The following is a 121,212-nucleotide window of genomic DNA, read 5'->3' on the forward strand; positions in this document are numbered from 1 at the left end:
CCCACAGTGGGATAGCCACCTTCAACATCAGTTTTTTCTTCCCACATTCACCAAGTGCTTGCTTATAGATGGTCATCTGATTGTTGAAGATTCTCTGGATTATTTTAGGCGCTTTACATTACAATATAAAGTCTCTTTAGCCAAGTGTTTTTGTATATTGATGCTATATAAATATAATTGAACTGACAAGAATAAGATAATGAGGCATCTTACACATTTGTTCATCTATTAATACTTATGAGCTTTTAACTCCAGAAAAGAGAGCAGCCCTGACGTGACAAAATTGCTCACAAATCCTAATTAGCAGCAGCAGCAGCAGAAAGTTTTACAAAGTTTTTAAATGACAGGGACTAAAAAGTGTTCGGGCATTGGGGGGGGAAAAAGTACTTGTTTGAAGGTGTGGCTGAATGAGGTTTGTAGTAAGGAAGCACTTTAATTATTCAATTTGTGTAGAACAGCACTATATCAGTACCAGTCCATTAACAACTAAATCATTAAGATTTTTCCTGTCAGGAGGTTGGTTGATCCTGCTGGGACCATAGAGAACTTGTAGATAGAGCTGAAGACACAATACGGGGTGAAAATGGCATGTATTGGAAATCTGACAAAAAAAATTATGACAAAATTTATCAAAACCGATGAGAGAATACCGCCATCTGAATCTATGGCGGCCTGAACATGTGCACCACCTTAAGATTGCCACTGACTTTTTAGCTTGTGACAGCAGTATGAGGGAGGAAGTCACTCTGCTATCGTTAATGTAAACTGGGAAAATGTGGAAGTTTGTGGTGGGCGGAGCTTCTGTTTTTCTGTTTGTCGTGGAAACAAACTACACATTGTACAACCCCTCATTTCATCCTAAAGTTTACAGAGGATCTTTCAAAGAAAACCAGCTTTGTTTTGGTAAACAAACCTGTCCTCCATCGCCCTCCACCTCTCCCTCTGCCCTGTCGCCCTCTAGGTCAGACTCCTCCAGGGTGAGGCCGCACACCCGGCAGCAGAGCGGGAAGAGGAGGACTGGAAGGGGGCCGGAGGGGGAGCCGAGTCCTCCCAACGTCTGGAGGTAAGCAGAGTCCTGGGACACTCGTAGGGTCAGGTCTGACATGACTGCAGACACATAGGGAAGCATTCAAAAGGCAAAGTTGTTTGGATCATTATTAGCTGCAGTGTAAACACGTTCTTCTAGATGTTCCCCATCATGCAGTTCAGTTTTAGGTCACTGAGCACTAAGCCAGAGAGAATTTCTCTTCCTCATTTTGCTGACTTGCTTCCTCTTTTCTGCTCTGCTCACTGCTTCCAAGATGAGAAATCTCCCCCTCAGAAAAAGGTTTTTTTTAAAATTCGGAGTTGTCAAATCTCCAAAATGCAAACCTTCCACATGTCATCAAACCTCTGCTCTGGGTTTGTGATATTCCCAGGTTTTAAGTGTGCTTTCAATCTAGAAATTTCTACATAAAGAACAGCTTAAAAAGCCTGGTTAGTTTTTAAATCACAAAACTACAGGAATACCACAGGATATATGTGAGCATTTTGCTAAATGGGAAATGCAGGCGTCATGTGTGTGTTTGTGGGGCTTGACCCAAACAAGCAACAAAAGTGAGCGTATCTCACGGCTCCGTCACAAAGACACTAAATTGTAGTAAGAGACTTTAAAAACAGAATTACAAAGAGACTCGACGTCAGAGTGGTTTCCTTTATCAAAAAGAGATGCATGTGACTATAACCAACAGACAAACACACGAACATTTAATCAACTGATAATGAAAAACTGAATACCCAACATGTGGTCACACTGAAGCTGAAATCTATCGCTGCTGTTATAATGATGATTTCACAACGACACAATAACACATGCTTCGCTCTTAGATCTGCAGTGTTTCCCCTGCCTTTCCCTCGGAGGGCAGTCCCCAACCCGAGAGAGAGAGAGAGAGAGAGAGAGAGAGAGAGAGAGAGCAAAACAAAATACACACATCTCATACACATTTATAAGTGTTATGTAGACATATTTGAAATTACATCTAAAGTTAAACACTAACTTTAAGTAGGGCTGCATGATTTTGCATAGAATTGAGATCATGATTCTCTCACGATTTTCTTTTCCAGTATAAATATTTATTGCACTTATTAACTGCACATCAACTTCGTAACAGTTGAGACTGAACATAAAAACAATAAATAAACATAAAAACAATAAATAAACATAAAAACAACTAGGGCTGGGCCATATTATACCGTTCACGGTAATACCGGTATAATGTTAGGCAACGATAGGAAAATGAAATATCGCGATAGAATGGGAGTAAAACGCACATGCGCAGTGCCTTTGTTTTCATACGCACATGGCCGATTGTTGAGTGAAACAGATGAACCAGAATTGGTTTGTAAAAATGGTGCAACTTCAGTGATGTGGAACTGGTTTGGTGTTTGTCCGTCAGATACACAACAAAGCACATTTTTTTGCAGAACATGCAAGCAGCCGTTGTTATTGTCATATTTGTCGGACTAAGATGCTCTTAAATCTGGGAGTAATCTGGGTCCTAAACTCCGTATACTTCAGGTCAAACAACACTGCAGCATCACTTAGAGTTAAAAACTGTCTAAATTCTTTCATCTTTAATAAAACGATCAGCATTGCTGCTTTACCAGGTGTCACTATAAAGTTTAACTTCCAGGCATCCATGAAAACAAAAGTTATTACATTTAACGGAGTTAGAAGTTAGCAGGAAGCTAGCGGAAGTTAGCTCGCTAGTTTCGCTAGTTACCTAAGCATGATATAGCATGTTCTGACTGAGAGATTTCTGAAAAAAATCAAACGTACAGCTCTGCTATCACTTCCAACATAAATGAAGACAGGAAACTAAACAGCAGTGACGTTTGTAGGGTTACTGAAGTTGGGCTAGCTGATATATAATGATGTGCTACGTGATCGCTAGCGACACAGCTATGTTAGCATAACATAAACAGTGAAGCTGGAGGAAGAACACTAACACTTTTCCACTTATAAAAGTTAACGTGAAGGTTCTTCATGGTTAGAGACAAATGCAATCGCATGGCAGGATGCTGTAAACGGACCAAACTTCAGTCAGGAGAACAACTGAGATAATCCATCCACAATACGAGGTTAGTCATTAATATACTGCAACAACATGGGAATAGAGCAGCTGCCAGAGAATTCAACATTAATGAATCAATGGTACAGAAGTGGAGGAAGCAAGAAGAATGAGTTTAATAAAGTTTGATTTATCTGACTGCTTTGTTTCGCTTAATGTGCCTTATAATCCCGTGCACCTTATGGTCCGAAAAATGCGTACTGCACACTGCAGTTTAATGTTGCAAAGCACCTCTTTTTAACTTCAGTGGATATTATACATGGTTATGCTCAGGATGTGTCAGCCCATTTCTACTGGAAATGCCTTTTGGTTAAACTTTCAGCAAGGAATTTGCATTTGCACTGTTAAAGTTTTATAAAGCTTTAATGTACATAAAAACCAGCTTCTTGTTTAAGTGAAAATAAATGGAAGGTTGTCTTTTTGCGCTAGTAATGTTGTGGAGTTGTATTTTGTCTCGCATCAATTATATCGTCGGTTATATCGTTATCGCAAATTTTCAAACATATATCGTGATAAATATTTTTGGCCATATCGCCCTGCTCTAAAAACAACAAATGTCTCACGTTTTGTTGTTGCCGCAAAATGTTGTACTGCTTGAAATTCCGTCTCCACCGTTGCTCGACACTGCGTGTATAGAGCAGGTAGTGCAACAATAGAAAAATAGTTGCGGGACGGCACTGTGTAGGGTTTGTCTAGGGTGTTGATCATTTTCCTAAATCCCTCGTTTTGCACAGTGTTGATGGGAGCCATATCTTTGGTCAGGTGATAAGTAATAGCCTCCGTAATTTCCCTATACCTGTCTAACTCCTGCGGGAGTTCGACGTGTATAGGGAAGCGCTGTATAAGGTTCCCGTTATTGATGTTTGGGTGGTTGACCGGGACGGATTTTCTCCTGTCACTTTCTTGTCATCCCTGACGTGCTCTCCGTTGTTTTTTCCCTGCTAATTTTAGCAGCCAGCTTCTGTATCACGTGGTATAAGGCTCCGCCCTTGTCATTTGTTGAGCAGGAAGAGTGAGCGCTTGTTTTCATGCAGATTACGTCCCGGATCAAAATGCGGTACAATCATCGTCGTCTTTTTTTTTTTTTTTTTTTTTTTAAATCGTTGTCATTTGGAAATGAGATTTCACATAAGTATGAATCGAGATCGCGATTTTTTAACGATTAATCGTGCAGCCCTAACTTTAAGGTTTACAATTTTATATCTTTTAATATATTCTAACAAGAATTCTTATCATTCATTAAAAATGGATATCATCACAGCTTTATCTCGTGGCTAAATCACCATGGTAACTGATGCTAAAAAAACATAACACGGTTGGGTGCCAGGTAATATTTTCAAAGTTTTCAAATTGGCTGGAAGAGCCACTTTTGCACCAGTTCATTCATTTGCAGCATGTTTTAAGTTGTTAAGAAACAAAGCATATAAAGCATGTATGTGTTATGAACTTTGCTCGTGGTGTACACCTTTGCCACAGACCAGATAATTTTGCATTACATCATGGCAAGAAAGAGGGTGTGCTTCCTTTATCACATGACTCTGTGTTATTCACCTAACCTGTCATGGTCCACAGAGCACACTGGAGCACTGGTGACACCAACTTTACCCAAACTGAAAACAAGTCATTACTGTAAATGCATTACAAGAAAAATCCCATAAACAGGTGTTAATCGGTCTAAAATCCCAGAGGAGAACTTTTCCAGGAAGCCTCCAAACCCACCAAAGAGGGAAACACTGAACAAAAAGACATCGCTGTGACTTCTCCTAAATGACTGCTTTTTCACATTAGTGGCACACCCTGCTACGTAGACGATCTGAAAATGTTATTTATACTGATGATGATGAACTGAGTTTTCAGTCCAAAGGTGACATATATAAAAGTTAGTTGTCAGATTAGCAATCAGAAAGAGTTTCCTTCAAAGTGATTAAAAAAGAGAGAGAAGCTGCAGGCAGCCTGTGAAATTATTGATTAACAAACTTGTTTTAACACAAATTTATCAGCTTTTTAACTCTGAGACCGTAATTGATGTAAAGGTTTGTGTTTACTCACCTTCTTCAGCATCACTGTTTGCCTTTTTCCGTCTTCCCCGTCTTTTCTCCTTCTCCCTCCTCTGCGGTCTCTCCTGCGTGTGCATGCGCTGGTGTCTGCGCAGGTTGCCGAGGGAGCTGCAGGCGTAGCTGCACTGGTGGCACCTGTACGGTTTCTCCCCGGTGTGTGTGCGGGCGTGGCGCTGCAGGTTGACGAGCTGGGCTGAGGCGTAGGGGCAGACGGGGCAGCGGTACGGCTTCTGGCCGTCATGGGTCCGCATGTGGCGTTTGAGATGGTTGGAGTAGCGCGAGGTAAAGGTGCACAGCGAACAGGAGTACAGTTTAGGGGCGGGGTCCGCAACACCGCTGGCTTTGTCTACGTTTCTCCTCTTATTTTTGGAGCTGCCGCCGAGGGATCTATCGGACAGGTTGGAACCGTCCAACTGAGAGGAGTCGATGGAGGTGCCATGCTGGAGGCCCTCCTCACAGGAGAGACAATAAAGCTCTGCCCCTAGGTCGAGTCCTACACCTGGAATAAAATATATCACATTTTCTAATGTTAAAATAATTAAAACAATATTAATATTAAACAATATTATATTGATTCAGTACAAACAAAGTAAAAACAAACCTCTGCAGCCATTTGTACTGATCTAACCTAGGCATTTGACACAGTGGATGATAAATCTTAAAGCAAAGACTTGTCAGAGCAGGGCGGTTCAAATTGGGTACATACATACGCTACAATCATTATGTTGGTCGTATTATAGTGAAACTTTAATTTTGATCATAATCTACTCATCTGCACATAATCCAATAACCAGGCTCTCTACAATAACCTTTTAATACAGTACAGCACAACCTGATGATAAACTTTTCATGTATTCCTACAGTTCTGAGTTTGAGTTAGCATATTAATACATTCATGCAGAATTACACTTGATTACTCTTTCTTGTTTACACCTACCAATCAGTAACCAGTGAGAAAACTGAAACTGGTCTTTTATTTTACATTGAGTTGTGTCTGCTCTCTGAGGCAAGAAATAGACTTGCTGTTTCCACGTTAATGTCAGTGGTGGACTATGTAGATGTGACTCATATGCATGTGTGTTCATGTGCTTACATATGCTGGATTCTATCCATCATAGAGTTGTGAGATTTACTGGACACTGAACTCAAATCAAAGAAGTGAAAATATTCCAATATCACTCTGTGCCCAGGTCTTTTTTATTTTTAACTCCACATGTAAACAGCCTGGCATGTTATAGTCAGTCAGTAGTTACCAAGATCTAAGCCTGCCCCCAAAGGTGTGTCTCCCAGAAGCTGACCACATCCCTTACAGGAGAGGAACGCTGGGAAGGTGGAGTCTGTCGGTGCTGACGAGTCGTCCTCCACACTTAGAGAGAAGACAGTCATACCTGAAGAAGAACACAGGGTTAAACAGACAGTCGCTTCAACCTTTGAGGAGAAAAATTCAACTCTCATGGGGTTTGAGGAAATAACCGCTGCATTTAAAAACTTAATTTATTACAGGAATGATTTATATATTTATGCTGGCAGCTGAGGCACGCTGAACTCACTTCCCCTGAGTGAGGTGTTGCAACTCAGAAGGAAATCAGCAGCATCAGCGCTGGAGCAGAAATAGAAGTCAAAACAAGAAACAACATGACAACTTAAGTTAGTCAGTTGGAGAATCTACTTCTCCGAGCTCCTAACATAGCGATGAAATGTCTTTGCCCTCTATACATCAGCCTGTACCATAAGTGACATCACAAAAGCTGCATCAGCTTTCGACTTCTACTACTCCTACACCAGCACTGATGCTGAGATTATTTCTGAGTGGTGACACCGGTGGTTCAGGCAAAGAGGGAGTCCTTTACAACTCAGTTGCTAGTATGGACCTGTGAGGACTTCACAGTTGGTGCACGAACGCCACCTGCATGCTCAGTCGTTCATTGCTCTTTCACTACAGCATCATCTATGGAAGCCCAGACAAGTTAAAAAGTGAAAATACAGCATACTTTTCATTTTAGCTCAACATTTGTGACTCTTTAACTTGGCTTCAAATGTGAATTTTAAAATCTATAAGCTATTTTCAGCTTCTCCTTTACCACAAGGGGTCACCACAGTGGTTAGCGCCACACATTTCATTTGGCAGATTTTTGCACTCAACACATTTCACTTACCCAGTGATAAACTAATAATGCAGACTAATTACCCAATAATACATTCAGCTTACATTCTGTTTAACTTTCTGAATTTTTAATTAGCAAACATTTGACTTTTAACTTGCGCTACAGAAATGGGTTTGCATATTATTTCACTTTCAACAAACTCAGAGACAAACTTATGGTACAAAGTACCATAAACTCAAAATCTTAAATACGGAAAGCACATCAGTTTGAACTTGTAAGTCTTTTCGAGCCCGATCATCAAAGGGACCATACCTCGCCTGATTACCAGGAATTGGGAGAACAATGTTTAAATATTGTGTGAGCACAGGGTCAATGCTTCAGTCAAAACAGAGAGAAAAGCCTAATAAAAACATGTGGAATGTTTAAATATGTGGCTTGCTTTCCAACCCCGTGTATGTAAAAACCTGTGTGTGTGTGTTACTGACCAGACTCTCTATCCAGTCCCATGATCTCCGAGTCTCCAAACTCCAGCTCGCCGCTCAGCAGGAAGTCGCTGTCCAAAACGAGACAGCCCGGCTCACACACCACTGCCCCATCCTCAAAGTCCACTGAGTGCAAACAGACACACAAACATTTCTCATAATTTCCTGTATAAACACACCTGACCAAATGAAGACAAACGCCAAGCCCATCCTGAAACACAAAGTCAGCTTCTACCTGAGGGTGTTAAAAAGTCTGGGTTTCACTCAAAGGTTTCCCTTAGTGATACGAGCTGTAAAACTGTGAACATCTGACACAAACATCAACATCTCTTCTCTTTATGTAACAAATTTTCATTTCCTTTAAAAAAACAAAACAAACAACAACCCCCCCCCCCCCCCCAAAAAAACAAAAACAAAACAAAAAAAAACCCAGACACATTTATAGATTGCAGGGCTGTTGGTTGTTTTTTTAACAGTAATAAAAAAGAAGATGTTTAAAGACAAAAATCAGGCTCATGTTTCACATACACATGTTTTTTTTGTTTTAAAATTTGGCTGCAGAGAACACATTTGATAAACGGGACAGAAGACAGCTGATAACAGAGTTTGTGCTCGAAAACACACAAAAAGAAGAAGAAGAAGAAGAAGGATAACAGCAAAGGAGGTGGAGAGGAAACGAGAAGGAAATCGGTGAGCATGAGATAAGTGCTGAGGAGGAAGAGCTGTGGGGTGAGGAACGAGGCTGAGAGGGTCAGGAAGAGGAAGACAAGTCGAACACAGAACTGATGATACAGGACATTTTTATACTCTTAAACCTCTGAGCGGACATTTGTTGACCCAGCTTAGAGCAATTCTAACTTTTAATGTCACAAAGAAAATAAAAACTTACTGATAATTAAAAATATTTACACTAAATATTAAGGAAACTTAAAATTATTCTCTTTATTCCCATTTTCCTGAGCTTTAATTTGAAACCTACAAAACCTACTTTTTCAAACAGTTTGCATAACTATTAACAGTAGTTAGAGTAGAAAATTATTCTGCTGCGGTTTTTCTGACCTATTTGTCTTTTAGAGGTCAATGACAAACACTGGCTAATGTAATCTTTAATAATTAACTTTTTAATCATAACTAAAAAGTAATTAGAATTTAAGGTTCTGAGACATTTACTAAGACAAATTAAACTAATTCAGGAAAAATATGGGGTGCTTTTGCAGATTTATTTAGATTAATTTAGAGAATTAAGATGTTTTTCCTTCTCAAAATGGGCCTCTGGAGACCAATACACACATCCAATTAAGGCAAAAGTCTGAGTTTTCCTGTCATTTCAGGCTATTTTAAATGTGAGGATTAGGCCTAAGTAAACTAAGCCCTGCTTAAAAAAAAGAATAAGTGAAAAACATTTATATGAGACACTTGTTGATTTCTGTTTGGTTGAAACCTTTTTAGTAGGAACCAAAAATATAACAACAGAAGCAATCGTTAGCTGCAGACCAGCAGCCAGAGGACAGAAAGTAACAAACACCACAACTCATTAAAAATTTTCAAACTAATTCAAGCTGCACTGTGCTTGCTCCCTGCATCGACTAAAGAAAACAAAGATGCTGTATGACAAGTTTAAGGCTGCGCAGGTGAGTAGGAATTAAGAAGGTAAAAGGGTTTCAAAAGGGTTATAAGGACATTTCCAAGTTATACATTCTACAGAGACAGAGATTATCCACAAATGGAAGACATTCAAGACAGCTGCCAGTCTTCCCAGGAGTGGAAATCGCAGCAAATTCACCCCAGTGTCAGACTGTGCAAGGCCCAGAGAAAATACAAAAAACCCTAAGAGCTTCATTTCAGATTCTACAGGCCTCGGTTACCTTAGTTAAATGTCTATGACAGCACAATTAGAAAAAGACTAATTAACTGTGGCTTGTTTGCAAGAACTGGCAGGCACTGAAAGCCTCTTCTCTCATGACATGACAGCACAACTTAGATTTCCAAAGCTGCAAATCACAAGACTTCTGGAAGTCCTTTGCACAGCAAGGTCAAAATCAAACTCAGCATATCAGCACAAAAATCTCATAACAGCTGTCAGCGTGGTGGTGGAAGGGTCATGATTTGGACTTATTATACAGACAGGACCTGGACATCTTGCAGTCATTGACTCAACCATGAACTCTTCTGTATACCAAAGTATTCTACAGTCAAACATGAGGCTGTCTGTGTGACAGCTAAAGATTATTTTACGTTATTGGTACAAACAGGGACATTCAACTGAACAATGATCCCAAGCCCTGCAACAAATCTTAAATGAATACCTGTATACCTCAATGAACTGGAGCAACGCTGTAAAGAAGAGTGTTACAGACGGATAAAATCATACAGAAAATGATTATTTGAAGTTGTAGTTGATAAAGCTGGTTCTGCAAGCTACTGCTAAGAGTCCTGTTTAAAGTCTTTTAGTTTTTCAACAAGTCTGCAGGCAGGTAATGTGAGTTAAGACCCAGCGTCTTACAAATCCCAGATATTTTAGGTTTTCCTTTATTAAAATGTTGGTTTCGGTTATAACAGCAAAAAATGTCATTCCTCCACTGTAGAACCAAAGCTGTTCGGTCAATCTTTGTTCAAATGAACTGCTAACGTGTTCAAACGTAGACCGACCTGAACTAAAACACATCAATCCTCCTTTTATCGTTCAGTTTTACAGAAGCTTTGGTTCAACTGTGCGATCATTCTTTCAGATAACACTGCTGTGATTGTGTCAGACGTCCAGAAGCTACTTGAGCTGCAGTTAGACTTTGAATACGAGTAATTTGAATACAAGGATGTACTGGCCTTTTTTCCCCTCTGAGCCCCTGCTCACATGCTCAAAAGTACACTCCCATCTAGTGCCTGTTTAAATATGTACATCATTAGAAATCTGAGAAGGTCAACAGGTGACTTCAGGTCTCCTAAATCCAGTATTCTCTTTTTGTAAGCTGACTGATGCCCACGCAGTCAAGAAAATGTAAACGAAGGGAGGTGAGCGTTCTACAGGTGACGTGTGGGAGGAGAGTAAAACAAAAGAAACTGGAGACACAACTAGAACCTAAAAACGTCTTCTGGCCCCTGTTAATAATAAAGGTGAGGGTACACAGGAAACCAAGGGGAATGACAGAAATCATACAGGAAGCTGTGAAAGAAAGAGAGGAAGAACGAAGGGAGGGAGCAGGGGGAGGTTAGGTAGGGAGCCTGCGAAGAGGAAGTGGAGATAGGAAGCAGAGAGGAGGTGGAGAATCCAAGTGAGCCAGAACAGTCAGGATGAGATAACAGATAAACACATCTGCTTAAAGGACAACATGTCTTCAGCAGTCTTCCTCTCAGGGAGATAAAGAGGAAAGGACTTGATGACCAGTCAGGCAACTTTTAACATTACTGTATCCCTCAGAAATATGTCTAATTTTATAAAAATGCATTTAAAGTGGACCAATACCTAGCAAAGACTCATTGCCTTATTCTATGGCAGTGATTTAAGATTCATGCGGAGAGAAAGGCAGCAAAGAGCTGGAAGTAAACAGCTGGACTTACGTTTCACCGGCTGCGGGTTGGACTGTTTTCTCCGCGGCATCTTCGCCTCTCTTCAGCACGGATCCTGTGCTGTTTTCGCGGTGACACCTCCGACACTCTGCGGGCTCAAGTCCGTCTGTCCAGCAAGAGAGGCAGCCAGCTAGCTAACTGCATGTCATCATCATCACCTCCTTCCTCTTCCTCTTCCTCCAACGGACAGCAGTAGCGGCGGAGTCATCGCCACCATCTAACGCCTGAAGCGGAAGGCGTACACCGGCAACAGCACCAATTAAAAAGACCCACACCTTCCCTAAATTATTACATTACACTTTGCAGCTATATTCAGTTCACAATAAACTTTAAAAACACACCAATCCATTTAAATTCATCACCATGGCTAATTCTTTGTTATTGTTTCGCAGTAAGTAGCCGGAGCCATCTTGCTAGCCAGCGAGCCAACCGGCTAAAATCAACACTGTAATCTAACTCTCGCTTTTAGCTCACACTAAAAATAAAACTTAATGAAGTCGAAGACACTCCACCGAATAACTTACCTGTGATAATGTCCCTTAAAATACCGCGGGTGAAAATGCAGTTAAAACTATTCTCAAAACACTCTTTTTGTTGTTGCCAAACACACACAGCGCCACTACGCCGGGTCCGGGCTCTATGTGACGTCACCGAAAGACGCAGGGGATTGTGGGAATAGTAGTCCTTACTGTGTTTACCAACCTCAAATGACCTCTACATATTATCAATGGAAGTTTGTCTCTGCCACCATAAAAAAGTAAAATCTCTGTATTTCAACATACAAACCCTGAATTTAACTTAGGTGTGGTGGAAAAAATAATTCTTTACATATGTATATATCTATAGCTAAATAATAACAATAATGTTTTCTTTTGTTTGTTAGTGTTTTTTGTTTTTGTTTTTCAATGTGAGAAACAAGCTCCCTCAAATTTTAGGTAATCTTGCAATTTTTTCCTCACAAAAACAAAATATTGGACAACTCATGTATGTTTATATAATAACAAGAGCAATAATAACAACAATAATAATTATTATTATTATGCAAAGAATGCTGTATTGTATATAAATCTGTCTTCCTATAATGTTTAGAAGACAATAAAATCATTTGATTTCCTAGAGATGACTAACAAGTGTTTAATATTGTGGATTTGTAAAAAGAAATAAAGTTTAAAAAATGTGAAGTTGTGAAAAGGAACACAAAAGGCACAGAAATACCACAAAGATTCAGCAATAGGTTCACTTTATTGTCAAAATATTCAACAAAAACCTCAAAAACAGATAATCCTCTGTTGTTTGTACCACTGCAGACATATATGTTGTTTTATGTAAAGGTAGTTGATGCCAACACAAATTACAAAATGCAAGAACATATATTTTGCATGATGCTTTTTCTTGAATACATTAAATTAACGAATAGATATCATACAATTGTGATAAACATACCATGAAATTTACATTAAAACAGTTTGTCAATAAGAGAGGTTTTTTTAAAGACCCTATGCATATACAGTTCTAAGTGTCAGGTAGGTTTAACTAACGTAAAAAAAAAAATCATATCCTTTTATTCTCTCAGCTATTATTTTTCTGTATGTACAAGCTCTGAATGCTTTGACATTTCAACAGTAAAAATGTTTGTGTTGTTAAACTAGAAAAAATAATGAGGTGAATAAGATGTATTTTATAGGTTGCTGTTCTCTAGTCAGTCACTCAGGCAACATTTCTCAGGAGAGATCATGGCCTGAGTAAACATCATTGAGGGGTTACATGTCAGTCAAAGACTGGCTAAGAAAGAAATCATCTATATAGCTGTGTTGCACACATTTATCTTTATATCTTCAGCCTTTCTTTTTTAATACTCAAAATTCTGCCACCTATTCAGGATAACACTACACAATTGAAAAAGAAAAAGAGAAAAACATATTCCTTTAACTTGATAATTGTTCCTTGAGAAGAATCTAGAATCCTCTACAATGTTAAAATATTAAATGAATGAAACTTCAGGAGTTTGCATGACACACTGTATTTCTAAAAAACAAAACAAAACTGGGTGAATTCAATTCAGTGGGAAATTTCATTTGTTTTAAGTATGGGACCAACAAAGGATCAAAAGCAGTCTTTCATTTTTGGGATCCTTAACTGTCAAGTGGAGCAATGGCAGCAATTAGACAGAACTTCCCTTAAGGTTTTATTTGCTCAGATGCTAACTAAAGATCTGAGTTTTATTGAGCTGGGTTTCTGGGATAGGGTTAACGAAGTCAGGTTAGGGAATTGGGGAGGGGATGGACTGCCTATGAAGATGGAAAAAACAAAACAAAAACTGCCACCTCAGCATCCCAAACAAGCCACAGGTACAAATACAGTCATATAAAATCATGTACATATTTTAGAAAAGCTCTGCTCTGGGTCTTCTGGTTTTCTCAAAACATTACCAGTAGGGGTCATAATTTGCAAGAGCTGAATCAGAAAAAAACGACTTGGTTAATTTCAGCAAATCCTCTACATATATTATATATCAGTATGTTACTATATATTATGTTTAACGCTCATTCACGAGTTAAACATGGACTCAAACTCATCAATCCTCTGCCTGGTGTTTCCTCTGGGGATCTTTCTGTAGGACACTGTTTTGTACTTCGATGATTGTTGGCCATCTTTCTTCTTGTCATCTGCAGCATCAGCCTCACCATTCATCACAGGAGACCTTACGGTTTTCATTGGATGTTTTACTGTGCCAGAGGAGATTTTGCTCTCTTGTTCATCTTCCATCGAGGACTGAGCAGGAGCTTCCATCAGTGTCACTTTGTCCTCTGGTCTGCAAAGCGATGTCTGTAGGTCTGAAAATGCACATGTTTTTGAATAATTTAAATACTTCTAGGAAATGACTTAAAATTACTTTCTTTTGCTCCATGGAGGTTTTTGTCCACTAATATTTATCTTAGTTGAGTCAGTGTCATCTTTGTGGAATTTTAATGAATGAACTTTCTGGCTCAAATCTTCACTTTCAGTAACTGTGTTCCAGCCAATCATAGCTGCAGTTATATAATATCCAATGTAGATCTGAACATTTGAAAACAGTAACTTCACTTTGGAACGTTTACAGAACAAATATATCAATGTTTTTACACAGCAATCTGAATTTTGGGTCTATAAAACCGTTTTATTAACGACGTATGACAACACAAAAATAAACCTCACCCATATCTTCTTGTTTCTTATTTTAAATGAAAATTGACCTTATCTCACAGAAACAGTATGTATAAGCACTGCTGTATTAGCCTATTTGCAGACCTTGTCTTTGTTAGGAAGTCTTAATGCTGATCTAAAGACTATAACAATAAATTTTTCCTTCTACTCCGCCATATTTTGCAAGCACGTACTTAACTTTTTAGCCAATAAAAGCCAAAATATTCTTAAGAATGAGTTTATTGTTATTCTGTAGATTTCTTAGAAAAAGGTACCCAGCAACATACTGTAATTAGAAGGAATAAAATAAATAATAATATGACCAAAAATACTATGTCTATGTATAATAATACCATGTAAATGATTTTACTCAATAATGGTCTTTTCTACAGTCTTTTTGAGCATATTTCGATGCTAAAATGTTTGTAGTTTTACATAAATAAAAAGTTCACTTCTTTCACTTCAGCTATTCTTCAGTCAAATTTTAACATGTTTCCTCGTAAATTTGATATACCGTGGATCTGCCTTTTTCTTGCTGTGTGGTACCCCATTTAAAAAAAACCCAAAACAGAAGTGCATCTAAAGCCAAGCTTATTCTACCTGATAAGTGTCTGATTTAATGTGTGCAGTTCCTACCTGTGACCACAGGTGTCACCAAACCAGCCAGGACTGAAATCTTTCTAGGGAATTCTGTGGTTACCTGTGTGCAATACAGGTGGAGTATTTCCGGAGTTGTCTGCTTCTTCTACTCCAGCTCTTTCACCTGGATGCCGCTCTTGCTCCTGTAAACTGCGCTGCGACGTCTCTGTTTGTTCACTTAGATTCAGATGAGCGTCAGCACAGGGAACGTTTGTGTCTGTCACACTGTGTGCAGCAGCAGTTTGGTGTGAAGCGTCTGTGCTGCTCAGAAAAGCCTCCTTGTCACTGCTCGGCGATGTGGGATAAATGTCCCTGCTGTGGGTTTTGGCAGCGACAGCCCCTTTCTCTCCGTCTGTGAGGACTCTGGGAGCTTTGTTTTCTGTGCCGTGATGCAGAGTTTCAGCAGATTGTGGGTCCTGCAGAGGTGACAGAGGGACAGTTTTGGGGGATCAGACTGATCAGGCCTCTTTCCTGGCTCCTCAACCCATTCTTCTGTTTCTTCTTCTTTTACATAAACTTGTTCTTCCTTTTCTTTGTTTACCTCCTTTTCATTTTCAGCGTGATGCTCTCTCAGCTTCTCCACTTTGACTCCTTCTGCATTTCCTCCTGTTATCTGTCTGTCTTGCTCTATTCTCTTTTCATCTACATCTTCTTCTTCTTCCATTCCTCTTCCTGCTCTTTCATCTCCACTTTCCTCTGTTACAGCTTGTTTCATCTCACCCTGACTTTCATCCTCACATACTTTTCCTACTTCTTTCTCATCTCCCTCCTTCTGATACTTAAACCACTCTTCTTACTCATCATTATTTATCTCCACCCCTCTTTTGTTGCTTCCATCCTTCTTCCTCCCTTTATTTCCCTCTTTTTCTCCATCACACTGTTCGACTTCATGGTTTTCTTTCTTTCTGTCTTCTTCTATTTCTCCTTCCTCATTTTCATCGTGTATTTCTTTCTCTACCTCTGCTGTAGAATGTTTCATTTCATCCTCTCACACTTAAACCTCCTTTCTTCTCTCTCGTTCTCTCCCTGTGTCTTTAATTCCTCTTCTCTCTCAGTCATTTCTTCCTCCATCTCTGCTTCTCCTTCCGCTGCTCTTCCCTCCATCTCCTCTTGGTCCATTTCTATATTGTCCTCCCTCTTATTTTCTTTCTCCATGTGGCCTCCCTTCTCCTCTTCCTCACCTTCACACCCAGCCTCTCCTTCCATCTCTTTTTCTGTTTTCCTTTCTTTCTCTACACATCCTTCATCCTTTTGGATTTTGTTAATGCTTTCTAGCAGCACGTGTCGTTTCTCAATTCACAGTCTGGTGACCTGGCGGCCACATTTTCAGCCTCATGCTTCATGTGTGTGTGAGTGGACGTGGGTTTGTAATACTTTAATCGCTCAGGTATGAGCTTGCGCTCCAGTTCACTGAGTCCTCCACAAGGTTTCACTTCTCTTTAACTGTGGCACAGACTCCTACCAAAGAATCCAGACTGAAGTAAAGAAACTAAAGAGTAAAGTCCTGAATGCAAATTTCTATTCAAGCATAAAGTTCGATCAGTAAAATACTGCTCTGTGTGTTCTCTTTGCCACAATGAATCTTTGATGCTTATTTCTAATTTCATATTTTCTTTCTTGAATTCTACTAAAGTAGCCTTGCATGACTCATAGGTCTAAATGATACTTATTTAGTTTTACTTCACCTATTTAACTACTCACTAAAACCAATGTCAAATCAGCCAATCACAAGGCTGCCACTCACGTATACATGGTCACAATGACCGGCTGAAGTTTAGACAGAGCATCAGAACAGAGAAGAGCGTTGATTTAAGTGGCTTGGCATGGTTGTTAGTCTAAATATTTCAGATACAGCTGATCTGCTAGGATTTTCCCACACAACCATCTCTAAAGTTTACAGAGAATGATCTGAAAAACAGAAACTAACCAGTGAGCGGTAGTTCTCGGGAAGAAAATGCCTCGTTGAAGTCAAAGGAAAATGACTGCTTTGAGCTGACAACAGTAATTCAACTAACCGCTTGTTACAACAAAAGTGTGTCAAGAGCATCTGAATGGTGTCATGGTCCTGGGTCGTGTGACCCAGTGTTGAGTTTTATGTATCTTTTGTATTCATTTATGCTTTAGCTTAGTTCGTCTAGTTAATTTCTAGGGTGCTGTTTAGCCCTTTGTTTCTTAGTTGTTTATGTCATCTCCCTGTACTCAGTCTCCCTGGATCATGCGTCTACCTGTCACGCGTCATGTCTGCGTGGTTATGTTTAGTTCATGTCATGTCTAATCTCCATGTTTCCTGTTTTATTTTGAAAGTCTGTATTCTATGTCAGTGTATTTAGTTTCACCTCTCCTGTCTTTAGGTTCATGTGTGTCAGCTGTGCTCCCATGTGTGGCCACTTCCCCTGATCATCCCTCATGTGTATTTAGTCTCTGTGTTTCATGCAGTCTGGGTCGTGTCGTCTGTGTTCCCACACTCCATGTCCTCATGGCCAGGCTTTACAGTCATCATCATGGTCCTCTGAGTCTAGTTTATCAGTATCTGTTTCCCAGTTTAGTTAAGTTTGGTTTAGTCACGGTGTTTCTGCTTCGTGTGAGACCTGTCATCAGCCATAATAAAGGCTCGCTTTCAGTTTAAGTTTACTCCGGTCTACTCTCTTGTGTTCGCACCTGGGTCCACCACACACACCACCGCACGGTCTGTCTCCTGAACACTGAACCACACTGCATGTCGCTCTTGTCAGCTAAGGACTGGAAACTGAACCTACATTTCACATAGCTCACCAAAATTGGACAGTAGAAGAGTGGAAGAAAGTTGCCTGGTCTGATAAGTCTGGATGGTAGGGTCAGAACTTGGAAGCGTGGATCTATCTTGCTTTATGTCAGTGGTTCAGCATCACTTCTTAAGCGCAGCCAACCTGAGTGTTGTTGATGACCCTGTCCATGCCATTATGATCACAGTGTATCTATCTTCTGATGGCTGCTTCCAGCAGGATAACTCACCAAAGTTCAAATCATCTAAAACTGGTTTCTTGAACATGACAGTGAGTTTACTGTACAGAGATAGACCCCAAATCACCAGATTACAACCCAGTAGAGCTCTTTTGTGATGTGATGAAACTGCAGACAAATCTGCAGCAAGTGTGTGATGCTGTCATCTCAACATGGACTAAAACGTATGCCACAAAGAATTAAGACAGTTCTGAAAGGAGGTGGTCTTAATTGTCTGTGGATATTAGACTCCCTCTCAGTCCATCCCCTCATGCTCTTTTGTTTCACTGTCTTTAAAACAACTTCATTCTCATTGGCTGATTGCCTGTACCTGGCATCACCATGAAAAGACATGACCTCTAATTGAGATAAAACAGAGCCAAGAGTAAGAAAAACTATTAGAAACTGAGTGTTGACAGTAGTCTGAAGCTTTTGGCTACAGGATTACCTGTACTTATGTTTGACAACTAGGTCATGCTTATATTGAAAATGCACTACTTGAACAGGATATATGAGACAGAAAATGATGAAAAGCACAATTGGTCCTCTCTAAGAGCATGTGTAACCAGCAGATAACAGGAGCGTTTTGAAAAATGCTCCAGTGAGAGAGTAAACAGTCAAGTACATGAGTTAAAAAGAGCAAAATGTTCTGAAAGTGTAACAGCTTGCATTGATTTCCTTTTAATAGTTTCCCCTCTAAATAATACGTTTTTAGTTTTCGAACTTATGCTATCTTCATGCAAACTGCTCACCATGTTTTCATGTTTAAAATTTATATAAAAATAAAGTAGAAAAACTCCACAAATTATTAAACATGCCAGGGTATAAAAATGATCCCAGGTGTGTTCTATAACATTATGATAATAAATAATTTTGAAATGTGCAGTAAAAGCAAAGGTTCTAAAACCAGAGCATAAAACCAAAATCCTGTAATTATACAGCAGTACAGACTCCTTGGCTGAGCCTTTTATCTGACTTTAAATGTACATATAAGAGCTTGAAGATCAGCACTCCTGCTGCGGTTTATCCCACTGTGCTATGTAAAGCATTATAAGCTTTAAAGTATGTTACAGTTTCACATGTAGTGGAATTATTTCCATATTTCCCATCCACTACACAGCACATAGTTGTTATCCCACTGAAACCACATCTATACCACTACAGTTAAAGAAATATTATGGTATTTTGTAAATGATGTTATCTTCACATTTTGCATAATTTAAAAATTGTATAAATCTCAAAAGCAATTGCATTTAGTGTCCAAGATGTGGCAGTATAACACGAGAAATGCCATGCTCATGACCACATGCTGTGTGTTTACAAAAATGAAACAGTGTTACACCCATCTCCAATCCCCTTCCTGTATTTTAACTGTTTGCATGGTGTGTGTGTGTTACATGCCTAACTGTCTAAACCTTAGTGGGTGAATGACTAGTTTTAGCTCTTCATTCCCCCCTCACTATGTCCTTTTTCACACTTTAAACCTTGCTTAAGTTTTTGAAATGAGCTGCTGTTTTTGTGAAGCATATTGTGGCTTTTGTTAAGCAACAAAACAAGTTATTAACATCAAAACATCAAATTATTAAGTAAAAAAACATATTTTTGTCTGCATAAAAAGCCATCAGTCCCACTTCCTGCAAGTGACAATTATATTCATTCCAAAAAACATTCTAGTAATAGTGATTGCTTTGTCACCTGCACAAATATTTTATAAATACAACTTGTTTGTGTTTCTGTTTATTTTTACCATTTAATTTTTTGTTTTTTTGTTGTAAGTTATGGAGGTTTTCAATTTTTTTTCATCACAAAAGATGAAAACAACCTTTATGATGCAGCTTTATTAGGAGCCATTAAACCAAATAAAAAGCCCAAATCATCATTCATCAGAAAATTTATTACAATAGTAAAATTGTGCAAGAGTACAAATTCGAGGGACTTTTCCTATTTTTTTTTTTTTAGAAGTTTCACATCATCTTTTCTATGAAAATTTGCATTCATTGTGTTTTACATTCAATTGTGGTACAAGCAGAACCTTAACTGAGAACTGTATTGTGTATTTCTTCCATTTTAATAGTAAAACAGGCTCAAATCCTTAATTTCTTTGCAGTGCTGATGTAATATGAAAAGGTCAAGGTGCATATTTTTCTATGGATGTGAATGCTAGTGTTTTTTGTGCATTAGAATTATTGCAATTTGTACATCCTTTGTTTTCACTCCTTGACCAAACAAAAAGAGCTTTGTGTGAGCTAGCAGCAGCAGCAGCACAGAATTGGCTCTTTTACATTTTCTAAAACCTGTCTGCATCAGTAGTATTTTCTAAGTTTTGCTTCTCTCGCTTTGCCTCCTGCTGAGCTCTCCAAGCAGCGAGAACCTCGTCGTCTTCAGCCTCCGCGGCAGCTCGAGCCCTAATCCTCTGCCTGGTTTGGGCAATGAAGGTGGAGATGTCATCCTCCTCCTCTTCTGTGGCTTCCTGTCTCCTAGTCCTTCTCCCTTCTGTCTCATTGCTTTCGTATCGTGAATGATGAACAGCGCCGTACGGTCTTCCCGGTTGGCTGTAGCTGTGGGATTGTGTGAAGCCATTGCAGGAATATTCTGTGTCTTCACTTGATAGATCTTCGTGTAACCTGGCTCGGTATCTGGAAGTAATGCCATACGTTTCCTCATCATCATCTTCGTCAGCAGCATAAGAGGCTCTTCTGCTTGAGAAGTCAAATTCAGAAGCTGAGGCATCAAGATCATCATAGGGGTCCTCTGATGGACCAGCTTCAGTTCCTGAAGCTGGTTTTCTCGGGGGAGGCCTGACACTTTTCAGCCAGTCATCAATGTTGGTGTTTTTATCTTTCTCCAGCGCTGGGTTAAGATTCAGGCACCCCGATAGACCGTAAGTCCTCTTTGGTTTCTCCTTTTTCTTTGTCTCCTCAAGAAACTCCTCCTCTTTCTTCTTCCTTTCCTCCTCCTCATCTTCATCCTCCTTTGGCTTCTTTTTCTTAAACAGAGTACTGCGTTTGTTGTCTTCCAGGATCTTCTTCTTTTCATAGGTAGACATCTTGTCCCTCATCTCTGACTTGATCTCCTTGTCCATGGCATCCAGTTTATCCAGGTTAACTTGGTCCTGGAAGAGGCTGAAGAGAGGAACACTGGTAGTGGTGATCTTGTTTTTCTTTGAGCCTAGGGTGGAGCCAAGGTTAGAGCCTAATGCTGAGCCTCTACCACTGAGACCGGAGATGCTGCTTGAACCGCCACTGGAGAGGACTGATGCTGCCCTGCCTCGATCTTGTGACAGAGAGCTGGAGTAGGAAGCACCACTCAGCAAGGATGCTTTGTCATCATCGACACTGCGCCTTGAAATCACGTTTGATGGAGCACCAAAGCTCAATTCAGACCCGGCACGTGATGGAGGAGGAAGGCTCATTTCACTCTGCTTCTGTTTGATTGTTTCTGAAACAACATTAGCAATCCAGTTTTGGATGCTAGCCAGATTGACCATTGGTTCACCTCCAGGGCCCTGCACAGTTGGAACTGGGAGGATCGGCGGTACTGGTGGCACAGGATTTGCTGGGATTCCAAACTGTGAGGATCTTGTGCTGCGAGCCTGGGAAACTGAAGAAATTATGGAAGATCTACCACTGAGCATAGACATATTGTCATCATTGGCAACACTTGGCGGCCCTGTAACACCAGCTCCAGCCCAGAAGGCAGATAGAGGTATCGTACCACCACTAACGCAACTTTCTGTTTCCCAGCCACATACGGACTGGCTTTCTTCTAAAGTTTTCTTTGAACGCTCCAGAAGCTCTTCACGTCGTTGTCTTCTTCTGATTGTTGCTAAGTCCTCGCCTCTGCTCAGCTCCAGAATCTCATCTGTGTTCTCTTCCCCGAGACGCTTCTGCTGCCTCAGCTTCCATGCCTGATACGCTGTCAGATTGACGTCTTGCAGAGATGGTGTCCTGGCTTCTTCCTCACCATCACCAACAGAACTTTTCTCTCCATCCTCACGATCTTTCTTGTTCCACCCAAACTGGATTCTCTTGATTCGCCAACGTTCCAATGGTGACATCTTCTCCTTATTCTTCTGACAGAAGTTAAACATGGAGCTGGTGTCAGAGAGGATGCTATCTACTTCATCATCAATCGTCTTCTTTACTCCTTCGTCTTCAGTGGCAGTGCTCTCACTGCCTTCATCATCTTCTTTCTTGCGGTACCGAGCAGCTGCTTGCTCTTCGATCTCCTTAAGCCGCTGCTTCCAAAGATCAGAGTAACTCATGCAGCTGGAGGTGGACATTGTGTCAGAGGGTGGGCGTCTGTTGCGACGCTTCAGCCGCTCTTTCACAGCTCGTATGTCCTCACTGGTTACGCTCTCCACATCAGTGTCTCCAACTTCTTTTGTCTTCTTTGTAAAAACCCCCGGAAGAGACTGCTCATCTTCCCCATCAGTGTTCAGCTGTGCCTCCCACCACTCATCATTCTGGTATTTTTCATTCCTCCTCTGCCACTCCTGAATCATGCTGTCCAGACCATCATCATCATCATCCCCATCTTCCTTGCCCCCTTGTTCAGATAGAACAAACTTATTTGGGACACCATTGGATACCTGGTTGTTGAACCCATTCTGTGCTCCAGTCAAACCACTTTTAAGTGCTGCAGCAGCTGCAGAGGAGGCAACGCTGCTCATCACACTTTCTCCATCCTCCTCCTCCTCCATCATAATGGAGTTCGCTTTCACCTCAATCATACTCTGCTCTTCCTCTGTGTCCGTATCCTCATCATCCTCTTCCCCAAAGATGCGAGCACGCGCTCGAGCATCAATCACAGAGCACTGGCTTAGTGTTTCGTCGTCATCATCTCGCTCCTCCATGAGGGTCTCATTGAACTCTCTCAGCTGCTTCAGGAAGCCTTCGTTGGGGTTGATGGCACGTTTTTTCCTGATTGAGGTCAGAGCCTCCATGATGGTCATGTTCTGGAAGATCATCAGGTAGCAAGCCACCAGGATAGCAGAACGACTGATGCCCATCATAGAAACAACAAGAACCTTTCCTGCAAGTAAAGGGAACAATGATTACCAATACTGAAGAGTTGAGGCAAATACCATTACTCAGCTACACCCAAAGTAAATGAAGTATGTTATGTATGTACAAATTCTACATGAAATAGTCCACAGTATACATCAGTTTTGATGTCTGCAATAGATTAATGTAGTTAATCTAGTTAAACTTGCAATAATGGCCTATGATCAGATGAGGGCAGCAAAACCGTTGACAAAGCAATAACTTATTACATTTTAGGTTTTATATGTTTCAACTTAAGTGTGCTGAATCCCTTTCTATAATGTTTATGAAGAAAAAAGATTTTTTATGACCAATATATATGACCAATATTTTCTTTTATTTATGACCAATCTTTAGTCTTTGTCTTCACACTCTTTAGAGGAAATGTCTATCTATTTATTTACCTAAATGATCCACTGTATTCACCAGTATATATTTGTGTGTGACTGCCTGCTGGTTTTAGATAAACAGGTCAGGAAGGAAAGGCTTTTAAGAGCTTTTTCTTTTAGAACCAGCAGCATGCTGTGGACAAATTCAAGGTTATAAGTGTGTCACAGCCACGCAGCTTAACTGAAAATTACTGTAAAGTAAAGAGTTTCCTTTCTTCAACACCTATTATTTTAAAACCATTGATTATAAATGCTGTAAACAGAAGTTTGAGTGGGAGGGATTCTATTGTTGATAATGCAGCTTCTGGCTGTATTAATTGCTTCATATCTTGTTCTATATCCTAAGACATGTTAAAACTTGCTTTAAAGGCCTTTTTAAACACAATAAGCAATATGCAAACCCCACTCTGTGGTATCTGTGCTACCACAGTGACGATTTCTACAATATTAACTGACAAGTGCAAATATAGCAGATACTATAAATAAAACAAATACATTGATATTATACATTTATGAGCGGCTTACTTAGTCTGGTAAATAGTTTAAGGTGTTGCAATATATATAGATTCATATTTATCAGCGTGAAAAACATTTAACATTTAAAACATTTAAGTGAATATTCTATTCTTAATGTTTATGTAAGTGTTTATGATTTAATGCATAGAAAATATACAGGATGTTATGTTCCAGTGGTAAAATGTTCCACAGATCCATTAGGAATTACACACATGTTTATACACCCATTTTCAGGCTCATAACAGGCTGACATCCACTTTCATGGCCAGGTTAGGACTGTCCCTTTACTTAATGACAAATAGAGTAGACATGATATCTGAAGTTAATTCAGAGTTGAATTTTTTATTTTATTGCTTTTCTCCATAATTTTAAATATAAGGCCCAGATGAAGGTCATTGCATATCAAACAGGTCATCATCAGGTTGAATAAACCTGATGAAATCTTAGAGAAATAACAAAAAATGTTAGGAGCAGCCAAATTAACAGTCAGATACATTTTTAAAAGTAGTGACTATAATGACTAGTTCAGCAACATCAAAAGGCCTGAAGGAAGATGAGTAAAAATCATACCGATAGTATTATTTCCATGGTTAAGAAAAACAAGTTCACACAATTTAATCATTTTAAGAACACTCTTGGGGAGGTGGATATATCACTTTTAAAGTCTATGATCAGGTGACAGCTTCATGAATGTAAATACAGAGACTTAACAACAATGTACAACTAATGGTTACACTCAAGAAAAGGAGAGACAGATTAGACCAGAGAAGAGGAGAAACAGTTGAAACCAAGGATAATGTACCAGAATGATGGGAAGAGAGTGGGATAGAGAAGAAGACAACTCATGATCTAAGGGATACCACATGATTTGGTAGAGGCAGTGTTATGGAATGGGCATGTATGGCTGCCAGTGGAAACAGGCGTCTAGTGTCTACTGACGATGTGACTGCTGTCCACCCCGAGGCATAATAAAAATAAAACCCAAGAGTTTCTCAGATGACCACATCAGTCACCTGATTGCAACCCAGTAGGGCAGCTTTTCAGTTATTATAGCTAAAACGTGATGCAGAGAGACCCACAAACAAGCAGAAGCTGAAGGTTGCTGCAGTAAAGGCCTGGTAGAGCATCTCAATGAAGGAAATGCAACATTTGGTGATTTCAATGGATTTGAGACTTCAGGAAATCACTGACTTTTAGTTTTTACAAGAACTGTTAACCCTCTGAAAAATATATATCCATAACAGTTAACACAATACATCTTGAAGTAAAATTGGTAGAGGCACTTTAATCATATCTTACCGAGTGGTTTAAAATGTTGCATACAGAGGCCAAACTACAAAAACTGTTTCTTTGTCCATCAAATTTTTGGTGTAACTGTATTATTAAGCTGTTGTTTATGAAGTTTTCAGGCAATATTTTAGGGCATGTTAATTAAGAAACACAATCAACAGCACAGTGACTGTGTCAGCCTCTTCCAGGAACACGCATGTTCTCAGAAGCTGTGACGATGAGAAATTACAGATCAGTTGTTTGGAATATTTCATTGTATCACTGTTGACCTTCACCTGGAGATATGTATTATAAATCTGGAAAAATAAGTGCATTGTGGATCATGACTGTGAGCTAAATAAGAGAATAAATGAATAGTTAAAAGTCTGTGGGAACCAGAGACCAGAAAATGCAGCATGGATGAAAACAGACAAAAAAAAAGTCTCAAGGTTTCCCAACTTCCATTTCTAATGTCAGATGAAGAGGATGCCTTCAGGTCAAGAAATGAATAAGACATTCATTATAAAGTGGACATACAGAGCAATGACAATCAGGGCTATAGGCTCACCAGTAAGTAGATGGATATAAGAATGTAAAAAGCTAATTTTCTTCAACCCTTCCTATTATAAATTTATTGATTATAAATACTTTAAATATGAACTTTTATTTGATTTTGAGTGGTTTTACCCATGGTGATATCACGTTCTGGAGTACCCTCTCTGTAAAGTAAGGGTTTATTGATTGAGACATAATTAAAAAATGTCTTGTCCTTACAAAATCTTAAAATGAGGTAAATACAACCTAATTTAAACAACAACACTTTACATATTAAACTATTTCAATGTTCACAGTTTTGTTTTTTAGCAGTAACAACTTAAAAAGCAATCATTTTCTATATGTCTTTAACAGTCTTTCACATCGGAAATGAAACAATACTGGAAGAGCATATGGGAGATGGATGCAACCCATAACAGCAATGCTCAGTGGTTAGTGGATCTGAGAGCAGACCACAGCAACCTCCCTGAAAAGGGACCAGTAACCATCACAGTGGCAGACATACAAGAAAGGGTCTCCAGTATGAAGAGTTGGACAGCACCAGGCCCCGACATGGTTCACACCTACTGGCTAAAGAAGCTGACTGCACTCCATGAGCTTCTGGCAGCACAAATGAACCAGCTGATCATTGACAAGAGACACCTGGATGGCTAACTGAAGGCCGGATGGTCCTGATCCTCAAGGACCCCCAGATGGGACCGGCCCCATCCCACGACTGGCCTATAACCTGCCTCAGTACCACATGGAAGCTCCTGTTAGGCATCATAGCAGCTAAGATGAACAAGCACATGGGTCAATACATGAGCGGGGCACAGAAAGGGATTGGCAAGAATACCAAAGGTGCAAAACAACAGCTACTGGTAGGCCGAGCAGTCAGCTGAGACTGCAAGACTAAGCTGACCAACCTGTGCACTGCCTGGATTGATTACAAGAAGGCCTATGACTCAATGCCCCACACCTGGATCTTTGAATGCCTGACCCGGGGCCGGCTATATGCTGGGGCAAGAGGGGGCAATGCCCCCTTAAACAAACGTCCTGCCCCCTTAAGTCAAATTTTTAGAAGTTGAGAAAGAAAATAATAGATTACCCACAAACTGAATATGGACAAGATTTACTACAGTAGCTGAAAAATCCGCTGGAAAAGGCACAAATGAGATGATAGGTTTCCCATCTCGTTTGCTCTTTACCTCCGTGCGCTGTTTGTGCAGGCTCACACAGGACTCGGCAGAGAACTCACACCCCACCCTACACCCAGCTATACATCAATTTGATGCATCTTGCCACCGCCTTCAAGTTGGACTCAAGTTTATAAAGAACCCATGTCAAAGTATTGTGGTTAAGTTCAGTCCAACTTATTAACCTGCCTCTGAGATGAAGCGTAGCTGCGAAGAATGTACTTTTGCCTGTTTGGCTTCCAGTTTTCAGCAATGGTGGTAGCTACTTGGTTTTAATATTACTCTTTCTGGGTCACAAAATAAACTTTTAAGATATTTTCAGGCGAGAATGTAGCTGTGTAAACTTCAAATATCTCCTCGATTTATCAAGACATCACATATTTGCAAAAGTGCTCTGACGTTTTCGGAGACGTCTGTTACCCACCAGCTCAATAGCTAGCTGGAGGTTCAAGGCTCATTAGAGCTGGCGAGAACAGCGAACTCCGGGCACATCGTTTTCTAACCCCCTGCGGTCTTTCACTACTCAGGTTAAACATGATATATAAATCACTTAGATAACTTAAAAATGTTATTGTTTACTCCAGTGTCCTGTTATATTTTCGATAGCAAGGAAATTCAATCTGCAAATTTCATTAAAAGTTTAATAAACTATCATTTTGTCTTTATTTTTAGTTACCACATACCTTAAACACTTCAAGCTGTAAGCTAATGATAGGTACATAAGAGTCGATGCACGCAGGTGCAATAAAATGTACGTTTTACGTCAAATGGATGCATGATCTGATTAGTCGACTAATTGCAAAAATAATCGGTGACTAGTCGACTATGAAAATAATAGTTTGTGGCAGCCCTAATCCAGAGCACCCCACCCAACCCCCACACCTTTCCCGCCTCCATTGCCACCATGTGCCCCCTTTATATTTCTGTCTGGCCCCTCATATATGCCTGTCTAGAACTGGCCAAGGCCTGACCTATACAAGATCAACAGGACCCTAAGAGCCTTCATCAGGAATTCAATGAGGATGTGGCGGATAACACTAGAGGCAATCTTCAAGCCCATAGCACAGGTCACCATCAAGTGTGAGATCTACCAAGGAGGTGCTCTGTCCCCATTGCTCTTCTGCATAGGCCTGAACCCCCACAGTAAGATCATTAACAAGACTGGCTATGGATACCAACTTCTGAATGGAGCAGCCACCTCCTGTACATGGATGACATCAAGCTTTATGCCAAGAGTGAATGAGACATCGATTCACTGATCCACACCACCAGGATATACAGCAATGACATCAGAATGTTGTTTGGACTGCAGAAATGTAGTCTGATGATAACAAAGAGAGGGAAGGTAGTCAGAACTGTGGGGATCCAACTACCAGAAGGCAACATTGCAGGCATAGAGGAGAGCTACAAGTACCTGGGGATCCTACAGGCAAATGGGAATCATGAAGAGGCCACTGGGAAAGCTGGAACCACCAAGTACCTGCAGAGTGTTGGCAAGTCCTGAGGAGTCAGGTGAACTGTAAGAACAAGATCAATATCTATGCCATCCCATCCAGGTACCTGATCAGGTACCTGGATGGGATAATAATTTGGCCAAAGGAGGAGATAGAAGCCACTGACATCAAGATATAAATCCAGCACAACCCAGCACATAACAGCAGGGTGCAAGATGCTAGCAAGCAGGGCACATATGGAACTCCATAAGCAAGTGTCTGGCATAGTATACAGAAACATCAAATACGGAACAGGACTTCCAGGCCAAATACGGCCTGGAAGTCCTGTTCAAAATGGGTGATGCCCCAAGGACGGTGGAGAATGACCAAGCTAAGATCCTGTGGGACTTTGAGATACAGATGGACAAAATGGTGGTGGCTAACCAACTGGACATAGTGGTGGTAGATAAACAGAAGAAGTATATTAATAGTATATTATATATAATCCTCCTCCTATGCTCACCACTTGTGGTCTGTCTGTCAAAACGTCCAGAATCCGGTTACGGGTCGGAGTCGGGATGCCAAGGTCTGTCTGCTTCTGTCAACTTGCCTGGGCGGATGGTGTTGAATGCAGAGCTGTAGTCCAGGAAGAGCATCCTGACATGCGTTCTGTTGCTTTCCAGGTGTTGCAGTGTGTGTTGCAGGGCTATTGCTGTTGCATCATCCACTGATTGATTGGCAGTGTTGGGACTAACGCGTTATTAAGTAACGTGTTACAGTAACTACGTTATTATTGTGGTAACGAGCACGGTAACTAGTTATTATGCCAAAATCAGGAACGCGTTAGTCGTTACTGGGATCTAGATAGGGTCGTTACTCGTTACTTCGTGTGGTGGCTATCGCGGAGCTTCCACAGATTCAGTAACATTAGCAAGTGGTGGAGGCCAGCAGGTGGATGAAGGAAAGGGGACGCAGAAGGAAAAGAGACCCGAGGCGGCCGCCGGTCCAAGTGTGAACTGAACTTCAGGTAAGAAGTTATGACCTGCAGTCTCTCTGGGTCAGATATAAACCAAGTTTAGGTGGAGTTTATTTTCGTTATTCTGACTTTTTCCATACTGCGTGCTAGCTAGCATGACGGGGTTTCTATACAGCTGGGTGGGTGCTATGAAGTTAATGATGTTGAACTTTATTTTGTTCATAAGTTATTAGAGTTGCCAACCGTCCCGTCTGGTATTCAGAGAAAATATTACGCGTTTCTTATTAGGGCTGAACGATTATGGAAAATAATCTAATTGCGATTTTTTGCCCCAATATTGCGATTGCGATGCGATATGCGATTATTTTTTAAGGTCTTTGTCTTCTGTATTATTAAACAAAGACAAGCAATACATCATATAGTATGGCCAATACTATATTACATTAATTTTAAACTTTTCTTTCCTGGAAGACAGACCTCTGTTATGATGACATGAGGTGATGCATGAATTGATGACTGACATTTTTATTTAACTTCTTCAATCACAACAGTATATTTGAACATACACAATAGTTTATTTTTAGCTTACAAACATCTGAGCATAAAGTGCTGACAAGGAACCCTGGTGTAAACATTAAAATGAAAGTCAGTACAATGTGCAGATTGCAGAAATATACATAAAAAAAATCAGTGGCTTTACCACACTCAGTTTTTCGACATCTGTGAACTACTAGACAGTCATTAAATTAAAAAATAATATTAAATAAATAAAACTAATAAATAAAAAATACACACATCTTACTGACCTCTGCAGTCAGTAACATTACACATAAAGTGCAAACATAATAGCAATTGTATAAACACACACACAAACACGCCTTTAAAATTTAAAGGCGTGAAATTGGACGGTCTAGTTCTGATTAGCGTCACCGCTGTCTCGGTGGAGTTTAATAAACTCGGCCGTCTGCTTCTTGCTATCTAAAATATAACCAGACACTGGCGTAAATTCTCGACTGTCTCATACTTCTGTTTAATAAGTTTTCTGTTTGACGTTTAGTCAGCTGTGTGAAAACCAAGGAGGAACCCACCCGGGGGATTAATAAAGTTTTATTTTATCTAATCTAATAACTTTAATCTCAGCCAAACCGATTTACTCACGAACAAACAAAACACTGAAAAAAGCCCAACAATAACATTTGTAGGTTGTCTAAGTGACTTATATATTACGTTTAACCCGAGCAGCGAAAGTCCGCGGTGATCTGAAAATGATGTGCCGGGAGTTGTGCCGTTCTCGGCCGCATCAGTAACCCTCGAGCTCCCGGCTAGCTGTCGAGCTGGTGGGTAGCAGACGCCTCTGAAAACGTCGAAGCACTTTTGCAAATATGGGATATCTTGATAAACCGAGCAGATATTTGATGTTTACACAACTACTTTCGCGCCTGAAAATATGTTAAAAGTTTATTTTGTGACCCAGAAAGATTAGTATGAGTAATTTTAAAACTTAGTAGCGGCCGCCATTGTTGGAAACTGGAGTTTGGCTGGGCCGCGCTATGAATTCTGGGATATGGTAGGCCACGAAGGACACACCCGACCCATCCTTCAAATTCGGGGAAAAAGAGGACGCATTTGTCGGCTACATTCGGAGGAGTCTACGAATTTGAACAGCCTTCGGCGCGTCGCTGTGACGTAATCGGTCTACAAATGCGGCCTCAGGAGGATGCAGCCCATGAATTTGGACATGTCCAGAGTATAATCGCAGCCTTTGCGGTTAGAAAATTGCACTTGATCATGTCGCGATATTATCGCAAATGCGATATATCGTTCAGCCCTATTTCTTATTGAGGTGAAAAGGAACAGTTTGTCCCGTAATTCAGCTACAATGAAAAAGGCACAAAACTGGAGTTATTCTGTGTTTACGCTGCACAGCTGCCTCTTCTTCTCTCATTCTCCCCCCTCCCTCTCCCGTTTCTACTTCAGTCATGAAAACTGATCAATGATCAGCTGATCGGCTCTCTTGTTTGTTTATTGCTCACTTTGCGCCGAAAGAGGAAACCAGCGGATGTCGCGCTAAACAACAGCAGCACGTTTAAGCTTGATCAGCTGTTGTTAGAATTTACTTAATATTAATTTCTAGTATCAGCTGATGTTTGCTGGAGCCACAGCTGTAAAAAAAGCTGCTGGTCATGATATCGTTTGGTTATCTGGTGAGAGGGAAACATGAAGATGAAACCAGGAGATGTCCTTACTGGATCATCAGAGCTGTGATGGAGAAACAGGTTTACCTTTTAGGTGACATGAATGAGTTGAAGGGAAGTTATGAACTGTTTCTGAGAGACAAATAACACCAGGATCCTTTTTTATGTAGCTGACAGCTGGTAACTGTGCAGGTGCGGATCTAGCAAAGTGTTGCCAGGGGGGCATGTAGGGCATTAACAGGGAATGGGGGGCACAAAGAAATACTTTTCTTTCTTATTCTCATTTAAAATGTCTAGCTTTTAAAAAATAATTATCTGAATCTTACAACAAACAATTGATAGATTGATGCATATATACCATCAGAACAGTGTACATCACTGTCACAACAGTGTTTGTTTTCATTCAAAGGCTTTATGATTTTTCCTATAATGGTGGGCCAGTCTCTAGTCAAAATGCCCGGGACGATTTATTTGTCCCAGTCCAGCTCTGTATGCAGCTCATCTGCAGTCTGGTGTTGCCTACATCTTCCTATTCAGAAGGCAGAATTTCCGAGTTCTGAGTACAATCGAAAGCACCACGACTGCAGTTTTTGTGTTGGATGTAAAAAGCGCACATGACACTGTGACGTAGGCTAGAATCATGGCAGCAGTCAATGACGGTCCAGGCGTGGGATTTCTCTCGTGGAAATATGCACATTATCTTTTCCTTTCTATTGGTAGGTGGCACAGTGCACTTGTGGCAAGTAAGCAAGCTAGAAGACTGGCAAAGTTATGGAAGCAACACATTAACAAGAGAATTCTGAGTAAATCCAAAGTTACTTTCCCTAGTAACTAGTTACTTTGAAAGTAACGAGTAACTTGAAGTAACTGAGTTACTTTTGAGAGAAGTAACTAGTAATGTAACTAAGTTACTATTTTAAAGTAACTTACCCAACACTGTTGATTGGTGATGCAAACTGGAGGGGGTCTATAGTGTTAGGGAACATGTGGTTGATGTGTGTGAGAACCAATTTTTCTAGACACTTCATAATGACTGGTGTGAGTGCCACTGGCCTGATTTCATTCAGGGCGAATGTGTCCAGTCTTTTGGGAACTGGTATAATGATGGAGGATTTAAAAATATGTGGGACTACTGCCTGAGATAGTGACAGGTTGAAGATATCCATGTGCACACAAGCTAGTTGTTCCCCACCAGTGTTGGTCAAGTTACTTGAAAAAAGTAATCAGTAACTAATTACTGATTACTTCCCCCCCAAAAGTAATCCCGTTACTTTACTGATTACTTATTTTCAAAAGTAATTAATTACTTAGTTACTTTTTAAAAACATGATTTACAACCTGAATAGGTGATAAAGCAATAGATCTTTCAGCCCAATTCAACTTTTTCTGCATAATCCATCATACAAAATGTAATCAAATGAAAAAGTCTCCTTTTAAAACTTGTTTTACTAGTTTTAATCTTTTAACTTTATGCATGAAGCAAAAATTTAATTACATGCAACATTCTCTGACTGGAAGAAATTTGTTTAACATTTAAACCTATTTTCCAGCACATAAACGAAATTGTTTTTTGGTGTTTTACACTCAGTCTTCTAAATAAATGCAAGTGAAACACAGCAGAAAATAAATAAAATCAAAGACTCAGCGGTCCTGTTGCTCTATTTTCACCTGTAAAGCAGGACTGGGGTAGGCGGAAGTTTGCCCTGGTGCAGGTGTGCTGCAGCGGTCAGTTGAAGTCAGTTGAATCCGCGAGTTTTTCTGTGAGTTTCCCATTACGTCGTAGTGCACTCGGTGCTTGCTTGGAAGTTTAGGGGTTTTTTTCCGCTGTAAAAAGAAGTTTTCTTCCCACGCACAACAGACACTAATGTTTTTGTCACGTTTTATGGAATCAAACTCAAAGTAAGGTCAGTACTTCCACGCTTTAAACGCTGCCCGCTCATATTCTCTCCCGGACTCGATATATTATCCATTGTTGATCTGCACACAGCTGTTGTCACGAACGTCACACTCGCTTACGTCATTGTCATGAGACATTCTCACAAAGAAATCACGGTTTTAGTAACGCAGTAACGCAGCGTTCCTATGGGAAAGTAACGGTAATCTAATTACCATTTTTGCAATAGTAAAACTTCGTTACTTGAAAAAAGTAATCGGATTGCTCTCCGTTCCCCACAGGCCTTCAGTACTCTGGGAGGAAATTCATCGGGTCCCACAGCCTTGTGGGGGTTCACTTTTTTCAGAGCTTTCAGGACCTGTGTGTGTGTCACCTGGAGGATGGTCTTCGTGGGGTCACTGGGGGCCTTTGAGGGAGTCTGTGTGTTCAGCCTGTCAAACCTGGCATAGAAGGTGTTGAGGCTGTCTGGTAGGGTGGTGTCTCGGGGGTCTGTGGTTGTTGTAGTTCCCCTGTAGTTTCTGACGTCTTGAATTCCCTGCCACATGCTGCGTGTGTTGTTGTTCAGGTAGTAGCCTTCAAGTTTTTCTGAGTGGCCCCTCTTTGCTGCGCTGATGGACTTCTGCAGTTCATAGCGGGCGGCTCTCTTATACTCCACCTGATCTCCTGCCTTGAAGGTCTCCCTCCTCTGCCTGATTTTCTGTTTAATGTCTCCATTAAACCGGGGTTTTTGGTTGGGGAATCTACGCACAGTCCTGTTAAACACTAGTTTATGTAGTCACTAACAGTCTCTGTGTATTGATGGATGTCGTTAGCTGTTCCTTTGAAGATGCTCCAGTCTGTAGCCTCTAAGCAGCCCTGCAGGCTGGCTTTTGTACCATCAGTCCAGGTGTTAATAGTACTAACTGTGACTGGGTTTTGTTGTAGATGGGTTTTAGCCAGATTGCTAGGTGATCAGACTTTCCAAAATTAGGTTTTGGTTCAGCTGAGAAGGTATTTCTGATGTTGCTGTAACAGTGATTCAGTATTTTATTTCCCCAGTTTGGTTACAAACTGATGCAGTTTAGGCATGTTTTCCCGGAGATTACAGTGATTAAAGTCTCCCAGAACAATTACAGCAGCGTTTGGGTGTTTATTTTCATGCTTGTTGATCATGTCGTGCAGCTCCTTCAGTGCAGCCTCCTCCTTAGCAGACGGGGGGATGTACACGACACTCACAATAATGCACTGCCGTTTTCTGGGCAAGTAAAATGGCCTTAACGTTAGAGTGAGAAATTCCACATTTTCAGAGTAGGATTTTGAAGTGATCTTATAGTCAGTACACAATGATTGCTCGACGAGGGCGGCCGTTCCTCCACCATGTATCTTGCCGCTGTCCGTAGTGCCTGCTCTGAAAATCGTGTAGCCCTCTGGTTTGCTTTATCGGGTGTCCTCTCCGCCAGCCAGGTTTCAAAGAAACACAGTATGGAGCACTCCTGAATTTCTTTTTGAATGGAAATCCAAGCTTGGAGTTCGTCCTTTTTATTTTCCAGAGACTGAAAGTTTGCAAGCAGTATTAGCCTTCCTTTGCTAATCATGCGCCAGAACCTTCAGTCAGCCGTTCCCCATCTGCCATGCCTCCACTTCGGCTTGTTGTTCTCAGGAGAGTCCCCTGCCTCAGGCCAGCCTAGCATCAGGTCAGCATGGCGTGTTAGCTCTGGGTAGGATTTCAGCAGGTTTGGGTCAACAAGTCCAAAATTACTGTGCTCTCACAGTTTTCACAAGAGACTAATAAGGAAGAAGAAAGTAAAAAGTAACTTTACTCTGCGATGTTGCCCTCTGAGGAGGACCATCTTACTCGGAAGATGCTCAAGAGCTCAAGAAGATGTGGTGGGTGAAGGTAACAGTGGTCCCAGTGGTAATCGGAGCACTAGGTGCAGTGACTCCCAAGCTAGGCGAGTGGCTCCAGGAGATCCCAGGAACAACATTGGAGATCTCTGTCCAGAAGAGCGCAGTCCTAGGAATAGCTAAGATACTGCGAAAGGCCCCCAAGCTCCCCATGCCTCTGGTAGAGGACCCAAGCCTGAAGGATAGACAGCCCACAGGGCTGTGATGGGAATTTTTTTTTTTAAATATATGGCAGCTATGCAAGTTTGCAATTCTGCTAATTTTCTTTTTTCACAATAAGCAAAACATCCCTCTCTACACCATTTGTGCTCCCCAACAGTTTACAATATTGACAACTGCAACTATAGCACAGCATTCATAACATGACTAAATACTGATGTACTCTTATGTGGTGCTCAGTCAATCCATTGAAAAACTATTAAAAATAATTAATTTAATCAGTTTAACAAAATTAAGAAAGAAATGTAAATATTTAAGCTTTTTAAAAATTATTATTAGTTTTAATTGATCTGAGCATTATGCTTGTAAACTGCTATAAATAAATACAAAAAACAGTTTGTTAATTAACAGCATCATGTTTTCTTAAATGTTTTGCTTGTTTTGACATTAAATGACTCTTAAATATCTTGACATGGAAGATTATTTGTTCGGGGTCTTTCTTCATCACTACAATGGTCTTCATAACATGAAACCTGGCAGAAGTTAATAAGGGGTAAAATATCTGATATATCTAATATCTAATATTATTTAATTTCCTTGCTCTGTAGGTAGGACAATAAGAAAGACAAAATCATTAATCAGTTAATAAAAATGTCCAAATTTGCTCCACAGTCTCCAGGGTGAAGACAAGATATTATTAAGATGCTCTTGCCATAGTCTTCCAGCAACATTTTAGGCTGTGTTAAGTAAGAAGCACAGTCAACAACACTGTGACTATGCCATTTCCTTCCAGGAATACTCTGTGTTCTCTGTCGGCACAAGAAATTCTTCTCAGAAACTGGGATGTTGAAAAGATCACTGATCAGATGTTTGGGATCTGTTAATGCGTCACTGTTGACCTCCACTCCAGGACAAGTATTGAAAAAGTGCTTTTAGCAAACCTTGGTAAAATAAGTGCATTGTGTATCATGTCTGTGAGCTAAATGATAAAATAAATGAATGATTAAAGGTCCGTGGGAACCAGAGATCACAAAATAAACACTCTATTGATGAAGACAGACACAAAACCACTGCCAAAGTTTCTGTTTCTGTTTGATCTGTGGATGTCAATCTAGGTTATTCGCTGAGTTTTTCAGGTAGCTTCCTCACAGGAAGTTAGCAATGACTAAAGAATGCAAGAAATGTAGACTCTCTGTGAGGAAAATATCAACGTCAGATATATTTGTTTTGATATGGCTTTTATATAAGTGTCAGATTCTTTAGTGAACAAATTTAAGAAACATGATAGCTTAAAAAAAAACAAACAACTTTTTTAAGGGTCAAATAATTTTCCAAAAATATACTCTGCCAAATGGTTGATTTGTTCCTTTAAAGTAAATTTTCGAGCTGAAGCTAACCCAACTGCAAAGGTCTGTTTGCAAAGAAATAAAACCTCTTATGATGATTTATTGGTGTTTATATCATAAATGTAATTGTACTACATGACATTCTTGCTAAAATACTTTCATAAGTATGAATATATAATCATTATAATGATAATGATTTATTTATGAGATAAAAAAATCTTATGAACACTTATTTGTGGTCTTAAATCACCAATAAGTGATCATCTTAAACTTGGTGAAAAAAAAATGAGACTCTTTAAACATACTCTGGTTCTTTTTGTTTAACAAATAATAGATGGACTCCAAAACTTTGTATTTTTTCCACTATTCATTCATGCCTACAGTCGACATATAGGAGATACTGATCTTTCTAGCATGCTGGCGCAAGACCTCAAACCCTATGCTATGTACCCCAACACTGAGCCTGTTTGGATTTATCTTTAACCTATGCATCTCAGAAAGGGGGTTAGATTGGGCTGTTTATAAGACAGATTGTTCCCTATTGAACAAGAAACAAATATCTCATAAAAGGTTTTCCCCCAAGTTGCCATGCCAGCTTCTAAGGCTGAGCATAATTCTGCTCCCAACCACACATTGTTTCAGAAGGAGTTGTAGCTACCAAGGTCCTCACAACCACTACCACATTTGGGAACAGACATCTGTCACTTCAGTGTGTTACTGCCCCTCTCCAAGGGCTTTGTAAATCCCAGAAACACAATATGTCCTTTGACTTGAATCCACACACAACCAAATACCACCAGAAATAAAGGGGATTTAATTTCTTATCTAATTTCTAATTTCTCTAGTCAATGAATTTTGTCATGATTCAAATCTGGTCAGTTTTGTGAACCATGCAGTTTTTGTTTTATTCTCAGTTCTGTTTGTTCTGCTTGGTCTCTTATTTTCCTCTGGAGACAATTTTATGTATGGATGTTGCTATGGATTGCTTGTTTTCTTTGTTGTTATTCTTCTCATTCATGAAAAAATAGAAACAGACTTTCCAACTATGAAAAGGCATCACCCCAGTTGTGCTAACATCACCAGTCAGCCTTTTAACATGATTTACTCAGTGTGGTTTTTTGGCAAGAGGCGTGAATAAACAAAAATAATAGAAGGGAGAGATGCATACCAAATTCTCCTCTGTGTATTATTTACTTCTAATTTGTCAATAAATCTTACCAGCGGAGTTGATTAGTGTTCAGTGATGTACTCTGAACTCTTCACCACAACAGCAAACACAGATTTCAGAGGAGATGAACCAAATCCTACCTTTGTGCGTCAGCAGAGCATCATCCAAGAATTCGGCGGTGGGTCTAAAGTGCACCGAGATGTCAGCATCAGGGAAGTCGTCTACTTCAATGCCCATGTACTTAATGTTCATGCCGGCGTAAAACGACTCGTTGGTGTAGACTCCTGTACCGTGAGCTGTGTTCAGGATGTGTGTGATGCCTATTCGCTTCAGACGGGCCTTATTCACTGCAACAGACCTGGGGGGGGGGGGGGGGGATCTGTCTTACTGTGTGTAAAATGACCCATCCAAACGTTCAAGCAAACAGCTTTACTAAAAAGCCTCTGCAGAAAATGAAACCTGAGGAACATCACACTCTGGAGAAGAGCAGGGAAATAAACTTTGGAATCAGCCATCTATCACCCTGTTCTGGAGCTTTCAACCACATCACACAATATTCATCAGCTACCAAGGTTGTTTCAGTTAACACGGAACATTTATCTGAGCACTTTTTGGATTTTTAATAGACCAAAAAAAATGGTTGGATAAATTCACCAATAAAGACAGCTTGATTTACACAAAACCTCTGGAACAAGCTGTCAAGTAGACGAGTTAGGACTGTTTGTGCAGATTACTTGTTTATCGCAGACAGATCAGAAAATGGGATTTATAAAATCAATTAGAAGAGGAAAGTCTGTTTCAAGTGAATGATGAGGTGGAATTTGTCTCATATTTGGAAGGATTTCTCTAGCTATTCATTTCCAGCTATCCACTATAAGATTAAAGAAAGGAAATTATGAGAATTTTTATACATTTTTGAATCTTGTGCCATTTCGTCTGATGGGTACTTGCCATGAAAGCAAGAAAATTTGCAAAACCATTCAAAATCCATAAAAATGTAACAGAACTTTCTGTGAACCCTTACTGAAATCTGAAGTTGAACTGAAGTTCATCTTCTAGCACAGATTTGTCTTCTAAAATATCTGTGCCTATGGTCTGGAACTAAGAATAATCCTCTATGATGACTTGTGGAAAAATAATTTAAACAAAACGAGAATGCACCGACTCACTTTTCGGCAATGAAGATGTTGGGCCACACCTCATCCACGGGATTGATGGGAGCCTCTAGGCGGTCCTGCACCATGGCTCTCTGGATGTCCAGCACACAGGGTGTGTTGTAGGGGCTGCGGTCATCGATCATGTCCCTGACACGGTTGTAGAGATCTTCCACCATCAGCTGCTCAGCGGTTTCCAACATGGACTCTGGGATGGACTCAGACCGCACGCCTCGATGTGGCAACTCTGAGGAGGTAAGATAGTAATAAATATGATGGATTCTTGATTGATTTCGTTGTATTATATTAAGAAATTAATGTAAGAAGTCTGTGTGACACAGAAGACAGGATGAGGAGGTTGCGAGATGAACATCTTCAGGTATGCTACAGAACAAATCCAAGTATTTAGGATCAAAGATTTTGAGTGTAAAATTACTCCAACTGTTATGTTTGGTAATTTGTTTTGCATCTTCCTTGATTGTCTCTGTTGCTACTTCCGACCTTATTTTGGTAATTTGCCTTTGGTTGTTTTATTTCCTGCAGTTTAGTTCTCTTTACTTTCTTTTATATTTCTGCTCTGCTGCATGTGATTTCTCTGATGGTTTCTTGTACTACGTTTTTCCCCCATGCCCCTGTTGGCTGCTCTTATTTCTTAGATTCATGTTTAGTTTGGAGTATTTGAACCTTCCTGGAATTTATCCTTTTATGGTTTATTGTGAAGATGAATCAGCTTAGGATTAAGAAGCTTTTGTTCAGAGCTCCTGCGTTTAGCCCCACTCCCCTGTGAAATCATAACAGCTATGCCACTCCTAAAGGACATACAGGGGTTTAATGTGTGCGCAGCTTCAAAAGAAGCATGCCATTAATGCAGAAACAGGTCACTGCAGCTGTCCTCATCAGCGGTCATCTTCCTCCCTGCAGATGAAACCCGTTTTGATCATTAGGCTGCCTTTAATGCAGTCCAACTTAAGAGGAGAAATTTGATGAAGCCACGAATCTGTCATGCATCACATTAAGCTAATTTCCTCATTCCAGTGGATGGCATCTCCATGTAACAAGATGAAGGAGCAAAACGTGGATTGGCTGTGATTGAAGACTGTTGAGCCACATTAGTCTTCATTGCTTGACACACTGCATATGAATGAGGAGTGAAGAGAGACAGAGTCTGACCCCTGCGCAGTGCTCATCTGCCCTTGGATGACTTTTAAAAGTTCAGTACGGCTGGACAAAGAACAGAGAAATTCATCTGATTGTGGTTTATTATTAATCAGTTAGAATCCCCCCAGAGCTTTGCAAATACAAATCAAATTTCAGATTAAGGCTGGTGAGGAATCATGATATAAAAGCTGATTTTATTTTATTTCTTTATTTAGCCTGTAAACAGGCATCTGATGTCTGCTCTGTACTTTTCATCAATAGTTTATGATATATTTATATTTTTTGCCATTTTTGTTTATTTGTTATTAAGTGAAGGAAGCTTCTGTGTGAATTCACTTCAATTCAATTCAATTTTATTTATATAGCGCCAAAGCACAACAAAAGTCGCCTCAAGGCGCTAGATAGAGAGAAAAACCCAACAATCATATGACCCCCTATGAGCAAGCACTTTGGCACTTTGGGAAGGAAAAACTCCCTTTTAACAGGAAGAAACCTCCGGCAGAACCAGGCTCAGGGAGGGGCGGCCATCTGTTGCGGTTGGGGTGAGAGAAGGAAGACAGGATAAAAGTTTTCGTAGATGTGTGTGTGTCATACAATAGTCAAGGGTGAAAATGAAGTTTAGTTTCCAGATTTTTTTCTTGCTGTGTCTCAATATGCCAGCAGGTGGCAGTACGTTAGTCGAGTCGTCTGTGTTGCTGCTCCGTCCACGCGTAATCATGTCAGGAAAAGTCGGGAGAAAGCACCAGAGTCCAATTTGGGATTACTTTGAATATGACTGTGTTTTGGATAAAGCAAGTGTCTTGTAGTGGAAAGAGACAAATTATGAGGGACATTTCTAAAGGGGAAAAAATCCCACAAACCTTAAAGTGCACTTGAAAAGCTCACACAAGAAGGCTAACCTAGCTTACCTTGAGAAGGTAAGGGAGCGCACTCAAACCTCATCCCCAGAAAACAGAAGCTAACCCCAGGCAGGGCAGCGTGATGCATCCCGAGACAACAGGACGGGGATATCTACATAACTGTGTGAGTCAATTGCCTTCAAAAGGTTTATCAATTCACTTGAACCAAAATTACGAACACCCGGTGCTGCAAGAGTTAATAGTCTCATTGGGGCCAAGATATAAATTTTATATTTGCCTGGTATCAATGGTTGTTCATCTGCCCTAATTTATTTATTTATTTATTTAAAGAACCCATTGGTGGGAATGTGAGTTATCTGTCTCTGCGTGTTAGCCCTGCGACAGACAGGCGACCTGTCCAGGGTGCAGGGTATGGTAGCTGGAATAGCAACATACCCAAGGATAAGCAGAAGAGAATGACTGATATGATGAAACTGGGATTTTGTTACACTTAATTATTGCAAACACAACTAAAACTATAACTGAAACTAATCAAAACTAAACTGAAACTAAGGATTTTCAAAAAAATAAAAACTAAACTAAACTAGCAAACAATTGGTAAAAACTAATTAAAACTGATATAAAATTGAAAATCTGAAGTCAAAACTAAATAAAAATAAAAACTAATGAAAATTGCAAAACTATTAAAACCCTGATACAAACAGCATGTTCTAATCGCTCTAATAGGATATTATGGTCGACAGTATCAAATGTTGCACTAAGGTCTAGCAGGACAAGCACAGAGATGAGTCCACTGTCAGAGGCCATAAGAAGATCATTTGTAACTAAAGCTGTTTCTGTGCTGTGCTGAGCTCTGAAACCTGACTGAAACTCTTCAAATAAACCATTCCTCTGCAGATGATCATTATTCTGCTGCGGATTACATTTTGGATTAAGTCTGATTATCCTGTTGGTCTTCTCTTTTTAAAAATAAATATCTGCACATCTGGATTCATTGGCCAGGTGTTTTACTCGTTCCAAGTGCATATAAAATCCACCCAGAAGCTCTGATATTTCTCTACTTGAGGGCTTTGTTAGGCCTGTTTACTTTATAAGTAAGTCTGATCTGGAGATCAGACTTACACATCATGCTGAAGCAAGGCAGCAGAAGTTTTCTAAGAAAATGTGATTAACAGCAGCTTGTTTAGAATCTCAATAAAATATGTAAAGGGCAGCTTGAGCCTCTTTCCTGTGTCGTCTCACCCTCGTTGATGATCTTCTTGGCAGCGATGGCTGATGAGAGGTGGATGGGCTCCATGAAGATGCTCTCAGCGTCAGACCCAGAGATCATGGAAAACCTGGACTCTGAGGTCATGGAGAAACTGGGAGGCACAGACAGAGAGGTTATTATTCATGAGCGCTGCGTGACTGAAAATAAGAGCCTAATGCGTCAGCTTGCACTGAAATGTTGATTGTGTTAAATGTAGTTAATGCATGAGTTTATAAAATGAGGCTGAGGCACCCTTCTGACTTTTGAATTCTTTGATGTCATTTCTGAATGAGAAAAGGTTCACTTGGTTTAATTAATCTAAATGGCTTTATAAAGTGTTCTCAGTCTGATCAAGAGCTCCTCCATCAACTACAGTGAGGTTGATTTAGACATTGTAGAAGTACTTCTTGAAGAATGCAACTTTTGTATTTTAAGGTTATGCTGAACTAAATAACTAAATGTATTTTCTGGAATCTAAAGAATGTGATAGAAATATGTTAGCTGAGACAAGAAAAGAGCTCCAGTTCACCCATCAAGGTTGCAGAACAGTGACACAATCTTCAACATCTATTATTCACAGCCATGATCAGAAGCTCACATGGACTTATGAATGTGGTGGTGATTTTGATATTTTAATTGTTTATTTTAACAATTGTACAGCATACATATTTATGACTTTAAAACTCGGGTGCAGAAGTTTGAATTTATTTATTATTTATTTATTTCTGTAATCCACATAGTCAAAAGTATATAAACAGACTGAAATATAAACAGACATTTACATCTTTTAATGTAGAGCTAAAGATTCTGCATTGTCTTTTTACTTTACAAGGCCAAGGCCCATTAACCTCATTGATTAGCCTCTGCTGCTGGGTTTATCTTTGCCAGCATGAAATTTTTAAGATTGGGCTTAAAACTTTCCATTTTGACAAAGCTTATAAATGTAGTTAGGGCTGAAGACTGGTCGAACATACAGTGAGAATTATGGCAGAGGCTTTTTACCCTGTGTGGATAAGAGAAAATCCAAAATAAACTGAAACTAGTCCACCCAGTTTTTGTTTTTGAATTCTTGCACATTTCATTTACACCAAAATGTAGAAAAACTAAAAAAGGATATAAGCGTTGTGTAATTCCATTACAGTCCCATAAGAGCTAAGCAGGAGCTTGGAAACCAGACCTCTAGAGGAATGTGAGACACTTCAAAGAGGTGCTTTATTTTAACTGCAGGTGGATTGAGCTAAAGTGATGAACAAGGAGTTGGAGGCGACGTATACAGAGGACCTTCCTGCTGCAAATGTCAGAAGTACATTTACTTTAAAATACAATCAAAAGAAAAAACTGAAATCAGACATGAAAATTTGGTTTGACTTTCACAAGTTTTAAATCTACTGCAGCATTCATGAGAGATGTTCTATGTAGCACCACCTTCCGTGTAAAAACTGTAGTTTACAACTGATTTTACACCCTCACACTGGGGGTATAACAGCTATCCAAACCACAGTTATTCACTGAAACCACAGCAGCGTTCATACTTTGTTTTTTCTTTACAGAGGATGAAAAAACACAAGTTTCATCACTTATGAACAAAAATAAACTCTACTATTCTGATTTATTTCTAATTTGCTTTTCAGTTTAATCGGGGCTCCACATATCACAGCACAAAAAGGTGGAATTAAAATACAGTACTGCCAAATCTTCATTTCACTTTGTGGTCTCAGTTTTATAGTATTTTTTTTAGCGGGATTCAATGTGAAACAGAAGGTTTTTCACATCAAAGTGGGCTTAACGTCCTTAATTTTCATGCACAAATTACATTAAATAATTTAAGGCACACATATTTTATTGTATATGTAACTTCTTCAATTTAAGCCATTAACCATGGCTCCAAGCTGTTTGTACGAGAAGGAAACACGCATTAAAAAGAGATTTGTAAAACAGGAAACAAGCTAAATATGGCATACATATTTATAGCTCTTATTTTTTCATGTGTAATGAATTACTTAAGACATCTTTGGACCATGGTGAGAATCTCCCGTTCCACCACATCTCAAAAGTGCTCTGTTGGATCGAGATCTGAATGTCATGGCAGAAATCAGTGTCATCAGACCAGGCAACATTTTTCCAGTCCTCTGTGGTTCACAGTGTGGTCTCCTGCTGCTGTAGTCGATCTGCTTCAAGGTTCGACATGTTGTGCATTCAGAAATTCTCCTCCACATATCTTGGTGGTAACAAGTGGTTATCTAAGTTATGGTTGCTTTCCTATCAGCTCAAAGCAGTTTGATCATTCTCTTCGGACTTCTGACATCAACAAGGCATTTTTGCTCTGTCTGAAAAACCCCTGAGATAGTTATGTAGAAAAATCCCAGTAAATCAGCAGTGCTATTTTCAAAATCACTTAATTCCTCTCCTCCCTCATGCTCATTCTGATGCTCAGTTTGAAGTTCAGCATGTCGTCTTGAGCGTGGCTGCACGGAGTTACACTTGTGGGGTTGGCTGATCAGATATTTGTGTTAATAAGCAAATCTGCAGGTCACATTAGACAGCCGCTCCTCTCTGAGGAGAAAAGGGAATTTTTCCTTCCCACAGTCCAATGATTGCTAGGGGTTCATATGATTGTTGGGGTTTTCTCTCTATGTATTATTGTAGTTCACCTTACAGCGACTTGAAGCAACTGTTGTTGTGATTTGGTGCTGTATAAATATAATGGAATGGAATTGAATTAAACAGGTGTACCTAATAACGTGTCAAAGAAGTGTAAATGCATTTAAATGGGGTAAAGCGAACATTTTACTGGGAAACTACACAGTAATAGTTTTGCAGTGATACAAAACCTGTGAAAATGGAAGATTTGATTTAAATTTTGAACACTGAAGCAGGAATTGTGCAGTGTTTTCATGTTTGACAGAATCTGTTAATTTCCCAGTCAGTAAACCTGAGTCTGGTGTTCTGTGTTTAAAACTTGGCTCTTACTTTGGGGAGGGACAGCGAAGGTAATGAGATTGGATTCCACGGACGCTCTTCTCCTCCTCTTCTTCCTTTCCATCAGGCACCATCTGAGCACCTCGCTCTCCATGTTCATTGGCCGACGCCATGGCAACCAATATGCCTCCTTCCCTTGCCTCTGATGAACCTGGATCCCTACTGACAGAAGAAAATAAATAATTGTGCTGTTTTTCTCTTTAGAGACATCAACAAAATAAAAGCATACTTCATCCTCACTGACTCTCAACTTTTTTCCTGTAACTTGTGCGATGTTTTCACTATTTTATAGATCAATTTAAATAAATGAATAACACGTACATGAGTACTCTCTAAAACGTCTTGACAAAAGTGTGACACCAGACATTTAATATGATGCTAAGTCTATATTTTTGTCAACAGTTCAGCATTGTCATCTGAGTTAATGCCAAAGTTTAATGGAAAAAAAACAAACAAAACAGAAACATGATTTTTTTAAAAGATCAAAATTTGTAACTTATTTTCTTAATAAATTTCAACTTTAATTAACATTAAACTAGACTATATTTGGTCAAAATTAAGCTAAATTATTATAAAGATATTGTTCTATCACAATAATTTGATTGCACGTAAAATATCACAAAAAGGACAAAAAATTTTTTTGCACTGTACTAAAGTGACTGTACTAATGAAGTTGCATGAATTTGTGAGCAGTATTTCACTGTTTAATAATCTTTAACTTAAGTTTATTGATGGACAAAACAACAGCACAAAGAAAAGGACACTGAAAATAAATATTTCCTCAATCATGCACTATAAAAAATATGACCTGTCATGTCTATTTTAATTAAACCGTATCGCAGATTTAAACTACAGAAGTAGACCCACAGTCCTTTAGGAACAGACACATTTTAATTCCAGGTCTACAAAAAACAAACACACACAAAAAAACCCAGAACATGAAATGCAGAAAGCCGTGTTAGTTCCAGTTCTCGAATAGTTGATGGACATATGCATATTTGGTGCTGCTGTCCCTCATTCTCACTGCTTGCGTGTCTGGATGCGGTTGAATTTGGGAGCACCAGTTTACAGGAGTCTTCAGGCCTGGCAGGTGTGCCCTGCAAGGTGGCTGGCCACACCTGAGGAAATGACCACACACACACCTGCAGCTGATCAAGGCTCGTCGGAGGAGCTACTTAGGAGTGTGGCGGAGCTCTCTCCGACGCTGGATTGTTGTGTGACTACCCATCAGTGTTTTCAACATATTAGTGAGTGTAAGCCAGCCACAGTTTGAACGTGTCTAAAGTCTGCCTCTGTTATTTCTCACGGGGAACGTGGAAACGAGAGGGCAGCAAGCACGGGGTGCGTGGACACTTGGAAGTGAGGACACAGAGCACAGACACTGGGAGGAAGACACGGCACGGGAGTCTGGGGTGCACAGGGATTTATTTTTGTGTGATTATTTACTTCACTGTAAATAAATGTATTGATTTCATTGAAGAGTCCTGCATTTGTGGTCCCATTTTTCCCCGTTCCCACAGTTTGCCAGTGCTAACCATGACAGTTTTGATGTGTTAACTAATTATAGAGAAAAGTAAAAAATCACAGTGGTCATTATGTGTTCAGACACACTCCTCTCCCCTACATTAGCTACATGAAGTTATATCTACAAATCGGTATCTGTGCAGTTATTGGCAGTATTGACAATATTGGATCAACATCAAAATATACAGCATTGCACAGTACTAGTCTACATGATACTTGGTTTTAATACTTGCATAAACACTGACTGGCTCTAAGTGGAATTGATGGTGTTAAACAGAAAAGGAAAACTCAGATTTCTAATTGCCCTGCTCTCATTAAGCTCAACATATGTAGCTTGAGTTTATGTCAGTGACAGTGATTAATAATCAGCCTGAGGGGAGGTCAGATTAAGATTTAAGAAGTCTGATTCTTTCTTCTTGTTTTTCTCTCAGCTGTGATTACAGCTGAAATAAGTCAAAACACCAAATATTCTTTCAGTTATATTGATCGACAGTCAGTAAGGGTCAACAACAGGCAGCCATGACTAAGATACTAAGCAATCAGACAGAGCCTCATGTTGCTATAAGTGTGTGTGTGTGTGTGTGTGTGTGTGTGTGTGTGTGTGTGTGTGTGAGCTGAGGCCTTCCAGCAAGTCTATTTTTAAGGCGGTGACAGCTGCCTCAGCCTGCAGGCCTCACAGCAGTGCTGAGACCTAACAGCTCTGAGCCTTAAACAGCAGCAGAGGAAGAGCTGCTCTCAGATCAGATCAGATGTGTGAAAATTCAGAAATAATAAACAGGACTTCAGCTGCATAGAAAACATCTCCTACCTGTGTCAGTGTGTGTGTCTGAGAGTGAGTGTGTTTTCCTACCTCTGTCTGAAAGGTGCTCCTCTGAAGCCGACTCCGAGCGCTCTGACACAGACTCCTAAAGTTAGACCCTCTCACCTCCCCCCACCCTGGACCGCCTGGCCAGTGGAGGCCTTGACACCTGACACCAGAGCTGTGGAGTAACTGAGTACTCTTACTCGAGTACAGTTCAGTTAACCTTTACTTAAACAGGCCTCATTAAAAGACACAACCAAACCGAGATGGAGAGACACACACTGATAAAAATGCTAATTAAATGCAAATTAAGGAAATGTTTATTGAATAACATGCATTGCAGGAGGATTCAGCTTTCTCTAATTTCACTGAGATTTACATCCACAACATGATTATGTCTCCTTCCCTCCTACTACGTTTCCTCCCTTGTCTTTTTTCACATACTTCTTCTTTCTTCCTTGATTCCTTTGGTTTCTTTTCTCAGTCCTTTTCTCTCCTCTTCTTTTCCACCTTTGTTTCTTTACTTCCTGTTCATTTCCTCCTACCTTTTAAACGGATCTGCCTCCCACTGCCTTTCTTCCTGCATTTCCTTCCTTTTCTTTAGTTTATTCCCTACCAACAAAAATTTGGTTGGGGTATTGTCGTGGTAATTTCATCTATCTCGGTCTATTACTTCTGCATTACATTTAAAATTTGGTGTTCTTAATACCTAGCAATGTTGATTCTTGTAAAATAAGGAGATAAGGTCAGCAAGCCCACTTTCATATTAAATCCTTCTTAAAAACACATTTTTTATAGGTGAATTGTATGAGAGTTACTTCTATCTATCTACCTTTTCTGTGAAAAGATAGGTTACATCTGATAAGCGTATGTCTTATATGTAACAAAGTTACATTGTTGCATTAGAAAACTTTATCGCATTTATGTTGTAGATACATTGTACAGTACATTGTATTCATTTTCTTTAAAGTTACAATGTTGTTACATCATCAGCAATGCTGCAAGCTTATCAAATAATGACCAAAAACATCATGAAATGTGTTTGGAGGTCAGTTTCTTTTTAATTTATTCATGATGTTTTTTTTCTTCAGAGCTTTCCTTTTATTGAGTCCTTTTCTTTCTCTCCTTTACACTTTTGTAAAGTTTCTTTCTTTGCCCTTTCTCTCTACTCCTCTGTTGCCCTCCCCTTTTCTTCACTTAGTGTTTTTTCCTGTATTCTGGTTTCAGACAGCAGGTAAACTCTCTGCATTATAGTCACTCGGCATAATAACACGTTGACTTTGAAACACAGGAAACAAAGCTTCTAAAAGAAAGGAAAAGTAAGAAATAAAAACTCCACACTGATGTATCACTGGACTTCAGCAAACAACTGATAAGTGCCTTCCTGTCCTTTCAGTGCACAGAACTATTTTTATTTTTGCTTTTGTAACACGACCTCCCGTAGAAAGCTGATTTTCTCAGTCAATGGTAGGAACTACAGTCTCCCAACTGTGTTTGTGTGTGTCTGTGTTTATCTGCAGTCAGATGACAATCATCTGGACTATTTATAGTCTGAGAATGCAGCTAATTTAAGTCACACACACTCACACACACACTGATATTATGAGCTCATTATTTAAAGGCTCACAAAATGAATTCCAATTACTGGATGTTTCAGCAGATCAAACTGAATTTAAACTCCTCTTTTCCCATGAGAGTCTATTTCCACTTCACGTGATGTGTTTCAACTTAGTCTCATTAGATTAATAAGATACACGAGTCTTCCTGCATGCATGTAGAGCTAATTATGGAAAGACTTTATTTACTGTAACTGCTGAATAAAAAGCAGGAAAAGCTCTTGGATAAAATATTATAATAATCACAATTTCAGAGTCTGCCTGTGGTGATTTCTAATCCAGCTGTTTTAAGCAGGAACATTGACATTAATACGATGATATTTTTCTGCTTCTGCAGATCAACTCTTTATCATTTGCTACAAAATTAATAATTTTGCAGACATTGATCTTCACACCACACCGTCCAGTCCATTACAGGGGTGACATACACACAGACAGAAAACCTACGGCCAGTTCAGGGCCTGTGTCCTTAAAATCAGTCTTGAAGGAAACCCTAAATGAAGCTATAGGATAGAGGAGGATTGGCAGAGGAGCTGTGACTGAGAACACATACAGTGGGGCAAAAAAGTATTTAGTCAGCCACCGATTGTGCAAGTTCCCCCACTTAAAATGATGACAGAGGTCAGTAATTTGCACCAGAGGTACACTTCAACTGTGAGAGACAGAATGTGAAAAAAAAATCCATGAATTCACATGGTAGGATTTGTAAAGAATTTATTCATAAATCAGGGTGGAAAATAAGTATTTGGTCACCTCAAACAAGGAAAATCTCTGGCTCTCACAGACCTGTAACGTCTTCTGTAAGAAGCTTTTCTGTCCCCCACTCGTTACCTGTATAAATGGCACCTGTTTGAACTCATCATCTGTATAAAAGACACCTGTCCACAGCCTCAAACAGTCAGACTCCAAACTCCGCCATGGCCAAGACCAAAGAGCTTTCGAAGGACACCAGGAAAAGTATTGTAGACCTGCACCAGACTGGGAAGAGTGAATCTACAATAGGCAAGCAGCTTGGTGTGAAAAAATCAACTGTGGGAGCAATCATCAGAAAATGGAAGACATACAAGACCACTGATAATCTCCCTCGATCTGGGGCTCCACGCAAGATCTCATCCCGTGGGGTCAGGCTTAGGGCGTCGGGGGGTTCCCCGGAGGCATCTTCCTTGGGGGGCTCAACCCGGGGTAGCGGTCATGTCCGGTTAGGGGCTCTGTTGGCTCTCCGGTGACTGTTTCCTCGCGGTTGCGTGCAGCGGGGCTAGGGGAGGGTCTGTGCTGACGGACGTGGGTTACTGACCTGGTAGCCTGGCTGCCCCTGGGTGGGTCCGGGATGGGCGTGAGGTTCTGGGGGCGCTCCGTCTCTGGGCTGGGACCCGGACCGGGCCTCGGGGGCTTGGGTCCTGGTTGGTGTGTTGCCGGGGTTGTGGGCGGGTGGGTGCATGGGGGCCCAGCCCTGGAGCAGGGTGCCGCCGGTGCGTCGAGCCACCTGGGGGGCTCTTCAACTGGTGGGGGAGATTGTCACATCTTGCAGGAGCTTTCCTCTCCTCAGGAGCTGCCTCTGCAGGAGGGGGAGATACAGGAGAGGTGGAGGAAGATCTCAGCCTGGGTGTTTATTGTCTTATGTAGTCTGGAAGATGAGTGGATGGTGGGGTGGGTGCAGTTTTCTCTGTGGTGGGGTTGGGTGGACTGTCCCGGGCTCTGTGGGGCCGGGCGGCGCTGCTGCACTGGGCCCGGTCTGGATGGGCCTGGGCCCCCTTTCCCTGGCGGGTCGCGGAGTATGGGGGTGCCTACTGGGGTCAGCGGGGGAGCTGGCCCCAGGGAGGGGTCACTTGCCCCTCCCTTCCTTCCCTCCCCATCTCCAGCTGCCTCCCTCTTCCCGCTCCACCACAACCACCCACACATGCAGGGCCTTGGAGTAGGGATATGTCACCAGGGTGCAGAGGAGGCTACCCCCCCCCCCCCCCCCCCCTCTGTCCCCTTCTGGCTGCCTCTGCCTCAATTTTATCCCACAACTTAGACATTCACATTACTCACACTCTCATTACACATACATATAGGATCTTGGGGGTGGGCACGATACACGGAGTCCAAAGTACCATCAGGGTGTACACCCCACCCCTGGCATCGTTGCCCACCTCTCAATTTTAAATACACGTAGACATTGAGGGCTAGCAGGAGGGACCATGCGCTTACCTGCTGCTCTCTGGCAGGTAGCTCCATGCCCTCCTGGGTTTTAAATGCACCTTAGAACACACATGCATCAACATTACAATGAGCGGGTGGAGGGAGGTTTGGAGTCTTCTCTCACCCCCGTTCTCTGCGACCTGCTGGAGCAGGGGGGCTAGGACTAGGAGGAGGAGTTGGCCGTCCGACTGCGGTCTGGAGTGTGGAGCCTTCCTGCTGCTGCGGAGTCGGGGCGGTCTGCCTCCCCCCACCGCAGGGAAAAGGGAAACACCACCTGGGTCTGGGTGCAGTTCCCCCCTCCAGGGGCGGGGGCACCTAGACCCGGTTTGTAGAGTACGCTTGGGGAGTGTGATCGTGTGTACAACGTCTCTTTATGTCTGTCTCCACGTTGGTTGAGTGTGGAGTAAGTGCATATGAGAGCATGAGGGTGGGAATGGATGTTTGTATCTGTGTGTGCCTGTATGTCTGTGTCTATATGTCAGGTTGGGTGTCAGGCGCCACCTCTCTGGGGACATCTCAGGCCCTCCAAGGTTTGGAGGCCTATCTCCCCCTACCACCACTTCCCCTGCCAGTGGCGGACCCCCTCAGACATCGGTGCGTTGGTGGTTCTTTGTGTCCGGGGATGGGCGTCCAGGTACACACCGGCTCACTCCTTGGCGGCCGCTTATCGGGGCCTGGAGCCTGGGGCTCGCTCGGGCCACTTCGGAGGTGGGGTGCCCCCGGCCTCTCGGCCTGGGGCTCGGTCACTCAGGCGCAGCTGGCTGCCGGCGGAGCTCACGGGCGCGTCACTGCAACTCCCCCTGGCTTCTGCTCCGCGGCTGCTGAGTGAGCCCTCATCTGGGACTCTCCTCAGCTCTTTCCGGGACAGTGGCGCGGCTGCCCCTCTGTTGGTCTTCCTTGGTCTCTTGTGTTCTGGGGGCCTCTGGATGTCTGGAGTTTTGATCTCCTCCACACCTGCTTCACGCCCTGGAGGACGGGGCTGTGGCCCCCCCACACCCTCTAGCAGATTATTACATGAAGGAACCTTTTAAAAAAACAAAAAACAAGCGCGTCCATGCTCACAGGTGTACACACGGGTGATCACACCCACAAACTACACCCTTTTTGGCTCCTACCTCAAAGCACACTGTGTTCTGTTGATCTTATGTGCTGCACAATAATGTTTAATATTTAGTATTTACTGTCATATTCCCATATATCATTGTGATGTTGTTTATTCTATTACTCTTGTTCTCTTCTGCTTGCTTTCTTTTTTCTTTCTCAGCAGGTGATCCAGGTGATTGATATATGCATTTTTTTTCTCTGCCCGTTCTGTTGGTTTTTGTCTTTTGCCCTTCTCCCCCGTCCCTCTTCTCAGCTGTTTCTCTTTCCCTCTTTCTTTCTCCCCTTCTTTCCCCCAGTCAAGTCTGTCCCGTATTCAGTAAGTGAAAATAAAATAAACAATAAAAGGTGAATCAAATGGACCATTACGGCAAGGCTGGGATGGTCAGTTTGGTAAAGTAAATCCGTTGGGCATCTTTCTTTGCCTTTAGACAACAATTCTGATGGCAAAAGAGCCAAACGGGACAGGCCAAAAAAAAAAAAGAAAAAAAAAAAGAAGCTTTTCTGTCCCCCACTCGTTACCTGTATGAATGGCACCTGTTGGAACTCATCATCTGTATAAAAGACACCTGTCCACAGCCTCAAACAGTCAGACTCCAAACTCCGCCATGGCCAAGACCAAAGAGCTTTCGAAGGACACCAGGAAAAGTATTGTAGACCTGCACCAGACTGGGAAGAGTGAATCTACAATAGGCAAGCAGCTTGGTGTGAAAAAATCAACTGTGGGAGCAATCATCAGAAAATGGAAGACATACAAGACCACTGATAATCTCCCTCGATCTGGGGCTCCACGCAAGATCTCATCCCGTGGGGTCAAAATGATCATGAGAACGGTGAGCAAAGATCCCAGAACCACACGGGGGGACCTGGTGAATGACCTACAGAGAGCTGGGACCAAAGTAACAAAGGTCACCATCAGTAACACACTACAACGGCAGGGAATCAAATCCCGCAGTGCCAGACGTGTTCCGCTGCTGAAGCCAGTGCATGTCCAGGCCCGTCTGAAGTTTGCCAGAGAGCACATGGATGATACAGCAGAGGATTGGGAGAATGTCATGTGGTCAGATGAAACCAAAGAAGAACTTTTTGCTATAAACTCAACTCGTCGTGTTTGGAGGAAGAAGAATACTGAGTTGCATCCCAAGAACACCATACCTACTGTGAAGCATGGGGGTGGAAACATCATGCTATGGGGCTGTTTTTCTGCCAAGGGGACAGGACGGCTGATCCGTGTTAAGGACAGAATGAATGGGGCCATGTATCGTGAGATTTTGAGCCAAAATCTCCTTCCATCAGTGAGAACTTTGAAGATGAAACGAGGCTGGGTCTTCCAACATGACAATGATCCAAAACACACCGCCCGGGCAACAAAGGAGTGGCTCCGTAAGAAGCATTTGAAAGTCCTGGAGTGGCCTAGCCAGTCTCCAGACTTCAACCCCATAGAAAATCTGTGGCGGGAGTTGAAAGTCCGTGTTGCTCAGCGACAGCCCCAAAACATCACTGCTCTCGAGAAGATCTGCATGGAGGAATGGGCCAAAATACCAGCTACTGTGTGTGCAAACCTGGTAAAGACCTATAGTAAACGTTTGACCTCTGTTATTGCCAACAAAGGTTATGTTACAAAGTATTGAGTTGTATTTTTGTTATTGACCAAATACTTATTTTCCACCCTGGTTTACGAATAAATTCTTTACAAATCCTACCATGTGGATTCATGGATTTTTTTTTCACATTCTGTCTCTCACAGTTGAAGTGTACCTATGGTGCAAATTACTGACCTCTGTCATCATTTTAGGTGGGGGAACTTGCACAATCGGTGGCTGACTAAATACTTTTTTGCCCCACTGTAAGTGTTTTTAACCCTCTGTGTATAAAGTGGTGTGAGATACAGCTCTGCTGTAGTATGGCAGGAAGGGACAAAGCTGCTATATAAGATGATAAACTGTGAGGTTGAGCCCCCTCTTTACTGTCATGCTCTTATTTTGAAAATGTTGGTCCCTTTATAATTGAGTCAGTATAAAAGAGCCTTTCCTGGGTTGACTTTTCCTGTTTCTTCTTTTCTTGGTTTCACCCTTTTTCCCTTTTTTTAAAAAAAAAAACAACAACTTTGCTTTGGTTTCTTTGTTTTCCCTCTTTTGTAAGGTTTTCACCCATGTCCAAGTGTTTCTATAGTCCCAACTCCCCACCTGTCCTCCTGACTGTTTACCCTTCTGTGGATACCTGGATTGCAATTTTATTTATTTATTCAGTAAAACCAAACCTTTCTATTAGCATGTTTTGTGTTTAACTCCTCTCTCCCATCAACGCCTCATAACACGAAAGAGAAAAGAAAAAAAAAGCTAACATTTCATAATAGCCTGAGGTGTTCGGCTTGGAATGATGATTATGGCGTCCCTTTGTAACCATGGTTACTCACTCTTGCATACCTGTGTGCACAGTTTAACAGAAGGAACAGAGACACTGCTGTTAACACTGACATTACTCTGAGCAGCAGGCATGATTTTATGGTGACAGTGTGACAGACATGGACATTTCTCACTGGCCTCTGAAGTTTCCTTTAATAACTTTGTTGTGAGTAATGAATTTATTTTTCAATTAGGCCTAAGTGAGAAATTGGACACTGGAGAAGTGTGTGAATGTCTGGCTCGGTGCGTCACAGATTGTACTGAGCCACAGTGAGATTACAGTGGGTCCAAATTCACCCTCCTAAGTTTGTATCTGAGGCAATGTCCATGTCTGCTGTAGCAGCAACAGAAGACAACACATCCTCTGCCTCCTCTTGCCTGGGCCTTGAATATTTCTTTTTTTTCCTCTTTTTTTTTCTTTAAAAAAAGCTTCTGATATATAGTTGAAGTGCTTGATCTAGTTAGTCACCACAGCTGCTGAGACACAACGCTTACAGCTTACATAGCAATGCTATGTTGGATCTGCTGAAAGGATGCTGATTAAGAGGCTAAATAGCCCATGCAATGTTCAAACTGCAAAAAACTATGGGTTACATCTCAGATGCTACAGACCTCATAATAAGAAAAACGACCAAGTATGACTTGTTTGAAAGGATTTCCCGGTATAAGCCTCTTCTCGCTAAAAAGAACATGGCAGCTTGAATACTTGAATACTTATAGAATAATATCCTTTGAACATATGAGCCCAACGTGGAGCTGTCACTGAGCTGACCATGAACTCCTCTGTATACCAACGTATTCTAGAGTCAAATGTGAGGACTTCTGTCTAACAGCTAAAGCTTGGACCAAACTGGATGCCAAGCACTGCAGAAAATGTACAACAGAATGGCTGAAAAAGAAAAAGATAGAGGCCCAGTCAAAGTCCAAATGTCAACCTGATTGAAATGCTGCCGAGGGACTTTAAGAGGGCCGTGCATAAATGAGTGCATACACACCTCTATGAAGCAAGAAGAGAGGGTCAAAATTCCCCCATAACCATGTGAGAGACTGATAAAGTGGAACATTGAATGATGAATTCAGTTTGTTGCAGTTAAAGGGGGTTCCACGAGCTACTGAATCACAGAGCGTTTGCCACAGGACTGCAAAGAAATCTTTCTTTTTCACATGACTGTGACAATATAAACAGGTCCAGGAATACTGTCATGTTGAGATCATTAAATGCCTGCTTTAAAAAACAAACAAACAAACAAACAAAAAACAGTGGGTAAATGATGGAACTGTTCCAATCAGCATATTTAATAAAAACAACAACAACAAGGAAGGCTCCTTAAGTAGAACACCTACTTCACTCCTTAACTCCTGGTGTCTGATTGTATCTCTGGTGGAAGGGACTGTGACCTACCAAAGAACCATGTGCTCAGACTGAGGAATGAAAATGGAGCATCCAGGGAAAACTTGAGCAGTCAGTGGACTTTCACACATGACACATTTGACTCTCACAAAAACCACTGTTTTTCTCTTAATTTCACATTATTTATTTTCTACTTTTTTCATTTTTAGCTTCTTTTGGTGTTTGGTTCCTTTAGCCTGTTACAAAATAAAACTTACGATAAGCCCAGTTCCGCCTAAAGTAAGCCTAGCTCTTTATTCTAGGCATTTATAAATGATATATTGACAGTTCATTAATATTTAGTAACCATTTATCTATCTTCAATAAGTTGTTGATCATCACAAGGACAAGAAGATATAACTCGCATAGGAGGCAGGACAGAACCAAATCCAGTTATGCTGACAGGTAACTGCAATTTGGACACATTAGTGAGAAACATGAGAGGAAATAAACAAGAAGGATTATTCTTGGAGCAATCACGAATCACTCCGTTTTATCAACCATCTCAAACAGTTTTGATTTAAAGGTGTGTGCATTAAGAATGATGAAGCCCACACACTTTTAGAAGCTTTTAAACTCTTTATTTTATTGAAGAGTAATCGAAAGTGCTTTTGTCTAGACACAATAAAAGGTGAAACTGTAACTAACACTGAGTAGGTTTTGTACATGCTCCACACAGCACACATGTGCAGACACTGTAGGTGTTCACCCATCAGCCATTTATGCTCATATTAAAAGATTTCCAGGAGTGTAGGAGTGGCACGTTGGCTGCTTGAGAGTTCAACACGACAGAGGAATAGCAAACAAATAGTACTCTGTGAGAAAAGGCACGTACAGGCACAAGAAGAGGTAACAGCACGACGTCTAACTGCAACATCCACAAGAAAAAAAACCCACGGTGACGGCACACTTCTCAGTGTCAGAGCTAACAGGGCAGCGGTGTGTCATGGTCCCTGTGCCTCCCCGGCCAGCCCAGTGTGGCCACAAGTGCTTGTTGTTTTACTGTCTCTCTGCTCCCCTTGCCTTGCTCTCTCTCTCTCTCCTACCTGTCTGCCTGGGCGGAGCTCGGATTGGGCTCACGCCCTTGGCCCATGCACCTGCAGCTGATCTCCGGTGATCTCCTGGCACTGCACTGTCAAGATATCATCATCATGTTGGAAAAATACTTTTTAATGGAATTAACCAGCAAACACATGTAAAACTCTCTGGTAACCATGGCAACAGGATAGGAACTCATTGCTTTCCACTGCTAAAGTATGATTTTGTGGTCATTTCATGTATTTCTGTGTCCTGAAACAGCTAGTGGGACAACAATGGCAGCCATTTCGACAATAACAAGGTAGAAATTATTAGTAAGCTACAGAACCCACCTCAACACAGTGGTTACAGCATTTCTCTGAGGCTTAAGGAATCAAAAATCACCTAGTGTATCCAGCTGGTAAAATGCTACTGGCTTTTCTTTGGTGGCATGTTTGGCACTCTGATGCTGGAAACGTTTTAAGACATTCTAAAACAGCCAAATGATTTCATGATATTGTTGGGCTTGAATGTCAGGATGCTGACTGGTCAAATCCTTCTCAGGGTGTCTAGGATATAAATTGTGGAAGAGTTTGGACATTCAGAATTAAGACTGATACATCAAGAGGCCTTATGTCTTAGACACACTACAGGTATTGTTCATCCCATTGGTCTGAAGAATAGGGCTAGAACAGCTTTCTAATTTTAGCTGTCATTACAATCTGGAAATAGAGTAAGATCACCTGGCACCAAAGATCAGCCAGCAGCAGATGGACAGATTGGATTTGCTCTTAAAAATATCCTTCTTTTTCAACCAACTCTTTGTATTTAACCCCTGACGAGTCCTCAGACTCTTTGAATTCCTTGACCTAAATACAAAATGTAATACTGCAATTTAAATGCATGCACTGGTTCTCTTTGATTTCCAAAATATGTCACTTCGATCCAAGAAAATAAAGAACACACTACCTGAGGGTGGTCTTTCATCATTTCAAAAAATATATATAACACTTTTTGTAATAGTGTTATTTTTTAATCCTGACTAAAACCATCTGTTATGAAAATATATACTATTGTGTAATAGACCAGAGGGGGAGGGCTTTACCTTATTAAATATTCTCTGGAAACTAAAGAGATGTGGCCAGAGGTAGAAGTTTGTTAATCCTGTGAGGTCTCAGTGATTATACTGATGCTTAGCGATTACAAAGTCATTTTGTTATTATCCCAATTCCCAAACGTTACAGCAATCAGAATGCCTTTTGCTTCTCTCCAAAATATAGGGTCCTGACTGAGACCTCATAAAGTTAAACATACTGAGTACAATGAAAATAAATTCACAGTTTCTGTCTTTCTGAGGGAGTGGAGTTACTTTTCCTTGATTCCTTATATTTCTGGAATAAATCTCTAAATAAATCTTTTGGGACTCTGGACTGAAAATGTAACAGGTTCCTCCTCTGAAGAGAAACAGGTGTTCTCATCTGCCAAGTCCGGCTTCTTGGCAGCAGCCAGCTTCATGTCATACCAGGAGTGTGAGTTTAACTTCGGAGCCAAGCCTTTCCGTCACCCACACACACACACACACACACACACACACACACACACACACACACACATATATATATATATATATATATATATAAATTATTATTATTATTTTTTATTCCTCCCCAGTCTGGGACACCCACTGAAATGTGCCAGACTCACATTCTGAAAGTGATGCAGAGTATGATGCAAATATTCCCCTACAAGGCCGGCACATGTAAGTACTACACAATGGAATAAGTTGATATCCTGGACATGAAGATTGCCATATTTACAGCTTTGTAACATATATGTGTAATATGCACCAGATGTTGCTTTAATGACACTGAAAGAGAAAACAGTGGGATGAAAGTTAAACAATCCCCGTAAATCAAACACCCTTCAACATCAGATTGCACTTTTTCCTGAGAAGACATACAACCCTGAATGAGAAGCTTTGGGGAAAAGCAGCGAGTGGTAAAGTGACATTTATATTATTTTATTTACAGTTACGCTTCCTCAAGTTTGATGAACTCCATTACCCATAAATAGAGCTCAGTGTTAATCTCATCAGGAAATCCAGCTTTTGTGGATGACGTGCTTGCTTGTATTAATTTAGTCTTGATTTTTTTCCTCTTAACTATTGATTTCTTTGATTTTAGCTCTAGCATAGTGCATGTGAAGCTTAAAATTTAGCCAAGTGTCTTTGAAATGATCAGTTTCAATACTGTGAGGGCCCAAATGTTGGTCATCGAAACATAATGTTCTTTATTGCATCAGTATTGTTGGTCCATAGTCTTTTAAATGGTTTCCAATACTAGATCAGGATGTTAGCAAGCTAAAAAAAAGGCTCTTTGAGCTTGCAGATTTACTTCCTGTTGTTAAGTCAACCAGGTGCTCTTCTTCTTTGAAGCTTGAATGGTGTGGAACAGAACAGTATCACTTTCCAGTCAAACCAGCAGGTTACAGGAGATTTTACTTTGCATATTTTAAAAGTCTCTGCGTTAGACGCATTTTCTCAAAGTTTATAGATCTCCTTCCTGTGACTCAGCCACTGTTGTCAACAGCAACAGGCAGCAGAGGGACAGCCGCCTCACTCTTCTCAGAGTTGCCACCATCATTCTTCCTAGTTTGGTGGTTGGTTGTCTTCTTTTTCTCCTCCTTCTCTGCAGTATCTAAATTAGCCCTTGGGAGAGGTGGGAACTCCCTGCAGTATGGCGGCGGCAAGCATGGCACTAGATGTACCTCACCACTTTCATTTAAGAGCTGGACACAGGTGTAGAAGTCCTGCGGTGAGGGGCTGGTGCTGAAAGTGAGGTCTGGAGTGGGGATGGTGTTGGAAAGGCTGGGATGTTCCATCATGCTGTAGTCCGTCCGGGGCAGTGATACGATCTCTGGCATCGGCCACGGGGAAGGAATACTCAGAGGTGGGGTGAAGGCTTTATTGGGTAAAGAGCAGTAAGGTGGCACATTCTGCATGTACGAGTTTGGGTTTAGAGCTGTGAGCTGATGCCGGGTGGACACTTCTAAGGGCGCCGGGTTGCAGGGAACTATTAAGGTGTCCCTCTCTGATTCCGAAGGGTTGTGTGCGTCGCTGCTGTGCTTCGGTGTGGTGAGATAGATGTCATCAGTGCTGACGTGGTCCCAGACTTCCTCAGAGTAGCTTGGAGGCCTGTAGCTGTGGAAGTTACTGAAGTGGCGGTTGATTTCGTCCAAGTTCCCCTTCTGAGGATGGAGGTGGGGATGGGAGGAATAAATAAATAAAGAAAAAAATAATGAACCAATGAGAAATTAAGATGTAGAAGAAAATGGGAAAAGAAGAAGAATGATAAAGGAAATAATAGTAAGGCAAATTAAGAAATTAAGAGGAAGAGGATCAGGAAAGCAAAAGCATGAGAAATGAAAATTAAGATGAGGAAAAATAGAATCAAAATGTAAATGGGAAATGAGGAAAGTGATAGAAAAAAGAAAAAGAACATGAGGGCAATTTTCAGTGAAAACAGCAAAAGAAGGAGAAACATGAGGATACAATAAGAAAAAGAGGGGGAGGGGAGATAAAAGCAACAAATGGAAAGAAGGCAATAAAGGAGCAGAAGTACAAGGTCAGGACAAATGGCTAAAACACGACCCTGAAAGGAGGGATGCATGCACGCATTTTACCTTCAGGAGCAATGGGTCAATCCCGATGATCCGTGGCTTTGGAATGGGTGGCAGGAAGTACTCTTTTATTCTGAAGGTGAATGTAGACAGAGAGGAGGTTTGAACATGTCAGTACGCAAACAAAAACAACACATTCATCCTCCCACGCTGTAACAGTGTGACCCTGAGAAGAGACAAAACCTATCGCCGTTCGCTCATTTTGTCCACACTGAGGAGTGAAGCTAATCTTTATTTTTCACAGTGTGTTTCTGTGGAGCCTCTGAAAAGTTCCCATGGAAAATATTATTCTGAACCACTTTCTGCTTTAAATAGGAACTGTTGGTGTGTATTATGGGGCAATGCAGATATGATAAATTATAGGGAAGAGAAGCTCAAACACATGCCAAAATAGCCAAAATATCCTGATCACCTCCTGGTGGCTGTATGTGAAAAGGATTATTCAAAAAAGACTGATCAACAAGCTGGTTTGAAGGGGTTGCCAAGAGAAAACAACTTCTCTCTAAAAAGAACATTGCAACACAGCTTAAGTTTGCAGTGATGCATCTGAACAAACCAGAAGACATCCTTTGGGCAGAAGAGACCAAAGTAAAGATGTCTGATCATAATGCACAAACAAACACAGTGTATCAGCACAAACAATTCATACCAGCTTACAGCATGGTGGTGGAGGGATCATGAGTTAGGCTTGTTTTGCAGCCACAAGTCAATGAGTTGACCATGAGGTGCTCTGTATATCCAAGTATTCTAGAGTCAAATTTGAGACCATCTGTCCAACAACTAAAGCTCGGCCCAAACCGTGTCATTAAACAGGACAATGATCCCAAGCACAGTAGAGAATCTACAGCAGACTGACTGTGGCTCAGTCAAAGTCCAGACTTTAACCTGATTGAAATGCTCTGGTGGGACTAGATTATTTTTAATATGTAGTGATATGTAAAACCTTGAAAAAGGGTGTACTTGCCTTTAATTGACACACATAAAATAGGCAGCTTCACGGCAGCACTAAGCTAGCACACACACATTGAACGAAGTCAGTGTTCCAGCCATAAAATGTATTTAATCTTTTTAAAAAATGTAGTGTTATCTCTGAGCCTGCTCTTCCTGTGCGTCAGAATTGGATAGTTTAACAATTTAAGTTTAACAATTTCTCTGCAGCTGAACATTCTTTACAAATTTGAAGGTCTTCCTAAAAATGAATCAGTTCAGATGTAAAGAAAATTCTTATTTACAGCTACAAAAACAAGAAGCAGGGCAGCAGTTAGCGTCTTACTTCTACACCTGCAATATTAAACCCAAAAATCTAAATCAAATGATGTATGTGTGTTTGTGTGTCCGGGCGCATGTGTATATGTGGCAAGACAAAGATAGAAACAGATGTGTATTTTTTCTCACCTCTTGCTTTGTAGAATAATACTGAAGGTGATAACAAGCAGAGCCACAACGCCAACTCCAGTCACCAGAATCAGCACCAGCAATTTACCTGCACAGGTAAAACACACCTTGAGTCACCGTCCCTCTCCTCCTCCCCTGCAGCTTTACTCCTTCAGTGACACATTTAATTGGGAAAAGGGATGTTTTTTTAACAGAGGAAATCTTTTGTGATGTTGTGGGTGGGCCTAAGGGGCTTGGACCCACCAATTTAACAAAGAGCCCATCAGGACTGCCTGTGAGAGAGATTTTCCTCGATTTCATGTTAAATGATTATAACAAATACAATTTTTAAAAAAAAATGAAAAAAGGCTGTCGTTTTCCAATCTTTGAAGATAACATTCATTAATTTATCATTCACACCAATCAGAACAGGCCATTTCACACGAGCTGATGCATGTTAAGCAAGCAGGAGTCATTCAGCAAAGAAACTTTCTTTAATTTTTTTCTTTTGCATTGCATACTGCTGTGGATGCATATCTTGTGACATGGCATGATGCTTATTGAAGCAGCATGGCTCTCTCCTGCTGTTTAAAAGATATTTACACTACCCTTAGGGGAAAAAACTAATTTTCCCTGAGATTGTTAATAAATGGGTCACATGTATTTTACACAGTAGCTTTTTTTCACAGTAGAACTACACAGAGCTGAACATTTCTGCATATCGTTCTCTTTGAAAGCAGAGGCAGTTTCTATTGAGAGAAGTTAATGAATTTAAATACAGTGAGCCTCTCGACTGATGAGAGTCAATGTAGCTTATCAAACAGTCTCTTTCTTCAGCTCTCTTTTACTGTGTTCTAGCCTATATGATGGAAATAATTCAAATAAGACAGGATTTATTTAATTTCAGTTGGATTTCAGTGTCTAGCCATCCATCCATCCATCCATCATCTATGGAGTAGTAGCAGATCTAATCTGAATCCCTCCCAAATGACTGAAGTTCTCACCCGATCACTGAGGGAGAGCCTCTTTCAGTCACTGCCCACAGCTTGTGAACTGGCTTATATTAGTATTTCTAATGTACAGCAAAAATAACAGTGATTGATTGGGTACTGCTTCCTTGATTGATACAGGCACATGTACCTGCTTGTAATAAATAGAAGTGGTAGCATTAAAAACATTAACTTCTGTAATGTGAATCCTCAGCTCAAATAGATCTGATCCATTCTGTCCAAATTCAGAATCCTGGCACTGCACTGAAAGAAATGCTGTTTCTATGTCTGAAAAACTGTCTTTTTTTGTTTGTTTTTTTAAATTTGTTTTTTTTTAAACAACATTGCATGTAAAAGAAATATGCTTAATGTGCTTAAAAAGCTTAGCATGTGTCTGCAGGATTAATGTCTAGTGTCAAGCTGTAGATGTTTGAATCCTTCCTCCTGTGCCACAGCACTACTGAGTCTGTGTTGAGAGCTTTTAACTGGATGGTGTTTTTTTTAAGTTATTGATGTCTTGTCATTGCCTGTACTAAATGCAATGTGATTTTATGCCTGCATTATAAAGCTTTAGTTAGGATCTACAATAAAAATAGGTGCTTAACTTTTTTGTACTTGCCTTAAAATTTGTTCAAAATGAATCTCACGAGAAACCGACAAAATATAATTTAAAAATGCAGAAACATACTGTGTTCACTGCAATTAAACCAACAATAAATGTAAAAATAAGAAACACTTGAAAGTCAAAACCAGAAGCATGTAAATCAGCACCGTTACTCCGTCTGGCTGCTGATGTACCTGCAGACTGCCTCGGGGGGATGCTCATCACCAGCGTGGCGCTCCAGTCACTCCACAGCTTGGAGTGCTGCGCACGGCAACGAACTCGGACCACGTAGTCGTCCACCGGGAGTCCAAGCAGCTCCACCTGAGGCTCACGCAGAGGATACTTCACCTGCATACAGACAACATGTTCTGTGACATGCTGTAAATGTAAAGATCTTCCCCCAAGAACTTTTTTTCTTTTCTTCCATTTGTATAAAAACTCATCTGTAGTTCATTATTACTTCTCTCTTTACCTTCCAGTTGTCTGGCTCGGTAATACGTCTGTATTGCAGCTCATAGACCAGCGTGATCCAACCGTACTGCACATGGGCAGGCACCGGGTAGGTCCAGGAGATCAGCGCATTGTGGCCCATTTCATCACCACCGACGTCTGTCAGGTTGTAGGTCAGGTTGACTGGTGTTTCCGTCTGAACTGTGAACAAAAAAAGGATCCAGAACATGGTAAATACTAGTGTATCAGAATTGTCAAAATTCTGGGTTCTCTTTTCTCTTAGACTTGGGTAGGAACTATTAGTACCCTACTTATCACTGGTGGTGGACTTCAGAAGGGGTCAGCACAGAGACTACAAGCCCATTATCATCAATGGAGCTCCAGCGGAGAGGGTGCAGTCCTTCAAGTATCTTGGTGTCCACATCTCCTCAGACCTGACAAGGGCTGCCCACATTCAGGTCCAGACCAAAAAGGCCAGGCAGCGCCTGTATCACCTACGACAACTGAGGAAGTTCAGGGTCTCTCCAAAGATCCTCAGGATTTTCTATACAGGCGCTGTGGAGAGCATCCTCACACAGAACATGACATCGTGGTTCGGGAACAGCTGTGTGAAGGACCAAAAAGCTCTCCAGAGAGTGATCCGTACAGCAGAATGCTGCTGCAGGATTGCTCTCCCCCCGCTTCAGGACACCTACACCAGGAGATGCCGGACTAGAGCAGCGCAGATACTGAAGGACCCGTCCCATCCTGGCAACAAACTGTTCCAACTTCTGCAATCTGGTAGAAGGTTCCGCATCTTCCGGGCAAGGACAGAGAGACTCAAGAGGAGCTTCTATCCCCAAGCCATCCGTGCCCTAAACACACACACCCGCCCTCTCACATCATCTATAATTGACTGAGACAGGACTCTTCCAGACACTAAACCAAGGCACAATGTACATTTCAATTCCTTTAATTTTAAATTGTCTATCCTGTAAAATAGTCAGATGTCTATTCATATTAATGTACAGAATTCACCTGCTTGCTGCTACTACTGCACAATTCACCCAATGTATATACTACATATATATATATATAATGTTCTTCCTCTACACCCCCCCCCCCCCCCCCCCCAATTTCTTTGCACATGTCGAGGAGCGTGTCAGGCTACATTTCACTGTGTGTTATACTTGTATAACTATGCATGTGACAAATAAAGAACCTTGAACTTGAACTTGAAGCATATTGGGAGGCTTTGAGAGTACTATACAGGGATATAATATAAACACTACACTCTCTATATTTTAACATTAAAAAATGTCAAACTCATTATGTAGTGAGTCTGAAAATGTATTGGAGTGTTCTCATTAAAACTCTAATTGAAATTCGACATCAAAGGGTATTTGTCAGAGGGAAATTCACCCTCTGACTGATTCATCTAAGGTGTGTTTGCTTCTTCTTAGGTGTGCAACATTTCAGTAATGAGTCATGAGAATAATTCATTTCTAACACTGAAACTGTAACCTTTAATTCAATTCCAGTGAAAACGCCTATCTGCAGCTGTTAGCTGAATCTCCTGCATGGCTGTGATAAGAGCGACGTCTCTGACCTCCCCTGACATCTGAGGCACACAAAAAAAAGAGCACTACACTGCTGGTCACATGACGCTGCTTCACGCACGTGTTCAGTGATAATGATGCCAAGCAGACCTCCGATCTGCAACCCCTCAAAACCAGCTCAGGAAGTGGACTGCTCTGGTCCAAATGTGCAGCATCTGGATAATAACAGACACTCAGTCCCCAATAAATGAGATTAGCAGCTGGTCATTACACGCAGAATCTCAATATAAGCAGGGTCTGAGGCCTTTAAAAAACTTCCCTCAATTAAGGAATGACCTTGTGAATCTTATATTTAAGTAAGAATGAATGGCTGCTAATAGACTCAATATGAAGTGAAACAAGATTCTAATTAAATCAGGAGCTCACTCACATGGTTAACCTTGAAATGCTCCACAGCTAAATTACTTCAGTTCAGACTGAGCATACTGAGAGATTCTGAGGCTGGTTTTAACAAATAATAACTATTTATTATTTATTTATTAACTTTATTGTTATCTTATATTATTATGGTAAACATGATAAGCAATAATAGATTTTGAAATGGTCAAATTAGCACTGTTCGTATATTTGTGTAGGTATAAAGAAGACTCTCTGAAATTAGGAAATGAAGCGATTCTGATGTGGCAGCTATGCTGTAGCTCAGGTGGCAGAGCAGGTCAGCCACTAATCAGAAGGTCGGTGGTTCGATCCCAGGCTGCATCCTGGCTGCATGCCAAATATCCTTGGGCAAGATACTAACCCCGTGTTTGCCTACTGGTGGTGGTCAGAGGGCCCGGTGGCGCCAGTGTCCGGCAGCCTCGCCTCTGTCAGTGTGCCCCAGGGCAGCTGTGGCTACAATGTAGCTTGCCATCGCCAGTGTGTGAATGTGTGTGAATGACTGAATGTAGTGTGAAGCGCTTTGGACTAGAAAGGGACTAGAAAAGCGCTATACAAATGCAGGCCATTTACCATTATTTTGGTTATGTATTATCTTACAACGCTTCAGTAAGCGATAGGCAGGTTGCTTCTCTAAGACCATTGCTGATGTCTTTCCTTCTTGGCATTGAGTTACCGCACACCTGAATGTTCCTGACTAGCAAACTCCCAAAACTTTTATAGAGGTGCTCACACTTGCTGATGAAATGTAAAATATTTGAATTTAACCCTTTAAGACCTCTCATAGAACCAAGTTCGCCAGAGCTTATATTATATTTTTACATGCTGTGGAGCCATTTTTGGGAGCATTTCAAGTTGCTATACATCAATACAACCATTATAGCCCAAACTTTAATAATATGTCTGCATTAGGTGCATAGTAATTACATAAATTGCAAAAAAGTGCAATAAACTACAAAAAAATTAAAAATCGTTTTTGTTTTTTTTAACATATATTTCTAGTTAGAGAAATTTAAGAGGCTTATCCCTCAAAACTGTAAATACAAAAAAGTTACACAAACTAGTTTCCGACCACAGGAAATTTATTTTGAGTGTCTTCATAGTTTTATTTTTGAAATACACCAATTTTTATACACTGCAGGAAAAACGAAAATAAATATTATAGTGCAAATTTGCAAAATAACAGCATATGCATCAAAATAAACTATTTCCAGCAGTGCAATATGAGTCTTAAGCATCCCAGAAACGACACAGAAAGTCATAAAGTCAAACATAACTTTTTAAAACACATAACAAGTAAAACACAAGCTCATAAGGCCCCGATCGTAAAAAACTACATTTCCGCAAAATGACGTCACTTCCGGTTTCGGGCAGGTCATGCGGTCATGTGATAGTTCGCGCTGTTGGAGTAGGAAGTGTTACAAACAGCTGATGGATCGGCGAAGCGTGTTTCTGGAATATCATGTTTTTGTTGCTGCAAGTGATTTTTATGCAGTTTTTGCAAAGCTATATGTGGAAGGAAACTGTGACCTAGGACAAGCTGATGGCATAAGATGTAAGTACAACTCCTCCAGTTTCATATGCAAAAAAAATTATTGCGCTAGCTTACTTGGTTGCAGAGCTACCGGGATTTAAAAATAGTTACGCAAAACAGAGCGTGCCCGCTCCGATCGGCTGTAAAGGGTTAAAAAGGGTGAAATTTTATTTTACCATGACTGTATATTTGATTAAGTACTATGATTTGTTTCTGTCATAAATACCTTTTAAAAACTAAAAAGGCCTTTCAGAAGTAAAGACATTTTATGTGAAATCAAATTTCATACTTTTTAAAACTTCTTAAGAATGCATGGGAACCCTGATTTATCTACCTCATGTGGAGACATATAATTACATTCCCCTTTTTTCACACAACTAGATTTCCATTTGCTTTGCAGACTTGTGCTTAAGTGTTACTTTTTACTGCCATTAACAGAATAAATCCAATTTAGCCAAGAAGTCAGCAATCATGTCAGTCGGGACGGTGAGTCAGTGGAACAGGGCAACGGGATGTGAGTAGAGGTTATTAAGCCTTAAAACATATTCTGGCAGAAAGCAACAGGCTCTGAAAATAAGTCAAGAGAGCAGTGCTGGGAGAAAACCATTAATCTTGTGAATTCATAAGTGAAAACATTTATTTTGCCACTCAATCTGCTCTCAATGCTGCTGTTTCTTTCCAAACTGACAGCTGCTCATTAAAGATGTTAAATGTTAAACTAGATCCATTTAAATAGAGCTGAAGAAGCGCATTCAGGTATGGCACTGTGCCATAATGAAGGAGACGAGGAAATCACTTTAGCTTTGGACCAAAGCAAAGTAAAATTTGTTTTCCCAAATTGAATAGGCTCTGTAATAGACTGAACAGCTTTCTAATCTGCTTGATTTGTTGCCATTCCAGCTAAAAATGGAGTTAAGAGCCAAGCCAATTGGTAATGTATTTTCTGATTCAGGAATTTAAATGTATGTAAGTTGTGAGGAGACAGCAGACAGTGTGTTCTGCAAAAGTACAAATGGAAAGTGCCAAAAGAGCCAAATGTTGACAACACAGCATTCTGACCTGTCATCCAAACATGGTCCCTCTAGGTTACAAAAAAAGCATAGCCAAAACACTTACACACAAACCAATGTGTGACATCACTGTGGCTGTGTCCATCTGTTATATACAGTTTATGTGTAAAAGGTATTCCCTCAGCAGACGGTACTTGTTACACTTAAAGACAATTTTAAATCAAAACTCTAAACACGACCTGTCCAGATGAGGTTATGTGTTGAGGGTAAGTACCATGGTGATTCAGCCAGATAGCCACAACGCTTCCTTTAATCTCCCTTCATAGTGCACACCTCACATCCCCCTATTATCCTCTATTTAGGTTCAGGATTAATCCAATCCAGATGAAGTAGGTGGGTAATTATTCACGCCATCACAGTGACTATTACAGTTGTTATTAACTCCTAGTTCTCGGCAAACTGGCAGCTCTGTCAACTGTCAAGTTCTCTTTGTCTTTTTATGAACTTGAAGATGAGCCTAAAGATCCTCCTCTGTCCTTGAGTGTTAATTTTTTTTAATGAATGGTGTGATGTAATGATAAAGAGGTCAAATTTACAGCTGTACTTAGTTAGGGCTAATTTTGAGCAAGGACAAAACCTGTTATTTACATAGTGAATAAAGGTCATATTGAGCTGCTTGTACTAATGTGGTAAAACTATTCATGACATTGGTGAAACTATAATCTTGGAGCAGTTTCTCAGAATGTTATCTCCTGAGCTTCAGGTTTGGATCAGAGAACACAACCCTGGTTCAGCAATGGAAGCGGCTCGGTTAGCTGATGTTTTTGTTGCTGCCAGAAAGAAGGGGCAAGCATGGAGCCATAATGCATGGAAGGTATCGAGGGACACCCGGAAGATACCTCAGCAAAACCATCTGGATTCAGCAAATACAAGCACCAGTAAGAGCTCTCAGTCTACCATTAGACCACCAAAGGCCTCTGGTAAGAAGCTCATTTGTTATCTTTGTGGATTAGAGGGCCATACAAAACCTATGTGCCCAAGAAATTCTGCTAAAATGGTGCAAATGTGTTTTGCTCCTCGTTCTAATGCTGATCCTGAGCAGGAGAGTGACAAATCCATCAAAATGAGCCAGATTGAAGTGAATGGGGTTCTACTCAATGCCCTTCTTGACTCTGGCAGTTCTCGGTCTCTTATTCACTCAGATTTTGCCCCACCTAATATTGTTCGCACCAGTGATACAATTTCAATCTGTTGTGTCCATGGAGATGATAAAAGATATCCGACAGCTGACATCTACATTAAAGTTCAGGACCAGATGTATCTGCTGAATGTGGGTGTTGTGAACAGTTTGCCTTACTCTGCCGTGTTAGGGCGTGACCTTCCTGTGCTTTTTGATTTGTTGGAGTCTGAGCAGACTGAGGAGTGCAATGTAGCTGTTACCAGAGCTCAGGCTAAGCAAGTCAGTACCCACTCTGAGACCCTGAGTGCCCTGCCTTTTTTTAATGAGGAGTTTGAGACAACTGTGGTGAAGCCACGGAAGACCCGCAGACAAAGAAGGCAGGAGAAATTCAAATTTTCACCTGTGGATACACTAACAGACGCTGAGCCAACACCGTCACCCCTAGGGTTTAATATTCCAACTGAAATTGCTGAACTCCAAAAATCTGATCAATCTTTAATATCTCTTTTCCGGAAGGCCAAAGAAAAGGAACCTGGAGTGGAGCAGGTTAACAGTGAGTACATCTTGCAAAATGACATTCTCTATCGTCAGCAGGGGTCGGTGCTGCAGCTGGTGGTTCCCCAGAAGGTTAGAAACGCCATTCTCACCTTAGGGCATTCTATTCCGTGGGCTGGCCACCTTGGTAAACACAAGACCACAGCTCGCATCAAACATCATTTCTACTGGCCTGGTCTTAGCAAAGATGTGGCTCAGTTTTGTAAAAGTTGCCCACAGTGTCAGATAACATCTGCTAAAATCCCCCATAGAGCTCCACTCCAACCTCTCCCTGTCATCGGCACTCCTTTTGAGCGTCTTGGAATGGATATTGTAGGGCCTGTTGAGAGGAGCAAAGCAGGAAATCGTTACATGCTTGTTGTAACAGATTATGCCACAAAATATCCTGAGGTGTTCCCTTTAAAATCTATAAAGGCCAAGCCCATTGCATTTTGTTTAGTGCAGTTCTTTGCAAGAGTTGGGTTTCCACGAGAAATACTAACTGATCAAGGCTGAGAACTTCACCATACCACCCTCAAACTGATGGGCTGACAGAACTGTTTAACCAGACATTGAAACAGATGCTCAGGAAGTTTGTCAACGACAGTGGTAACGATTGGGATCAATGGCTGCCATATCTACTCTTTGCTTATAGAGAAGTCCCCCAAGCCTCCACAGGTTTTTCACCTTTTGAGCTGTTGTATGGTTATGAGGTTCGTGGCCCTCTAACTCTGTTAAAGGAGATTTGGGAGGGAGACAAGGTGGAGGGGGGATCCAAGAACATTTTGTCTTATGTCATTCAGATGAGAGAACGGTTGGAGAAAATGGGTGAACTTGCTCAATCACATATGGTGGAGGCCCAGCAGCAGCAGAAGTCTTGGTATGATAAATCTGCTCGTCAGCGTGCGTTTGAGCCAGGACAAAAGGTGCTCGTGCTCCTCCCCAGTGACAACAACAAATTGTTGGCAAAGTGGCAGGGGCCATTTGAAGTCATGAGGAAGCTGGGACCCACCACATATGAGGTGTCCACCCCAGGGCAGTTGCGCTCCAGCAAGGTCTTGCATATAAACCTTCTGAAGGAGTGGGTGGAGCGTATTGAACACAAGGCGGATGCAATGCTCATACGGCGAGTGCCTGAAGAAGATGAAGCAGATGAGCAATATCTACCACCTGCTGGCTCTCTAGATTATGATCTCAGCCATCTCCCAGAGGACAAGCAGCAGCAGGTGAGAGAAATGTGTAAATCAGCAGTTTTTCAAGAGAATCCAGGGAGAACTGACATTGTCGAACATGATATTGTGGTACGAGAAGGTGCCTCTGTGAGACGATTAAGTTACAGGATCCCAGAACGTCTGCTGCCTTCATTGAAGAAGGAAATCGATTTGATGCTATCTCTAGGGATCATTGAAAGATCTAAGAGTGAATGGTGCAACCCTGTGGTCTTGGTACCCAAAAAGGATGAGAGTATGAGGTTCTGCATTGATTTCAGGTACCTGAACTCCATATCCATGTTTGACTCCTACCCGACACCAAGAATTGATGATCTACTTGAACGTCTGGGAAAAGCAAGGTACCTGACCACAATAGATCTGTGTAAGGGTTACTGGCAGGTCCCACTCACTCAACGGTCCAGAGAGTTCACAGCATTCAGAACACCATGGGGGCTTTTCCAATTTACAGTCTTGCCATTTTGACTACATGGAGCTCCAGCAACTTTCCAACGGCTGATGGATCAGGTATTACATGACTGCTCTGACTTTGCTGCTGCTTACTTGGATGATATTGTTATCCACAGCAACACCTGGGAGGAGCATGTGGAACACCTGCGAACTGTTCTGGACCACCTGCACTCAGCTGGGTTGACGGTGAATCCGTCAAAGTGTGTTTTCGCCGCTGCTGAGACAGAATACCTGGGCCATGTCATCGGCAAGGGGGTTATCAGGCCACAAGTCAGCAAAATCGAGGCCATGGAATCATCCCCCCTGCCCCAAACAAGGAAGCAGCTGAGATCCTTTTTGGGCATGGCAGGTTTCTACCGTCGTTTCATCCCTCAGTTCTCCAACAGGGCAGCTCTGCTCACAGACCTGACGGGATCACGTTCCCCCAATTACATCCAGTGGACAGAGGAGGCAGTGGCAGCGTTTCATGACATACAACAGTCACTAAGTAAGCAACCGGTTTTGTACAGTCCCAACTTTGATGAACCATTCATATTACAGACTGATGCTTCAGATCGGGGCCTGGGAGCTGTCCTCCTTCAGGAAACCATGGAAGGCCGCCATCCAGTGGCTTACATCAGCCGGAAACTGTTTCCACGGGAAGTTCGGTATTCCACAGTAGAGAAGGAGACCTTAGCGATCAAGTGGGCCCTGGACTCCTTCCGCTACTATCTACTGGGAAGAGACTTAACCTTGGAAACTGATCACAAAGCACTACAGTGGCTTGAGCAGATGAAGGACACAAATGGTACCTGGTACCTGGCCTTACAGCCATTCCGATTCACTGTCCACCACGTACCAGGCAAGGAGAACCTTACTGCTGACTATCTCTCTCGCTGTTCCAGCGAGAGCTCTGAAGAGGGGAGGTGTGTGATGGCATGCCACACATGGTAAGCTCCACACCTCATCACCCGTTGATTCACTTTAGTTTAATTTACAGTCACTACTTTAAAATATTCTATTTATTGTTCAATATCGTTTCTTTATTAAATGTATTCATTTTTCCATCACACCTTCCAATGTTTATATGGCGTGCACACATATTAACCTTGCAAGGTCAAAGTTCTGTTTTGTTATATTAATACATCTTTCTTTGTTTGAGTTACCTGGGGGTTGGTGTCTCCTCCTGTCTGGCAAAAGGTGTGGCAAAGGGCTGGGAGACCTGAAGTACTGCTGACAGCCTAATTGGATTGCACCACATGCTTCATTGCCTGGGGGGTGTTTCATGTTTGTTTAAATGTTTTGTATTAGTTGGTTATATGGCAGCCATCTTGTTTTCCCCCGTGTGTGTCATTTGGTTTAGCTAAACCAGTATTTAAGTCCCCCTGTGTGTCATTTCAGCAGGTCAGTTTACCATATGTTTGTTTGAGGTTTTGGTAATTATTATCTTGAGTTTAGTCTGTTGAGTTGACCTCTTTTATTGGTCTGCCTGTTTAAGTTTTGGCTTTGTTAAATATATTTTCATATTTTTGGGTCAATAAAACCCGTTTTTTGAATTAAAACCACCGGTGTCCTTTATGCTTTACTGCTTGGTTCCTGACAACTAATAACACATTTGGTGGCTTTTTACCAGATACACATAAAATTACAGCTCAATTATGATGACAGTGAGGAAAAGTTAAAAACCTACTGATTTCCAGTCCAAAGTCCTTTGGCTCTTCGTGTACAAATGTTTTTCTGTTTCTGATTTATATCGAGTTTGAGATTAGAACAAGTTCTCCTTCCCGTGAACTTGCTGTGAATTATCTTATTTATGCAATCTTTTAAGTTTTCCAGGAGGTAAAATGAATTAAAGCCTGCAGACAATAAAGTCATCTCACTTTTGCCCTTTATTTCGCTGCTGCTTTGACCACAGGTGGCGCAGCTGGCTGTCTGAGCATGAAGATTTCTTTTTTAAAAAATGGGTTTATCAATACTCAGACATGAATTTTGAAGCCTTGAAACTCGCTCTGTTTTCGTCTGTTTTCTTGTATCACTTTGTTCTCAATGTTAGTCAGTAAATAAGAGGTCGCAAGGAGAAATCTGCACCAAAATCCATTTCCAATGGAATCAAATTCCATTTAACAGAACAGTTTTGTTGTTGGCTGAATAACAAACGAACCAAATCAAAACAAAAAGAAGCAAAAAAACTGAACTTCTGTGTAATGGAGTCATATAACTAGTTTGAATCAGCATTTTTAACCGAGATCCGACCCCTTACCTATTTCCGCCACGTCCAGGCAGTGCTGCTCGGAGGTGTAGTTTCTGTGGGTGGTTATGGCGGTCACGGTCAAACAGTACACCATCCATATAGATGTGTGGCTGCTGTCAAAGTGGCAGCTGTTGGGGCCGCCAGTCACATAGTCTGGACATTCCAGTTTGGCTTCCTTCCTTCACAAAATCAAAGAAAAAACACATTTAGATAAACACTAACAAACAAAAGGGAAATCAGTAAATTAACACTGGACATCTTTTTAAACAATACTTGGGCTTTCTTTTCTTTTTGGCTTTTTTAACAGTCTAATTTTGTCTAATTTCCAAGCAGGTTTGCAATAATTTATCACACTTATTGTAGACATCATGAAGCCAAACATCCAACCAGAGGGCTGAAGAACTGTTTTCAGCCAAAAGAAAAACAAGGTATCCCACAACAGATGGTCTCACTCCTGAGGACCTGAGGTTAACACATGGAGATTACAGAGAGAGACACACAAATTCTGGGGAAAGTTCTCGATCAAGCCCCAAACCAAAACTGAATCCAGTCCTGACCTAGTAGTCCCAACATCTGAAACCAGCTTAAAACCAGGTTAAAACCATTATAAAGAAATGGCCAAATCAAAGCCCCAAATCAGGTTCAACGTTAGGCTAATGCCTCAAATTGATCTTAACTGTAATATTTTAAGGAACTTGTCTTTAAGTTTTGAAACTTTTCTATATGGAGGATAATCACAAGCTTATGTTTAACCTTATTAGCATGTTTGTATTCAGTCCTAGTGAGGGTATTTCATGTAAATAAAAAGTGTGTAATGGCAGTTTAATATATTAAAACACAAACAGCACTGAGGTGTGCCTGCAGAGTGTAATCTCCCTCTCTGAGCTGTGACTTTATTCCTAGCTGCTTTGGTGTTTAGTAAGATTTTGTCTTTTTTTTTTTTTTTTATCAGATAATCCCTGATCTACATTTGTTTTCCCAAACAAACATACAAAGTGCAGCAGGAGATGAAACAACAATCAGTAGGAGCTCTGAAGCCACGTGGTGGTCAAAAGCACAATCCAATTTGTCCTGATTAGTGGCAGCGTTTTCTTTGCTGTGGCTGCCATCTGGGCCAGCTGGCATCTGTTTGAGGCCACGTGAGTCTGCGTTCAGGATTTCAGAGCAGCTTGGAAATATTGACCTTCTTAAAAGCTTCCCGGTGACGCGAAGCACGAGAAATCAAACTGCACAAACTCACCTGACCCAGTAACTGACCCAGTGTGCTGCTGATCTGGGGCTTCTTTTATAGTTTCACAAGGCTAAAACAAGGCTCTTATTGTTTGTTAGGGTGGATGTTTTATAAGGTTTTATAACATAATATGTTTACACTAACCCCACTAATGTGGGTTAGTGTAAAGCATTGATGAAATTTGAAACAATTTGATTACAATTTTTAAAGCCTTTTAGTCCCTCAGTCTCAAACATATGCACTAAGGCCACCAATCAACACCTATCTACTGTTTATTTTAGTCCTAGTTAACTGTGAGATGTGGAGTTCATACTCTTTGGAGTAGGTGAGGATGTGGGTGACTTCCTCTCCGTCTGTCAGGTTGCTGAGTGGATGCCACCAGCAGGTGAAGTCCTCCATGTTTGGCGAGCGGCAGAAGTAGATGTGAGGCCTTGTCGTGGTGCCACCAGTCGCCTCTGTGGAGTCACATATGGGTGGAGTTAGAGGAAGTATGATGAAATTATAGTCTGCTCACCACATCTTTCTTCCTCAAGCCCCTCAGTTTAATTCATTCTGTCTGTTACAAGCCATTTCAGCTACTTCCTCTTTAAGGTCATCCTCCCTTTGACCTAACATTCATTTGACTGGCTGTCTGTCAGTTTGAAATATTTGGCCACATTTGTGCCTGTGATATCATACAAGGCCAAGAGTAGAAAAAAACTGAACCTGAGTGTCTGAAACCTGAAATTTTGCTCACAATGAACACCTGTATATACAGTGACCTTCATTGTTTTAAACTTGTATGTATGACACACAATAAGAAATGGCAGCTGTGGTGCAAAAATCATTGATGATTACAGTGGGGCAAAAAAGTATTTAGTCAGCCACCGATTGTGCAAGTTCCCCCACCTAAAATGATGACAGAGGTCAGTAATTTGCACCAGAGGTACACTTCAACTGTGAGAGTCAGAATGTGAAAAAAAAAATCCATGAATCCACATGGTAGGATTTGTAAAGAATTTATTCGTAAATCAGGGTGGAAAATAAGTATTTGGTCAATAACAAAAATACAACTCAATACTTTGTAACATAACCTTTGTTGGCAATAACAGAGGTCAAACGTTTACTATAGGTCTTTACCAGGTTTGCACACACAGTAGCTGGTATTTTGGCCCATTCCTCCATGCAGATCTTCTCGAGAGCAGTGATGTTTTGGGGCTGTCGCCGAGCAACACGGACTTTCAACTCCCGCCACAGATTTTCTATGGGGTTGAGGTCTGGAGACTGGCTAGGCCACTCCAGGACTTTCAAATGCTTCTTACGGAGCCACTCCTTTGTTGCCCGGGCGGTGTGTTTTGGATCATTGTCATGTTGGAAGACCCAGCCTCGTTTCATCTTCAAAGTTATTCAAAGTTACATTTCAAGAATTTGTATCTGTAACTTTTTTGCAACACCTTAAAGTTTGACTGAAATTTGCAGCTGCCCACATGGACAAGCCAAATGCCTTCTGGAGAAAAGTTTTGTGGTCAGACAAAAGAAAGTTTGAGCCGCCTGGCCACAACGACAAGAGGTATATTGGTAGACAGAGGTATGTAAACACTGTACCATCTGGCAAGTATGGTGGTGGTAGCATCATGCTATGGCGCTATTTTGCTGACAGTTGTACTAGCATATTACATAAACTGGATGGAAAAATCAAGAAGGAGGACTATACCTCCAAATTCTTCAGCTTCACCTCAAATCAACAGCTAGATCGTCAAAACGTCTCAAGCAGAACAATGATTTAGAAAAAACAAAACAAAAACAAATATGTGGCCAGGTGCTTAAAACATGTGCTGAGCAACTCTGCAGTGTTTTTTCTTATATCTTTCTTTTATCACTTCAGCAACAAAAGGTTTCCCGAGGTATGGAAAAAACATCTTTAGTGATGAAGTCTTTTGAATAAATTATCAGGAAGGAGATCCTGCAGCAGGTAGAAAAGCTTATCGGCCCACTACAATTTGCATACAGGCCGTGTAGGGGTGTTGATGATGCAGTGGTCACTCTGTTAAATTTCCTATATTGCCATCTTGATGGTGCCAAAGCGTCATGCTCAACTCTCATTTATTGTTTTTTCTTCAGCTTTTAATACTATCCAGCCACATCATCATCATCATCAACTTTATTTATAAAGCACTTTAAAATAACCACAGCTGACACAAAGTGCTGTGGAACTGTAAAATAAAATTACATGAGATATAAGTAAAAACCAAATAAAAGAAGAGTGGAATCATTAATTAAATAACTACTTCAATTAAAAGAGAAACTAAGTCTCACTGAGGTTAAAAGCCAAGGAATAAAAGTGGATTTTAAGACGTGATTTAAAAGTGGACAGTGAAGGGGCCTCTCTAACGTGCATGGGCAAATTATTCCATAATTTTGGAGCCATGATAGAGAAGGCCCTGTCCCCTCTGAGCTTCCTCCTGGATCTCGGTACCTCCAGGAGCAGCTGGTCAGCTGACCTGAGAGAGCGACAGGGTGTGTGGGGATGAAGAAGCTCAGAGAGGTAAGGCGGGGCAAGACTGTGAAGGCATTTAAAAACAAACACAAGAATTTTAAAATTAACTCTAAAAGACACAGGCAGCCAGTGCAGAGAGGCTAGCACGGGGGTTATATGCTCTCTTTTTCTAGTTCCTGTTAGGAGTCGTGCAGCCGCATTTTGAACCTGCAATGAGAGCAATGACTGACTGACCCCCACATAAAGTGAGTTACAGTAGTCCAGGCAGGAAGAAATAAAAGCATGGCTCACTGTTTCAAGGTGCTGCCTCGAAAGAAAAGATTTTACTCTTGCCAGTCACCTTAAATGATAAAAACTGGACTTAGTTAGGACTTAGACACATAGCTTAGCTGATGAACTTCTTAACCAGTCTAAACTTGATTTTAATCTTGTTGGCTGGATTTTAGACTTTTTAGCTGACAGGTCTCAGTGTGTGAGAGTAAACGGCTGTTTTTCCAAACAGCTGAACTCTTCTACTGCTTCACCACAGGGTTGCTGCCTCTCCACTTTACTATATATTTTGTACAGTAATGAATGTCGCAGTACACAGGCTAACAGGCATGTCATTACAGATGCCGATGACACAGTCATGGTAAGCCTCCTTCATGGTGAAGAGGATTCCCATGGGCCTGTTGTGGATGAGTTTGCTTCTTGGTGTGATCAGTCATTTTAATGATCAACACCTTGAAAACCAAGGACATGGTTATTGACTTCAGGAAGTCATCCCCCCATCCTGCACTAACAGTGGTAAATGGTGCAGCCATTGAACTAGTGGACAGTTATAAGTATTTGGGGGTTGTTGATAAGACTCTGTCCCTTTTAGCCACATCTTGCTGCTACAGTGAAAAAGGTTCAACAAAGACTACTTTTTAAGGAGATTGGGTTTTAATGTTTCTTCTGAAATAATGACCCTTTTTTTTTAATAAAAGTTTTATTGAATCTGTTTTATTTGTTCTGCATCATTGCTTGGTATGGTAATATGTCTTTTAACAATAAGGCCAGACTTAGCAATCTGGTTAAAGTGGCTGGTCAGATTTCAGGGAGGTCTCAGGTCCAACTTGTGGACTTTTATAACAGGCAGGTGCTGAGGAAGGCAACCTCTGTCATGTTATGCTCAGACCATCCTCTCTTTAATGATTTTCAGCTGCTTCCCTGTGGTCGTGGGTATAAAGTGCCTCCGTTGAAGTCTAAGAGACATAGCGTGTCTTTTGTACCTGCTGCTATAATCACGGTTAATAATACGTAAGGGTTGTTGCCATTGCACATTTGCATTTTTTTATGAAAAATTTGGTCTGTTTTCTCTGGGCTTTGTGTTGTGTTTCTTTGTTTTCATCTCTCTGTATGAACAGACTGCAAATCAATTTCCCACTGGGGACAATAAAGTTACCATTGACCACTGACCAAACACAAGACAAAAGAAAAACAGATAAAATCTGTTTTTTGAGTGGATGAAGCAGGCTAAGATTAACCTTCTGGAATGAACTTCCCAAATCCTCAACACCATCTATATTGACATTTTGTGTACCGTGCTTTAAACCCAGGTCTGTGCCAGAAAACCAACCAATTTAAGCTAATGCTACCAATTCTGCCAAGAAGAGGGGTCAAATATCCAGCCAGAAGGCTTTTGACCCTGTGTGGATTAGAAAAAAAATCTAAAATAAGTTCAGACTGGAGCACCCAGTGCTTGTTTTTTAAATTCATTAAAGATGTGTGCGTGCAATCATTCCACCCACAGAAATCATTAAAGCTCAAAAATTACTATGACATTCCATGAAACTTCTGTCCATCAATGTGTATATAAAGACATTTTTTCCTTTTCTATTAAAAAATAATAATAATAACAAAATAAAAGAATCTTATAAATGAAAAATGTATTGTTTGCTTGCTTTAATTTAATCTAAGTGTGGGACAAGTGAACCTTTTAAAGCTAATTTGATCAGATCACTTGTGTAAACCTGTCTCTGTTGGGTCACATCTATTCATTTCCTTTCTATTCTTGTGTTTATTTATACTGTCTCAGCCCAGCTTAAGAACAGCAACAAGGAGAGGGAGACTAGTGAGGTGGTGACTTAGGACAAAAACCTAATGTATTGTAAACATATTATACATGACAACACAGCATGGTAGTTATTAATAAAACACTGTGGGAGCACAGCAGTGTGTCAACTTTGCCTTTATTACACACAAACTATTAAATCATGTTAAATCATTAAACAATACCTGCAGGGTCTCTGTATCTCTGCCACATGCTGGGGGCAAACATCCCAGCTATTATTTCTGCACCTTAAGACATTTTGCATCTAATAAAAGACGGAAATTAAACCCTACGTTTCTTATCATAATCTACACAGGAAGGAAAACTTGCTAAAAAGTTGTTCACCGCTTTGTTTTCGGTATCTCCTGAGCCGTTTTTGGCAAAGTCGCATTGCTGAAACGAACCGGCCGAAGCAGCTTCGGTGCCAACACGTGCGAACTGCTGGAGAGAAAATCAAATCTTTCGTCCCAGTAAACACATGAAAGCATCTAATGAAAAAGCTGTGACTGACTGGATAATGGAAAGGTAACGAAATGGCTATCCAGTCAGACTGCTAGATCTCACACTCACACACACCCCACATACATAAAGTGGGAAACAACAGGGAGGAAAATCAATTATCCAGCTGTCATCTCTCATCTGCTTCACCTCGACAAAATCCATTCTCTAATTTCATCAGTTTCTACCTCAAACACACACACACACACACACACACACACACACACACACACACACACACACACACACACACACACACACACACACACACACACACACACACACAATTATCCAGCCCATCTCTATCTGATAGACTGTTAGTCCCATGACTGTGATTTAAAGCAGTGCTGGAAAATTGATTGGCGTCTGAAAGCAGAGGGAAAGCGGTCCTGTCTGCACAGACAGCATGCTGTTTGTTATAAATTTTGAAAAAAAGGAAAGATCAACGGCATCATCCAGGCGATGAGGTGGCACTGAGCTCTGAGCACTCTAGGAATTAACCGAGTTTATAGCTTTTTTATGTTAGGCGCCTACTTTTTGTTTAATGAAGCAGTGAGGCAGAAATCCCCTGCCTCCAAACAACCCGAGTACATCACAGTTTTATAATTGCAAAAATTCAAAGTGTACTGCACAGATTCTTTAATACAGGATTAGAGGTCGTGTATGGAAGGTTTCTGCAGTCCCAGTGCTGTTAAATAATAATCAAAGCTCTGCTAGTAACGGATGCACGCAAACAGCAGAATGAAGTTTGTAACTAGAAGAAAAGTAACTTCTCTGATGGATGAGAGAGATGAAGTACTCAATTATCAGCTAATGTATAAAATGTATGAGTGCAACACACAGACTGAGATACCTGCTAATGAGTAACTGCTGTGTCCTGTTAAAGATTTATTACATGAAACGTGGAGCTGCACAAGACTTTAAATATAATTTTGTGTTGGGCAAATGTTTTGCAAAGTGGAAAAAACATATTTAGACTTTTTACTTGTGTAAAAGTTACAATCCCAGTTAAATAGCTTAAAAGTAAACAAGCTGTAGAATCAAAGTAATTTGTCTTGTGAGATTAAAATAAATGTCAATGTATCGAGCTAGCTATACAGAGCATTCTACTTATGTAAAATGACCATTTTCAGAATATTATATACATAATATATAGACATTTTATTAAGCTATAATTATTATTATTCATTTATTGATGTGTACACGTCTCTTTAATGGTCCACCTTGATCTATGACAGTAAAATGAATCTTCAGAATAATAAGATGCTGATGCTTAATCATTTTTAAGAAAATATTTGTATCAAACAAAAAAATTAGAAAGCTCTGCACACCTGAATTAATGATAGGTGCTAGAAATTTGTGAAAGTATAATGGAGTAAAAGCAAAGGACTGTTAAGCAGCATAACGAAAAAATCCGTAAATTAAATACAAGTACATCAAACTAGTACTCGAGTAAATGTACTCAGTTACACTCCAACTGCTCTGGTGTTGGGCAATATAAGATTAATAGTACTCTGTTCCAATGACATTGGTGGGGGGGCACTACAGGGGCTCCCTCTAGGCATGCCCCTGCCAACAGCACAAACACTTCAGTTACTGAATTTGATTCTTGCAGACAGAGCAGCTACAGCCACCTGTGCCTCCATCCACCTCTGAAACACAGCGACTACACCCCTAACTTTTAAGCTTCACCTGTATCCAGACAGATGCTGCATAAACAAGTCAGCAATTGTTACTGTGTACCCAACGTGTGAATCTGGAACAGTTATCCATGACCAACTGCTTCAGAGCAGCAAAATCAGGCACACCTCATGTCTGTGTTATCATGTTAAAGCAGGGCCTCAGTGTGGTGATTAATGTAATGAAATACTGCTTGCCCGTTGAGATGACGCTGTGGGAAGCGAGCAGTAATCCATCTGAGAATTCGTGGCGCTTCAGTCTGCGAGCAGCAGGGAAACAAAGGCCTTGTGTTTGCTGTAAGAAGCTCAGGGAGCCACGCTGCAGGGACTTTCTCATGAAAAACCAACACTTCTCAGAAATAAATCAGCTAAGGAACGCACGCTGGGCACCAATAATGCTGGACAAATTTCTACCTGCAGATGAACAGCAGTGCTTGCAATTTAATTTTTCACAAAGAATGATATCCGGCTTTAATTGCACCAACAGAAGGAGAGAAAAGAAAGAAGGCAATTCTTAGAGTGACCTAGTTTAATATATGAAGATATGAAGAGATTTCAAAGGACCAGCCTTGTATTTACATGAAACAACCAGAATATAACATGATTATTGAAGTGTACCAGAACTGGCTCTGCACTAGTGTCGTTAAAAACAAGTGCTAAATTTATTTTTGATGTAAACCTTCAAGCCCTCTCAATCTGCACAGAGCAGAGAAGGAGGTCAGGAAGTCAGACAAAGTATTACCAGAGAGCATCAAGTCAATTTTCAAAATAACAGAACAGACTATATTCTCTCCTGAAATGATTCAAAGCAAAGTGCATCAGAGACGTGATGACCTGAGGTCTGCGCTATGAAGCAGGATTTGGGTTTATCCAGGTAACTTCAAGGTTAATCCCGGGTTTTTTCAGCGTTACAAAGGCAGTTCACACCTTACTGGGTGCATCTCCATGGTAACTTATGCTGCAGACCTGATCTGCTCTGGAGGAGGTTATGCTCCAGATTAGAGATCAACAGGTAGAAAATCACCTCCTGTTGACCGATCACTTCCCTGCAAAAATAGCATGGCCATTTCTAGAAGATCCCTCAGACATCTGTGCATGGAGTGTAGGAGGGTTGAAAGAAATATAAATTCTTCGATGAATTTTCTTTTCCTGATGGTTCATACTATGATCTCAAATGCTCCATTTCCCATTTCTCCTAAGGCATTTTGTTTTCGATAAATACACCAGGGCATACATACTTGAATTGCAGTGTTGAATTATTCACTCAGTGTAGCCTTGGAAGGATATCTCTTCTTCCTCAATGAAAAGTAAGTTATTCAACACATTATAAAAGCTGAAGCACAATTTTGTAACTCAAATTGCGGCCATGAGATAATCTCTTATTGTGCTGTGCGTATCTTCAAACACAATCATGAATTCTCACCTAAACATCACTCAAAAATCAGATCAGAAAGACACAGACAAAGCGTGTTTGTGTAGGCCTAGAGATAAACCCGTGTGATGCTCCGAAACATGAGCAGCCATCAGGTTTGTGAGTCATCCTGCCTCTCCAGCTGAGGTATCGATGAGCTGCCGACATGTCCATCTGAGCGGAAGGAAATTGTCAAACTCAGCTGGCAGCCGTCTGAAGCTGATCCCGGCAGACAAAGCTGCTGCTGTTCTGAGTTTATTTTTAAATGTTCACACTGATGTGAAGGTTACCGCAAAAAATTAACTGGAAACTTATCAAGCTGATTGAAAGTGCCCATTACGGGACTCTCTGTGTGATTTAAATTGTTTAAAGACATGAACTCAGTAATCTTGAACAAAGCTGATGGACTGCCCTGTTAACAGTTATTCCCTCCCCAAAGGGAGGGAGTATGTTATCGGTTCTGTCTGGTTGTCTGCTTGCTACCCGTCTAGGCTTCACAGTTTTCAAGATATCATTTTCAAATTGTGTGATGATAGGTACCAATAACAGCTTGAACTGATCTCATTTAGGTGAAAACTGGATCAAGGTCACACCAAATATGAAAATCCGTAAAAAGTTTATATTACCCACAATTTTTTACCGATCATCTTCAAACTTCAAACAACAGCATAATAGACCTTTGCCGACACGAGAAGCTAGGTTGGTTAAGTATTTCACCGTGTCCTTCATCGTTAGCGCTCAAGATAAAAGTTGACCTTGAAAAAAAATTTCAAGAAACCATATTAAGTAATATATCATATGAAAGGACATAAACACAACTGTACAACACACTTTGTATTTTTTCAATATGATTCCCTGCAATGTCACGATGATGCAATAAGAGGCTGGCATCATCATACTGTAAAAAAAACATAATAAAGATCAAAGCTTTAGTACAGCCATTGCCCTTTAGGGATAGCTGTGCTCTCTGACTGCAAACAGACAAGACAGTAGAACAAAATTAATCCCAAAATAATGACAGTGCTTTTCAAAAGTAAATATAAGGAAGGATAATGTAATTAAAAGATTCAGAAAGTCTGTAAAATCTCTGTAAAGAAAACACGAGCCTGCAGACCATCATTAAATGTTGGTGGAGTTCAGGCCCCTCCGGCAGCGCTGCCTTAAAAACAGAGCTGATTCTGTGGTGGAGATTGCTGCATGAACTCAGGAACACCTCTAAAGGCAAAACTGTCAGCAAACACAGCTCATTAAGTTAAAACTCTACCGAGTAAGGAAAAAGATGGATCCAAAAACATCTTCTTCAATGAGTCTGAGCTCGTTTAAGATGGCCTGAGGCCAAGTGGTGTGGGTCTGACCAATCAGATCTGAGACACTTTTTGAAGTTCATGTATCCTGTGGCCTCCAGGCTAAAGAGGAGAGGGACCATCTGGTGTGACATCAGCACAGATGAGCAAACAGTTTTGAAAAAAAAGAAAACCTGGGCAATAAATAAATACTTTGTAAATCATTTGTAAATCATTTGCTCTCAGACTCACCATGGTTGTGTCTTTCGGTGTGAGCGTTGTTCTGGGCGACGATCCTGCCGTAACTCACGGGAGGAAGCAGACAGAGCAGCAGCCACAACATCTCAGAGCCTTCTGTTAACCTATCAACACAAATAAACATTCAAATATGAGCTGGGGAAAAGACCCACTAAACACCTAATGCTCCTAATGCACTTACTGTGAGAAAGTTTAGTTTCCATCTGATAACAGTGAAGTCTATCTAAGTGTCCACTTGTCTAAGAGTCACATGTTCAATTTTAAGGGGCATCAGTGGGTTCACCCTGCAGCTCCTCAAGTCCAAACACAACAGCTTTGCCTCCTCCAGTCATGAGACACATCACAAGGGATGAAACCCCCCTCACTTCCTCCTTTCTCCCATCAAATCAGTCCTGAACAACACCGCCGCCTCACCAGATTCCCATTAAAAACTTCATGCATTCCTAAAATTACAACTTCTTCCAATGAATTAATAAACGTATAGGAGAAAAAACTAATTTAGATTTATCTGTTTACCTCCCAGTGTTGACAATCTTCCACGTGTTTGCAGAAGGAGCAGAAAACAAAATCTGCCTTGGTGCATGTTACACAACAATAAAACAACAGAGAAAAACACTGTCCATTGGTATGGAAGTCCATGAATGCCCAAACTGGAATGTGATAATAATTAAATGAATTTAACTGAAATGGACTTGTAATAAAAATTTAAAACTAAATAGCAAACAGACAGGTTTTGCTCATTAAATTATCCAAAAAGGATGCCCTCATCTATTTTTTTGACCATTTAACTGAATGAAATGTAACACAGCACACAAAATACTCAGTAATCATAGAATTAACTTTTTAATCCACATATTTTTAAATGGAATTTATAAGAAAAATTGTCCCTTTTTAATCATTATAAATGCAAGTAATTGCCTTTACTCTTTCCTTTTTAGCATTCTATGCAGTGACTAACTGTAAAAGCAGATGCTTTAGCCATTTGCTAATGTGTAGCATTTAGCTGTTTGGTAACACAATGCCACAAGATTCCCAGGAGAAGACATGCCAGCAAATTAAGCTGTCATGGTCCGGAGTCTGTGACTCCGTGTTTTTGTTTAGTTTATTATTATTCTGTGGTTTTGGTTACCTTGGGTGTTTGTACTTCTCTCTTTCATGGTTCATGTTCCTATGTTCTGTGTCGCCCAGTCTGTGTTAAGTTGGTGTGTTATGTCATTACGTGTATGTGTTTCCTGTTTTACTTTGAAGGTCCGTGTCTGTTCTCAGTGTGTTCAGTTTGCTTTTCCCCAGTCTCGTCAGGTCTGATTACTCCCAGCTGTGCCCTCCTTTTGTGTCTCATCCCCTCATTATCCTTCTGTGTATTTTAACCTCGTGTCTGCCTCTGTTAGTTGCTGGTTCGTCTGCGTTATTCCCCCTCCGTCATTCTGTGTTTATTCCTCCGGCTTCCTGGTCATTCTCCCTGCAAGGTACCCTCGTTCGTGTTCTGGCTTTGTGTTTAGTTTTAGTTTTCCCAGTTTAGAGTTTTTACCGTTCTGTTTCTCGCCACCCTTTTTTGTTGTACTTCACCTGTTGTCAATAAAGCTCACCCTCCACTTAAGCAGTCTGCATCTTGGGTCCGTTATTAATCCATACGGCCTGCCTCGGCACCCCATAACATAAGCCCAATATCCGAATGTGAAATGCACAGAGAAAAGCCAAAAACCCAACTCAGACTCTACAGGCCTCAGCTGGGATGGGAAATGTTTAAGTCGATGACAGAACAATTAAAAAAAGACTAAACAAGCATCACTTGTTTGGAAGAGTTTTCAGGATAAAACCTCTTCTATCTAAAAAGAACAGGGTAGCATGGTTTAGGTTCACAAAGTTGCATCTGAACAAATCACAACACTTCTTTAGCAATATATTTTGGAGAGACAAGACCAAAATGGAGATGTTTGTTCACACAGCACCGCTTTTGGAGAAAAGCAAACACAGGACACCTTGCAGTCACTGAACTGACCATAAACTCATCTATATACCAAACTGTTTTAGAGTCAGATGTAAGGACATCTGTAAGGACCACCAGCTAAAGCTTGAAAACTTGGTCATGGAACAGGACAATAAACCCAAGAACAGCAGCAAATCTCCAACAGAATGGCTGAAAAAAAATGACTCGAGGTGTTGTAACGGCTCAGCCAAAGTCCATACTTCAGCCGGACCTGATTCTTCTGGTGCAACTTTAAGCAAGCTGTGCATAAAAAATTACATACAGACAACAATAAAGTGAGATACTGTTAAAGTCATACAGAAAACAATTCACTCTGATTTGGTCATGTGCAGTACAGGTGATGCTGTCTGCATTCCTGTTCACTTTGTATACTACCCACAGAAATAGTCTGACTATTCTGCATTAGTTGGACGTATTAGTGATGGGCAGGAGAAAGAGAGCACCATGAAGTGGTCGAGGAGGAATCATCTGCTTATAAATGTGATCAGGATGTTAATGCGGTGGAGGAGTGCAAGTACTGTGGCATGCATGTTAACATAAGGCTGAACAGTTGGACCAAAATGTATACAAAATGAGGCTGTAAAGCTCCGTATCCTCTGGAGATCCTTCAATGTGTGCAGCAAAATGCTGGAGATTTTCTATCACTCAGTTGTGGTGAGCTCAGTGTACTTTGTTGTGATCTGCTGGAGAAGCAGCATTGGAGCTGGTGACACATACGGACTGAATAAACTGATTAGGAAGGCTGGCTCTGTGATTGATTGAAGACTGAAAACTTTTGAAGTCGAGGTGGGGAGGTCACTGACCAAACTGTTATCCACCGTGGATAATCCTGACCACCCTCTGCACCACTTACTGCAGATAGTGGTTAGGAGTGAAGGTCAAGGTCAAGGTAACTTTATTTATACCCATAGGCAAGGTAAATTTGCTTTACAGAAAAAATGACAGCATTTGGAGTGAAGCACCTTCTCTAACAGACCATATGTTATCACCAACTATAATTGAATTATACCTGTGTGACCTGGCAGAGAGGCATCTGCCAGCTATTATTATAGTACTTGTACTACTATGTTACTATAATTTTATTTTGACTTCTGTATCATTACTTCAAGCTTTTTGCTGTTAAAGGTGGCTCTGTATGCTACTTAAGCATGGCACGTATTTTTTTTCCCATGTCTGCATTGTGACATTTTGAAGGACCCACCGAAGGATCTGAGGCTGTGAACTAACTTGTATGGAATCAACATTTCTGACAGACCCAGACCCAGTGCTAACATGTACATGGAGCCAGAGGGCAGAAAACAAGAGGAATTGGTAATTCAAATTGGTTGAATTCATTTTCATTTCTATAGTACGGTGGCCCCTAGAGACAAAGCACGTACAAACTCCAAAACACTTGCAAACTCCAAAACACATGCAAACTCCAAAACACGTACAAACTCCAAAACACATGCAAACTCCAAAACACTTGCAAACTAAAAAACACATGCAAACTCCAAAACACGTACAAACTCCAAAACACATGCAAAATCCAAAACACTTGCAAACTAAAAAACACATGCAAACTCCAAAACACGTACAGACTCCAAAACACTTGCAAAATCCAAAACACTTGCAAACTAAAAAACACATGCAAATTCCAAAACACGTACAAATTCCAAAACACTTGCAAAACCCAAAACACGTACAAATTCCAAAACACGTACAAATTCCAAAACACTTGCAAAATCCAAAACACTTGCAAACTAAAAAACACATGCAAATTCCAAAACACGTACAAATTCCAAAACACTTGCAAATTCCAAAACACGTACAAATTCCAAAACACTTGCAAAATCCAAAACACTTGCAAACTCAAAAACACGTGCAAATTCCAAAACACAACGGAAGTGCTCCAGGACGCTAGGGGCAGTGTTGAGCTTTTGTTACCTAGTAACTACACAAGCCAGGACGTACCAATGACCGGATTTGGGGTTTGCAGCCTTAAAGGCCGCATTTTAAGGCCGATTACATCACAGCGACAAGAGAAGGCTTTCCCAATTCAAAGGCTGCTCGAAATGCGGCCCTCAAATGCGTCCATAATTTCCCTGAATTTTAAGGATGGGTCGGTGTAGCCTTCATGGCCCAACATATCCCAGACTTCATAGTGCGGTGGTGGTGTGGATAATTTTGCCGAAAAAAAAAACGGTGGAAGCGGAGCGGAGGAAGAGTAAACTTTCAGAAGTAAGTACTGAATATTATGTCACTTATTTATGCGCAAATATTTTTTTAATGAAGAACATTAAACCATTATTGTTGGCCACATGTCGGGAAAGTTATGTGACATTAGTCATGTCTGTACTTTCAGAATTAACTTGGTTTTAAAGCCTTTACTTTAAAAAAATATATATAGTCGACCTTAATCTTACAGAGATTGTGATGATTTCGTGGATAATTAAAGTCAGTCATATATCCACAAACACAACAAGCTGAAAGTCAGTGATGCTGCTCGGTTTGCAGTCCTGAATATCACAGCACAAGGAAGATTCACTGCACTGTTAATGTTAGCTATGTTTTATTGCTGCCTCTGTTCGGTGGTGTCGAGCCAAACGGACTTTAACGTGTGTTTGAACGAGCTGACGGTTCACTCGTTAAGCTGAAAGAAAGATGCTTTAATCACAGGAGTCACACATGTGTGTCCACTGTACCATCTGGGAACTCCTCTTGTTTCGTAATAACACAAACACTAAATCCTCCTTCTTTTGTGCTGTTTTGTAGCAGTGTATACACCTGAGACTGTCACCTGTCTGTCTGTCCTGCACTCTCTCTCTGTTTCTTTCTCTCTGATTGTGTAATAAAAGTATGAACATGTGTTTATAAGTCACACTTGTGTTTGAATCCTGCAGCTTATCACACATTTGATTTCTATGTGTGACACGTGCAAGTGTCCAGAGTGAGGACAGACTGAGGGACCCACTGCTGCACATCATCTGTGAGGCTTTGCACCCCTGATGATCCACCAGGACAAACTCAACAGTGTGTGAGGAAGAGGAGGAGGAACAGCCAGCAGCAGCTGACAGATGGAGAGAATAGACGGACTGTTCCCTGTTTGTGAAGGACTGCTAGAAAAGTTTAAAATAACTAATTGTCTGTCCTGAATCAGTCTTATTAGGTAATGTTCAAATAATTTAATCATTCCAGTGTTTTCAGTGTGGGAGAAAGTACTCAGGGCCTTCAAGTTACACACTATGAAAGGCAGCAACAAGTGTAATATTCAGAAACCTAAAGTATGTATCAGCAGCAGAATGGAGCTAAAAATAAATGTTTGTTTCAGTTCTATGAAGCTTTAAGTATTTTGGATCAGTAGCACTGCTGTGTTTGTTGCATCATATTGCTGTAATTGTTTATATGCTTTATATATTCTGAGGTAAGTTGATCTATAGTGTTACATCATATTCTATAAGGATGTTATGTGTTTGTAGACTTTCTGCCCAGTTTGACCCATTTAGCAGAAGCCAGCCTGTTTAAGGCTCTGATATCTATTCTGTATGACTTAAAGCAGTTATGACATGGTCTGATTTTCTCACCCAATAAAGGAATATTTCATATATCAGTCTACTCTTCATTTTATCAGAAACAGTTATCACAGCTTGTACATTTTCTTTTTATAAATATATGTAAGCAATGAGCCAAATTTAGTAATGCCAACATGAAGGAACAACATTTGTCTCATATATCATACACCTATATATGCACTGTCAAAGATACTTGTCTTTGAGTGAAGATTTAAGGTGATAAGACATGTAAATAACTGCAACTTGAATCTGTACTGAGGCTCAGTGTTTGACACAGAGTTCATGTTCACTGCTGTAATAGCTAATAATGATTAATATAATAACTAGAATATTGGCCATATTATATTTACATTACCAAAGTGATATGACTTTAGTCTCATGAACAACATCAGCTAATTCTTATTTACTAATTAATCTTGAAATGACTGTTCAGTACAGAAATGAAGCCCAAAAATCATGTTTTACTGTCCTGTGGTCTCAGCCTCAGATACTTATCAAATCACACAAAGCTCATGTAGAAACAAACAAACAAATGAACAAAATATGTTCTCCCTCATTTCTGTCAAACCAAGTTGTATGACACGTTTCCAGCGGTTAGTATCACGGTTGCTAGGCAACCTGGGAAGCGCGACGGAGACTAGACCGTCCCATACAGACAAACTTGCCGTTTATTTTGCAAATCGAGCTCAACACTGCCCCTAGCGTCCTGGAGCACTTCCGTTGTGTTTTGGAATTTGCATGTGTTTTTGAGTTTGCAAGTGTTTTGGATTTTGCAAGTGTTTTGGAATTTGTACGTGTTTTGGAATTTGTACGTGTTTTGGAATTTGTACGTGTTTTGGATTTTGCAAGTGTTTTGGAGTTTGTACGTGTTTTGGAATTTGCATGTGTTTTTTAGTTTGCAAGTGTTTTGGATTTTGCAAGTGTTTTGGAATTTGTACGTGTTTTGGAATTTGCATGTGTTTTTTAGTTTGCAAGTGTTTTGGGTTTTGCAAGTGTTTTGGAATTTGTACGTGTTTTGGAATTTGCATGTGTTTTTTAGTTTGCAAGTGTTTTGGAGTTTGTACGTGTTTTGGGTTTTGCAAGTGTTTTGGATATTGCAAGTGTTTTGGAGTTTGTACGTGTTTTGGAGTTTGCATGTGTTCTTTAGTTTGCAAGTGTTTTGGAGTTTGCATGTGTTTTGGAATTTGCATGTGTTTTGGAGTTTGTACGTGCTTTGTCTCTAGGGGCCACCGTACTATAGTGCCAATTCACAACAATTCATCTCAAAGTACTTTATATTGTCAGGTAAATACCCTAGAAATAAATCCCCAAATCACACAACCTCCTACAACCAACCACTTGGCTACGATGAGAGAAGAACTGCCTTTTAAAATGAAGAAAGCCCCAGCAGAAGCAGGCTCAGAGAAGGGCAGCCATATGGTGAGAGGAAAGGAAAGTGAGCAAAGAGAGATTGGAGAAAAAGCAAACTAGAGGAGAGAGGCCCAACCTTTACTAATAACTAATAATTGCAGAGTGGTGTACACAACGTAGAGAATGAAAAGAGTTTAGCGAAGAAGAAATGGTCAGTGCATCATGGAAAGCAAGAGTATATCCTTCAGTGTGCATATTTGTTTAATATGAAAGGTGAAGGACATATTCTGGTCAAAAATGACTCTAAGATTCTTCACAGTGTTACTGGGAGCCAGAGTAGGCATCTGGTTGGATACCATATTTCTAAGATTTTAGGGCTGAGTATAAAAACTTCTGTGCCTGAATTTAGAAACAGGAAATTAGAAGTCTTCCAAGTCTTGTCTTTAAGACATTCCTGTAGTTTAATAACTAATTTTTGTGTGTTAAGATGGGTATCGTCTGCATAGCAATGAAAATGTATGCAGATTGATATTATGCTGTCTGTGAAAACCAGCAAGAAACTGCAGATCTCTGAACTAGTTAGTGGTGACTTAGTAACTTTGTTTGTAGCTGTACTTATTTTTTAGAGAAATAAAGTCAAAGTCTGGGCACTAGACCTTGGTCTGTAAAATCCCAAATTGTTTGTTTCAAATTAGCATTTGAAGCTGGACTACCCACTAAACTGACAAAACAACCTTGGCAGAACAGATATTGGACATGTTTTTGGATATTAAGTCTAAAATATTGGCACTGTTTTGAAATTTGAGGGATTTTTGCCCATGTGTAAGGTAAGATACTGACAATTTCTTCTTTTACGGCTCAGTCTGATGGGTTCATTTTCCCACAGCCAATATTACATGACTTAAAGTCAGCGGACTTCTTAACTTAGGCTTAAATATAACTCCAAATAGTCAAAGATGCATTACAAACACATCTTCTGAACATTAAAAAAAGAAAAACTTGGTGTAAATTCACTTTCAAATTGTGGATGATTTCCAAGTTGGTGTCTTTTGTTCTCCTCTGTAACTCTAACAACTGCTGATGCTCATTCGCTCCAGCTTACATCAGATCTTATTTATCTTTCGAAAAGTGAATTACCCTGCAATGTTTGCACGACCCACAAAGTGGTTTAATAGTACTTACTGTCACCAGAATCCCCAGAGACTAGTCAAACCATCTGGATGAAAAGATTAAAACACTGTTGGAGGGACTTTGATGTTTCTAGAAATAAAGTGCTGCAGTATTTAGACCTGTCCCCTCACAAAACATGATTTTTTAAATCAGAACATAACGTTGCCGTGACACTGACCTTTAGGTTGCTGTGTTCGATAACATCAACGATATCAGATATTAGAGGGTCTGCTCAAAGCTCATTACTTTAATCAGCTTACTCCACTGAACTGTTTCCTCAGAGCCTACTGAGCATGTGCAAGAAGTCATAGATGCACATTTACACACACTGCTGAAGGATCAGGAGAGTGGACTTATTGATATGTTTTGGTGGTTTTCTCTGCAGAGGTAAAAACACAAGTCATTCTCAAGACGTGCTGTGATCGAGAGGCAAAAAGAAGATAAACGTTTTCTGTCATTTCTGTCTTTCTATTGAGAATGAGGGTCTTCAGTAGGAAAACCAAATGCTTGTAGTCTAAAGTCACTAATAAGCTGAATGAATGCTGGATTTTCTTGGCACTCAGGAACTATTGAGGACTACTCAGCTGCAGCTTCCTAGAATCAGCTAAAGTGACCATAAACAGATTTTTCCAGGAGCTCGGGAACTTTGCAGGGTCTAAATGTGGTTCCTGGCCTGGCCACTGACAATATTTCAGAAGTGACAGTTACCTGTCAAACAACTACAAGCCTCTTAATTTCTGATTACCTGCACTGACTGTGAAGTTTATTTCTCTTTGCAAATTGTAGAAAAAACCACGAAGTTCCCCTCAGCAGGTGGATGCAGTGGCATTAGGCCTACATGAGGCTTTCACCCAGGAGTCTGAGGTCATCACCTCTACTAGTGATGTGCGGATCGATCCTGAAATATCGATTCCTCCGATACCAATCATTTATGTTCTAGAATCGATTCTCACATTAAAATATCGATATTTTAGTAATTTAGAGTAAATTTGTAGTTTATCATTAACAGGAACACAGTGGAAAGAAACTATAACATTCGGATTGCCTACATTCAAAGGAACTACTTCCTCTTCCGCCTTTCATAGTCATGTGCGAAATACGGCTGTATAAATGTCTCGCAGCCCCTTGGCGTGCGCACTCACAACAATGGCTGAGCGTAATTGTGCGGATGTATTTTACCTCCACAAACAGCTGAGCCGTGGTTTGCAATAAATGTGGCAAAAAAAAGTGAGGTGTTGTGGCGGATAAATATATTTTACAGGGTTTATTTATCGGATAAAATAGGTTAAATGTCCCCGTTATTATTGGCCGGCCCGGAAACAGCGGGGGTGTCCAAATTCAGAGGCTGCTTCCACCTGAGGACCGGCCTTCGCGGTCTAAAGAAAGCCGGGTAGTACGTCACGAGCTCCCTCGGTGGAGTGAAACTCTGCCGTCTGCTCCTTGCTGTCTAAAATATAACCGGACACTGACATAAACTCTTCTGTTTAATCAGTTTTCTGTTTGACGTTTATTCAGCTGTGTGAAAACCCCGGAGGAACCCTCCCGAGGGAATAATAAAGTTTAATTTAATTTAATCTAATCTAATAACTTTAATCTCAGCCAAACCGATTTACTCACGAACAAATAAAACACTGAAAAAGCCAAACAAGAACATTTTTAAGTTATCAAAGTGACTTGTACATCATGTTTAACCCGAGTGGTGAAAGACCGCGGGGGTTTGAAGACGATGTGTCGGTCGGCTCAGATATTTGAAGTTTACACAGCTACATTCTCACCTGAAAATATGTTAAAAGTTTTTTTGCGACCCAGAAAGAGAAATAAGAGTGATATTAAAACTAAGTCGCTGCCGTCATTGTTGGAAACTGGAATTGGCTGGGCCGCGCTATGAATTCTGCGATATGGTTTTTCAACTTTGTTGTCCGGGTGGAAAATCTGGAGAAAGGTGGGATTCTCCCGGAAAAATCGGGAGGGTTGGCATGTATGGTTGTGGCAACATCACTAACCTTGTCAAACACCTCAGAGTAAATCATATCACAAAATATGACGAGCGTATGTTGAGGCGAACTGAAGAGGAGGAGAGGGACAGGTGCTGCTAGGGTGAGAGTCTCTCACGGAGTCCTTTAGTCCTCCAGGCAGGCAAGGTGTTCAAATAGCACACAACTTTAGTTTTTTTATTTCTATATGATGAACTCTGCATTATTAAGTGATAAGAAGAAGGTATTCTGATGTCCTGTAATCATTATGACGCTATAATTTGAGATACAATAAATAAAATCCGTTTTGTACAAAGTATCGGTATCAGATCAGTATCGTCGATACCACCCTGAATATTACTTGGTATCGGATCGGAAAGGAAATCAGTGGTATCGCACATCACTAACCTCTACTACTTCTGCCACTACTTGTTTGTCTTTCATCCATTTTAACTTTTCTTTCTTTAGTTTTTTTCTTTGTCATGTTTTTCTTCTTCATTTTCCAAACACGTTCCAGATTTCCACTCCATGTCTCCTTTTGCTCCTTTCATATCGTGTTTTTCTCATTTCATTAATGCCTACTTTATATTTTCCCTTCATACCATATATCCATATTTTAATCTTAGTTTGTTCTTTGCTTTTTCCTAGTGTCCCTAATTTTATTCTGATCTTTTGGATCCATTTCTTTTCTGTGTTTTTTCTTACCTTCCTTCTTACACCTATATTGTTTACACTGTTTACTTCTCCTGTTCATCTGCCCTTATGTACTTTTACTTCATTTGCTTTCACCCCATGTCCTTATTTCTTTTTATTACTTTGTTTAAATCCTTTTACCTGTCACGTTCAAGCTTGCCTTCCTTCTTTCCATGTTATCCACCTCCCTCTGCCTTTCTTTTACTGCTCATAGCTGACCCTTACATGTAGCTGATTATTGCTTTAAGCTTGGACTGAATTTCTGGGCCGTCCTGTTGCTGACAACTGTATGGGCATGAACCTACATTAGCAACAGGAGACATGAAACAACAGGAGAAAACAGTATAAATAAATCTGTCAGCCTCCCTCATCATGACTGCGTGAAGCCTGTGTGACATTAATGAAGCCACACGGGGGCTTAGGGCCTTTAAAGTCTGGTCTTATGAAGGCAAAGATGACAGAACTGACATGCAAGCAGCAACAATAGCAGCAGCTCAGCTCCATCCTCCAGCTCTAAGACAACAATCACAGCGAATAATCCCCGCCTTGATCTCACAGGATTACTGCGAGGCCTTGTTGGGTTTTATCTGGCAGCCTCGGCTCACCCTGACACGCCACAAGGCGCAACCACCTCAAAAAGCACAAAAAAGTCTCGGTTTCTAATCCTTCGGCGTCCCTCACCAAACATCTGACCTAAAAAAAAAGCCAAACACTTGTTTTAAAAGCTTCAGACTGCACTTCAGATTTTATGTTTATGTTTATCATACCCCATGCTCTGTATTTAGGGATTTAAAGGGCTAACACTTGTGATAAAATAAGCTCTTTGTGTTTTTATTTTGAGGCAGTTCAGTTGGTTTGCTGGCTAGGGTTTAAAAGCACCACCTCCTTAGAACTTCAGTTAACATTTTTCTTTATGAGTTTTTGTGATTGTTTTGCATTTTTGTGCAGATATTTGTGTCGCTTGTGTGTTTTTTTAAAAAATCTAGAATATTTTTTGCATTGCTGTGTCAGTTTATATCACTTTAAGTCTCTCTGCGGTTATTTTGTGTCTCTTTTGCAACTTTGTGTGGCTGGTTTGCTTTAATTTGTACTCTTTGTGGTCTTTTGCCATTTAATTGTGGTTGTTTTATATATCACTGAATTTTCTTTTGTATCTCTGTGTCTTTGGCATTTTTATAGTCATTTTGTATTTCAGTGCTGTCATTTTATGTCTATTCAGTGTCTTTTTGAAAATATTTCTTTAATCTTATTTTCATGTTGTGGTCAGTTGATATCACTGGGAGTCTCTCTGTAGCTCCTTTGCGCCTTTTGCCTGATATGTATCCCTCTAGAGTAATTTGGTGTCTCTGTGGTCTCCTTCCACTTACTTGTGGTTATTTCACATTTTTCTGAAGTCATTTTGTGCCTCTTTGTGTGTTTTTCAATTCATCTGTGGTCATTTTTGTAGTTGCTACAAAGTGTCCTCTAACAACTATTTGTGGTTATTTTATGTTTCTGTGAAATTGTTTTATCTTGTTGTGGTGAGTTTATATCACTTCTCTCTGTGACCATCTTGTATCTTTTTGTTCTGTGCTTGGTTTTCTTTTGAGCGTCGATTTATAGCTGCTAGATGAACTCTGAGACTTTCCAAAAAAAATATTACAACTTTTGACTCAGCGTCTCTGCCCTGTCTGCCACTACACACTAGTGAACTATAATTACCACTGAAAAACAAGCATCATTTCAGTTTCAATGAAAAAACGTGACGGAAAAGAGAATCCTCACATCCACTGTGAGCTAATCAGTCACATGGATCTTTTTTTTTATGACTAGAGCAGATTTCTTTCGATCTTCATCTTATTACTGCTGAGCAATTAGCTAACTTACAGCTTCCTGTCACGCAGAAAACATCTAAAAGCCTGAGGGAAATGTGCCAAATGCGCTCAATGCATGTGACTCTCTGAACTGGTCTTTTTCTGGCTCACTGTTTGGGGTTTAGCCTTAGAGGTCCTGCACAAACTGAGGAATGCCCACTGCTCTTCATTCATGCTCCTGAACTACAGAAAAGCTCTTTGATGCTGCTGCTTTGTGCTTCAAAGTAGACACCGGTTTCAAGTGAAAATAGATTATTATAAGTTACAATGTGCCATTGACTGCTAATGTGCCCTTAGAGAATATCCAACTCTATTACAGAACTTGGATATCTGGGCCCTAAATTCACTGCAAAACCTGATGTTTTTCAAAGATATGGAGACGACCCTACCAGTAAACATCAGTCAGTATTGGAGTTCAATGCTGACCAAAATTATCACAAAGGCTCATCTCACATTTGCCACTAAAATCTTGATGATCCCCGAGACGTTTGGGAATATATTCTGTGGAGCGATGAAACAAAAGCTGAAGTTTTTGGAAGGTTTGAGTCCCGTTACATCTGCATAAAACTAGCAGCATTTCATAAAAAGAACATCATTGCAACAGTCAAACATGGTGGTGGTAGTGTGATGGTCTGGGGCTGCTTTGCTGCTTCAGGGTGACTTGCTGTAATTGATTGACCCATGAATTCTGCTTTCTATCAGAAAATCCTGAATGAGTTTACATCTGACCATCGTGCAGTTGGGTTATGCAGCAGCACAATGACCCAAAACACATGAGTGGGTCTGGACTTAAATCCAATTGAGAGACTTTGGCATGACCTTAAACAGATACGTTAAGATTGCTTTTTTTCCTCCGTTAATAAATCAAATCATCGTTTAAAAACTACAGTTTATATTTACTTGGCTTATCTTTTCCAAAATAAAAATTTGTTTGATGAACTGAAACATGTAAGTGTAACAAATATAGATCATCATCATTATCAGGAAATAAGGCATAAATTATGAGAAACTTCTGCACAATCTGACTTCTTTTTGAAACCAGGTAATTCCCCCTTTGCTGGCTGTTAGAAACAATACAGTTCAACAGTACAGTTCTAAGGCACTTCCCCACTGGCTCTAATGCAGGTTTGTCTAAGTGGTCTTGCTGTATCCCTGGCAAAGCTGTCACTCAACTGCTGTCGTTGGGTAAAATCAATGTCAGTCACTACGCTGTCTCTTCTTTTCAGTACCATCAATAATAATAATTTTCTACTCAGCAGCCTTATGTAGGAAACATTAATTAAGTTGTTGATGGGAGACTGCAGTTGCAACACGTAATCACTTACAGCTAAAGTTAATCTATAAAAGGTGCTATCTCTGTTATAAGCATCAGGTTACTTTGGGCAGAAGTAACCTGATGGGGTCCTTGACCGGGGGATTGGCCAAATTTAAATACGCTAATGTTTGATGCTACATAAAGTTTTTTATGAACTTTATGTAGCATGTAGTAGAGTACAGCATTGCTGAAAATGAAAAATTATTGCTTTGTCTGTATTTCATGTATGCCTTATTTAATGGAAATCAATGCCACAGGTGGTTAAATGTGTTGGGGGTTTTTTGTTGGGTTTTTTTAAAATCACAATTGTAAAATGCATGGCTAAGGCTCCCATCTCTAGGCCATGGCTAATCAGGAGCTTTGTGGTTTGATCTGCAGCTCCTCCGGCAATATTAATTGTTGGGTAATTGCATTAAAATGCTCCAAAAGGCACCAATGGCGCAAACACGATTGAGAAGATAAGTTAAGTAATGCCAATTAGCGGAGACGAGGCAGAGTTAGTCGCCCTGCGTGATAGATACAGGCCTTAAAAGTTAGAGAGTAAGACGCCGTGAATGTGGATTGTAGTAAAACAAACAAACATGTGTCTCTGAGAGAAGGAAATCACTCTACATCTAATAGTTAATTTACTATTCGTAAGTTGAGAGAAAGACTCTGCAACACGAGACAAACTCATGGACTGTGGAGTCGAGTGCATAATATGACCACTGTTATCATATTTAAGGGAAAAATAATTGTGTATTTTCCCCAGAACATGCTGTTGACCTTAAAAGATGAAATCTAATTATGTTTCTGAGGAATTCAGCGCAAGAGCATGTGGAGGCTCTGCGCATGATTGGTTTAATGACCACTCATGTGGTAGTTATGATCCAGTTATACATTTAAAAAGTTTTCTGGACAGGGGGAATTGAAATCAGATTATCTTGGTTCTGTTGTAAAAAATAGACACCAAAACACTATTTATCAATTTAGGAAGTTAAGTCGTTAGCTCACCCTCTGACATTAACATACATCTCAACAGATGTGATGAGATCACAACTGGGCAGCTGCGAGTGAGAGATGTCTGGTGGTGCGAAACACGATTATAGTGGTTCGACAAGTTAGTGCCAAACAGGAGGTGTAGTTGCTGGAATGCTTGTTTCATAACATGGGTCACACTATTTGAATTCTGAACCTTTGTACTTTTAGACTGTTCCAAATGCACCAGCAGCTAGAAATTTGTGCTAGAGAATAAAGGAGTGAAATTCTAGGTCAGTAAGTGAAATATTTTTGTAGTAATTCAAAGGAAGCATCATAACAAATTGTGGTCAACAATGTGTGGTGAGTAAAGTCAATCCCAAGTCCTTTCTAATGCGTGCAACAGCTAAAATGGAGCAAAAGCTTCTTCTGCGATTGTCTGTTAGTATAATTAACCTCAATCAAGCACAGAGCATGTCATATTAATTGTTAACATGGTCCAAAAGGAACCAACAGCACAGACATGGTTGAGAAGATAAGTTAAGTAATGCCAATTAGCAGAGACAAAACCCAGTGGATGGCTATTGAACTGAACCTGCACTGAACCTGCTATTTGAAGTGTCCCAAATTACAGAAAACGATTGATTTTTATAAAAGTGCAAAACCTGTAAATTTGTTGAAAAGAATTTCACATTGTAAAAACAAGAAAAACAAAAAACAGACTGTAAACATGTTCAATTTACCTTAAAAGTGGAACATTTTAATATAGAAGTCTGTGAAACTCTAGGTTCTGTAGACTCCCATGGTGATGTCAATATATATAGTACGATACTGTGCAAAAAGTCTTGAGCAAGAAAAATGGATCCTGTGATTTACCGAAACATACATGCATACATGGAAATAATGTATATAAAATCAAAACAGAGTTTGACTTTTTCTATCCAGGTATGATTTTACTGCATTGGCAGTGTTTGGGATCCATGTCATGCTAAAAAATGAAGCCATTCCTAATCAGGTGGTTTTGCATGGTGAATCAAGATGTGATGGTACATCTCTGTGTTCTTAATTCAACCATTTGTTTAACTACAAACCATGACAGAGCCTCCACCGTGTTTTACTGATGGCTGTAGACACTCACTGTACTTCTTTCCTGAACTTCTCCCTACATACTGACAATGATTTACGCCAAAAAACTTCAAATCTGAATTCATCACTTCATCAGACCTGTTGCCACTGATTTACAGTGCAGTTCTTGTTCAATTTTAATACCTCAGCCTTTTCTCCCTGTCTCCCTTCATTAAGAATGGCTTCTTGACAGCCACTCTTCCACTGAGACCACTTCAGATAAGGCTTCAATGAATACTAGATGATCAACTGAAAACCCAGATGCATCTCTCAGGTCCTGCGTCAGGTCTTTGCTGGATTTTTTCCTGTTTTTTGAGGACATGACTTTCAGATACTGCCCATCTGCTGTATATAATTCTTTTGTTCTCCACTCACCTACATTTTTAAGGACACTTTATGCCAAATTTCATGAAGCTCGGCCAACAAGAACAGGAAAAGATGACCTTAAATGAGACATATTCATGTTAACCTCTATGCACTTCTACATATTCTCTCCTCTGGACCAGGGCTACAGACACAGAAAGAGAGCAGATAAGTGTGACTTATATAAAAATCTGAAGGTTAACTATTATAACCCTAAACCTGCATTCATTTCCCCCCTAAACTACCCCAAAATACCTGCAGAGTAAAGCCTCATTTCAAGGTAAAGAACAAAGCTTGAGAGTCTGTCATTTAAGACCATCAGGTGTAAATGCAGGTGGAGCAGGCACCGATATGCAAACAGGTGATCAGCAGCATGGCAGCAAAATAGGAAGAGGAAATCAGAGAGGAGCATGTGCCACGTCTTCCTCTCCGTCTTTGCCTTCTTATCAAATCGAACTTGATATTTCCATTTCCAAGCACTGCAATCTTCATACTGCACAAACAACTGCAGTGAAACACATGCACGAAACAGGACACCAGCTCAGAGCAGAGCTGTGAGTCAGCCCTCTAAAGTAACTTTGCTTGTTTGCACTCACACATATTGAGCGGTGTGATCCCAGGCAGTGAAAGCAGTCATTCCCTCGGGCTGCAGGTGCTAAAAACTAAAGGAGCTGCTGGTCCACTCATCATTGAATTCTTCCTAATACCCAATTTGTCTCAGGCAAAGATGTTAGAGCCCAGCTGTAGATCATTTAATAAGCTTTTATCTATTATTTTATTAATTAAACACTGAATCAGAATTTCTCTAAATACTACAAAAAAACTGAAATGTAACGTGTCCAAAGCACTACTAAAAACAAAAAGGGAATTCAAAAGTGACAAACAGCACAGAACCATGGGACTGTGACAAAAGCAGCTTGAATAGTATTCCCTGTGTGAGATTTACCAATGGGATGTGTTGACGAGAAATCAGCTGATGTGGGCAGGCACTGAGATCAGCTGATCTGAAGAGGATTAAGGTTGAGCGTCACTCTGTTGACATTCTGAACTTTATGCTCAATTTGTAGGATGAAACTGCTTCATTTGTTGCTCTGGTTATACGTGTTACAGGGATGTGTAGAAAGATATACGCTCCGCATGTGTGTGTATGTATACACACTGAAGTCAGGTATCATTTCCTTTCTTTAGTTATTTTTTGTCATACCTTAATAAAGATGGAACCAAATAGAGAGAGAACAGTGAATAGTAAAAAGTGAGCACCTATTAGCAGATTCTGAGGACGAGGGGCTTCTCTGAAAGTTTTCCCAAAAGGGAAAACAAGGCTAAATATCATGAACCGGCATTTCACAGTGAACTATGGAGAAAAAAATTCCTTTTGACATAATTCACTCAACTAATATTCACTGTACTTGACTAAATCCCAGTCAGAGGCAATAAAGAGAAAGAGAATAATAACACAAGAGGTCTGCTGGCTTATCGTAAAGATCATAATTATAATTATCTGAACATTTTTATCTTCAGTTTAACATCATTTTATTTGGCATAATAATTATTTAATTTAATAAGGTTGATGCATTTAAAAACACATCCTTTCTGGGAATTTGCATGAAATTCAGGTATAATTTGAATGATGAATTAAAGAAAAACGAAGGTGGATGGGGATAAAAAGGTCAGGCTAACAGGTGTTTTTGACTCTGAAGGGGCCTTTACTGTAGGGCACAACTAGAGACTCAGGTAGCAGCAGGAGAAACAAAGGGAGCACCGTGAAAAGTTGACAACCATCACCTATGGCAATGCTCCACTCCTGGAGAACCGTATGTAACAGGTTTGCATACAGAAACTTTCTTCTAGATCAGGGATGTCAAACTCATTTTACATTGGGATCCATATGCAGCACACTTTGATCCTAACTGGTGAAACTCCCCTTTCTGTCAGTGTAAAGTAGTTAAACTGCAATCCCTGAGATATCTTGGCAGTCGAAAAACAAGTGCAATTTCAACAGTATGCCTCAGTTTTACGATCTGATAATGAAAAGCTGCTGTAGGAAATTAAATAAATGTGTCAGCGCGGCTCTTTGGGCTTAAATTGTAAGATGTGAAAAATTATTGAAAGACTTGTTGTAGCTCACTGCCTAGACATCCCTGTTACAATAAATCAGAACTTTCCTGTCGCTTGCTTGTTTGTCTCTTACTTTATTACTGTAGTATGAATGACTGTGGGTGAGCAGGACAAGCTGTAATTTGTATCAAAATACAGTTAAAAGTCTAAAATTTATGTCTTTTTTCACATTTTCCAAAGCTGTCCAGTGGGAAAGATTGGAGTCTTTGGCAGGCTAATTTTGATAGTTTTGAGAGCTTTGTGGTTAAAAAAGAATATATATTTTTTAATCCTGATTATCTCGCTTTCAGTTTCATTAGAAATTGTTAGTGAAATTAAAGACCCGATTACTCACCCAGTCTTAAGGGGATCAAATGCAGAGTGAAACATGCTGGTGGGAAGATTAAAGTCAAATAGACTCTGTTATTCCTCTGGTTTGCATCTCTGTGAAGGATTCAAAATGCACTGGGATAATGAGCCCAAACACGCCTCAAAGCTTTGAAGACCAAACAAGATCAAAGGAGTGCTGACTCCACGGTCACCTGACCCCGACCTGGCATTGTCATGAAGACTGAAAAAGATAACTCTCCTTGCATGGCAAGTTGCTATGTGTTTCTCATCCTCTCATTCTGATGACATGCAGGTATGCAGCCAGTGAGACACAAAAAAACACAAAAAAACAATTAAATGTTTCCATGCTGCTGTGTCTGTGCAAACCTGTGATTGTGAGCTTATAAAAGTGGTCACGGGCTGCAGCAGACATTCAAAAAGCCATTAAATTAAACCTTATCTCCTACTTTAAAAGAACAGGGCTACTGCATCTGCTGCTGCTTCGTCACGGCGCTGCGCTCCCCACAGGCGAGGCGCTGACCTTTAAAAATTAAGTTTCTAATTACATCCAAACACAAGCAGTAAAATATGGGCTAAACAAACGTGTAGTGACTTTAAAGAAGGGAGCACAAGTTTATGTATCACTGTGCCATCCAGTTTATCAAACCTGACAAAGGCTCAAAAGCTTGATGACTTTTAAAGAGCAACAAAAGCCCAACAAAGGAGGTGGGTGGTAGTGTGGTAGTGTGGGTGGTAGGGAGGGGGGGGCTGTATTAGGCGGGCATCTACCGACCACACACTGGTGAAATTCTGCCCCCTGTTGGTGATGGTTTTAGTTAAAACCTCAGAGAAAGTAAAGCCTTCGTCCTACCCGCTGCTGTTGCCCTCGTGGTCGGTGGTTCATGCCACAAGTGACATCACATCTCCTGGCACAAACCACATTTTGGTGTGTTTTCATCCAATCGTGCATCTCTTGATTTTTATAACAAGTGCATAATAAGTTCAAAGTCAGGTTGCTCTTCACTGTTTCAGTGATATATCCACACAGAAGCTCTGATATATCCCTCTAATTAAAGAGAGGAAAATCCTGCAACAGCTTAAAAAGCTGAGACTTTTAGGGAAAAGTCTTCCATATTGGGTGCTATACAACCAATGGTGACGAAGGAAAAATGTGTCTTTCCCAATCAGTCGGTGGGTGTTTGCTGAAGGCTGCTGCCTGTCGTTAGGTAAAATCGTCTTGCAAAGAGGTGCTGAGTTTGCCACTAATTTACAAGGAAGATGCCGACTTGTGTGCAAACACTTACTTACTGCTTACTAATCATCAAGCAGTAGTAAAACTCAAAAAGTAGCAGTAGGAAACTGGAAACAGAGAACGCCCATAATGAATGTTTTATCAAACACGTTTCAAAAGACTCAGCTTTTACTTTGAAGTACTATTTCCAGTTTGTGTTTCAGCTGATCAGCAATCTCAAGAAGTTTCTTGCTAACCGGCCCAGGAATGACATTTTACCTAGCAACCATGATTATGAGTTGATCCTGGACCAGTCTGTAGGCCTGTGTTACCAGGGCCTTCTTCACTTGATCCTACATTGTCACCAAAGTTGTGTACAAGTTAACAACACTGCTAGCATAATGGACAGGTTTTTTGACACGGCTCCCACACAAATGCAGAGGTTGAAGCATCGCAACATCATGAAGATTTTCTTGTAAAACAAAGGGGGGGCTAGCAAAAAAAGATCGGGAACCACTGTTATAGAGGCTTCAAAATAATTGCCAAGAGGTGTTACCAAGATGGTTGCCAAGCATTGAGAGTTTGTTCCAGAAAGACTTTTGTTGCGCTCCATATTTTTCACCCTTTTGAGAGCTGCTGCCTTATATATTTATTTTTCAGTTCTGGATTCATGTACATTTCCTTTACAGCTTAATCAGAGCAGCATGACTTGTTTCTTTCCAGCCTGACATGTGTATGTGTGTGTGTTGTGAGTGTGTTTGTGTGTGTAAGCGATACAAGCTTTACTTAAGAGTCCAAAGGTCAGCCTGCGAGTGCTTTGTCTTATTTATTTTTTTCTAAACAGCTTTTTTTCCACAGTGTATGGGATTAGCTGGCTGCCTTATGTTGAATTCAGACCGAGACAGAAAATCCTCAAATCACTGACCTGCTCCGACAATCCAGTGTAAATTCTTCAAAAGAAAAGCGCACAGGCCACAATGAAAACGTCTGGCTTTAATGCTGTCACTTTTCTGCTCGCTGATCTGCAGACCATGCTGGAGTGAACAGACACCAGGGGCTGAACAGCCTGCAAATGACAGCTGCTCAAGCACTAATGCAAACCCTTTAACAGCCAAAGAAGAGACCTGAAAGTCCTCCCAGGAATTAACTTGTGTTCACATCCCTGTAAAGTACAAGAACATGTTTCTGTCACTCTGTGACCACGGTTCTAACTGTCATGTGCAGTGATAAGTCTTATCTGGAGGATGTATGCTGCTCTGTGGTTTCCATTTTCCACCAAACCATCACAGTGCCTTGGGCAACGCACAAAGGAAATATAGATCTGAATGGACAGGGGCGTTCGATCCACAGGAACTCACATGTTATGTTTGGTTTTCAGCGTTATATAATCCTGCATGTCCATGTTGACCCAATCCCACAGCAATCTTTGATGAACACAGCCAGAAAATTGGAGTCTGCTTGAAACAGCTTGAATCTGAGCTGAGAGCCTTAAACACAGTGTGTGCTCTCGTGATTTTGTTGTTTAAGGGGTCTTAAACTTATTTAGGTAAAGTTAATAACTGAAAAAGGTAATAACACAACTTTAATCAACAAATCTGAATACTTCATGACTCTACTATAGATTTCAGGGCACTGAAAGTCGGGCACAGTCCAGTTTTCTGGAAGCAGAACAGTCCTCTAAAATACTTTTAAAGTGAACCTGCGTTGCTTTTAAATAACGAGGTCAGTGACTGTACAACTAATCCCTGTGAGCCAAATGCTCAGGCTTTAGGATGCTGTTTCTTTCTTCTTCTTTTTTTCTAATGTCACAGAGAGTGGGTATCCCTGATATGGCCATCTTTTGCCATATCAGAACTGCCTGCTGGTCAAACTTTCACTTTAATAGTGTCAGCCAATCAGAAGAAGTGCCTCAAAGAGGAAAGAGCTAAAACAGGTTGTTTCAGACAGAGAATGAGCGGAAGACAGCATCTGAGTTTGCACGTCAGATCTGGCATACTTTCAGGTTCTTTAGATGCTCAAAATTAAATCTCTCTCCCTTCTTCTTGAGGCTGGTTGGGATCTATTGTGGAAAAGACTGCAAATAACACATAGCTACTTCAGTAGGGTCCATCAATAATACATTTAGAGGTGGAAAGGAACAGAATAGGTGCCCTTTGTCAGGCTATGGTTGCCAGTTGGGAGAATAACCTTGCAGTTCAGGTAAGTCTGTGGTTCAGCTTCATATGTCCATCTTAATGTATGGATGATTAAACAGTGTAAAAGTTGATTAGATCAGTGATCAAAGAAAAAAGCTAACTGGTGGAGTCACTGTTAGGACAGATCAAGGCTCTTAAACTCTTAAAATCCACATTGCCTTTTAGCCACTTGCTAAAAAAATAATTTTAAATAAAATGCATCAATTTACTTTCTAAAAAATATACCCTTTGTGCTGTGAGAAAAATCGACAGTGCGCCTTATAATCCTGAGCGCCGTATGTATGAATTCTGGTTGTGCTTACTGACCTCTTGTCATGTTTCGGCTGTGTACAGGCAGGAGAAGGACCCAAACGCAAAACTCACGACAACGAAATTAAACTCAAAAAGCTGCTTTATTGCAGAAATAGCATGGAAAACTAAACTGGGCCATGGATAACTAACACACAGGGAAACACAGCCATGAGGGAGACTATGACACTGACAAAGAGAAACACAGGGCTTAAATACACAGAGGGATAACGACGGAATGAGACACAGAAGGAGAGCACAGCTGGGAGTAATCAGGCTGGACGAGACAAGGGAAGCAAAACTAGAAAAACTCACATGAGACATGGACCTTCAAAGTAAAACAGGAAACACACTGACTGAATTCTAAACATGCAAACTTAACAGCAACTGGGGAGACAGAACATAGGAACCTGAAACATGGTACAAAAACGTCACAGTGGACATAACATGGAACACAGGGAAGCCATATGACAAAGCCAAAGAACTAAACCTATGATAACCATAACAGACCTAGGGAAACAAGAAACGGTACAACAAAGGACTCAAAACATAAACCATAATATAAAAACACAAGATCTCTTCAAAATAAAATAGGAAACATAATGAGACGCAGACATGACAACCAGAACTTGACAACGTAAGACACAGACATGAAACACATGAAGAGCAGGGGAGACTTAACATGGGTTGGAAACACAAGGGGGAACTAATAAGCAAATAAACCTAGGAGACCTAATGAGCTTAAACATACTATAAACATCAAAATGAACTAAAACTCAAAACACTTGGTCATAAGACCCAGGATCGTAACACCTCTAACCGATTATATGTGGTACACAGCGCTCAAAATCTGTCAAAAAATGTTTTTTGACAGATTCAGGTCCCAAAGTCAAACGAACTCACTGAGAGTTAAAAACTGTCTAAATTTTTTCATCTTTAAAAATGATAAGTGTTGCTGCTTTACCAGGTGTAACAATGAAGTTTAATATTCAAGCATCCATGAAAACATAACCGACTTAGAAGTTAGCAGGAAGTTAGCTAGCTAGTTTCCACCTAAACATGATATAGCATGTTCTGACTGAGAGATTTCTGAAAAAAATAAAACTTACAGCTCTGCTATCACTTCCAGCATAAATGAAGACAGAAAACCAAACAGCAGTGAATTTTGTAGGGTTACTGAAGTTGGGCTAGCTGGTATATAATGATGTGCTATGTGATCGCTAGCGACACAGCTATGTTAGCATAACATAAACACAGTGAAGCTGGAGGATGAACGCTAACCTTTTTCCACTTGATAAAAGTTAACATGAGGGTTCCTGATGGTTAGAGACAAATGCAATCACATGGCAGGATACTGTAAATGGACCAAACTTCAGTCAGGAGACAACTGAGATAATCCATCCACAATACGAGGTTAGTCATTAATATACTGCAACAACATGAGAATAGAGCCGCTGCAGGAGAATTCAACATTAATGAATCAATGGTATGGAAGTGGAGGAAGCAAGAAGAATAAGCTGACTAAAGCTTGACGTATCTGACTGTTTTGTTTCACTTAATGCACCTTATAATCCAGTGCGCCTTATGGTCCAAAAAATATGGTAATATACCACACAGTATCATAAGCCTGGTAACCATTATTATAATTAGGGCTTTGCCAAATAATACCATCCTCTTATATACCAGTATAAATGCTTACATGGTACAAACGTGTCACATTTTAAGATCAGTAATATGGCAACACCAAGTCTGTAGCTTCCCTAGCATACATAACAACAAGCTCAGTCATGGATAAGAGTGAGAGCCACGTGTGAGCCTCCATTGACGGTTTAGTAGGAAAAAAAGGGAACTATTAAAACAATCTCGAATAAAACTCAATACTTGAGCAGAAAACTGCTCCCACTAAAGGTGGAAACAACAAACCTGTTTCACCACTTCACAAGCAAATAGCCATCAACGAGCAGAACCAGGCCACAAAAAACGAGACGCTAGCAGCTGGTGATCTGCTACCCAAATGTAAATGAATTACTAAGGAGAGTGGTGCCAGAGCACTCGCTAGCTGTACTCTATATGACCATGAGAGTAAATACTGGATGGAAATTACTGACATGGTCACATTGTGGAAAAGCAGAGCTTTAATTAGTGCTTGCATGCAAGGTAACACGGTCAAGTGTTTTCTGAAACTTTCTTTCGCTAGTTTTATTTTGTCATTTTTTTCTTTTACATTCAATTTATTTTCAGATAAACGGAAACTCTATTTTTATAAACAGCAACATTACCACCGTCCAGGACCCCAATTCAGTGTCCTTGCAATTCTAGACAATCATTTCCTTATGGTGTAGTAAAGTGCATTATATTATATGTAGCTGTTTTGATGTCAGTAACAACAATTATAGTGACTACAGTGGTATTTATGAATTTCAGTCAAAGCTTGTGTGGTGGCAGGTCTCATGAATAGTCATTAATAGGCAGTGTTGGGACTAACGCGTTATTAAATAACGCGTTACAGTAACTACGTTATTATTGTGGTAACGAGCACAGTAACTAGTTATTATGCCAAAATCAGGAACGCGTTAGTCGTTACTGGGATTTAGATAGGGTCGTTACTCGTTACTTCGTGTGGTGGCTGTCGCAGAGCTTCCACAGATTCAGTAACATTAGCAAGTGGTGGAGGCCAGCAGGTGGATGAAGGAAAGGGGATGCAGAAGGAAAAGAGACCCGAGGTGGCCGCCGGTCCAAGTGTGAACTGAACTTCAGGTAAGAAGTTATGACCTGCAGTCTCTCTGGGTCAGATATAAACCAAGTTTAGTTTATTTTCGTTATTCTGACTTTTTCCGTACTGCGTGCTAGCTAGCATGACGGAGTTTCTATACAGCTGGGTGGTGCTATGAAGCTAATGATGTTGAGCTTTATTTTGTTCATAAGTTATTAGAGTTGCCAACCGTCCCGTCTGGTATTCAGAGAAAATATTACGCGTTTCTTACTGAGGTGAAAAGGAACAGTTTGTCCCGTAATTCAGCTACAATGAAAAAGACACAAAGCTGGAGTTATTCTGTGTTTACGCTGCACAGCTGCCTCTTCTCCTTTCATCCTCTCCCCTTCCCTCTCCCGTTTTTACTTCAATCATGAAAACTGATCAATGATCAGCTGATCGGCTCTCTTGTTTATTTATCGCTCACTTTGCGCAGAAAGAGGAAACCAGTGGATGTCGCGGTAAACAACAGCAGCACGTTTAAGCTTGATCAGCTGTTGTTAGAATTTATTTAATATTAATTTCTAGTATCAGCTGATGTTTGCTGGAGCCACAGCTGCAAAAAAGCTGCTGGTCATGATGTCGGTTTGGTTATCTGGTGAGAGGGAAACATGAAGATGAAACCAGGAGATGTCCTTACTGTCACGGCTGGCGGAGGGAGCCGTGTGGTGTGGAGGAAAAGGAGGACCCAAGATGCAGCAAACTGATGATACGAGTGATGTTTTATTTACAAAGGTGGTGGTGACAAAAACAGGCAACGAGGTATGAGTACTTTACAAACGGAAACCTAAACTGGGAGAAACTAAATAGCAAACCTGAGACCGTACAAAGGGGGTGCGGGGCAGAGGGACGCAGAGACAGGACACCATGGAACGCAGATGAATGCAGAGATACGCAGAAATACACGGATGAGTGCAGACGAGCCGACGAGGAGCACAGGCAGACACCAACTATAAATACACACACCAGGTAATGAGGAAATGGCACACAGGAGGGGACACAGCTGGAACTTAATGGGCATAACGAGACAGACCTACAAAGTAAAACAGGAAATCTAGAACCCGAACCGGACACAAGGGGGGAGGACACAGAATAACTAGAACAGAGGGAAATAGTCACAAAACACAAAACGCTGGGTCAACGACCCAGGACCATGACACTTACTGAATCATCAGAGCTGAACAGGTGATGGAGAAACAGGTTTACCTTTTAGGTGACATGGATGAGTTGAAGTTATGAACTGTTTCTGAGAGACAAATAACACCAGGATCCTTTTCTAAGTAGCTGGCAGCTGGTAACTGTGCAGGGGCGGGTCTAGCAAAGTGTGGCCAGGGGGGCATGTAGGGCACTAACAGGGAAAGGGGGGCACAAAGAAATACTTTTCTTTCTTATTCTCATTTAAAATGTCTAGCTTTTAAAAAATAATTATCGGAATCTTACAACAAACGATTGATAGATTGATGCATATATACCATCAAAACAGTGTACATCACTGTCACAGCAGTGTTTGTTTTCATTCAAAGGCTTTATGATTTTTGCTATAATGGCGGCCAGTCTCTAGTCAAAATGCCCGGGACGATTTTTTTGTCCCAGTCCAGCTCTGTAAGCAGCTCATCTGCAGTCTGGTGTTACCTACATCTTCCTATTCAGAAGGCAGAATTTCCGAGTTCTGAGTACAATCAAAAGCATCACGACTGCAGTTTTTGTGTTGGATGTAAAAGGCGCACATGACGCTGTGACGTAGGCTAGAATCATGGCGGCGGTCAACGGTCCAGGCGTGGGATTTCTCTCGTGGAAATATGCACATTATCTTTTCCTTTCTATTGGTAGGTGGCACAGTGCACTGTGGCAAGTAAGCAAGCTAGAAGACTGGCAAAGTTATGGAAGCGACACATTAACAAGAGAATTCTGAGTAAAACCAAAGTTACTTTCCCTAGTAACTAGTTACTTTGAAAGTAACGAGTAACTTGAAGTAACTGAGTTACTTTTGAGAGAAGTAACTAGTAATGTAACTAAGTTACTATTTTAAAGTAACTTACCCAACACTGTTAATAGGCATGGGTCACTTGCTGTGCCTGACCTTCTAACATTTTCCTGTTAAACACAAAACTAAAATGCCTTCATGATCATAATTTAAAGAAATTAATATTAAGGTAGGTGGATGCCATTCTTGTATCCTAAGTGAATTTTAGCCGATTTGCCAAATAGTTTAAGGTGCTAACTCTAACTCTACCCCTAACAGGTTTCAGGTCACCTAGTGCATAAAAACCAGAGGAAGTGGAAAGAAATGGATGGACGGATGGATGGATAAAATATCAGCAGCACGGGCCAAACTCCAGTTAGTGGATCATGTATTTTCACCTATCACAGCAGAGGAAAGTCATTGAGTTTGATTATGCAGATAGCAGCCTAGCAGATCATTCCACCTGGGATCAACAAGTTGACTTGGTATAAACGTCAGACACTATGGGATGTTTCCGTTATTTTGTCAGAGTTCTGCTCTGCTTAAATCGATACTGATTTTTATCTGGTGTCCATTTTAATACATTCATGTATTGGTGTCGCCGTGACCTTTTCATTCTCTTGAAAGCATTCAATCTGCAAATCAAATGGAGGATTTCACTGTGGAGAAAAGCAATTTCTGAATAAAAACAGGTACATGACAACACTGACCCAAATGTAGATGGCGCAAAAACTACGGGAAAAAAAGCTGCACACTTGATTAGATCTCCCAAAACTTTGAAAACCTGAAAATCTTTTCCATCATTGCCTTTGTTGTCTGCAGCAGATTGGGATTCATCAACAGTGTTGGTCAAGTTACTTGAAAAAAGTAATCAGTAACTAATTACTGATTACTTCCCCCAAAAAGTAATCCCGTTACTTTACTGATTACTTATTTTCAAAAGTAATTAATTACTTAATTACATAGTTACTTTTTAAAAACATGATTTACAACCTGAATAGGTGATAAAGCGATAGATCTTTCAGCCCAGTTCTACTTTTTCTACATAATCCATCATACAAAATGTAATCAAATGGAAAAGTCCCTTTTTAAAACTTGTTTTATTAGTTTTAATCTTTTAACTTTATGCATCAAGCAAAAATTTAATTATATGCAACATTCTCTGACTGGAAGAAATTTATTTAACATTTAAACCTATTTTCTGCACATTCCAGCACATAAAATAATTTTTTTTTGTGTTTACACTCAGTCTTTCAAATAGATGCAAGTAAAACCAGCAGAAAATAAATAAAATCAAAGACTCAGCGGTCCTGTTGCTCTATTTTCACCTGTAAAGCAGGAGTAGGGTAGGCGGAGGTTTACCCTGGTGCAGGTGTGCTGCAGCGGTCAGTGGAAGAATCCGTGAGTTTCTCTGTGAGTTTCCCATTACGTCATAGTGCACTCGGTGCTTGTTTGGAAGTTTAGGGGGTTTTTTGCTGTTAAAAGAAGTTTTCTTCCCATGCACAACGGACACTAATGTTTTTGTCACTTTTTATGGAATCAGACTCAAAATAAGGTCAGTACTGCCACGCTTTAAACGCTGCACGCTCATACTCTCTCCCGCACTCGATATATGATCCACTGTTGATCTGCACACAGCTGTTGTCACGAATGTCGCACTCGCTTACGTCACTGTCATGAGACATTCTCACAAAAAAATCACGGTTTTAGTAACGCAGTAACGCAGCGTTCCTACGGGAAAGTAACGGTAATCTTATTACCGTTTTTGCAATAGTAATCCCTTACTTTACTCGTTACTTGAAAAAAGTAATCAGATTACAGTAACGCGTTACTGTAATCTGATTACGCATTGTTATCTTACTGTGTCAGACTGAGACAACTGCTGTTGTGGCTAAAAATACAGTAAATGAAAGAAAATGAAAAGTTACAAGTAACGCGTTACTGCCCGTCTCTGTTCATCAACAACTTGGAGTCACTTCTGACCAAGACGTGTCTTTAACTCACAAACTAACCAAATCTGTAGACCTTGCTCTTTCCATTTGTGCAGTATTGTTAAACATCCTGTCTCAGAGTGATGTTGAAAAACTAGGTCATCTATTTTGCTTCTTTGAGACCAAGTGGTCTATTATCCCAACAGAGCACTCGGCTCCCAGACTTCCAGTTTGGATTTGGGAGAGTGACACTATTTCTGCATTGAAGATTGGACTTACAACTTTCCTTCTTGATAAAGTTTACAGTTAGGGCTGGATCAGGTGACCGTGAGCCATCCTTTAGTTAAGCTGCTATACGCTTAAGCTGCTGGGGGACTACTAAAACACAGTCCTGCTCAAATGTGATGAGGTGATTGTTATAGTTCTCTCTCCAGCATTGTAGCACCTTATCTTACTGTGTCAGACTGAGACAACTGCTGTTGTGACTAAAAATACAGTAAATGAAAGAAAATGAAAAGAAAAGCATCTACAGTCTTTAATTTACAGTTAGGTATGCAGCAATGTCAACCTCAAATGCAACATGAAATGCTCAACTTGTGTTTTTTTTATTTAGTGGTTTTATATGCTCAGTGTTTCTGAAGTGATGAGCAAACAGAAGATAGAGAAACAGAGGAAATAATCATTAAATAGGGTTAATGATCATCACCCTCTCTCTGACTTCAGCTGGGCTCACTGAAAACAACTTGGATGCTCTGGTCTGAATCATATTAATCTAACAGATTCCAAATTGTTCTTATAAAGTCTTCCTCAAACACTAATATTAGCTATGGAGCTTTCTGTAGTTTTCTGTAGTAGGTTCGATATCTTTCATGTTATGCTTCTTGTTCACAATATCATTAGAAAGCATTTCCAGGTATGTGCAGATGGTACCCAGTGACTACAAATCAGTTAGTTAGAGTGCAGACACGTCTGAAAGGCAACAACATAAGGATTAAACAAAAATAGAAATGCTCAATCTGTGTGTTTTACTGACTTTATAAATGCTGTAAATGCCCTCTGTTCCCATACTTGAGCTGCATTTAGAAGTTTCAGTTAGAGAAGATGACAAGATCTACTTTCTCCTGACTTTAAAAGCCCAGTTCATGCAGACAAAAGTTTTCAGAGAAGAAGAAGGTGGCGATGTGATTAAACATTTGCAACAACGACAAAGAAGAAAAGAACAGATGTGTTCACAAAACTGCACCCAGAATTTCGTCCTTGCGAATCCCTGTGCACAGTCGTCTCTTAATGTAGGAACTGAACTGATCTTGAACAAGCCTCAGAAAACATCTTGTTTATGGCTCATTGTTGCGGAAGTGGCTGAATGTATGCTTGCTGCCATTCTTATCTGTTATAACACATGGGGTCATGAGGGCGAAGGGGTTTACTGGGCAGAGAGAAGCTCACACAGAGCTGGGTGTCTGCAGAAAAATCTTAAAAAGCATCGATTTCACGTTCTGAAATGTCACTCTTGTTTTCTATTCTGCTTCATTATCTGACTTTAGTTATTACATCTTTCCAAGGTCCAAGTCACAGTTAATGGTTATCTAAGAATTAATACAGCATTAATACACTAAGAAAGCCAAATGTTCAGCTCATTAGACTAAAAAAAACAAACAAACAGTAAAGCAACAAAGTGCCACATTTTAGAATCTGGAATGATGATCAGATGATTTTAGGTTACATTAATTGACTCTTTCAGCTAAAATTCAGGGATTTTCCTGAGCCTTGAATAGCTGCTTGTTGGTGACACCAGCACAGCTGACCGGCATCCACTGAAGGCAAAGAGTTTGTCTTATTTTATTTAACAGAAATATTATTGGGGGTTTTCCTATTATTCCTGAAGTATTTGTGTACAAAATGTCTACAAATGTTGAGTAGATGAACCCCAACTTGAATTAAATGCTTACAGATTTAATTTTATTACAGCGCTGCTTATTTTCCTTTACGTCTGCCTGAAACCTTACTCTTCAATAGCACATAAACATGGGCACTTCCTAGATCACATAGGGCCCAATTTGATCACCAGAAGGTTAGATTTCTCATTAAATTATTCATAAAACGGTGGAACATCCTGACATCTTTAAAAAAATAAGTGCACTTTTCAATGATGCGTCAACGTCTTTCCACATTCAGTGACACAGCTGTCATTACATGCACCACACGATTACGGATCAAAGAGGAAAGTTACACAGCTTGCTTTGTTGAAACTAAACAGAAGTATTTCACATCTTTTATTTGAAGCAACTTACATCATCCTAGAAATAATTTTAACTTTCCAGATGTTTTCACTGTGATGACGCACCGCTGCCATCACCACAGCAGGTGTTGTGTCGTATCGATAATGTCTGTAATTAATGACTCCACCGCAATTTTCACACTTTGTGAGGTCACCCAGTGACCCAGATTGGACACAGGTTTGACACTCCTGCTGTACACTGACAATGGTTTTCATTGATATCTCTCATATTTTTGGATGGTTTTTTGATCAAGAAGCAGACATGATATTTGAACCGTGTGGTATCACAAAAGGTCAATCTTCAAACCACACTGAGAGATATTTAAAATGAGCAGAAAAGAACAATTTTAAGTCAGAGCACTCAATTAAAGTAACCTGTATTAAAAGTGAATTCAAATAATAACTAAAGTAAATTGAATGCCATCCTCAATATCCTGAACTTGATAAGTGCTTAAGAAACTTCACGGATCTTTTTCTTTTCTTTTCTTTTCTTGTCCTACATCTGCTTCTGCATCGATTATTTTTTGGGGAAAAACTTAAATTTGACCATTTGTCTTCTCAAAAAGGGACTTACAAAACACACAGGAGCAGGTGTACAGACATACTGAAAAGGTGTACATGTGCTCCTCAGGCAGCAGTTTCACTGTCAGGTGTAAAGAAATTTTAAAAAGAAACGTATTTATATCAAATGTCAGTAGATAAACATGTTCACTCCAACACACAGAATAGCATCAGTTTTAAATGTAATTTACAATAGTTACTATATTTTCGATGGATTCAACGTGTGTGTGTGTGGGGGTGGGGGGGGGCGTCAGTAAGCAAACTGTGGTAAAAACTCTCCTATTGGGGTTTTGCATAAAATAAATAAGCAGTAATAAACAGTTGTGTGATTCTTCAGACAGTTCACGCATTTTCTTTCCGCTTTACATGAAGTTTGTAAACTGGGATCTTCTTGTTAACCTTACAAACTGGCGCACTTGACCTGCAGATTAAAAAGCAGGAATCCGTCTTACCTGGAGTAAGCCTCTTTAACGCCTCCTGTGGCGCGATTCCTCAAACACAAACCCACGCGGGGAGCAGGAACCGGCCGGTGGCCCGTCGATTGAGCAGATAGTGGGGATGAAGTCCGTACGAAGAGTCGGGAGCTGTTCTAACAGCTGCTGCTGCTGTTGCTCGGTGCTGATGTGCTGTCCGCGGAGCGAATGCGCCTTTCACCACCCTGTCACAGTATTTCTGTCCCCCTCCCCTCCATAAGGAGCTTTTCCTCCACCTGATCCCGCGTCATTAGCCAAACACCAGCTGGAGCTCTGGACTCCCCCACCCATCTTTACTGAACCACCTCCTCGTCTCCATTGCGCTCTGCTCCGAGGAGCAATGTGTGGAAGACAGTTAGTGCCAAAATAGAAATACAACGTGTGCGCTAAATGAAGCAAATTAAACAGAAACAAAAAAAGGTAACATTTTTAAATAAATTCTAAATTAGAGCCAGTTTGTTCATATGAAGAAGTCCCAGTTTTAAGAGAAAGGAAATTTATAAATGACTAAATAGTGTTGGGTTTTTTGTTTTGTTTTTTTGCACTAACTCCACTTTGCAGTTATTTATTTGTAAAAAATGTTTGGAACCACTTTGTGTTGGTCTTTCATGTGGAATTCAAATAAAATTGATTCATGTTTGTGGCTGTAATGTGACAAAATGGTAGTCACTTCAGTGGCTCTCCTGGAAGCAGGGACACGTTTCTCTTGGTTCCCACCCACTTCCCATTGCTGTTGCTTATTTCGCAGTATCAGAATGTCTTTCACTTTCTGTGGTCTCTCTTTGGACTTTTGGATCTCCGTATTAATCAGTATATTCTGGTTATACCTCATATTACTGTCTATGTTACCACAATGTGTACATATCTTTCTGGGAAGCTGCATGTCAGGCTACCTCATAGGTTTAACAAAGTACTCAAGTGTAACATCCTGTTTGGAAATGGGCACCAATAAGTGAGGATGTCCTGTCGTAAATTCTTATACGGTAAACCTGGATTAATTAGCAGGAGAAAATGAACGAAAAACTGAAGGATGTAAACTATGTTAAATTTTTGATACTGTATTGATAAAAAAGCAAAACAAAATGTGTTGGGTTTTTTTGTTTGTTTGTGTTATTTTATCAGGATTTATGAACATAATGTTCACGGGACAAGCAGATTGTTGTGATTTAAGTGATTATGGTCAGAAACAACTGAGTTGTGAAACTGAAGAAAAAGGTAAAGGTCTTTCCACTATTTGGTTCCAGATGACTTCTGGTGCATTAAAAAGAAATCCATGAATTACAATGAAACAAATAAATGAAAATAAATAAAATCTCTATTATTAATAATTAATAAAAAGTCAAATGACAATACAAATTTAATTCAATTCCAGTTTATTTGTATAACACCAAATCCCAGCTACACGCTGCAGAATTAAGGAGAAGACACCTAAAATCAGACAGCCCCTCTGTGAGCAAGCATTAGGTGACAGTGGGAAGGAAGAACTCCCTTTTAACAGGAAGAAACTTCCAGCAGAACCAGGCTCATCTGACACAAACAAAGCAATGATGTCTTGGGGTGTTTGTTACAAGCCTCGCCCAAATGATGAAAGAATAAAAATACTAATCCCACAACATTACAAAATAAAAGGAAATAACATCTAAATAAAAGTCCAGTATTCACTGTCACTATTTCTTTTGTTTCAGATTTTAGTGGGGCCACATTATACATCTGAGCGATATATATATTCACAAATATGTGAATTTTATAGACTTTTCTTCATCTTGATTTTAAAAAAGAGGTTTAGATAGCTACCTAAAAAGGTTAAGGAATGAGTCTGCAAGCCAAATGGTTGGAAACCACTTGTTTAATCATACTAGTGCACAATTTCTAAAGACGTCATCTGTTTTTTAGTATATAAAATATTAATTGGAGACATAACTTCGTCTGTCAGATATACGTTTTGCAGTAAAAAGTACAATTATTCACTTTAAAATGTGGCGAGGGAGAAGCATAAAATAGCACTGACAGCTTTTGGGGAAAAAAATCTTGATCCTGCAGCAGCGCTGACAGTACCACACGACGTGTGAAAGAGCAGTCATCCTGGATCAGTATTAGCTCTGCCCCACGGAGACAAAAATAATCAGATTATTCTCAGGAGCAGCTTGTTTGATTCAGGGCCCTTGTGCTGCAAGGCCTCCACTGTATGTTGCTCTGTTTGTTCACTGTGTCGCTGCCGATGTTTAACCAATGAGAAGAGCATGACTGCTCCCCAAAGTCAGGAGGCATGACTCAAATTAGTTAGAGTGCATCGTCCTTTGAATGATTCATCAAAGAGATCCCAGATCCAGAGACGCAGTGACTGAGGCGACTGCCTGGATAAATGAAAGCTGATGTGAGGTGGGGTTGTGGTAGTGGAATATTTTTCTACCAGATGGGACACGGATATGTCACATATGATAGAGCTGAATACATTAGCCAACATAAACTTTGTTTTATAAATCTGTTGTTTAATTTAGGTTGAGGTTTAAATAGTGCTTTCAGTTTTCAATTCCAAGGATTACTGTTTTTACAGGGGCAGATTCTCAACTGCAGCACAAACTTGTAGATTTTTACTGACTGGAATTCTCCCAAGCAGCTTTTAGTGTCTATAATTAGCCCTGCCGTGGAGTTGATGCCCTTCTACAATTTTGTCCAGCTCCTCTTTTGCATATCCATTCCCTTGGGTCACCTCTACATTCTGTGCTGGGAGACCTAGCAAAGATTCCTGTTGCAGCAAACATGACCGTCCATTCTTGGAATTGGTCTACCTATTAACCTGAATGAGTTGCAGGCACCATCTGATCCTGCCAGTAGTGACAAGGACACTAGCAATAAGGAAAGAGAAATTACCTTTGGCCACCTTTTTTGAAGCTGGACAACTGAGTCATTGTGTTTCACTGTGAACCTAAACTGTACCCACTGTCAACTGTACCTGAACTGAAACACTGCTTGAAGTGCTTGCAGCACCAAAGGAACCTGCTGTGTTCAGACTCGTTTTAAGTTTTGAGTACCTTTGGTTTAATTGCGGGATGTATTTAATTTGTGTTCTTT

The 121,212-nt window shown here is 40.4% G+C and overlaps 3 protein-coding genes and 1 long non-coding RNA gene across 7 annotated transcripts in view; all 4 read right to left on the reverse strand.

Moving 5' to 3' along the window:
• Window positions 1-11,981, reverse strand: part of LOC146547199 (zinc finger protein 513-like) — a 14,902-nt gene extending 2,921 nt beyond the window's left edge. The window contains exons 1-6 of the mRNA XM_085264955.1: window positions 11,843-11,981; window positions 11,310-11,542; window positions 7,758-7,880; window positions 6,421-6,555; window positions 5,160-5,666; window positions 914-1,107 (exon numbers count right to left, since the gene is read on the reverse strand). Of these exons, the coding sequence (XP_085121081.1) occupies window positions 914-1,107; window positions 5,160-5,666; window positions 6,421-6,555; window positions 7,758-7,880; window positions 11,310-11,349 (999 nt within the window). The 5' untranslated portion in view covers window positions 11,350-11,542; window positions 11,843-11,981. The remainder of the gene's footprint in view (window positions 1-913; window positions 1,108-5,159; window positions 5,667-6,420; window positions 6,556-7,757; window positions 7,881-11,309; window positions 11,543-11,842) is intronic.
• A 560-nt stretch (window positions 11,982-12,541) lies between these two features.
• Window positions 12,542-16,258, reverse strand: LOC146547200 (uncharacterized). 2 transcript variants are annotated; one of them, XR_014890847.1, is made up of 2 exons: window positions 15,202-16,258; window positions 12,542-14,152 (listed from the first exon to the last, which is right to left on the reverse strand). It is a non-coding gene; the product is annotated as an uncharacterized LOC146547200 (long non-coding RNA). The 2 variants fall into 2 exon arrangements; XR_014890846.1 differs by having other exon boundaries at window positions 15,138-16,258.
• A 3,684-nt stretch (window positions 16,259-19,942) lies between these two features.
• Window positions 19,943-47,951, reverse strand: styxl2 (serine/threonine/tyrosine interacting like 2). Of its 2 annotated transcripts, none has more exons than XM_085265382.1 (6): window positions 47,898-47,951; window positions 45,515-45,685; window positions 42,538-42,656; window positions 39,293-39,524; window positions 38,264-38,481; window positions 19,943-23,153 (listed from the first exon to the last, which is right to left on the reverse strand). In XM_085265382.1, the coding sequence occupies exons 2-6, from the start codon at window positions 45,634-45,636 to the stop codon at window positions 20,407-20,409; spliced, it is 3,438 nt and encodes a 1,145-aa protein (XP_085121508.1). In that variant the 5' UTR covers window positions 45,637-45,685; window positions 47,898-47,951; the 3' UTR covers window positions 19,943-20,406. The 2 variants fall into 2 exon arrangements, with proteins under 2 accessions (XP_085121508.1, XP_085121510.1); XM_085265384.1 differs by having other exon boundaries at window positions 45,515-45,682; window positions 47,898-47,920.
• Window positions 47,952-57,101: 9,150 nt separating this feature from the next.
• Window positions 57,102-118,362, reverse strand: crfa4 (cytokine receptor family, class I receptor 4). 2 transcript variants are annotated; one of them, XM_085264489.1, is made up of 9 exons: window positions 118,120-118,362; window positions 85,699-85,808; window positions 76,339-76,480; window positions 74,804-74,973; window positions 64,677-64,855; window positions 64,399-64,552; window positions 62,633-62,720; window positions 61,241-61,310; window positions 57,102-60,805 (listed from the first exon to the last, which is right to left on the reverse strand). In XM_085264489.1, the coding sequence occupies exons 2-9, from the start codon at window positions 85,787-85,789 to the stop codon at window positions 60,128-60,130; spliced, it is 1,572 nt and encodes a 523-aa protein (XP_085120615.1). In that variant the 5' UTR covers window positions 85,790-85,808; window positions 118,120-118,362; the 3' UTR covers window positions 57,102-60,127. The 2 variants fall into 2 exon arrangements, with proteins under 2 accessions (XP_085120615.1, XP_085120614.1); XM_085264488.1 differs by lacking the exon at window positions 118,120-118,362 and adding an exon at window positions 102,638-102,885.
• Window positions 118,363-121,212: the final 2,850 nt, after the last annotated feature.

Source organism: Mchenga conophoros, linkage group LG23 (genome assembly GCF_057382185.1).
Source record: "Mchenga conophoros isolate Kocher_MC1m ecotype Shallow Benthic linkage group LG23, M_conophoros_male_GT1.1, whole genome shotgun sequence".
Classification (NCBI taxonomy): domain Eukaryota; kingdom Metazoa; phylum Chordata; class Actinopteri; order Cichliformes; family Cichlidae; genus Mchenga; species Mchenga conophoros.

Bases quoted from the DNA above. Each gene is read 5' to 3' on its own strand.
- styxl2 (XM_085265382.1), bottom strand. From the start codon at position 45,636: ATGGCGTCGGCCAATGAACATGGAGAGCGAGGTGCTCAGATGGTGCCT. The intron at 42,657-45,514 runs GTAAGAGCCAAG...TGTGCCTCCCAG, and splicing joins CTTCGCTGTCCCTCCCCAAA to TTTCTCCATGACCTCAGAGT. The intron at 38,482-39,292 runs GTGAGTCGGTGC...CCCCCCCCCCAG, and splicing joins AACATCTTCATTGCCGAAAA to GTCTGTTGCAGTGAATAAGG.
- crfa4 (XM_085264488.1), bottom strand. From the start codon at position 102,678: ATGACTGCTTTCACTGCCTGGGATCACACCGCTCAATATGT. The intron at 61,311-62,632 runs GTGAGAAAAAAT...ATTCACCTTCAG, and splicing joins ATTATTCTACAAAGCAAGAG to AATAAAAGAGTACTTCCTGC. The intron at 60,806-61,240 runs GTAAAATGCGTG...CTCCATCCTCAG, and splicing joins TTGACCCATTGCTCCTGAAG to AAGGGGAACTTGGACGAAAT.